The following is a 122,442-nucleotide window of genomic DNA, read 5'->3' as shown; positions in this document are numbered from 1 at the left end:
TATGATTACAATGTTTTGGAGGTCAGAAAGTGTAGCAGTTCCACCACAGAAGCATGTATTGATCAAGGGCTTGCAACTTGCTAATTCAGCTGTTCACAAATATCAACAGCACTGTTTTACATAGGCAAGTGGTCAGAAATATGATCTCCTACTAAACCTAAGTTGTCTAACATTGAGAATGATACAGTCATTGCCTTAAGATCTTACATTTGCCCTTATATTTAGCTGCCTTGAAACATGAGCTGCCCCAAGCACATCTTACCTGGCAATCCTCATCATTCTGTATATGGAGTCCTCAATGTTACCTCTTCTTTAACATTTTATAAATTATCAAAAGGATTTAGTCTTTAAAATAAAAACAAACAAGAAAAGCCCAAAGCAATTATTGTCTAAAAACTTGTTCTTCAAGCACACTAGAAATATAGCTCCTCTCCTGTGATTCCCCATATGTAAGTGTATGTTGAGATCAGTTTTGTGACTGTTTTTGTTCCATTGAATATATGGCTGTTAATAAATTCAGTGGTCACAGACAAATCACTTGACAACTGCCCTGCCTTGTCTTCTGCCCCAGCTCAAAAAGAATTGTATCAGGCTGTATCCCTTCCCCTCTCAGGATGTTCTTGCCATTTTTTGCATTGTGTACAGGTGCTTGCACAAGTAACCTTCTTTGACAGTTTGAAGATTTCGCTGCAGATATCCTTGATTTTCAGATCAGTGATTTAAAAGGCCATCCTTAAGCATGTTAAATACAACACAGTCCTGCTGGTTCGTCTTCTTTATTTTCATGTTGAACTCTTGATAATAATTTTATGTTGTGCCTTTTTCTTTCTGTACACTCTGATTGTACCAAGCACCACACAACCACTCACTCCCCACATCCCACCTCACCATGGGATGGGAAGAGAATCAAGAGAATAAAATAGAACTCATGTTGAGGTAACAATGGTTTTATAATTGAAACAAAACAGTAATATTAATGATACTACTAATACTAAATGTAATAAAAAGGAGAAGGAGAGAAAGAGATAAAACCCAGGTAAGACAAGTGATGACAATACAGTTGCTGCCCAAGGCCAAGCTGGTCCCTGATCCACCCTCAGCCTCCTCTTTGCAGGTAGTTTCCCCAGTCCATATAGTGGCATGATGCTCTATGGCATGGAATTGCCACTTCAGGGCACCTGTCCCAGCCATGCTTCCTCCCATATTTCTGTGCCTCTCCTCACGGGCAGACCATGGGACACTGCAAGGTCCTTAACTTAGAGTAAACACTACTGAACAACAACCTAACCATCAGTGTGTTGGCAATATCAGTTATCAGTTAGCAATTCTCCTACTGAATCCAGAACATCCCTGAACCAGCTGATAAGAAGAACAAGCCCAGCTTATCACAACATCCTATGTAGGAAGAAAGCTGGTATGCACAGACCCAGCTTGGGTATTTACACTCAAGTCCTAAACTCGGATGTGGGCCAGGTCAGAGGGAGCGAGTGTCTTTCTAAAGACAAACTCTACCCCCCATGTTTTAATCAGATAACCCTTTTTTAGGTATTCCCAGGTAGTGGACAAGAGCATTAATACTGGAAAGGGGAAAAAAAAAAGCCAACATGGAAATGGGTCTTTTATTTAGTCAAAATAGCTTTATTTGGCTGTATTTAGCAGAATACAGCCCCCATCATTTGCTCTTTATTCCCAATTTCTCATGCATCCATTCTTTCAGTACAATATATTAACAGCTTGCACCTCATCAGCACTTTCCAGTTAAGGCTCCCAAAGCATTTACAGACAGCAGTTAACTAATCCTCACAACAACCATTAGCAGTAGGGAAGGAAAATGATCTGCAGCTGCAGTGAGAAGTCAACATCAACTTTTCCCAAGTTTTTCTTTGATTTCCAGTGTCTAGCTTGTATTATGCCAGGCTTGACGAACTTGTGTCCCTGCAGTTGTATTTCATGCTTTTGAAAGAAAGACTCATTTTGAGCACTCAAAATCTAGAGCTATTTATCAACATCTTTCTTTAGTAACTTTTGAAGGCCACAAATAAAGTGAGCAGCAGAATCCAAAACTAGGAACAAGGCATAACTTCCAGTTACATTCTATACTATGAGACATAATTCTCTGTAACTTACCTTTGGACTTCAAAGCCACAATCCATTCCCTTCTCCTTACACATTATTCTCTACTGGACACATTTCCAGCAGACTTCAGGCTCAGGTACTCACATTTTCATTTTACTAGCTAGTTTTATATGGAAGTCTCCACAGTCGTCAATTCTATGTTTGGATGACTGTAATGAGCATTAATTAAAAAAAAAAAAAAAAACAAACTCCAGCACCCCAACAACCTACCAAGCAACAGGTGTGGTCTTTGAGTATTTAAAGCAAACTTCAGAGTTTATGGAAAAGTCTAGTATGCGATTGTTTTAAGGAAGATAATCTCGACCCCAGGCTTGATTCATATGAAAGACTAAATATTAACTTGACATTAATACCTTCTTACCAGTAGTGCATCTGCAAAGAGATTCTTCATTAAGCCCTGTAAATTCACAATTATACCTTGCAAACAGAATTACTATGACTGTTCAAGCAAACAATAATTTTAAAATATCCATTCAGTTTGTATAAATGATATCTTCATGTTAGCTCCATCATAAGAAACTGGCACGGAACACAGACAAAACCATTTCTTTCTGCACACTCTGTTAGGTTAACACTGAAAATTCAAACAGTCTGACAAACACGATGCAAGTATTTTAACAAAACAATATAAAATTTCACTGGCTTAAAAAAACCATCTAAATGAGAAATCCTGGTTATTTCACTGAATTGCTAGACCCTACATTTAAAATGGTGCATTTTAAATGCACCTATTCAGATGAATTAGGCTTCTTCACTAAATACTGAAATTCTGATAAATTGTGCAAGTATTAAAAATATTAACATTTTAAATGTCAACATTACAATTTTAAATAGCCTTGCAAGTGCAATGTTATAAATATTTAAAAAAACCTCAGAGCTACAATTTAATATAATTTATATGAGCAAATGAAAGTGCTTTTCAAGTATTTATGTTCATTTACAGTTGGATTGTCTTGTATATAAGTCAATGCTTAGATGGTACGATTTAAATATCAGTTTTTTTAAAAATTCTGGATGCATACATTTATCTGGATGGAATAAATGGTTTCATTTGCAGATATGTGTGCTAAATATTTAAATACAGAATACAATTTGTTATAAACATTTAAGTATGAAATACTGTAAAATGGAAGTATTTTAGATTTTGTTAGGAATCACATCCTGATGGGTGTGTGATAACCTGATAATGCCTTGGGAGCCCTTGAGCCATACAGTAATTGTTAATTCTAGCAAAATCCCAAATTACATGGTAAATAGTTTTTTCTTCCGGAGAGACAAAAGCATGTGATCATAATGGAGGCCCAATCCTGCCAAATTTGAAGAACTCAAAGATCGCATGATCAATGTCAAAAGCCATGGAATCTAAAGAAAACTTCCCAACACTTTCTTCAATCTGCTCTTAGGAACAGCCCCTCTGGAGCACACAGGCAGTGCTGTCCTCACTGTCCTGCCTGCCCAATGCCTGCTGTCGCTCCCTCTCTGGCCAGTCAAGCACCATCATCATCACAGTGATACAAAAACCTTTGTATTCCTGTTTGCCAGCCAGAGGAAGGGTGAGGTACACGGGGAGATACTTGTTTATTAGACAAGAAAACCAAACCAAAACAACTCTTAATGAATCATTATATAGTTGAAAGTGCACTGAAAATATTTCCTATTGAACCCTATCTCTCTTAAGTGCCAGACTGTCATCTTAAATGATATCCACTTGAAACATTGAACATATGTAAGCTGATACAGGAGCATTTAGTTTGTCTTGCTGTTTGAAAAGCACATGACACAAGGCAGCATTGACATCTTTCATTAAAGATCTGGTGATGCTGTAGTTTTATAGTGAAGATGCAGCTCAGAAATGACAAGGTTCAGCAGATGCCCCTGCAGATGCCATTATAAGATTCCTCCAACAAAGTGCTTTGTCATTTGCCATAGACAAAAGTCAAACTGTTGCCCTACCTCACCACAGTTCTGCACTGGCAATTTATAATTTTCTTTCCAGATGCAGCAGGACTTCAATAAATTATAGCTCTTCAGAGTTAGGCACTTCTTTGTAATAAATCAGTTTCATGTTCTGTGAAGAGTGGCCACCATTTAGATTGGTCTCTTCATGCAGACCTGACAACGACTGATGATATTCTCTAGTTGTCCTGCTTTCAAAGTCTGTGGCACAGGTCTCCTAGAAGAAAAAACCCAAACATTCAATTTTTTTCTTTAAAAAACAGGGAGAGACAATGAGACTTTAGATATAGAATTACTGACAACAACCTTGAAATTCTTGGCTCAAACACCTATGTGCTACAAAATGACTCTGCCCCTAACAAACAGGGGTGCCTAACCTGAAGAGAATTACAAAGGAACCCCCCACAGGTTTTGCAGGCATTTGTGTCCTCGGGCACTGGGATGCAGGGAAGTACAGTTTACCTGAACATTCTTCTTGGATTTAATGATGCCAACCAGAAACTGTAGGAATTTGTGTAGTAGTTGCATGTCCCCCTGCCATGGCACTCTATGAATGGGACGGCCCGAAATTCTTCCAGACAAGATCCAGGAGATGCCAATGCTTGGCCAGAAGCTTCTGAGCCGGCACTTGTGTACTGCAACCATCAAAACATTTTGATGAGATCTTGCCCATCAGCTTTTGGTAGACTGCAAGCAAAACAACCTCCCTCTTTCTAAAACATACCATATGTTTTGTGGTATATCTTGGACAAAATAAACTTTATGCCAATTCATTTGATAAAACTTACAATGAAGCACAGAAGCCTTCTGAAAATTCAAGCAGTTATGGCATTTCTTAAGTCCCTGCAAAGGCCTTTTTCAGGTTGATGAAATGCATGAAACTAACCAGTACAAAGCCTAGAAAGCTGGCTTCTGTCCAGTTGAGTACAACAGTAACTACATTACAAATAAACCAAATTGGCGAGGGTGTGTTTTCATATTTTTTGTTGAACTGATCACTTCTCCAAACACAAAAAGCAGAAAAGGCATTTTCCTTCTCTGATGTTGGTAAATTCTTGTAGAAGTAGTTCTATAATAATTTACAACAGTTTAAAATTGGCTAGAAAATACCATGTAACTTTGCTGATGTTGGAAACAAGTAAATTGTTTTAACCAAATGCTAAAAAATTCTCTCATTCTTTTCCAAGTTTATTATTATTACTACTTGCCAAATCGCAGGAGAAACAAAAACTTCACCCTAGAGCTAAAAGGACTTTACATTATCCAAAAGAGAGGGCTTTTAAATTCTTCTACCTTAATTTTTCAATCCCTATGACATTCCACAAACATGGGTAACAAAGATGAAATGTTACATCCCCTATTATAAATACACTGTTAGTCCCATAAGCAGTTCTCAGTTTGCACTTCCATTATGAACTCTCTTCACTCATATCTAATTATGGTATCAAAATTGCTGAGGCAGTCTTCTGTAGACAGTGTTCTGCATTTATTTTCATTTATTTAGCTTTCTGAGCACTTCAACCCCAAATCTGATTTTTAAAAGAACTTCCTGGCATAGAAGTTGGTCACTTATTTCTACGTTTTTCTGTTCAGGACCAGTTTACCCACTCCACTCCCCAAACCTGTTTCCTAGATCTTAGCATAACATGTGAAAGTCAATGCATGCAGTTATTTTTGTCAGACTAAAATCCTTTAGTACTTATCTTTTCTGCTTTTCCTCCTGCCACCTACTTCTGTGAACAGATCAAAATAGATGTTTCTATGCTTTTGGAATTGAATAAAAATTAATAGAATTATTTTCTACTTCTTGTCAGAGGCAAAAAAAAATTAAAAGGATTTAACAGTTATTAAGAAACAAATGAGCTATGAACAGCTGAAAACACCAATGAAAATGAGAGGACATAAAATTAATAATTCAAGTTGTTATATCCTTACCATAACAAAAGAAAAGCCCTTCCAGAGAGACATCCAGCCATCTGGACATGCAGGAACTACAGTTGTTTGGCTGTGAACTGCTATTACCATTGCAGCTCCTTCACAGACAACACACCTGTGAAGGAAAGCACATACATTCAGTGCAGACATGAGGGAAAACATGAAAGCAGAGCAAACCTGTGCCTTCTAGGATGGTAGCTACCTCATGGCATAGCATACCTTGCTATAAATGCTACTACTCACACAGGTTTGTGTGTTTAATGAGGAGTAAGTAAATTGAAGGAAACCCATATACCTTACCTTGCAATTGCTTTGCAATCTCTACTAATAACACCAGACTAAAACTGTTCTAAGATGGGAAGCAATTCCAGAACATTTGAACTTCTTAATTTTGCCTTTAACAAAGTAACTAGCAGTATGTTACCTTTTTCACATGCTCACCATTTTATGTTGTTCTGGTTCAGTTCAAAATTCTGTACTTCTGTACCTTTATTTGCCGATTAGAAAAAGAAATCTTTATTTCCTAAATGGGGAAACTAAAGCTGAGCTATTGGATTGCAACAACAGAGTAGGGCAGGACAAAAGATAAGAGTGCAATGCCTGCCTTCCCACCTTGGATTTTGCTGCTCTAGGTCTTTCATAGTTTTAGAACTTTTCTCTTACATTGTTCTCCATCCTTCTCAGCTATTCCAAGCAACTAGAAAGGGCCATGCTTGCAGAACAGTGTTTCATAGCTGAGAACCTTCAGCTCAGTTTACAATGTTCTTCACCAACTACAGTAAATACATCATCCAGAATTGAAAGCAGAACTTGATTTGTGCTATAATTCTAAATAAAAAAGCTTTATTTAATTTTAGTCTGTCTCTAATATCTGTATTGATAGGGCCCAAAGAAAATAATCCCTGCAATCAGTAGGGCAGTGTGTCATTTTCTTATGCTGGCTCTGCAGCAATAGGCCCTGTGGTGGGACCCTAGCTTTATTCCAACTTTTCTTGAGAGTATCACTGGGTATTTGACATACTTAGGTGAGCAATCAAAAACCAGGCTGATGAAGTCAGGCTTGTACTGGCTGAGATGGGCAGGTCTTGCCTAAGATTTGCCACTTAAAACAATTTGTGATGCCTCTGTGGTTCCAGGGCAGAAGAGCTAAAATTCTGATCCTTTTACCTGCTTATCTGGGGCTCTAGTGCCCTGCCAGAAATGGGTGCCATGTCTGGTGGCATCACCACTGCAGTGGACAGCCAGTAGGAGTAGTCATTGCGAGAAGCAAAGCTACAAACATCATTGGTGCTGCAGAATAAGAATGGCATGGTGCTGAACCTCTGCAAGCAGCTACCAGCTGTTCCTGGAAGACAAAAGAGGAGAGTTTTGTGGCAGTAGGAAATTTAGTGCAGTGACCAGAAGAGACACACGATGGCACCCAATCTACTATAGGAAGAATTAAAACAGTTGTTAACTATAAGAAGAGTCTGTTCAGTAAAATTATCTGAAAGCAAAATGCTTCTGGCTTATACAAAAATATCTATATAATAAACAAGGGCTAAGAACAAAATCTGTTAAAAGAATACAATCTTCTTGAATGGTATCAGCCCTTGACACAGTAGCAGGGATTCAGCTGCTTAAGCAAAAGTTTCTGGTGACATTATTTACCCTAAAGTATCCCACTTAGGCTCTAAAATCCACAAGATTCTCCTTCACATCCTGTGGTGTTATTGTCAGCCCTGTGTGAGCCCACATGTCGTGAAGGTTTATACTAGACATCTGTACTAGACTAACTGAATTCCTCCTCAAAAAACTCTAGGGATATCAACAAGGGAATATAGGAGTGCAAGAAAGAAAGGTGACTTTTAAACCATGATTCCTGAATTGACTCCAGGTCACTCTGGAGACAGATGGTTGAAACCAATGTTTATCTCACACTTACTGTAAATTTGGGGACAACTTAGCATTATTGGACTCTAAGAAAACAATCTGAATTTTTTTACCAATACAGTACCAAGATCTTGTCCGTGGGCTCGTTCATTTCCTTGTACAAAAAGCAGTGAATAGCCAACATAGATCTGGGATGTCCCATGTGGGCACGAAGGAATCTTTGTTGTCTGACTATGCCGGGTAAAGATAAATCCTTTTCTTGTTGGACCAGCAGTGATAGTACCCGGTGATCCAGGTAACCCCTGCAGACCTGGAAAGCCAATCAATCCAGGTTGTCCTGTGGATGAGAAATAAATATGTCTGCAAGTATTATAATTTTGTTTGAATTTTCATTTCTTGTTAATTCGTCAAACTGCTTGAAAACTAACAAAAAAAAATACCAATAAAAAGACACAACTTAAAAACTCGTAGTATATGTTCCAGATGTAGGAATTCCTTCAGACTTAGCTCAGACAGCTTTACACTGCATAGCTTTATGGCATAGTGAGGTATTTTAAAGAACCGTGGCCATTTTAACCAAAAAAAGCTTAAAATAAAAACATTTTGTGGTGCCAAATAAAAATATTTCATTCTATTTTGATGTAATATAAAGGCACCCTGGTACCTACAGATTTCAAGTGACTAAATAGAAATGATTAATAACAGAAGAGCATAGTCAGGGCATATTTCTGTAAATTATTATTTCAGTTGTGAACATGCATCTGTTAAAAGCTAAGAATGTGCTTACCTATGTCCCTAAAGTTACTGTAAATGTTCTGTAAATGACAGAATCTCAGTACATGTAAGAGGAAGGATTTACAGAAATCAGCAGTACAATTTATCTGTAAATTCAGTTAGTACCAGTCAAACAGAGATTCTGTTTTCCTGTACCTCTTTGTCCTGGAAATCCCCTGTCTCCTTTTGGACCAGGCAATCCTGGATGCCCTGGATGACCAAAACGTCCTGGTAGACCTTTTACTCCTTTGGGTCCTAAATTGTAATGAAGAAAAAATACCCCAGAGGCATATGGCAGTAGTTATTCTAGATTTGAATAACTGGTAAAGAATAAAGTTAAAATCCCCACATAGACCTAGCTGTGGTAGAATAAAACATGAACTTACTAAGTTTTCACACTATCTATAGTGCAAGTGTCATCATCTTTCCTATCAGGAAGATTACAAGGAAATATTCAATGTACTGCAGAAAAATGCCTTCAGCAGAGGCCTGCGCCCTTGAAGAGCTCCCTGCCTGGGGTATAAAGCTGTGGCATTGGGAAAGGTGACCAGATACCCATGGCACATCCACATCACCCTACCTTTTCCTTCCTTCCCCCTCTGTGGCAGGCTTCACTTCTGGTGCCAATGAGAAGCCAGCCTGTCCTTTCCTTCCCACCCCCAGACTAGGATAGACACAATCACACTGGAGAACATCTAGAGTACTTTTAGTACAGGTGGTAATTCCCTCCTCCCCACAAATGACAAAAATCCTGAGCATGGTTCTGGTTGTATGAAAATGGGGAATGTTTTCATCTGTTATATTCCTTAGGCTTACATTGAGGGATGGACTCACTGCAAGGGTGGAGGGCAGATGGAATGGGACAGCTTATAAATATTAAAGTCTCAACACAATTAAGGTACAAAGAACTATTTTTAAATATGGTGAAGATTTTAAAGGCATGTCAAATTTCTATGCAGAAGTTTTTCCATCAAACCAAATTGTTCTCCTAAGCAGCACACACAGACAAGCATACAGATAAAAATATAAGTCACCTTGTAGTCCAGGAATTCCTTGAATTCCTTGATCACCTGGTGTTCCTGGGATTCCTGGAAGTCCTGCAGGACCCTTGCTTCCTGGGATGGAGAACATTTTTCCAGGGAATCCAGGTGGGCCTAGCAGCAAAAATATAATGAAAATCTATTGCTTTACAATAAGAGAAAGCAAACAAACTACAAAACAAACCAAATAAATCAACCTAAGTCAGCTGGTATTGGAAGGAGAAGGGTTGGTTACCTTGCTGGCCCTTTGGTCCCCTTGGCCCTTCTGCACCTTGTGGTCCTGGGGGTCCTTGATTACCCTTTTCTCCTAAAAGACAAGATTGAAGATATATCTGTCTGGTTTAAAATGTCAAAAGACCTGTCAAAATTTCAGAGGCTTGTTGAAGAGTCCTGCATAATCCATGCAAAGTTCCCAAAGGGTAACACAGCCTAGAGACTCGTTTGAAATGTGAAAGTGGGTTTCTTCACCTCTGCTGCAACTATATAATTTATAGATCAAGTGCATTTAATTTATAAGATGATACTGTCATGCCTATCTATATGAAGGTTGGTCCATAAACCTACTTTATATTCTCAGCTTTAGATTATATCCTTTCTATCTTTCATGTTTTTGTCACTGGATTTGCAGCCTTCAAGTGGAGGTCAGCTCCCTTTAACCCTACTTTCAGTTATGCTGAAGGCTTTAAGAGAGTTGTAAAGTTTTTGTTGAGAAATTTGATAAGTGATTTTTTTCACTGAGTGCAATATGAGGTTACATTCAGACCATGCTCCACAGTTCTGCTTGAAACAAAATAATTAATTAAAAGTATTTTTAATACCACATCAGGAGATTTGACATATGTGAAATGAGAGTTTTTGGTTAAAGAAAGTAAGATTGCTCTCTGTGTGATGACTCTACCTGTTTAACCTACATGTTAGTGATCCATGCTAACTATTGTGCATTTTAAATTGGTTCTGATTGGCAATGACAATTCTGTGGGACTGTAAATAATGCAGCTGAAAAATGAGAATACTGCAGTAATGCAGGCCTACACCATATTTAAATCACTAGAAAATTGTCTAAATTAAAAGGATTTTTTGCTAGCTACTGATTCAACTTACCCTCAGGAATATGAAATTAATGAAGCCAATACACTTAACAGTTCATCTGCTGATAAACTGTAAATGAGATTTTAATTGGAACTATTCTTACAGCAAAAAATGGACCCAGTGCTGTAGTTATGATTAAATGCTCCTGAGTTCTATAGCTAAGAGATTGTCAAAAAGTCATATTTTTTAGCAGTGGTGGGATATTTTCAATTGGCAGACTCAGTGCCAAAGTCCTTACAGCTCATCACTCACTCAGGACAAACTTGTTTTGACTTTGCCTGAAATGGAGGCTGTTGGTATGTCAGCCTTTCCTCATCTGAGCCTAATTTAGGACCCACCCAGAGCATGTGCCTCAGTGAAAACTCCTAGTGAATGCTTTCACTTAGACCTGACTTATACCCTGACTTTTGTGGCAAAACCTTGTGTCTCTAGAACCCCTCATACACAAGTACAATTATAACTCAACATGTAAATGATTGTATTTGGCACACAGGAGTGTACATAATAAAGATATGAATACCTTTTACACCTGGGAATCCAAGAAATCCAGGGTGCCCTCTTGCACCAGGATAGCCCGATCGACCTTCTATTCCCTTCAAAACAGAGAACATCAGTAATCAACAGGAGCACCATCTTCATACACTGTAATATATTTTATTTTTGTTCAGAATATTCAAGGCATAATGTTCACAGAATATGCTATAACTAGAACTATCTGCTCCACTTTTAAGCATGTTAGAAATTGTCATATTATTGTTCTGTAATACAGACCAGCCAAGGAAATGACATACCAGGAATTAGAAAAACAATTCTTATTGATGCACCTAAGTCCATAAAACTTGCTTCTCATATCCATTTTGTTATTTCCTCTATAACAAGGTGTTTTTGTGAAAATGGGTGGGAGGGGATGCTTGTTTGGGCTTGTTGTTTGTTTAGAGATTTTGGAGGGTTTTTTAATGGGTATTATTATCTTTTCATGGTAGGAGCAGACTATCAATGCAGTAAGAAAGAAGCACTGTTCCTTTCACTGACTTTGGGACCAGGAGGGCCAATGTCACCGGCTGGGCCCCTTGGCCCTGGAATTCCATCCGCCCCTTGGACACCTTTGCTTCCTTTCACGCTGACAGTGGAAAGACCAGGAAGGCCTGGAAAACCAGGAGCACCTATACAGAAACATGAGAGTAAGGGAAAACTGCTGCAGACAGCTTTTCACCTAGATTACACACAACACAGTGCAAATTCAGTGGCTCTGTAATGATACTCATGTTTACCACCTCAGTGATTTCCAAGGAAATATACACACTTTTTAAAAAATCAAATTTTTCCTAACCTGCTAATTTAATGTAAGATCAGAACTTACAGTACTCTTTAACACTACAGGCTTTTGAATATCCTCCAGTTGTAGTTAAGTCTGGAATCACGGAATCATTTCCATTGGAAAAGACCTTTAAGATCATCAAGTCCAACACTGCCATGTTATCACTAAACCATGTCCCTAAGTGCCACTCATGTTATCTCACTTTGCTCAAGTTGAATCTCAGCTGCCCCATGGGCCACATGGGAGGAAAGCAAGATAATGCAATCAGGTGGGCTCAAAAGCTTAGAGTTATTTTAATTTAAATGCCACTGCATAGATCATGTTGTTTGCAATGGTAATATTGCATTAGCTGCTAAAGGGACCTGTTTAGTTATGAAACTCTCTTGGGGGAATGCCCCTTTCAATCTTGAATTCTGGATAGGCTTACTTCAACTTTCAATTGCCAGTATATCCTTTCAGACAAATAAGGACTTCCAAAAACACACCTGGTCTTCCACGTGCACCAGGAATACCTCTGTTCCCTTTCTGGCCAGTGATTGCCATGCCTGTGGCACCTTGAAATCCAGGTAACCCCACTAAGCCAGGAGGTCCAATGGGTCCTTGATCTCCCTGATGACCTTTCACACCTGGAGGCCCAGGAAAGCCAGGCAGTCCCATGTCGCCTTTGATTCCTGCAAAGTGTGGATATCAGATGTGGAGAAGGCTGTCAAGACAGTGAGGTGATGTGACAATTCCAAAAATGCATTTCCTATATGGCAAAGGTGGAATTCAGCCCTTGTCTTTGGTACAGAGAAGTCCCCAAAGCCAGCTTGCTACTCTAAAGCAAAATAGTTCTGAGAAGACGGGACTCACAGCAAGGTACACGCACCTTTTTTTAAATTAAAAAAACTCACAAATAAAAAAAAAAAAAAAAACCACTCAATTTCAGAGATTATCCTCCTCTCAAGTTTATTCCTTGGGATGAGCAAACAGGCCAGAGAAGGGAATATTTATGGATGAATAGGTAGAAGAAATGCTTCCTTGTTCATCAGAACGAACAACTCCTTTTAAATTAGATCCCTGCTGGAAGCATCAATATGAATGCAACAAAGTAAGGGACTATTCCATAAGGATATTGTTCTGAAGTCAATCTTAGAGTGCTTTAACTTTACTTTTTTAAAGTAAAGAAAATCAATGGATTTCTACCAGCACTAGAAATACAAGGTAAAACCTAAAAAAATGGGAAGAGGCCCTCTTCTGTTTATCAATCTCAAAGGGAAGATGAACAAAATTAAATTGCAACCACTGCAGCTTTCTCAAAGTGTGCTTGTTACTGAGAAAGATCTTGTTTTGATATAAACCTACTCTGTTCATCAAATTATATATCACAATAACATTTCAAAAGCTCCAGAATGTGTATATCACCTTCACAAGAGCACAGAAGTCAGCTTCTTTATTTGCCTTTTACAACAATCTAAACTTTACAAGCAACAACCCTTGACATTTAGTATATAGGACCGAACCATTGATCAAAAGCACAGACTCACTCTTGACTTCCTCTGACACTCTTAGTGCCATTTCAAGCACTTGAAAGCAGGAGGGGACTTGATGATGGTTCTGGGATTTAAAAATTAAGCGGTTGCTTTTCAAAAAGGCAACTCACCTCTATGCCCAGGAATACCTGGAAAACCAGGGATCCCTCTCCCTGGTGGTCCTGTAAAATATTAGGTCACATTACACTCGAAGTCTGAAATAATTTTTTGAAAACATCAGAGTTTTCTAATATTTCATGCATTTTTTCAGAGATCATGGAATCAAAAGGTAGAGTGTAGTTGTATGTAAAATAAAATGTATTGTATCCATTTCTTATATACAAAACAGCAAATTAACTTTAAGTTTTTATTTATAGGAAGAACTCTTACTGGTCAATCTTATTTGAGGTACATTCTACAAGAAGAAGCTATTTCTTTTTTTTTCAGAGAAAAAAACAAAAAAATTGCACTTAATTTAGTCATTAGGAAAAATAGAAAAATAAATGTAAACACCTATAAAAGAAAATATGTTAACAGTGATTACTTCAATATGAAAATACTTTCTAAATACTATGGATGCCTTCTAAGTATCTTCTTGATACTAGCATACAAAGAAAAATTTTTCAGTGTAAAATTCTGTCAGAATTCAGTGTAGGACTAAATCTATCTGAACATTGATAACATCAGGAGTGACTTTTAAATGAAAGGTTTCAAACCCAAGGTGTAGGTCATGGAAACTTTCACTATTCATGCAAGAAAACACTGTGATTCCTTTTATTTTATATTCACATAAGATAAAGACTGAAAAGATTTTGGTTCTTTTAAACGGTCTGTGATTAAACCCAGAAGAGCTGTTAACAGCAGCACTTTGGCAGACATGAACATTTTTAGGTGACATTACAACAGGTGTAGGATAGAGCATTTGTAATGCACTTGGGTTGTTGGCAGCAGGTACAAAAATTACATAGAAAACCACTTATAACCTTCTACTTATAAACTTAGCTTTGGCTCCACAGAAGCTCCTTAGTAATCCTTCCCAAATCATCCTCGTCACATTTATAATTACAGAAAAAACCCCAATTGTAAAATAGAGTGAAAATATTTCACTGCTGTTACCTGGTTCTCCCTTTACTCCTGGGGGACCAGGCATACCATCCTGACCTTGAGTACCCCTTTCACCAACAAGTCCAGGTTTTCCAGGGACTCCAACAGCACCTGTGAATTACAATCGACCACAATACCATTTTTTACTTCTGTAATTCTGCAGTGAGAAGATTTGATTCCCCTTTATTAAAATTTAATTAGCTCTGCTACTTCAAAGATAGGGGTAGCTGTGTTGGTCTAGAGCAGCATATAGCTTGTATGGAGCTCACTGGACTTCAGTGGATTTAACAGCCCCAATATTTTCATAGACATAATAAAGCCTTCAATGCATGCCTTTCTGTTGCTACATATACACTGCCCTTGAGGTATATTTTTAATTCTGTTTTAGTTCTGTTGCTTTAGCAGACAACTACAACTCTTTGTTACTCCAGTTAGTTTTCTTCTCTTCATCTACCTATATCTTAGTTTATTACTGTCTTTGAGGAGGTAGAACCTAAAGAACTGAAGCCTTTCTTATAATTGTGTGGATATCACATCCTGAGACCCTTGGATATGTACTTACAATAAAAAAGAGCAAAAAACTTTCCAGTAGTGAAACAAAATTAAAACTTTTTTGCCTCAGCTGAACTGATAACATTGAAAATGGGCTGTTAAAAGCAGGCAAACAAAGCCTCAAACTGAAATGAAATCCCAAATCCAGGGCAGTGATTTAGGAGAGAAGCTATATACCATACCAGGAGGGCCTGGGACTCCCTGCTGTCCGGGGCGGCCCTGGCATCCTTTAACACCAGGATCTCCAGGGGGTCCATACTGCCCTGTAAGAAGAAAGAGTGTGGCAGAGGGGAAGTGGCATCACCTCTAGATCCAGACTCAGTTTAGAGCTTTGCTGTTGTTTCTGCTTTGGCCAGCTGCAAAAGTTCTCCAGGTGGCACAAGCTGCTGGCCTGGCTGCTGTGACCACAAAGCTGTTGAGGTTTGCAGCAGTCAGTGTAAGTCAGCGTTCCACCCCCAGGCACCCCGTGCAGCTGGAGGAATTATCTTCTACAAGCACACTGCCAGCTCACCAGCCCTCCAAAAGTACCCATACCTGGGATTCCTGCACCTCCAGTTTCCCCTCTGATCCCATGTGGTCCTGGTACTCCCCTAAGCCCTGGATGGCCCTCGGAGCCCCTTTCCCCTTTGCTGCCAAGAACTCCTGGGGGACCTGGATCTCCCTGAGAAACAGTTGCATACACACATGTAAAGAATCAAAAGTGTAGAATAGAAAAAATCACATGAAATTTTAAGGGTTAAGTACATGGAATCACATTTGATTAGGATTTTCAGACAAAACCCAAAGCAGACTAAATAAAAGATCTATAATATCACTGATCTTTTAGACATAGTTAAGATCTATTTTTAACCTTTATAAACCAAGTTGTTTTTAGATTTTTCCCTGGAACAGATTTCCCTTCAGTTTTATTCTACCAGCTCTTCTTTTGATCCAAACATTCATTCCTTAGGTAGTATGCAGCTACTCAAAATACTGAATTGCATTTTTTTTCCTTGAATTCCTACTGACTTTTTTATCAGTAATCTCATTGGGGCTACCCAGCTGATACTGAAAATAAACAAATCATTTAGACAGATTACAGGATTTATAGAGGAATTTATAGCCTCAACCACACATTTCAGACAATCTCATAGGTAAAAAGACTTCCAGTTATTCAACAACCAGAACATGTGGAGGTAAACTATCCAACTGATCTCACTTAGAAATATTGGTTTGTTCTTAGCAATGTATATATGACCAAACATAGTATATACTGGATGTAATACACATTACTAAGGAAAAAAAAAATCTTGTGCAAGGATATTACCAGACTATCAAAACCAAACAGTACAAGTTTAGATTATAAGACTTTTGCATTTGCTAAGATGAGTTTTTTAATGTATTTTTTAACATCCTTGTTCTTAATGAATTAGGAACTTTTACAGAGAGCAAATTACTTCAAGATATTTCATCTTTATAAATAAGAAATTTTTGCACAATTGAAGTGAAATATAATGAAATAAACTTCTTCTGAGTAATGACACAATAGAATTTTCATATTTCTTACCACTAATAAATCACCTATTTCTGCAAACTCTGCAGCTCTTGCTTACATGTTGTTCTGTTTCTATAGTCAAAGGCTCTGCCTAACAGGAAAGTTTTTCCACTGCCTTTATACCTTTGGACCAGGTTCTCCTGGAGGCCCAGCAGATGGGTACCCAGGATCTCCTTTGTCACCTGGAAAGCCACCATAGCCTGGTGGACCAGGGTCACCTGATGGTCCTGGGAAGCCTGGAGATCCTTTCTGGCCTTTTGGACCTGGAAAAATACCAATACTGACACCATTCTTAAAAGGATCATAATTGCATTTCACACTCCCTGTTTTGTGAGCTATTGCTTATATATATACAGATATTAATTGTTCATCAAAGTGATTTAAACTGTGATTTTATTTCTAAAAAGACGTTCTTACATGTAATAATATATAAATTAAAGAATTTGGATAGAGAGGGAGAATTGCATTCTGCAAGTCAAGCAAATTCTGGGGGTGAAGATAAGTCTATGGATACTAAAGAATAAATCCCAGTCCAAGAATTGTGTGGTGTGCTGACAGTAACAACTCAGACCTGTGCCAATGCTTGTAGAGAGCTTTATGAATTTGTAATATATCTTGAAAGAAAATGACCTGGAATTCCCATGTCCCCTTTGTCTCCAAGTGCACCTGGGAATCCTTGTCCTCCAGGAATCCCTGGAAGACCCATAAATCCCTTGGCTCCTGCAAGATGAAGAAATAAATGTCTTGTTAGAACTGTTACAGATGCAAAATCCTCTACCACACACCTTCTTATAGTGTATTACTGTTTTACAGATAATCAACATGGAGCCTTTTGCCCCAAACACAGATAAAATTATCATTATAATGCTAATTTTAAAAAGCCAAGGAAATAACAAATACCTTATTTATCAACATTAAAATTAAGGTTTGTGACCACAGCACTTAGGGGCAGCCACTGCAATATATTTTAGCTGAATTTGATCAAGACCATAAATTTGTATTTATGCACTGGGCTCTCCTTTCGTTGGTTGCACTCCAGTTCAGTTTAGTTTTGTACATGGAACAATCACATTATTACTTACTCATGACAGATTTCTCATGACTAGGATATAGTAAAAAGCTGAGTGTGACCTAAGCAATTTTCCACTCACTCACTTATCTTGAGATTCGTTTTGCTAAATTAGCACTCAGTTTAATGACTAAAAGATCCAGATACACCTAGAATGTTCTGTGTACGTTATTTCTAAATGCCAGTGTGTCAAAGCCTGACATTTTTAAAGCTGTTTTTCACTGGAAATCTGCTAACTTTTGAAATACAAGTCAAATATGTAAGTTTTGAAAAGGGAAATATAATTCATCTGAAATTAAAAAAAAATCCTAAAATGTTTTTTGTGCAAAACTCTAGTACTTTAGAATTAATTTTTAAATAATATTGCAAATTCAAACTTTTTTGCCTTTTAGAAATATTAATTTTTATTCATTGGTTTCATCAACTTTCAGATTTATTGTTATTCAGGATTTAATATTGTTTTCTATTTGTCATCCTAAACAATGGTCTATATTTGAAAGAAAACAAAGAATCATTTGGTGATAGCTGCTATGAGTTTCAAGCTGCAGCTTTTGAAATTGCCCAGTTTCAGAATTCTCAGCAAAGCTTGAGAGTTAATAGAGAGAATGTAGTGCTGCTTCTGGAGCCAGGTTGGTGTGCACTGGAGCAGCACCTCCCTGTCCACATGGCACAGGGATTTTCAATATATATATGTATTCCATACCTGGTAGACCAGGCATTCCTTCAGACCCATCAACACCTGGTGGACCTTGCACACCAACATCTCCTTTTTCTCCCCTTACACCCATTTGGCCTTGAACTCCTAAAATGAAGATTCATTTAAAAGATATTACAAAACAACATATTAGAATATAACTTTTGTACGAAGTTTATCATTCTATAACCCTTTAAGCTAATGAAACAGAAGTAGAGCATGGGATTTTCACTCTGAACACACATAAGCAAAACACAAACTCAAATCCAACACCTTTTTCATTGGAGGCAAAAGGAAGTTCCAGAAAGCTTCCATAGGAAAATTCCAATAGAAAAAGCCAGATAGCATTAGTTAAGCATCTACAGCTCATAGAGAGAGTCCATATTAATATTGCAAACAAATGAGTTCTTCTGGCACTCAGGTACATCTGAGCAGATTTAATGTCTTTGCAGCCCAGCATCTGGTTGGCAAGTGCAGCCATTTCTGTACTCACAGGATAGTAAAAATGTAAAACCATGAATGTATAGCATATATGTATAGAAGCCTCCTGGTACTACTGATATATTATTTAGCATTACAATAAGAGTTTTTTGAAGGAATTACGACTTACTAAAATTGAACTGAATATTCAATGTAATATCCAACTATTCCATAAATTAGAAGGCAGTTCTAGTGTTTAGTAACAATTATTTCAAAACAATATGAGTACTCTCAGCAGTAATTTTATTCCATATTTTAGAGTCCACTGGAACTGCAAAACAGATAACAACCCTGGCTAGTTTTAATGACAGAACAATGAATGTGTACCTTTTAAACCTCGTTCTCCTTTGTCCCCAATACCAACCAAGGTCTCAGATGGTCCAGGAAAACCTTTATCACCTGGTTCACCTTTTTCTCCAAGAAATCCTTTTCTTCCCTTTATTCCTGGGAAGCCAGGAGAACCTGTAAGAAAATAGAGTGAAATGTTCAGGAGACCTGACTAGATGATATAATAAAGCAAACCAGATAATGCCAATCTTCAAGAGCAATTGTAATGTACATATGTAAATATACATTACAAAACAACCTAAACTAGCTTCTTAACTGCTCCAACCATCAATAAAACACCTACAAGTGCAGATTACTTGTAGCAATCTTATAGTGAATAAACACACAATCTCGTGTCTGTTAAATAAATATAATAATGGTATCCACACAGGAGGGGGAAAAACCAGCAAAAAGGCTGTCTGCTCTTTATTGAGCAAATCACCAGCCACTTAAAAAAAATGAAAAAGAAAAGCAAGTAAAAATTGCTAAAAAATAAGATATTATTCAGTCTGCAGACTGCACATATACAGAAAACAGATTTACCAAAACTCAAAGAAATTCCAGTACAACATCTGTACTCAGGAATGATAATACACACGAAAATGGATCACAAGACTAACTTGAGCACTGAAATTCCTGTATTCTAAGTGATAAGGAAGGCAGACAAAGTGGGCACTCGCCTTGGATACCGGGGCTGCCTGGTCTTCCAACCATGCCAGGGGGTCCAGGAATTCCTAACAGTCCCATTACACCTGGATCTCCCCTTGCACCTGTGGAGTTGAAGCAATAGGAACATATTTGTTAGTATTAAATCAGTTAAATAGAACATTACTTCAGAAAACTACACATACACCTGTCATTTCAGTGTTTATTTGCTTATTTTATTTTTTGCTCCATTTCTGTAACTGCCCAAGCCAGTTTTCCCATCTTTAACCACAGGATCATGACTTAAAACCCCCAAATTACCTAAATTAGTAGCTGCAACAGCTCCTACCAATGAATTAAATAACAGTAAGGATAATGCATCTGAGATACCCACACAGGGATAAGAGGTCAGCCATGAGATGCGTGGGAATGGCATTCCTTTCAGGCTCAGGAGTCAAAGACCAGCTGGGAAATAACTCCCTCAAATGCCACCAGAAGTCCATGTTTGCATAACTGAGTCAAGTCCTACATGTTTATCCAAAAGCTTTACAGAGTCTCAATATAAAAAGGCATGTACCATCTCCTTCCCACAGTGTAATGATTTGATATTAAAGAAAAATCTTTGTTAGAAATAAGAAACATTATATGACTGATATATTTTATTATTCAAAACAAAATTCAACATATATCTGAAGGAAAAAACCAAACAAATCAACCCTACAGGGATCACTTATCTTACTTAAAGTTAGCTCTGGTTAGTGACAGCTTGATCTGACTCAATCTCTCAGACTCTAGATCTGAGCTTATAAGAGAAAGGTGCTGGCATTAAATCTATTTGAAAAGGGATGCTGAGTAAGAACCTTGCAATTCCATTGTGCTGGGGGAGTTGCTTTGATTATTAACTATCTCATGTCCTACTGCAAGGACATTTCTGTACAAAAACTACATAAAATGCTGTTCTCAGGAGACAATTATAGAAAATTCCACACTGTGTCAAGAGAGCTTCAAGATATGCTCATTCTTTAAGGAAGAATGATTTATTAGTTTTCAAAAAAATCTCAAAGATAAATGAAAGCTGTTGATGGAAAAATATTTCAGCATCTTCAGTCTGGAAAAACATTACCTTTTTGCAAAACATCTTTCTGCAAAGACTCAATTGCTACATCAAAACAAATACCTGGGGAAACCTTACCTGGCAAACCAGAGATTCCTGGCCTTCCAGATTGTCCCTTGGGACCAGGTAATCCTGTGTTTCCCTGAAGACCTATTAATCCAGGTTCCCCAGGCATTCCATAGGTTCCTGGGACACTCAAACCAGGAGCACCTCGGTTTCCTTTTAAACCTTGTAAACCTCTTCCTCCTAAGAAAAGTGCAGGACAGTGTAGTATGGTAGATCTGTCTGAAAAACAAACCTTCATCTCTATCATTCCATCAGAAGCATGAAACTCTTCTTGAACTCTGCCTGTCTGAGGCTAAACATGAGGTCTGGAAGGTAACAAATACATTCAGAAAATCTTTTAAGGGCTGTAGGTTGGGATTTTTGAAAAGAAAAAAAAAGTGAGAGTAGACAGATCTGTTCTTTCTCAGAAAAAGAAGAAAAACCCAAATATGAAACCCCATCAATTTTGCATTCATTCCTTGTAAAATTTTATTTTTTAAAATCCTTTTGAGATCATATATAGGAGAAGGAATGTGTTGTATATCTGAGTGTGTGTTTTTGAAAAGAAAATCATATGCAGTAGGCAGGTACTTTTGGCACCCTAAATTATTTTTCTACCTAGTTGAGCTCTTCCTTTGACTTATTTCTTTATCAATCCCTTTCACCACAGGATCTAAGTTCAGTCCCACAGGGGAGATATGTCTGAAATATCTATCCCTTTTCCTGGGAATTTGGGTCAGTTTGTGATTACTCATTATACTGGCCAATGGAATCTGAATCTTAATTCCTCTTCATCAGTGCATGTGCTTCCTCCCATCTACAGAAAGAGCATCTTTTAAATGGACTCATATTTTCTTGCATACTATTCCATAACCAATATCCAGAAACAATTTCAGCTCCCTTGGGCCATCGGAAGGCAGAAACAAAACCCAGACTCACCCAGTCAAATGGCATTTTTGGGTCAGAAAGTCCTACCTGGTGGGCCTGTAGCTCCCTGGCCACCTGGCAAACCTGGCAGGCCAATAAGACATTCAGCAGGTTTCCCTGGAACACCCGGATCTCCAGGAACTCCAGGTGAGCCACGATCTCCTAAAAGACATGAGGGTGGATTCACAGCCAAATTAAGTTTTAGGCTTTCAGTGGACCTTGTCTGACTTGATTTTCCTTGAAATAATATGCTGTGCTCCCTGAGCTTCTCTGGCAACATTACCTCTCAGGCCATCATCACCATCATGCCCAGGATGCCCCGGTAGGCCTGGGAGTCCTGGAAGTCCACCTTCACCTTTTGAGCCAGGACTGCCAAGACCTCCTGGTGAACCCATTCTTCCTGGCTCTCCAGGAATAACTATGCCTGGCTCACCCTGCAACACAGAGAGAAATATAAACAATCCTCTCTGCTTTGCAAACCTGCCAAAATATTTTCTCCACTGGAGTAATAATGACCTTATTTTATTAGGGTAATTCTCTTAATTCCCTTTGGATCTTTCACACTATAATTTCTAATGGCTTCAATTCAGCAAGCCACTGCACACTCCTTCTTAGCTGCCTGAGTAATCTAGACAGCTTTTAAACTTTGTCTCCTAGCCCTAAGAAGTTGCTACACAGCAGTGCAAGACACTTCCCTCTATTTGGTCTTTACTCCATTGAGATGCCTTCTGCAGCTGTGAATGGCTTTGAACATCTAAATGTGGGGGTGAAGTTTGTGCAAATATAACTTTTCCTTTATTTTTATATATTAAAAAGTATATATTATATATTATATATACATCAAGTTATTTATTTGAATTATCAAGGTCAGCACCCAGATATGCCTCAGGATACTCAGTCAGTTGTTGGGGTTTTTTTAAACCATTCTTCTGAACATTCTTGTCCATAAAGACTGCTTTATCAGAAATGTCCCAAGTGCATTCCCTGACTGGAAACTTTGAATTAGTAGGTTTTTTTAGCTAACTGAACTGCTGGTTGTTTTGAGTACCAGCAAATCAATATGTTCATAAAGCAGATCAGTAGACCTGAGCTTATACCAGTCACTAATGATATACTTGGACCACAGAGGCCACTCCAGATGTTCTGTTGCATCAAGTACAGATTAAAAAAAAAAATTCACAACCTCAACTGCCTGCCTTTGTCATGTCAAAAAACACACAAAAGAATGACATATGGGGACAAACAAAGACATGCCATATGTTCATATAATTTAGGTGTTAATATTTTGTTCAAAAATTGAATCCTAATTATAGACTAGTCAAGAATCAGTAGATTAGCTTTTGTTAATCAGCAAGAGTGGGTGCAGTATTACCTCCAACCTTCTTTCTTCATGCTTCAATTTAACAGAGCACTTGCTTAAATGAAATACATACTTGCTTATCAATTACCTCCATCAAATATATGCTTAATTGGATTTCTGAACAGGCATCATTTCAGCAGCTGTGGCCTTAATTTTTTTGCTTTAAGCAGTGCAATATCCTCCTTGTGGTTTGAAAGCTGAAGTAGGAAAACATCCCAAACACTTGGAATTCTGAAATCTTGGATACAAAATTTTGGCTTGAGCCCCTTTTTATAGAAAGAATTTAATTTCATAGTTTGTGTATGATTAGTCAAGAAATGAAGGAATTCCCATATCCCTTACAATTTCTAATTTATTTGCTCAGTATAAAATTGAATTAATGGGGCCTATGGAAAAACTTGTGCTCTATTTCTAACCACACCTTTTGTCCTGGTTGTCCTAGGTTTCCAGCTCGGCCTGGATCTCCAGTCTTTCCTTCACAACCTGGTGGCCCTCTGCCTCCTGCAAGCCCTTTATCTCCTGCAAAAGGAATTAAATGGCAGTACAGATGCTTTATTTTACAAAAGGGTCCTTGCATGTGTGCAGTTGTGAGCCTCTGACACTAATGCAGCATACGTGAACTGAAGGGAGGATCCTGATTTCAGAGCTAATGTGACAGACAGCATCTTGTTCCTTACATATTCACTCAAAATTGACTGAAACACTGCTTGTTAATTAACTGACTTGAAGCATGTCACCATTTTTTTTTCCAAGTGAAGTCATTCTGATGTTAGCTCCCTGCTGTTCTCTTTAGCAAGCAGCAAACAGTACAAGTTTCAGTATCTGAGTTTTTTTTTTTTTTTAACTCATGTCCTTACAGGAGACAATTTCCCAGTATTTCTAGGGTTCAGTGGGAGTTATAACTTTGCATGAGGAATGGCTAAATTTAAAGTATTGAAAATGCTTTCTATTACCTGCATATTAGGTCAAATATTGCATTGTACATAACCAAAATTGATTAAAAATAAAGTACTTTAACACTTATACAGCTCTGCCTCTGTAACACATATCCAGGTAAAGAGAATCCATCTGAATTAAGTATAGCACTCAGATGTGATAGCTGCACCTGTTTGGGCAGTGTGCCAGCAAGCATCAATGTCTTTAAAAATATTTCCCTACTGTCAGCTTTGATACTTCATACTCTGAAATACCTCTAAATATTTCAAACTTGCCATTTCTAAGACTTAAGGCAGTAAATTACAAGATTGCTAAACACGTATCTGTTTGTTCATTGATTTTCTTAACTTGCTAATTACTTTAAGGTGTACTTAAATTTTTTTTTGGTTTTGCTTTTTTTTAAGATCAAAAAGAGTATTTTACCTTTTGGACCTGGGTTCCCAGGAAACCCAAGCCCTGGAAAGCCGGTGTCACCAGTTGGTCCTGAATGTCCTGGATCACCTGGCTGACCTCTTGCTCCAACCCTACCTGCCCAAAGAAAATTAATAAACTGTGAATTATCTTACCACAGAACATCAGCTTGTAAGATTATGTGTGTTATAATTGATCATTATTAATAAGGATACTGCTGTAGATTATATTAGCATTTATTTCTCCACTGCAGGTTTTCACAGTTAAAAGTGCTAATTGCATTCACAATGTCAAATCATTTGAGTCTGTGAGTTAAGTTTTTATGCAATCTGGCCAAATTCCAGACTCCTAGAGACAGCTACATGCAGACATGAATCTTCCACTTCTTGAAAGGTTCCAAACACACTTTATAGGGGTGAGGCTTGAAACAGAAGCAACTACAAAAACAAACTACCATAAAACTGTAAAAAAACCTTCCTGTGCTGTTCAGGACTATTGTTCTACAAAGCCCAAGCAGAGATGCCTTACAGTTAACCAGTCTCTGATTTGAACTGTTTCACTGATTTAGTGCTGCACTCACCAGGCACTCCTGGGGGTCCGGGTAAACCATGTGGTCCCTGAGGTCCTGGCAATGCAGGTAACGGAGTTGCCCTACTGGTCTCTCCTTTCAGACCTACAGCAAATACATTATAAAATATTACAGAGGCATACAGTTTGGTAATCCCAAGCATTTAAAAATATGAGTGATCCATCTACTTGGCTAAAAATGTAGTCATCTACAGTTGGCATATTTCTGAAACTCCAACAGATTTTTGAAAAGCCTTCACATCTTGACTTCATTAAGTAAAATCATTTTATTGACCTGCAGTCTTCCTCTCAGCCCTCCTGCAGTCTATGGGAGATGCAGAAAAAGAAGCACAAAGCCACCAGGAAAGTGATACAACTGACAAGTGCTTAATTCTTCCACTCCATGTCATAAAGGCTCAATGGGCATTATCTTTAAGCAAACTCAGCCACTCAGCTGAGCTCTTCCACTGGTATGTTTCCAGCACTAAAAAATTATTATGCCCTTTACATTTAACCGGCCGACTTAGATACACTAATGGTGATGACTGGCTGGATACTTGATTAGTTATTGATTTCACAGAGAGGTCAGTCAAGCACTAGAACACATTGCCTAGAGATTATGTGCTGTCTCTGCCCTTTGAGGTTTTCGAGGACCAACTGGATAATGCCTTCAGTAAATTGGTCTGATCTCAGAGCTGTCCCTGTGCTGAGATGAACTTCAGAGTGCACAAAGTCCTTCAAATCTAAATTATCTTATCATCCCAAGAATTTTCTATGATAGTCAGGGGTCCCCAAAGTGGGGACAATATTCTACAAGTCCCATTGCAAGGAGTGGTTTCCCACAATGCACATTCAAAGCAGCCTCAGGCAAGGGCTGGTTCCAAGGAAGAAGCTGTAGAGGAAGCCATGTCTTGGCAGTTTTGTGCTGCCCTTGGGATGCCTTTCTCAGCTGCAGTGTGCCTGGAGCTCTGGGCTCCGTGGTTTTCAGAATGCTAACCCTAGGTGTAACCCTAACCCTAGGCATAAGCCTAACCCTAGGTAAGGGAGGAAGAGCTGTATGGGGGTGAGGCTGGTGGCAAGTTGAAACATGGGGAGGGAGGCAGGTTGTGGCAGGTCTTTGCTCCCCTTGGCATGTCTTTTTAGCTGCCATGTCTGGAGCTCTGCGTTTTTGTAGCTGTGTTCCCAAATTAGTACATTATTTCTTTGATTTCAATGTATCTATCTCTGCTGTTTAAATCAAGTTCTCCTTACCATAGGTAAAATGCAGTAAAATAGGTGTGTTGGCATGCCTTTTGTGTTCCAAAATTAGTAAATGATGTCTTAGAATTCAATCTATCTCTGCAATTTTAATAAAGTTCTCCTTAACACAGGTGTAACACAATAAAACAGCAAAGTTTCTAACCTGCTTCTCCAGGTAATCCAGGTGGTCCAGGTATTCCTTTAGAGCCTTTAAAACCTCTTACTCCTTGTGGTCCATAACCTGCCAGTCCAGGAAGCCCCATTTCTCCAGGAAGCCCAAGTCTACCAGGCAATCCAGGCAGTCCTCTATCTCCTTTTGATCCAGCCAATCCCTTAATGATTAGACATGCAAACCAAGAATTACTTGCTTTCCACACCAGCTTTCTTAACAAAATTCCCATTTCTCTGACTATAATCTTGTACTATTTTACTAACAGTGTAACTCTGATAATTTCAGAAAAAATTTTTGCTCTGATTTACTTGTGATAAAATGAATATAAATTTGAATATCAATGGTTACAAAGAGATGGCTATTAAGAGTGAAATACTACAACTAAATACAATTGCCTGACTTTTTTCCAATCACTATGTTGTTGCACTGTACACTTTTCTTCTGTTTTAAAACCCATTTAGCAAAAAAGCAAACCCACATTAGCTCTGACTCTCCTTGAATTCTGTGGATTCACGTTTAAAGACATTTATATCTGAATCATGTTAACAGTTTTTCAGCCAACCTAACACAACAAGAATTATTAGTTTTGTTTCTGCTGAGCTTTTTCCTAACAATTCTAGTTTTATGGTCAATTCTCACTGAAGATTAACCCATAAAGACTGAACAGGAAGTACTTGAATTATTAAGCATTTTAAGTAGTCAGGAAAATGCTTTCTAAAAAGATTTATCCATCATTGAAATCCAACAGAGTGCTCAAGTATCAATATCCAAACTAAAATCTCACTTGACTGCTGAGGTTTTTCAGCAATTTGTACCTATAACAGACTCATCTCTCTCTGGTATTATATCAGAATATTTCTCTCCTTCTTTCATGCATAGTGGTTGTTAGAGTTGAGGACAGTACCCTCAGCCAGATAGGAGATACTCAGCTGGATATCTGCTTAGATTAAACAGGTTGTTGTACAAGATAAAATACAGACTAAGGTTTCCATGACTTCCATATTAATTGCAAAAAGTGCATACCCACCTCTTCACCTTTAGAGCCTTTGGATCCTTTAGCACCAGGTCTTCCCAGAAATCCACTTGAACCTCTTCTTCCTTTTTCTCCCCTGGCTCCTGGATCTCCTTGCTCACCTTTTGGCCCTTCTGGATGTACATATCTTGGTTCACCTTTTGAGCCTTTACGTCCTTGATCTCCTCTAAAACCTGGAGGTCCCTAGGACAGAGTTATCAAAACAATTTCAGTGGTAGATATATGACATCTGTTTTCAAGTTTTCTTTTTTTTTTCTTTGAATTAAATACCTCAGAGAGGTTCTCCCAATTCTAATTTTTATTCTCTGTAATAGCATACTTCAATGAATAGGGTTTTGGGAATTTTTCTATTTTCTTTTTCTCCTGCTTTTACTTCTTTTGACAAGACTACCATTTCATTTATGCTACTACAAACAGGAATAATGTAGCACAATTTAATGAGTAAAACCATGGCACAAAAAGAAGGACTTTAAGACCTAGTTAGAGATTTCTATTCCACATTGGAATATTTCCCCAGGGACACTCTAAGTGCCATAGTTGGCTCTGCTCATAGTTAACTTCCCTCTTCCTTCTCTCCCCCACAGGTTACAATGCAGGTACACTATCTCAGCTGAAAGCACACTGATCTTGGGCTCATGAACTCTGAGGGGGTTCCTGGCAAAGCCTGTTAGCAGACTCATTCTACATCTGTACAGCAACCACCACAATGAACACTTGTGCATGATTTTTTTATTGGACAGCACTGGCTGTACTTTCCCATAAGTAATTACTACTACAGGCACAAATTAGCACAACTGAATGACATGTGTGGCAGCAAGTGGCAAACTTCCCTCTTCATAACATTTCCCTGAAGGGAGTGTCCTTTGCACCCCTGACGAGGGTATGATGAGAAGCAAGTTTCTCTACACAGCTGGGGCTTTAGCAGCTCCTGAGTATGCAGGAAACAAGAGAAGTAAGAAGTCTGACAAAGATCACAGCACACAAAAATCCATATATGCTTTATAGCCAGTGCCATGATTGAATTATATAAAGGAATAGAAGGTAACTATAGACTACCCATACCAGACAGAACAAGCAGCCTCAGCACTATGAAATGCAGCACAGGTTAATCACACAGGTATTTATTTAGCTGCCTCACTGCCTGGGCTCACTTGCTGCACTGACTAACCAGGCTCATGTAAAGCTGTGTGAGCCATACATCACATTCTCAGCCTTGCCTCCCATGCTGACACATTCATGACTACAGGAAAAAACCCTGTTGAGATCACCCAGTATGACACTGCACATAGCACTAACCATGAGGTTTCTCTGAAATAGTTCCTGTAGAATCTGAATGTTAATCTGAAAAACCAGTCTTACTTGAGCCCCTGGAAGCCCTGGTGTTCCTGGAGAACCTGGAGAACCTTTTGGACCTGTTGCTCCATCTCTACCTGCAAAAGTATCAGTATATTTTGTAAAGAAAAATGAGGCAAGGACATGGATTTTGACAAGCTCCAATAACTGCACCCAATATTCAATGTTCCTGTTGTTACATTGACTACTCATCGTAGACTGAGCTGACTTCAGGCTGCACCTAAAGCCTATCAGCACTCTGAGTTCCAATCTTTTAGGGCTGGTGCTCATGTCAGTAGAGCGAGCTGCCCCAGGCTCTCACACTCACCACCTCAGGGCTAGTTCAAGGACTGCAGGCTGCAGACATGCCCACACCTGATTCTCATGCTAAAAACAAAATCATGTGCACTCCTACTATCTTGTTAGGAACAAGATAATTTACCAGGCATGCCATCCTGACCACCAGGCCCAGGAGAACCAGGAAGACCAGGCATTCCCGGAATGTAGCTACAATCAGTACACACACGAGCATCATCACCTAGAATGAAAATAAATCATTAGATGCTCCACAGCAAGTCACTTTCAAGGTTAACTAATGTGCTACTTACTTTGTTATATCTAACACTTTTTGGCCAGGAGTGGTAGAATCATGGCCTTAATTTTGTTGGAAGACCACTTCTAACACAGTACTAAATTACCTGTGGTCAGAAAGTCAATCAGAACTGACTGCAATTAATTGAAGAGACAGAAACATTTGGTTTAAATTTCTTGATTTTTGCAAGTCAAGTTTTAGCAAACAATTTGGATACAGTCACTTTACTGATAAGCCAGATTCTAAGAGTATGTAAGGGACATATGCTTCCAAGTAACAGAGCTCTGCAACACTCAGGGTCATTCTAATAACAAGCAAAGGGCAAAGAGATTCAGCAGCTCCTCTGGGTGAAAGTTGCAGCATCTTTCAGAGATGAAATGTCAGCAAGAACATAAAAATGGAGTACAAAGCTCTACCAGTCTGTAGTAACTGCTTGTTCCAGTGAAGACAGTTCTGTACAACTGTTCAGCACCAGCACATCACTGCTCTTTCAGTTGATGTAAGGGGAGCAAGGCATCTCACTATCCCTAATGAATGTTCTTAAAAGTCTGAAGTCAGCAAATTATTTAAAAGGTAAATTTTAAAAGAATCTAATGAGGATCCATGAGGATTACTAGATTGTACCTACTTCTTCTTCTGAGTGACAGTTATCTGAAACTGACCTCTCATGCCAGTATCTCCTGGGGGTCCTGGAGGTCCTGTACACCCTGGCTCTCCAGGAAGTCCTGGCAGGCCAGCTCCAAATGTTATTCTACCTGTTAATGAAATGAGCATGGTACCATTACATCACAGATTATTCAGACAATTCTCTGCTTCCTAAGGGAGAAAAAAGTTGCAGGGATGAGCTGGAAACAGTATTCTGATCCCTATGGGTCCCTTGCAACTTGAGATATTAAACAATACATTTAAAAGAGAGAGCTACCTGGAAAAATCCAAAACACCTGCAACTAGAAGTACCTGGTTCTCCTGGGGGACCTGGCAATCCAACAGAACCAGGCCTGCCAGTAATACCAGGCAGTCCTGGAGGGCCTACTATACACAAGCCAGTTTGTCCTTTCTCTCCTTTTGTTCCTTTTGGCCCAGGAAATCCTGGGGGACCTCTCATACCAGGTCTTGACACACCTAACCAAAAGGGAAAAAATAAAAAAACAGTTAAAGAATAAATGGCATTTTAAAGCTGAGTACTCTATCGAATGAGTGACAGACAAACACACCAAGTTAATCTCACAAATATTTTTTATCTTGAAATATATTAATTGAAGTGAGAATCTACAAACATTTAAAAATGATCTTTACCTGAGCAATTGACCCACCAAAGCTCTTGAGTGACAATTTTTTATCACTTAGAGATATTTTTAAAGTCACCTAAAATTAATATTTGACCAAGTTGATTCAGTGCAACAGACAGGAAGAACAATGTATTTTATTATTGCAAATACCTGGTCTACCAGCAGCTCCGGGAGGACCCTGTGGCCCTGCAAAAGCAAGGTATTCAAAACTTGAGTTAAACCACTTTATACTCTACCAAGTCACTGTTCAATAGCATTGAATACAAACTTTAATCTTTTGCATTTTAAGCTTAAAATTTAAAATAAGAATCTGGTTTTGCCTGAGTAGGCATCTACCACTCATGTAACTATTGCATACTGGCAGTTATTTTTATGGGCAAATAATGCTAAAAATCAGTCTCAGGATACATTTCAAGTCAGCAATTACACGTGAGTGTAGGAAATATTCTTGTAAAAGCAGAAGGTTGCTGAAAATGTAGTCTGCAATAAGCTCTTTGAGTGGACTGTTTTTACTACAGGACTGTAATTTTGGTGTCCCACTCACCAGGCATGCCACGTTGCCCTTTTGGTCCTGGAGGTCCGGGGGGTCCTTCATCCCCTTTTTCACCAACCACATAATCGTAATACTCCGTCTCAAGAGAAAGGTGGTAAGAAAAGAAAGAGTTACAAGAGTTAAAAGAGAAGCACAGTACCTCACACTGAACACTTGATTAAAGCAATGTTTTGATCTCATTCATAATTTTGATGTTCTGACACCACAAAATCTTACTAATTACAAGCAACCAGAAACAAAATCAAAATTGTTATTAGCAGCAGTGTTTTTTTAGTACTCTGTCAATATCACAAACACTTCAGCTTTTTTAAAAGCTATTTCTTCTGAACAATTTAGGCAGAAGGATTCTATTAGGTGCATATGGGGCCTTTAGGAAAGCTAGTATGGAGACAGTATGACAAGGAAACAGTACTCATACCAATGTGCTTTTTTTAAGAAGTGTTCTTAGGATTTTAAAATTAAGGCCTCCTGTTCTGGAAGTGATTAGAAATCGATTTAAATATTAACTCCTGTGAGTTTTTGTAGCTGTTCTTTGACAGTCCAATCTCCTGTCAAAATTGCTGGATCCAGTTGAGGTCTAACAAGGCACAGGTACTGTATGCAATTCCATATGAAAGAAGATCTCATCTGTGTGAGAGTCACAGCAATATCAGTACTTTGAGAAAGCCATGCCTGATTAGAGTGTCACAGGACATCCATTATTGCCTCATGCAAACAATTTGGAATTTTTCTTATTATAAGGGTTTAGAAAAATGATATATATATGATACTTACTCGACCACAAGCTCCAGGTGGACCAGGGTTTCCTTTCATCCCCTTCATCAGAGAACAGAGATAGGTTTTTTTATTAAAAGCAATATCTGGAATCACATTTACCCACTGTTACTTGCTCAGTACATTGCTCAAAACTTTAAAGAAAAACAGCTGTTCCTGACCAGTTTGTCACCACCCTGTCTCTGTTCCTTACAAAACTATTCAGCTGCATACACCAAAACCTACAGGACTCATCAGCTGACATAGATGACACCAATTCAAACACATGGTTTGTTACAGCTGATCCATTTCCTATTCCATGAAACCCTTACTTGTCATCTCTTAGGCCAAGTGAGACATATTCTATGCACGGTGATAAAATAATAACCTCCAAACATACTTAACCTCATCCTCAAAAGCAATAACAAAACAATTGGACAATACCTTGGCTCCTTGCCTTCCAGCCAGTCCTGGCTTGCCCTGTTCACCCTTTTGTCCCTGCAGGTGACAGTACACAATTTTATAAGGATATAATCTTATACTTTTATAATCTTTTAGCACTGAGAACAGTAAGATCTAAAATGTAAAGCTTTAATCCTTCATGGTGATGGCAAAGTGAATGCAATTTGCTGAGGAGAAGAAACTGCAGTGAAAGACCCAGTTTGAGGTACAGCTCCACTTCTGTAGGAAAAGCTGCAAGTGTTCCATTCAAACCTGCATTTATTACAGCACACTAACAGTCCCAAGGGAAGCTGCTCTGCATGGCACAAGTGTAGGAGTCTCCAATCTGTTCTCCCTCTGCAAATTATTTCTGAAGGGGAGAAACTGAGCACATTCAACACCCTCCCCCAGAACTTGCTCAGTCTGCGGGATGGTGCTGATCTCAAGAGGTGTCAGCAGCAGCAGGAGGGAAAACAGTGCAGACTAAGGCTTTCTGCAAGTGAACACAGGCAAGCCTCCTTGGAGGCTCATGCAGTTGAATGAACTATTAGTGAGTAAAGCTGAAATAGGAACAGAGCAAGGACACAAAATTTTCTTTTTGTTAGCTGAGGCAGTAGAGCTTTGTGGTCTGTCAATCAGTTTTCTTTGTCAGACTGGAATGTGTTTAGACTGCCTGTGAAGGTCATTTTAGCATGACAAAGATGATGTTATAGTAAGATACATGTGCAATGGACTATTCTGGCAGTAAGAATTTTGGTAAGATATTTATAAGGTCACTGCGACTCTAACGATATTGTGAAAGTAGAGTTAAAGTAAAAAGAACTGATACTTAACCAATTGAATACAGTATTGTATTCAGACACATTTGCATTTAAATTAGTACACAAATTAGACTATTTTGCTTCTAAAATGGCATACTTTAAGAACTATATGTTGACAAAATTACAGTCTAATAGCTATCAGTAATTTTGTTCCCGGCCAAGACAGCCATGACCCTGACAATAACTTTTCTTCATAAAACAATGTCTCTGATCCTAGGTATTAAAAACTATTCATTTCTCTTCTCAATTTATGTTAAAGGAAAGGTATAACTCTTTTGCAAAAATTTCAATGTGACTAACCAGAAAAAACTCAGTAGAATTTTGCTTAACTTGGAGTGTGTCTCAAACTCATTAGACAGTCAGCAGCAAGCAACAGGTCTTTCTATTTGACATAGGAGCAATGACATCTATGAACAGAGCCTCTTTCCCCTGCACATAAATCTGTGAGGACATGGTGTGTTCCAAGGCCAGCTGCATGAAGGAGATGTTTCAATATATGCAAATCAACATTTTGAACCACATTCCACAATGAGAGAAAAGCTGTGACAGGGAGACAGAATTGTAATAAACAGATGACTATCACTTAGAAAACATTTAGAAAACTTCCTTCATTACCGGTAAGCCAGGTGGACCTGGGGCACCTTCTTTTCCAGGCTTCCCCTACAAAGGAAAAATGTAAAATAAACAATTTAAAGGTGAGGATATTGCATTCAAAGAGCATAGGAACTTGATGCCGTGTACATAACTGTAAACTGCAAACTGTAAAAATCCATTAAGGTTATTTTAAAGTATTCTTTAATCATGACTAAAGTTCACAAAACAGGTAGTAAGAGATTCCACTGACATTGCTTCTCCTGTGGAGGATTATTTGTGCCAGACTCCAGCAGTACAAGGTGCCAGGCAAGTGCAGAAAGCTTGGTGCAAAATCAGGTTCTTGCAGAAACAAGACAAACAATAAAACAGTACAGCAGCAAGCAGCCCTTCCCATGGTGAGCTTGGAAGGACACTGAAGGAAAACTCTCTGAACCCCATTTCCTGTATGGGACAACTTGAGGAGAAATTACTTAATGAAAAGGAATAGGGAGTGCACTTCAAAGGTATCTGAAGCAGGGCAGTAGATGGAAAAGTGAAAACAAAAGGAGGCAGCATGCCAGAGGTATCTGCTGCTTTCCACAGCCCATTTGGCAGCATCTGCTGGGGTCCTGTATCTTGTGTGGCGACAAGAAACAACTGTTTGAGCAATTCATAACAAAATAAGGAGACAAAGGGAAGGGAGGCAAAAAATACTGCATGGCAGGACAAGGCTTTTGCAAGCAGAAGAATGTGAAAGAAACACAGAAGATGGAGGATTAATAACACACATTGGATAGCAAGAACTTGTAGAACTTTACACTAGTAACTCAAATTGAAATTTTCATGATGTATAGGAATAATAAAAATAACAATCAAGTTTCTCTCTAACATCATCATTGTTATAGCACCATACAACTGAAGAAAGAACAATCCTCAGGTTGTACCAGGGTCTTGTCTTGCTATCTTTCCTTGTGGAAGAAAATGTATTGCAACCACAAAAAGTAGGAGAAAAATTTCAAAAATATATAAATTTGGACTGAATGAAATATTTAATTTGAAAATTATTTTTCTTAGTATTGCTTTCATAATGTATTCAAAATCTGTATTCAGAAAATGTCACAAAACATTTTTTTTTACTATTTTAGGGTTCTCCCCTGATTATTTATCATTAAGTTTTTATGAATTAGTAGTTTTAGTTACTCAGACCCTGTTTCTGTCATTGATTAGTTTTCATCTGAAAGTTTGAAAGGCATTTGAATTAAAGTAATAGCTTTCCTTTTATTATCTTAAAAAAAATATAATCAGGTAAATTGTATTTAATATGAATGTTTTTTTAATAGATATTTTTCATATACTATGTTGTTAAGGAAGTAACTCTTAGGCAACTTACTTCATATCTCCACATAGCTGCTGGTTGAACATACTAATTTAAGTCTGCTGCCTTAAGTAAACATGGTGTTTTCTCTTCTACTTATACCTTTGCATTACAAAGCCAGTACATGTCTAGCAGAGCACTCTTTTACAAAGTTTTAACAGCAGAACATTCATAGCAAAAAAAAAAAAAAAAAAAAAAAAAAAAAAAAAAAAAAAAAAGAAAAAAGAAGCATACTCACAATTAACTGACCTTCACTCCAAGTACTCATGTAAGTACAGTCACTTGACTTCTAGCTCTTGTCTAGTTTACTGCAGGAAAGAATCTTTTGAATCTAGGTAGATTTGCTCAGAGTAGCAGCGAGACAAAAACTGGACAGCAACAGAAGTTCAAAACTGTTTTTCAGAAAGGACTAACACATGTATTCAATGTTTGCACACACCTGTGCTCCTGGTTCTCCTCGGTCACCCTTTTCGCTTTGGGAATCACCAACTGGCCCCTGGAACAAAACTACACTGAGGATACACATATTCTGAAGTTCACATTTTCTAAGTTAAATATATATTTTATAATTTTTTATCTTTAAAAAATACAGTTGGAATGCTATTAATAGGTATTTTATTCAACTCATTAGTTCTATTCTTGTTACTAAAAGTTAAGGGATTTACTTTTGTTCACTTACTGTAAACCCCATTGGCCCTGGGAGTCCTCTTGATCCTTTTTCTCCTTTTTCTCCTTTCAAGTCCTATTACACAGAAAAGAAGGGCTTAGTGTGTTGTCTTGGATTTTTCCATGCTTTCCATTTCAGTCTGGTTCTACAGATAGGAAATCCTTCTGTCACCAGCAAGATTCTTCGAGCAGAGATGGTTCTACTCTCAGACGATTAAGAAGCAGAAACTTTGTATCAGGGTAAGTCTGATGTTTGAAAAAGAAACCATTTCTGCACATTTCAGAATAGAGCTAGGAAAAACAACCTACCTGTGATTGCATGCAAAAGGACTGCAGTAAACATCCCCACAAATGGCAACAAGAAACAAACCCAAATAAACCTTAGTCGCTTCGCTGGAGCTAGAGTTACTTCCAAACATAATTGTAGCGGCCATCTACAGCATCCTTATCTCTGTGGGTGCAAGATTAGATTATGCTACAGTGTAGCACCACTGGGCCACACCCTAAAGTCACTGTAAAGCCAAATTTCATTGTCTATTTATTACCTCCTTAGACTCATGTGCCAAACTATTTATGGAAGGAGTTTTGAGAAGTTTCTAAACAATAATGCCCGATGTTCCTGAAAATTTGCCATTATTTCATTATATACCACCACAGCTGTGACTGGAAAGTGCTCCAGGCGCTCTGTATTTGATCTAAACAGGTTTCAGTAAAAGTAATGAGAAAACAAACTACAAACGTGTTGTAAGCTTTTGTGAAACTCTGTGAGCTCAGAGTCTGACATTCTCAATGCCAAGGCCCAGAGGCCAACACAGCTGTGGCTTTGATAGCCATTCAGAACATCCATGTGGATTTGGTGCAGCAGAAGTGATTTACTCCTCATGCACCCAGGGATTCCCAGCAGTGGGGTCTGGTGAGCAAGAAGCATTGCCCTGGCATGGGCAGATGTGCACGTGAGCACCCAGGCTCAGCCGAGCTGGCTCCACACAGACACCCTAACAGAGCTTAGAATGGAATCAAACAAGTCTGGAAAACATTAGGATGGGTAAAAGGAAATGTTATCAGAGCAGTGAAGATGAAAATGTCCTCTCAAAGTAGAACCTAGTCAGATGGCTTATCTGGATGGGACGTTTAACAATTTCATTACCGTCATGTTGTCTGGTCCAGTTAACGTCACAATAACAGTTCCTGGGGGCCCAGGGGGTCCAGTTAACCCAGTGTCACCCTTGGAAGAAAAAGAAAAATAGAGCAAATTACAAGCAGGGTGTTTTTGTTATTTCAAATTACTACCACTATACTTTTGATATAATGAAAATTCTTCTGTCATTGCACTCAGCCAATAATTCAGTTAACACCTTTGTTTGCCATTTAAATTCCAGTAAAAAAGACATGTGGAAGATTTAACCTTCACCTAGCTGATTAATACAAAAATGAATATGCTGATATCTGTTAAAGTTTCTGGAAACAACTTAAATTTTTAATCCTATTTATTTGGTACAAAACTATTTTGAATCAAGCAAAAATAACTCCTTGATTACAATATTTATCTCTATTGAATTATGTCAACCAGTAAATTACATGAACTGTCTCTGGTGGCATCCCCCAACTTGCAGTCTGGGTATTCCAGGGAAATCACAGAATCATGGTGCTAACAGACAAAACAAGCTTTCATGTGTCCTTCATTACAACCTAAGTAGTGAAGTCCACCTTTTCATTAAGAATCTTTGAGAACTGGCAAAAAGTCCTCAGTGTGATCTTTCCTGTGGACCTCATCAAAACAATATCCACAATTTTCAGTGATTTTAAGCCAGGAATGCTTTTGTATGAATTTGCAGCAGAACAGCAAAGAATGTGTCAACTCCTTCCATGGTCACCTGAGCTACTGCTAATGAATAACCAGGTTTATAGGTTTTTTTTTCCCCCCAGGAAACTCCTAGCACATTCCTGATGGTTATTACAATGTTAAAACTGAACCTCTGCAGGTCAGTTAGCATAACTGTGAGATTTCCTAATCTCTTGCAAGAATATTCAGATTAACTGCAGTAGTCTTGCAATGGCAGACCGGGTGCTGAGAGACAATGTGAGCATTTGCAGTAATTCCTGGTTTAATGTCAATTACATGGAATACAAAGTAAGTACATGAAAGACAAGTTATCCAATTTTTATTCAAAACCTGGGGGTTTTGCTTGTATCACAAGGGCAGACACTGAAAATAAATTGGACAGAAGTTGTGATACTACAAATGCTACATATTTACCACTGTATCTGCTTAGATAAGCATTTAGGAACACTACACAAAGTACATATATTAATTTAATGGTATGTGCTAATAAATATTAATTACTGGCTTCTCTTCAGTGTCTAATCTTCTGTCTGGATGTTTATCTCATTGGCTCTTATGTGAAAACATTTTGACCTTAGAGAACGTTGCCGTGTTTCCATTTTTCAACAAAAGATTCCCACATATATACTGAAAATTTGCATTTTACAGGACTTACTTCCCCAAACATTCCTCCATAGCAAATCAGAAAATGCAGAAAACAGAAACAAAACTTATAAAATGTTTAAAACTTTTTATGAAATTACCTTCCTTCCTTTGGCTCCTATTACTTTCAGTCCCATAAGACCCTGAAAAAAATCCCCAAATGTTATTTTTTTAAAACTTTACAAACACTTAAACATGGGTTGATTCATGTTACACAACAGAAGTTCTCATTTTTTTTACCCATTTGAGACTACCTTAGGTCCAGGAGGTCCTGGTTTCCCTGGCATGCCCTACAAAACAGGAAAAAAAAAAAAAACCTCAGCTAAAAACTTACAATCTTGTTCTCTGATATAGGTGTTTTAAAGTACCCAACTTCCACAGAACTTATATCCCATTTTTACTCTTTCCTCCACCTTTACAACTGCAAGCCATTTTCGGTGGGTGACAGATTGTTTACACAGTATAGTTGCAAGCATATGCATCTCTCAATGTTATGCATATTAGTATTTAAAGTGAATTAATAGATAGTTATTTGAAAATTAAAATTTATGCCTACATGGACAAGGTATGCTTCTGCAAATATAGAAATTATCATGCATAAAAATAATCAAAAGAAACAAAAAAATCAGATGTGTGCAGAAAAACATAGTTTTTACACACACATGTGTCTAGACCTCAAATAAGTTTGAGAGAGTCAAGTACTTGCATCTGTGTAATTCCATAGGGTTTAGGGGAAATCAAAGGTCAAAGTAACAAGTGAAACAAATTCATACTAAAGGTCCTGGAGGGCCCTGTGGTCCAAGTTCCCCAGGATATCCTTGAGCACCCTGGGCACCCTGCATATTGAAAAAGAAACAGGAATAAATCTCCTGGCAAGATTATGAGCAAAATAATTCTTCCTCACTGCTTCATTATTTGGCATGTGTTTTGAAACACAAGAAAACATCTGTTCTAAAACTAAACTACTCAAGTGAGGATGTAAGTAAGTCTTCTGAGAAATGTGGACTTGTAATCCATATGGTTCTATTAATGTCTCTAATAAGCCTTCAATCCTTCAAGTATTCTATGCAATAAATACTATACTTTAAAGCTTTTTTTCAAAGAAATGGAAAATGAAACATTTTTGTTTTCTTTTTAATTTAATGCTCTCTGTTTATTCCAATAGTCAGAAGAAATGTCAGCCCTGCCTTCCTGTGTAAATGTTCATTCTTAAAATATGGACCATTCTTTCCTTTGTTAGTACTCCAGAAGTTGAGCTGGTCCATCCTGTCCAGTCTTAACTTTGAAGGGAATTTTAGCAGTTGGACTTGATGGCCATTATAGGTCCCTTCCAGCTGAACTATTCTATTCTATATGTCTAGGGGTAAACTCATAGATCTGTGACCAGTTTTTCTCCCTACATGAAGTACTGTTCTTCTGCAATCTGACTGGCCTGCAAACTGACTGATTTTGGTTTAGAAATCAGTGACACAATTGTAAAAAACACTGTATCTATATTAAGTAAATAATACACTTAATTCATGTAAAATACCAAACAATTTTTATACACACTTGTGTTATATAGAATGTGTTTATACATATAACTGTATATTTTTATACATATCTATCTCAGCAGCCCTTATTTTGAGTTACCTGGAGACCAGGCATTCCTGGTAATCCAGGATCACCTTTTGCACCATACTCTTGGCTATATCCCTCTGCAGGGTACCCCTGGAAAATTAGATAAAAAGAAACATAAAAAGTTATGCTGTAGAATTCTGTAGTGCAACAAATCTTCTAACATAGTTTGTAGGGAAATAAGCAACACCAGAACTGCATAATGATGGAAACTGTCTACTATGGATACTTCTACCTTTAAAAAAGATTTTATGAAACCAAATATATCTTTTGCAGGCCTTCCAGTTCTGTTAGGAGCAGTCTTCTTTTCAGATATACCTACACTACTCATGCACAATCCTCGCTTTCAATTTATTTTTGTTACTCTTTATTGCTATAAACACTCTCTGGTGCATCTGCAGATTTCCATATGAATTCATAAACTGTTTGGGGGAGGAGCTTAGTTTTCTATGTGCTTGAAAGTGTTAAATTTAATTACATGCAGTAATGGTAGTTTGAGGGAAAAAAAAATTATAGACCATTTTTCAACCTGAGGTGAATGCTACTAGGACAAAGGAAGGACCAAACTTGGTGGTTGCTTCTTCTGGAAGATAAACCTTCTGTTTCCCATGAATGAAGATGTAAAGAGCAACAAACATACACACAAATTGTTGATAACCAATAAATATTTCATGCAATATCTAGCAAAAAACTGACCTTCTCTCCTTTGATACCAGCAACTCCCTAGGAAGAAGAACAATCATATTGAAACAGAAAAATAAAAGAGTGCTGAAATAACACACTCTAAGTAGTATCTAAGCTTGATGCTCTTCAGGTGATTTATTTTCATGAAGAAGGTGCATAGCCAGGTTCATGTTTACTGGGTCAGACTTCAATTTAAGAAGAAAGGGCATATTGTTTAAAAATAGTTAATCTCAAAGGTGCAACTCTACAATTGAAGGCAGAACAGCTTTGAAACCTGATCTTAATAAATGAATAAACAAAATCAGCAAAGCTGGTAAAATAAAGATCATATTTATAAGCTGGATTTGAAGCCACTGGAACTTAAAAACAGCATTCCTTTTCCATTTGTTTAAAAGTATCTCTTTCAAACACATCTCTACAGTGAAAAAAAACCCAAATCCTGTGATCAAAGCAGTATACCCAGAGTGAGAAGTTGTGGGGTTAATTCCTGGCTCTTAATGACTTAATTAAGCCATTATTTCCTCAAAGATATTTAGGCATGAACTCAAACTGCAATCTATTAAATATATCTTGGACACTTTTAGGGGTAAGTGGTAAATTTTCATGAGTATCCCATGAGAGCTAACTCCAGTCAATGAATTTCATGCAGTCACTAGCTAAGAAGTTGAGGCCCAACATTCAGACAAGAAAGCATTACTTTTAACTTTGGTCTCTTTATCACACAGTTTTCATACTAATAAAATGGGGATACCTATATATTTCAACTGTTGTCAGTATGAGCTAACATGAGGCTTTACTCTCCTTCAGGGACTGGCTTCACATGGTGGGAATGCACACAATCATGAATTTCACACTTACTGGAAGGCCTTGAGGACCTCTTCGACCTGGAGGACCTGGAAATCCTTGGTCACCCTGAAAGTAGTAACCTGATTTTGTCAAATGATCACAGAAGTTTTCTGTGCTATCACACTAAATGTACTGTGAGATCATGACCACTGTATTTTGCTAGAAGAGGATTTTTCTTGTATTTTATGCAGCTTGATTTCTATCCTTGACTGTTCAGATTAGTTCACAGTTTCACTAGAAATTGATTTTCTGTAGTAGGGATTATTCTGACTCCTCCTTTCAGAATGCTCATAGACCAAAGAAAACCTGGTAAATCTGTTACTTAACATTGAGCCTTTTCACTTAATTACTTTCAGGATTTATGAATTGCCAACTGCAAGCTAGATACTGGCAAAATAAAATGGATTAACTATCTCCTTTATAACCCATTGCAACAAAAGTTGGACAAAACTGATTAGGTCTCCTGGATTTAATGAAAAAGGTATTATCTATCAAAATACCAAATGTTATTCTTATCTTTTAGCCAAGACCATTAGAATGTACTATTTAAGTATTTATTTTGCACAAAAAAGTAGCACTTTTCCTTTCTCTGGTCCCATGACACAAGTTTTTCTAGCTGATGAAGTCACAAAGCAAAACAAATCAAAGCTGTAGATTGGGGGAAATTTAGATCCCTTTTTGTCCATTCCCATGCACAGCCAAAAACACTCTCCAGAACACTCAGCTTGGTTTGTACCTTTGTGCCATTGCATCCTGGAACACCTGGGAGCCCAGGAGGACCAACACTCCCTGGTTCACCCTAAAAGAAGCACAAAATTGACACAAGCTTTGTTTTTTTGTACATTCATATTGCCTTACAGAAAGACTGAAAGAGTTTATGTTGGAGCAATGTTTCACAAGACTTGACAGATTACAATGTGTTCTTAAATCATTACAATGAATAAGAATTGCTGATGCCAAGATTTTTATCTCTAGGCCAATTGACAGAGACAATGCTGATGCTGAGACTAGAGTGAGCACATTGAGCTGAGGATAATTGTGCACTAAAGACTGAAGTAAGAGAGAAATGGTTAAATCAGTTTCATTTTTTACTTACAGGAAGGCCTGGAGGACCTGAAAATCCGGGTATTCCTGGGAGTCCCTGATGATATTAAACCAGATAAACAATATTACAAATACTAAAAAAAAAAAGCTCATTAGGCAATTTTTCTTTTATTACAGTCATATTAAGAATGAATGCAAGTATGATTCAATTAAAAGATCATTACTTCCTTAACTCTTCTGACTGTGAACCAAGCATAATGGTTGCATACAGGTAACACACACTGGTTTTGCCCACAGAGAAAAAACCCAAACAACTCTTTGTGGTATTCTAGTCTGACTTTTTCCACTGCAAACCCAAATATTAAATACATACAGCAACAACCTTGGATGTAAGGTGCAGCAAAAAGGGCAAAATTTTTAAAATTAATAATACTAGTGCATACACTGTGTCATAAATTTTAACCATACTTTGAAATCAGACATAATGTTTTGCTTTTATTTTGAACCAAGCTGGCAATTAGCATGACATTTAATACATGTAAGTTTAAAATACAAACACTTACTCGGATACCTTTGGGTCCAACTAAGCCTGTAAGCCCAGGAGAACCCTAGATCAAAAATGGAAAGTGATGTTTTTTGGTACATTTCAATTGAGAAAGAGCACATAAATGTCAACAGGACATGCAATATTTTCAATAGCAATACCAATATGTGCACACAAAACCAGCTATATCAATAAATAAATAAATAATTGGCCTATTAGAATCAATAAAGGAAACAAGAATTTCATACAACTTGCATAAATTGTGTCGTCTTTCCTTCCCTTTCAGTGTTTACAGGGGATGTATCACAGAATGCTTCAAGTAGGAAGGGACCTTAAAGATGATATAGTTCCAACCCCCTGACACGGGCAGGGATCCCTTTGACTGTCAAGCCCAGTAGTTTCTCTGGGTGTTTCTCTCTGTCTCACATACATACCTACCTTTGGTCCCTGTGGCCCTGGAGGCCCTTCTGGACCAGGAAAGCCTCTTTGACCAGGTGGACCGGGAACACCAGGAAAGCCTTTTTCACCCTGCAAACATTAAAATAATTAAGCTCTTCAAATATCCATGAATTCTCCTTTTGATAGCTTATTTCTGAGCCATTCATTACTTTCAGTACCCCTTGGCTTTCTGCTGCTGTGGCAGATCCACTGTCCTTGCCAACACTGACCTGTTTTTGTGCTCCATCTCTGGGCTGCCTCAGCCCCACATGCTTGTAAGGATGGCTGAATGATCAGAGCACAAGACAGTACTTGGGATTTTGTAGAGTATGGAAGTTAGCTGACAGCATGAAAAGTTTAAGAAAGCAGCTGATATGGTACTCCTTATTAATATTTCTGTATTATGTTTAGCAACACAAATTGAGAGACTTAATGGCTGTTTGTCACAGCACATGTAGCACTGACACAGCCACCACACACAGTGTATCATCTCACAACTTCAGAAAGTTCACAACTTCAACCCATACAGAGCAACACCTCACCACTTCAGAGGGCTTCAAGAGTCAGCCCTCCTTGTTCTTTACCCAGCCTTTTATCCCCTCCTGTCCATTCATTTCACCCTCTGTTCCCTTTGGTGTTGCTCAGTGTCCCTGGGCACTCCCTGGCTCGTTGCTGTCAGTGCTGCTCACCTGCTGCTCACAGCTGTGCCCATGGGGATGAGGATCCCAGAGCCCCATCCCAATCACCACAAACTGGGTGCCTACAGCTTCTGCTGTACAGCAAGATCACTTCCAAACCACCAATTTCTCTTCATGAAAACCAAGGAATAAAACAGTGGGAGTCAAATGCAACAAAACCATTCAGACAGACTAAAAACCCCTTGCTTTACATGACAAATATCTTAAATTTTTCTGAATCTCAGATATTAAGACACCAAATTACTTTTTCATGTGTTTTAAGATCAAATTCAAATAAATAAACTAAAAGAAACAAAATTGAAGGTACAGAAACAGAATACAGAAGGCATAGCTAGAGTGAAAGGGGCATTTTCAGTTTTTTAGTTAAATATAGATGATGCAAGCCTTAACTTAGTTTAAATTAAATGTTTCAAGCCTGGAAGCTCACGGAAAAGGTCTTTCAGCCCTTCAGACAGCAACAATTTAGCATGCTAATTTTTACATCAGTGAAGAGCTGCTGGTTCAAGACCTTTACATCACAGCATGACATGGGAGAGAAAGAATAGGATTATCAATTCTCTCAGAGCCAATTTTTCTATTGCTTTATACAAAGTTGTACAAATAAAGTATGTGAAATTTTGCTGTTACAAAGTTTGAGTGTCCTATTTGATGTACAAGACAGGAGCCAAGAGGTGTCTCTGGGAAGGCAAAATATTCTGGCTTTTCCCTGCACCAATTCTTACTTCTCAAAATCCCACAAACTCACTAGATTTTAAATAGCTTCTGAATAAAATAAAAAATTAAAAATAGATTTGTATCTCTCAAGATAGAATGTAATCCCATAATACTTTGACATATATAAAATAAGAATTTTATTATAAAGTGCGTGTGAGATCTGTATAATAAATCGGCATAGCTTTTTATAAAAAATGGTTTATTTCTATTGTATGTTCTGCAGCAGCATCCCAAGGCGGGAGGATGACTGCTATCCCAGGAAGAGCCGCTGGAGGGGGTTCGGTATCAGTGCCAGGAAAACCAAACTCCACCTGCCTGCCCGTGCCAGGAGCCAGGCGGTGCTGCCTGAATCCAGAGCAGCACTGCGCTCGCCTGACAACTTCACTGCCCTCTCTACAGAAAAGGCAATTTCAGCTACACCTTCTTCTTAGCAGATCAACAAGATCAGAGGATTTTCAGGTTGTAAAATTATAAACACTGAATCATGATCAAAACATGTTGATTAATGTCATTATCCTGATTATCTGCATGTAAAACTTCATCAGTCTAAACAATTATTTACTCTTAGCCTCAAATTGCTCTGTTATTTTCCATGGAACTGATAAAGACAAGTTGTGGGTGTCCATTCTTATTAATATTTCTCTTTTAGTGGGCAGCTTACTTTTTTCTAGGTTTTCAACTGGTTTCAATTTCACTGTTTAGGACAAACTCAGGTTAGACCAACTAGTAACATGAAAAATAAACAGGGAGATTTTACAAAAAAATATTAGTATTCTCCTTTCCCACTTATTAATGTATATTTTAATAATGATCATATTTACTTCTAGATAAATTTTCTCCAACTTCATAAAAGCAGATGGGACCAATCAGTGGGACTAATCATATTCCTAGATCTTTATAGATGTCTGAAGAAGTTGAGAAGGTTTAGTATGGCAAGTTCTGTATTCATGGCTCACCTGAACTGCAACCATGACTTCTCCAATAATGCCCCTTTCATTTGTGAATCAGTTGTTCTTCCAACTGTGAGCAGGAGTTCCAAAGAATTTTTGGCATTTGTGTAATTTAGGTTTGTCTAAAAGCCACTCAGAGCCTCTGCCAAGCTGCTATTGGCAACAGGCAGAGCTGTGGATCTGTTACTGCTGATGGATTTGCTGCTTCTTCAGTGCTGGCAAGGTGTTTGTGATTAGGACCCAGAAACTCATGCCCTGCTTGATCTGCAAGAAGTTTATCTGTTTGATGCCAGTGTGTGCAGCTTTCCTTCAGGAACTGGCAAAGGGGGGCAGGCAGGAAAGAGACGGAAAGAGGGAAGCACTGAACACGAGACTCCTGATGGCATTATGAAATTTATAACAGGAGAGCAGCTGCCAAGGTAATGGCATTTGTTAGGGGTTAGTGAAAGAGACCTGGTGGTTTTGGGCAGTTGTTCTGCTGGTGTCCAAACATCATACAGTGCTGTAAACATAATAGTGCAGAAAAAACCAAATCAGTTGAAAAGGCTTTGTTAAACAGTTTCCCCAAAGTTAACAGAACTTTGTAAGGTAATCACTCTGTGTAAACTCTGTTGGTAAAATACCATCATGCACTAAATTCACTCACTGTATCAACTGAAGTAATGTACCAACAATTTCCAAGTATATAAGCTAATATTCAAAAGGGAAAATGTATCTGTTCTCACCTTACTACCTTTTGTGCTATCACAAAAGCAGGGACTTTTACCTTTGCATACACAGCTCTGAAAAACAAAAATACAAATGTTATAATACAATTCTTTTTCTCATTGAATTGTTTGGAGAAAGGCAAGTAAGATCTCAGTGGGTTTAGTAAGTAATTATTTCACAAATAATATACAACTTAAAAAAAATGTTTGTGGAGAGGCAATTCACAACAGTGGCAAAGATGTCATTATTCCTCTGTATTGCCCGTTGAGAGAAATAAGGGCATTAGTGAGATCTTGCAGACAGAATTAACTTCCCCCTACAGTTTCTCACATTCCAGCATTCACAGTGTTTCAAATTTGTAACTTTTATGTTTCTTTTATGAAGGAGGAAAGACGCTGCAAGTAGCTGCTGCTCTCTATGGTCTTGACAATTCCTGACAGTTGCTGCTTGTCTTTTAGGTGGCTGAACTTAGGTGAGATGATGCCATCTATCAATTTAAAAACAGCTGCAGGGACCATTCCTCCAGTGAACAGATATTTAAACATTTATTTACAAAATAAAGCAGAAATTAGAATCAGTTGTCTATGAAAGATAAATCCTCAAGAAATTATTGTGTTTGCCTCTGATTTATAGACAGATTAATAGGTGGCTATCTGATGTCTCAAGCTAGATTTCTAAAGAAATGCAAACATTAAATAGTAAATTCTTTGTCATATTTAAAGAAGACTCGCTCCTACTGTGATCTGACAGCTAGAATTCAAGTGGTACTGCATCAGAAATTTGGAAAACAAAGGTATCATGTGAAACAGAAACCATCTAACTATGCTACCTTTACTATTATATTAATCAATATGATTATATCACCAGGGATACAAGGATAAGAACTAGTGCAGAATTAACAACAAACAGTATCCTGATTTCTCCTTGGTGAGATCAATCAGTCTGGTACTGGGTAATCTAAATTCATCAAGTCAGTTATATGACAGATATTTTAAGCCTTTAAGCATCAATACAAGAGGATAAAGTGATGTATATCTCAAAATAAATTTGGGATAGTTTATAAGACAACTGATTTTCTTGTTCCTTATTCAATTATAGTACCTTGCATCCCAAAGCATTCTCTTCAAAACTGATGATTATATAGAGGTCTGCTAAGCAATATAAAAAGGGCAGTTGCTCAAGATAAGATGTATACACAGATATATACCATTATAATTCTACAGACCTTCATGGAGTTGTACCTTATTCCTGACTGTGAAACCAAACTAGAAGCAGATCTTTCCAGCATCTGTATGCAAAGCACAGTTTTCAGGACATGTCGAGAAATCCAAAAATGAAATTACTCTCCCATAACAGGTATAATCTGCAGAAGATTTGATGTGTACAGATACAGAACAAACCCTTTTATCTTATAATCAAAGATGATCCAATGTGAAGAGGAATGCATGAACATGTAGAAAATTATGACACTATACAATTAATCTAAGTTAATAAACTATTGAAAGAAAGAGAGCCTTTGCTCTTCAAGAAGTCACAATGCTTAGAATGTGTTTAATTTGCCATTAGTAAGCTTTCAGATCTATTTAGGTCTTTTTGTGTACACATATCACTCTAAACTAAACTGAAAAGACCAATGATTTAACATTACACAGTCAGTTAGCTGGATAATACTAAATGTTTTGGCATATGATTTTTTATGTAAGATTAGATTACGCCTTCTGTACAGGAGCTTTGAACCAAAAAATCATTGCTCACTTATACTGCAGGATGCTTTCACATCCTTCCAAGATGCCTGCAGCTCCTTTATCAAAGGATCATAAAAACCCAATATGATGTTTCCAGGTTATAAGATAAGGAAAGTGAATACTAGGTATTAACAGTTTTTTCAAAATTCTCACAATAACATCTATACAAGCAAGGGTATTAATCAAAGCCACAGTTTTACTGCATGTTTTTTGGTTTTGTGATTTTCATAGTAATAATTTACATTTCTTTCAAATATTTAGATGAAGAATATTTTTGATCTGAAATCTAGGTCAAAGGATACAGTCAGATCATTATAGGATTACCAGATTAAATCAATTCACCAATGAACCAAAATTAAAACCCCACAGCACATAGAGTAATTTACAGAGGAGCTCTTCTCCAAATGTTTTTAGTGATAGTTACAGTGTTATATTAAACAGATACATAATTCCAGTAGTCCATGTTGAAGCACATTTACTGCACTGGTTAATTTTTGTTCAGTGGGTGCATCCTTATCTATAACACTGAATTGCCCTTCCTGTGCTATGGGGTTGGATTCTATGGGGCTCTGACCTCTTCCTGCTCCTGATTCAGGGAGCAACTTAACCAACTGCTTACAAAGTATTCCAGTCCTCTCCTTCACATAATTCCTCAAAGAAATGACACAGAAAGAAGAAAGAAATAACATACTGCAGACTATAGTGTCACCCATACAAAGGTTAATGTAGATTGAGCATGGCACTGCTACTCCAGCCACTGCAGTGGGGGCAACTTAATTTGGAGAGAATCTTACACAGTTCTCAGCACTTTGCCAGTAGCACTGGTTACATGCAGAATGTCAGAGAGTGTATTTAGAGATGTTATCGAACGTGAATATGCCAAATGATGTGACACAGTCTTAATGTAAGGAGAAGACCAAGCAATGCCAGCCTTCCTATTCTGTCACTAGCACTGGCTCTGAGTGCTGTCACTCACACTGGTGGGGCAACACAGTCCTACCAGGAATGGTTTAAAGGCAGGAAGGTAGAGTATAGAGGAACAGAGCCAAAGTGAGGATGAGCCTGTATTTCTCCACTGATCTATTTTTCTGTATTATATATACAATGACAGAACTGTCAGAGTATTTCTTTGTTCCTCCAGATCCAGAGAAGATCAGAGTAGCTCACCTAGAATCTCAAAATATATATTTGTGTTAAAAACACTGTCTCCAGGACAGAGAGGCAGCAAAATGTGTTGCTGCAAGAAACAAGCACCATATTCTTTAAGTATATTTCAGACCAAGAGCACACAGGATGAGTAATAAAGTTGAGATGAAATAAATTGTAATGTGTAGGAATATAGTAAAGTGGCTGAAGTGGGGCTTAAGTTTGCACTTTTGGCCTGACTGGTCTTTAATTTCATGGGTGAACTCCACTGATGTCCGAAGTAAATCCTGGTTAACATAAATCAAAGATGACTGTGCAACATGAGGTATTTAAAAATGAATTAAAAGCAGTGCAGGTGATATCCATTAATTGCTGTGGACAGTAAAAATAGCCCAGGTGTCTCTCAAATGGGTGATGAAGCTGTTGCTTTCCTTCCCTGGTTGCTCTAACTGCTGATCAGACTTATTTTTTAAAAGGCATAACTAATTTTTCATGTAAACTTGATACTTATCTCACTTATTCTGCCACTAGGTCTTTATCTCCTAACTTAAAGAATAGCTGAATTAGAACTCTATCACTATGTGGAACAAGACTTACTGGATAATATCTATTTTTCTGTGATGTCACTTTTTTATTCTTTTCCATCTTTCTGCTCATTAATGATATCCTGAGCAGCCTGAAAATATGCACATCATCACAGTGGTCCTAAGTGGAAGCTAATTTCAAGTTTTCTGTAATTTCTATTAAATGCCAATACTTATTAAAAAATATGTATCAGTGAGCCAGCTCCTTTAAGTCTTGATTATGAATTTTCAAGTGCTGCTGACATATGGAGATTTTTGAATTCTTCCTGGGCTGTCTCAGTGCAGAGCAATCACTTTACACATCCCAGCTGTGTCTGTAAATCACAACTGAGCTCATAGAATAACCCTGCTCCAACAGTTGATGTTAATGTAGTGCTTAAAGCCTCAAAGGCCCATTTCACTAATTCTCTACTACCTGTTTTCTATTGCATCCAATAAAGGTGGGAGTAATACATTGTGATTATGAGAAGTGGAAAGTTTTGCTCAATTATTCACACTGCAGATGTGTGTTGGGTAGGTATGTGCACATAGGGTAAATGTTGCACTTTCTGAAGAACATGATGGTGGTAGCTAGAGTTTCTAGCTTGGATACAGTTACAGTTTTGAAAATTTATCCTAACCTGCATAAGAGGATCTGGCAGCAGAGCTTTACAGAAAAAGGTTCCCACTGTGAGAAAAGCTGTATAAAGAAAATCTTTTTCTTCTGATGCACCTGTATTAAGACACTTATCTAGATTAGCACAGTCAGGAATTCTAGCTAGACAAGGTGGATACGTGACCCTGGCAGCATATTCCTCATGTTGCACAACTGCAAATCACCATGGAGCGTGCAAGGTCCTGGAGAATGAGCTCCCCTCACTCCAAAACATTGCTATCAAAACAAAATACCAGTCCCACAATTAGAATCTGTATACTAAAAGTTTTTCATGCATTCTAAGCATCAAACATGAATTCATTAAAATTATCAAAGACCACGAAGAACTTTATGTTTTTTTAGTGATTGCTGGACCAGTACAACAAAACCAAATTATTAAGCCTTCAATAAGTATGGACAACATAGAGCAGAAATAGGAGATGATGAGATGAAGGAAAATATGTCAGTTCCCAAACCCTGAAACATTGTGTAGTCACTTGTGAACTGGAAGGCAGCCAGACATTCCTACCTTAGAAGACTCCTGTTAACAGCCATGTACGCTATCACAATTCACAGCATTTTGCTTACCAGTTGAATACCTAGCACAGGATGAAAATTATTTCATTCAGACTTTCCATTATAAAGAAATACACCTGTAACTTAATTAATAGCACCCAACACAGAGAGCCTGGATCTAAAAGACACAGCAGGAGACAACTGTTATGCTGCAGGCAGTGCAGCTGTTGAACAAGCTCCAATAAACACCTGTAATGGGAACCCTGCTCAGGGAATAGCTATTGAATCAAAATGCCTTGTTGGTGACACAGGCCTTGTATTCCTGGTAATGTGCTGCTTTCAGTGTGAGGTGCAGGAGAGAAGTTCTGAACATTTGTGGTCATAGGAAAACATAAGACTTCACAGAAGCAGGACTTTGTGTTTAGTTTACAGATAAATGAGTCATGGTCACACGATGGTAACACACATTTTTATCTGAACTTGGTAAGAATCTCCTTACTTTAAATCCTTAATTTTAAACTGGTTTGAGCTCTTTAAGGAGGGATTTGCTCATTCATGTAATATAAAGATATATTTATAATGGTATTTCAAACCAACTAAGCTAAATGACATGTAGAGAGATGGAAGAAGCTTCTGTCTGCGAACATTTAAATAACTTTCTATTATGCCAAGGGGAACAGGTGTAGGAGCCCCTTTTTTCACTTCAGAGATTGAAAGCACTTTGAAAAAAATTGAAAAAAATCTTTGAAAAAGATTGACAAAAATCTCTTACTTTTACAGCAAAACCCTGTTGGTTAAGAACTTTGCACAACAAGATTTTTGTAGTGTTAGACAATCTCTCATAAGTATCCACACTTACCACAATAAAAAAGCAGTAACATAAACCTTAAACAGTATAAGTCAGATGGAAACAAAATTTTCAGAGAATTTCTAGTATCTCTTGCTTCTTTTCTTGTTGATATACTTACTGCACAGACTATCTTTTTTTTTTTTTTTTTTTTTTTTTTCTGTGAATAAGCCTGTTTGTACAAAAGTTCCAAGAAACCACTGTAATATAGCTGTTCATACAGGGAAACACACCACTGTGTCATTGGGAGTGTGTTCCACATACAACTCCCATGGTGCCAACCATACTCTTCTTCAAGCAGATACAGCACAATTAATTCTACTGAGCTTCTCCCTTCTCTCCAGTTCATTATCAGATAGGAAGTGTAGGGCTTAGCAATCTTCACTTTGCCCATGTCTTCATCATTGCCTTAGGATAAAACAGATAAAATGTTTTAATGCAGAACAAACCAAACACACTGAGTTTTCACAAACTCAAATGATTTGTGAGCTCTGTACCAATGGCCACTAAGGCCTATTTTGTAGACATTGCATAAAATTACTCAGTATCTATACAAGTAGAGCTGGTATTTTGTGTGCAGTTTTGAAAAGCTGTATGTTGAGGCTCTCAAATCTCCTGTTTTGGAGAGGGTGTGTGTGTGTGTGTGTGTGTGTGTAAATTACTTTTGGTCTATAAAGAGAAGATACAGAATTTCTCTCTCTTTAGACAAAGAAAATGATGCTTTTCCTTCTAAACCATAGAATATATTTACACTTATGTTTATAATGACCAATACCTTACTCTACAAATCATCTCACTGGGATTGAAGTTCCTGTGATAAGGACTATCAGAAATGGAACCAAACCGTTCCTGATATATACAGATGTGTAAAATCTACAAAGATGGAGCCATAAACTCCATCTCTGGGGTTGGTTTCTTCTCCTGACCTTGAAGAGGACATGCGGACAACAGAAATAAATATTTTCTTTTCCCCAAGGAAAAAAAGACTAAGCAATTCAGGCCACACAATTTTGTTTTGTGTAGCAAACTCTTAAGGGTGTTTAATCAGCTTATTCATCCGTGTTCTTCCTTCTTAACAATCACCTTAAAAGAGCAATCTAATAACAAAGAATACACACCATTTAACTAGTGAATTTTTGCTTACCTACCACAATATGGTTAGCATTAGGTCACAGACTTTGTATTTCTTCCCAGCTGTTGAGTGTGGGAATGATAGTCACTAAAATTTTCATCTCTTCAGGCCTGTATATTTGTATATTCATAAAATTCCTGGTGTGCATCCTCTGTTTAGTGGTGCAAGTAGCAATGAAAGCAACAGTAGCTTGTTCAGAGAAGGCTTATTGCACACGCTTTGGTTTTTCCTTATTTGAAAGGCTCTGTGATTTCACACATTAAAAAAAATTAAAGGTCACTTCTTCCTGCAGCTTCCTCCAAAATAGCCTGTGGAAAAATGCAGCACAAAGCCCCAGCTAAAAGGTCTTCACTAAGTCAGGCAAAATGAAAAACCTCTAGACCTGTAAGACTTGTACCCTGTCACAAAATGGGTAAGACAAATAATGGAAATGGACTAAAAATATATTAGGTGTGACAAAATAGAACTTTTTCAGTGTGTCTGTGAGAGACTGGGGCTGCAAACAGTTAAGGAAAAAGTCTTTTTTGCATTTCACCTTCCTCCTAGGCTCCTGTAATCCATGCCAACATACTTCTAGTATTACTTTGTTAGGCAGTAAGGTGAGAATGTGACAGTAAAACAGATGACCGGACATCCCATACTGGTCACACTTAATAGCAAAGTATTTTGTTTCAAAGATCTGTTATATCAAGTCAGCTCTAGGTATTGCAGAAGAGACTGCTAGCACAGATCATGAATAAAATGGTTTTATCTCTATGAAATGCAAAGCAGTGAAGAAAGAACCCGCCTACTCTAAGAATTTTAATGGCATTATTCAGCCAGCAAAACAACTTGAATTACAGATTTTGCTTATATGTGTATTTGTCTTGTAGGTTTTCTAGAAAAGGCATCAAGTGTCAACAGTTCAATTTTTACAGGTGTTTACTTAGGTCATCTAAGCAGGTTCATCTTTCTGTTGTAAGATGCAGCACTCACATAGGCACACTTCACATTTCTTGGCCATCAGAGCAATGTGCTGCAAACCAGCAGAAATCCATCAATTTTGATGCACAAACATCAGGGTAACTCTGCTAATTTATGCTGCCTCTGTTGGCCCTGTAGAAAAAGCCTTGCTCTGCAGTGCTGTGACATTGGACTGTTTCTCTGTGCAGGTGATGGCTGAATTACAAAAAAAGTAGAGGCAATCAGGAGCAGAAAAGTCTAGCAGAAGTTGGACCTAATTCTCAGAGTAGCACCCTCCTTGACTTTGGAGCTGGGATCACATTAACCAAATCAAAGAGGGCACTTCACAAAGGACTTGTTTTTCTAACATGCTCTGTGAACTCTCTTGTATATTCAGGTGCACATTTCCCTTCTCAGCTGCTTGTGCAACAAAGAACCTGGGTGCTTCCAAAGGCTATCAGACAAGGAACATTCTCACCAGGACACTTGGTGCCTCCAACACTTTCATTCCTGGTCAAAAAAAGCCTGTGTGCTCTTCCTACCAGCCTTGGAGATGGCCATGGGCTGAAGTAGAACATCATTTTTCCCTTCCAGAGGCATGTATTAAGATGCAATATAGGTTACATATAATTAAGAAAAAAAAAAGACTGCTATTAGGAAGCAAAGAAGATTCATTTAAAGTACTTGCATGCAAATTCTAAGATTTGTAAGAAATTAAATTAATTGTGAAATATGAACACTTGCATTAGTCACAGACAATATGAGTGAGGAAGAGGATGCAAAACAGATCTTCCCAAGTCTTGCAGTCACCAAGGTTGTCATGTCCCCTCCTTTGCCACCAGCTCATGTTGAAAAAAATTAAATGTCATGATGGAGGCAAAAACATAACAACAACAGAACCTAATTTAATCCTGTGAGCTAACAAACACTGCAACAGTATTTACAACACAAATTAAAAAGCAGTAGTAAGATGAGGTGCAGCTAACTTGCAAGCAAGTGATCTTGATGAAGTAGAAACTCTCTTTATCCGGTTCTGAAAAAATACTAACATGATGGCACATAAAAATGATCAATGCCACAATATCGATTGAGTAATAATGTACTTGACCAAGGTCTTTTTCCCATTAGGAAAAACTGTAACAAGATGTCATTTGAAACAACAAATTTCAGGGAATATTTTTAGATTAGTACTTAATTTGAAGATAGAAGTACATAAATGGTATCAAAAGACAGGACACTCTTAAGGGAATTAATTGAATTGTACATTTACATCAAGACACTATCAGTTCCAGGTGCTGTTAGACAAAATGAAGCAATGAAAAACCAAATCCATTTTTTTCTGAAAGAAAAAAAGATGAAGAATAGGAAGAATCTTGTACCCTGTGAAAACATATTATGATGATAATTCTAAAATATAAAAATGAACAGCAGAAAAATCTGAATAATTATACCACCACTATTTGAAGTCAAGGAAGAAGAAAGAAGCTGATCAAAGAAGCTGAAAGGCCTTTGACACGGGAAGATGCTACTTCTGCTGAGTTTTCAGAAGATGTGATTAGAGCATGCCAGTGGCCAAGAATGCAGACAATAATACTCCCTAGCAGGTGCCAGAAAGTTCAGCCTCCTAAGGGCAGAGAAGTCTGGACTCTGTGAAGAGCTACAAAGACTAAAATTGCTGTATAAACAGCAGCAGTCACAAATGACTGCTGTCTTCAGGAATAAACTACACCTAAAATTTTCTATGTTGAAACATTTTTAAATTGACGCAAACAGCAGAACTATTGCTTGCTGGTCAAACATCAATTTATTTTCATATGAAATTGTTGCATGATTTTAGAACATTAACTATACTAACTTGTTCTTTGCAATCAACAGTTTAGCCAAGATGCAACAATTTATTCATCAATTATCTCGTGACAATTACAGTAGCCACTAATACTTAATTAGGAGTTGAGATAAAACTGCCAGAAGAGAGGCTTAGAAAAAGTGTGTGTGCGTTGTGGGAGAAGGGGGGACATTCCTGGAACACAGCCTGTGCTTGCTAAAAACCGTCCAGAAGCCTACATGATGATATCCATCTCTTCAGAGCAACAAGGGCAATGGATGGCAGGTATCAGTAGAGGAAGAGGAGAAAGGAACAAAACCCAGCAAACTGGGCAGAAGAGAGAGACAGATCTTGACTTGTTAATTTTCTACATCTTTCACATCCAGCTCTGGATGGAGCCTGAAACAACTCTGCAGAAAACACATACTTTGCAAATAGATCTGGTACCTCTGTTCTACATAAGAACTAAGAGGTATTTTAATTCCATTACAAATAAAACAATTAGATCTTTGTTAAATGACTGAACTTGATTTCCAGTGGAGTTAGAGTGCCATGAAAAAACCCAACCTATTGGATGAGGAGCTTAAGCTATTTCCAGACACTTTACCCAGAATGGGCGAGTGAAAGAGCTGCATGAGTTTAGAAGAAACATTATTACTAAGTAGACTGCTTCAGATAATGGTAGCAGAATGTGGCTCTGCTTTAGCAACAACAAAGTATAAGATCACATTTCTTCCTTCTAAAGGTGAACTTTGACATGTTTTGAGAGGCAGTAAAGACTTTCATGTACGGTGTTAGAGCTTTACTCATATCTACTCATACAAGGAAAAATTAAGATTGTCAACTATTATGGGAGAAAGAACTTGAAATTTACTAAAACTGTCAGTTTTGTCTGCTTTATGTTTATCAGAAATTTTAAAACTGTCAGTTTCATGTGTTTGATGTCTACTAGAAATTCACTGAAACCGGCAGTTTTCTGTTTGGAAACTGACAGAAGTATTGAGAGCTACACAGACCATGTACCCTCACAGCTGCCTGCTCTTCTCCCAGCTGGGAATGTACAATCCAAATGTTATAACCAGACACTGGAGAAAGGCACAGAAAAGACTACAATATGATCTAGGAGAATTTACTGACCAAACGGTGATGGACACTTGCTATTAAGCGTGAAAGACAAGTCTGTTAAATGATTTTGTCATGAAGGTGGCACAGGTGGTTCAGACAGTAAGTGCCGATCCGGAGGTGTTTTCCTCAGGGCCATCCACTCCCTCACGGCATCCCCCGTGCCCGCAGGCCGGGCCTCCGCAGCCGCTTCCCGGGCTGGTGACGGGACGGAGCCCCCATGCCACCCCGCGCCGTCCCCGCAGCTGGAAGGGCGGGAAGCTCCTGAGCGCAGCGGGGACGCGGTGCCCCGGGCAGGGCCTTCTCTCCCGGCAGAGGTGTCCAGGGAGCGGTGCCCCGCAGCTGGGCGAGATGCGCCTCACCTCGCCTCACCTCGTCTCGCCCTGCCCGGCCGTGCATACGAGGCGCATCATTTGAAACACGCGCATTCACCTTTCCTTCCCCACCAGCGGCCAGCGCAGCGCGGTGGCAGCGGGGAGCGCGGGGCCGAGCCCGCTCTGCCCCAGGGCCCGCCGCAGCCGCCGCGGGACCCGGCGGCACCGGCCCGTCCCGGCGCTCACTCACCTCCGCCGCGGCGCGGCCCGGCCACAGCAGGGCGAGCAGCAGCACCGGCGCCAGACGGCCGGGGCAGCCCCCGCCGGCCATCCCCCCCTCGGCGCTGCCTGCGCGGCGTCCCGGGGCGCTTCGACTCTGCCCCCCTCCGCCCTGGGTTTTGGCCTGAGGGTTCCTCCGCACCCGCCTCGGCGCTCACGGGTCGCGGCCCCGCCCCGGCCACCCCTCTCGTCCACCCCCTCATCTCCCCCCGCGTGCCTTGGGCAGCGCTGGCAGCTGCCGCCCGCCCGTCCGTCCGTCCGTCCTCAGCGGGCATGGAGTGAGCGAGGTGCCGGGGGCTTTCCCACCTGAGAGCTGAGGTGAGCGCCGCGGACGGGCAGCCCCGGGCGGGGGCACCTGGCTCTCCTCGGGACGGGGCTGGGCAGCGCGCTGAGGGGCAGCCCCGTCCCGGGACAGCGGGAGGTGTCCCGGGCTGCCGGCTGGCTCCGTCCCCCTCCCGCGCCGCCGTGAGGGCGCAGGTGGCGGAGCCCCCGGAACCGCGGGGCTCGCGGCGGGAGCGGGGCCGGGGCCAGCCCCGGGCGCCGCCCGAACGAGGCGCGGGCTGCGCTCCCACGGAGCGGGGTCGGCTCTGGGTCCCGGCGGGGAGGAGGGCGCGGTGAGAACGGCCGAGAGCGAGGCGGTACCGGGAAAGCGGCGGCAGCAGCCGGGGCTCCCCGCGCCGTCCCGCCGCTGCCGGAGCGCTCCCGGGCACGGACCGGAGTTCCTTCAGCAACCCTTTCCGCTCCCTCGAGTGTTCTCTTTATAAGACAGAGGAAACTCCCAGAGGGGACAAAATGCTGCCCCACCGCATACATGGAAAACAGCGAGAAATGTTTCTCCCCTGAGTTTCAATGTAATATGATAAAAAGCTTTTGCGAACGGAATTGTGATTTGTAAAGTGTCGGCAATGTGTAACGTTTGTCACATTTCTGTTATTGACAGAAGTGCTGCATGCTCAAGGTAACCTTTCACCAAATAGAGTGCTGTTTTGAGAAGGTGCAAACTCAAAAAGCATACTGGCGGTGCCAGCTACAGCAGCCTTATCTTGTCTGTAGTGTTCATGGATGCTATACAGGAAATCCCATCTTACAGGTTTTATTTGCACTAAAAGTGATAGCAAAAGCAACTATATAATTGATGTATATAAATTTAGGAGTATTAATGAAATACAAAGCTAAAGGCTTTTGTGAGCAGAAAGCTAGCCACAGAGCTTTGTAAAACAGATTCTCTGACAGGCACAAGAGTAGAGCTGAATCTCTGCTCAGTAGACCATACACAACCTCTTATGAAAACTGCTGTGAAAGCTGGTTAGCAGAAGCTACTTTTCCAAAAAGTTTGGTAGTGCCAGTAAGAACATGCTTCAGGAGGAGGTGAGCATTATCTTCCGTACCAGAGATCTTGTACACAGGAATATAGTAAAACAACTTGACTCTAAAAGATTCAATATCTGTGAGAGCACGCTAGTATAGACAGCAAGGTACGGAGAGAAAAGGAAAGGATTCCCCTGGTTTCAGGCCAGATTGATGGTGACCATTTAGAAGAAATAGTATCCACTGCTGGAATTTAACATGAGAAGTACTGGTGTTAGAGAGAAGGCAGTAGACACTTTTTTATACAAAAGTGAAAATAAAAGGTGCATAAGTGTCTGTGAGACAATGCGGTCAGAGCAAGTGAGACTACAGTGGAAGAGAGTGATCAGTCCTCTGAAATGATGACAATTTCAATGCAAAATGCCCCAGCATGGCTCTCACTGTAAAGAACACTACTCAAAAGAGCTGTTGAATACTATGCCAATGAGTTATTGGAAGAAACAGATGAAGGCGGGCAGACCACTGTTAGGGGCAATGAAGGAACTCATGCAGAATACTGAGTGAATGAGACACTGCTATAATAAAGAGATACTGAGTCAATTTTCAAATTATGAAAACCCTGTGTGGAAGTTAAAAAAAAAAGTCAAGCTCAAAGCAAAAAATCAAGCTCAAAGCAAAAATGTGAAAGTGCTAACAAGGGGATGTATCAATAAGGCAAAATATTTTAAAAGAATCCTCTTCACTTGCAAAACCACCTCTTTCACTGACCTTGAGCAGCTGGCTGCTAAGTGGGTCAGCTGAATGAGAGTTTTGTGTGTTTATAGTTAGGAAACAGCAAGCAATGTTGCTGAGATTGTCACATAGAAACATACATGCCTTTCTGTGAGTCTCTAGGACAGATCCATGACTCCAAAGGAGCACTGAGCTGCTACAAAGGTAAGATCAGCTAGTGATGTTCTCCCACCCGCTCAGCATTGCCATCATTGGCAGTGTGCATCCACAGAATGCCTGTGGAACCTTGATGCACACTGTGCTGCTGATACTGCTGTAATCCATGATATTATCTGACAGCTACAAACTCAGACAATCTTTTATGTCTAAACAGCTGTCCAGCTTAGCATCAGTTGTGCCAAAATGTATACCTGCAGGTGCCTGTAGAGCTACTTTACAAAAATCCAACAAAAGCACCAGTACATGAACACAGGAGATCAACCTTAATCCTAGAAAGAAATTGAAAGATGCATCTAATTAAAGATTGTCTTTTTCTACAGTAACTGATACTTACTTACTTTAACTTTGGTTTTGTTTCCTTGGTTCTCTGTGGTAAAGAAAGGATAATACTATTTTCAGGAATATTTTTGTGGGAAACATTAAAGTGGCATGAATTTAGATTAAAGTGCAAAGTTTTATAGAACACTGTAAATGAAAAAACAGGACTTATTGCAAAGGATGGAGAGAGTACTGAATATGTCCACCACGAATGAGGCAGAAGTCCTATGGAAAGCAGCACATATGTTCACAGACGTCAAATGTCTGTCCTAATTATATGCAAAAAAGAAGCACGTTAAAGCTGAGCACACAACCTCATTTTTTATTTCACAGCCTCTTAATCCTTAACTTTGTAACTTGTGTGGTATTGTTGCACATGATGTTTCTTCCTTTGGATGTAATGAAAATACAGTTAGGACTGTTCTAATTCTTTTTAACTCAATAATTGTAGCTGTGTGTCTGCTCAAACTATGGCCCATGTCCCCTGTTCTTTAGCAGAGTTACTGAGAATGAAATGTCTTGCTTCTTGATTCCTGTCTAGAAAGTAAACATCTAGATGATGTTATACTGTCAGCTTTTCCCCTTCTGTTTTCTAAGATGAGGTTTGGTGATCTCATGTGAAACCTATTCCTTTGGTGGCAGTGAGTGTGCTATCCTGGGGATATTTTATTGAGGTAACTGTTGTGATTGCTTCAAAAATATAAAAAATGAGATCAATTTGACACATCAATTTAAACAAAACTTTGTATTCTTTCTGTTATTGTATTAGCTACTGAACAATTCAACTTGTTCGGAAAATGATGGGGTTTAGATAGCCATGAGAAAATAACAAGCAGAGGGTTGCAAGTCTTCCACTCATGCATTAAGTATTACTTCAAACTGTGTCAATGGGCTGGATCAAAATGGATTTTAATTTGAAAATAAAAGTTTCGCTGCTAATACAAAGCAAATGTACCAAATATAATTTTCTTTTTTATTTTCTTCTTAATTTTCAGAAGCTGTTTGGATAATTAAATAATGAGATGGATAGTGGGCAAAAGGAACACATTTCTGCAAAGTCTCAACACTTTATACTTGGATTTTCCATTTTGAGGCAATCAGTCCCTGCAATATTTTATTGCCTCACAATTTTGCTTATATTGTTTATATTGCTAATGTAAAAAATCAGTGAGGTAGGAATGCGGTTGGAATATTATTTTTTTTATTAGGGATGTTGTTATTTTTTTCTTTTCTTACACATGGGGAACTGGGGCACAGCAAGACTGTAAGAATTTGACAGATGAATGGAGTACTGTACAATACACGTAAAGAGTGATCTTGCAGCTTGGACTGGCTGCCTTTAGGCTATTTATTCATCAGTCAGGGCACAGCAGCTTCCAAAGTCTCCCCTTAGTACTGTGGGATTTGGATATGCAGTGCATACACACAGGAGTCAATATTATTTATAGATTAGTTCTGGTTAGAAAGATGCCACACTATCAAATAATTGAAAATAAAACAGTAATGTTTCAGGAACTGTACCCTCACGTGTTTAACAAACACATGGCTGCTGCCTGAACAGCTATCAGAGAGCAGCCAGTTTGCTGCACTTCACCTCCTTACTCCCTGCTCAGGAACTGTGTGTCTTTGCTCCTCAGGACACTTCTCCAAAGGAAGCAAACCCTTGTCAATTCACTCTAGTCAGTGTTCAGTTTCCTCAAAATTATTTCCCACATTTGGAACACTAGAGTGCTAAAAAGCAGAAGCCTGTGATAATCTGTGCTAACCTGGGAGAAGCCCAGCCCTTAAACCCTCAGTTTGAAATAACCCTCAGTGTGACTCATTTGCCAGACATGCCTTATTACAAAGGATTGCAGCTTCTTTTTAATTTGGAGCATAAGGGAGTTGGCACATGACCTAGCCCTGCCTCTGGATTTGTGAAGCTCAAGTTTCCAAAAAGGTTGGAGCAGCACATAAAACTGTTGGACCTAAGTCGTAGGTCAGGGATGCACTATGTATGCAAACTATGTATTATGTATGCAATTTATGTATGCAAAATTTGACTGTGTGGGACTGTGGAAGCCACTGGTCAGTCCTGCACACAGAGCTTCCAGCTTCCTAAATCCTGGCAAAAGCTGTAGAAAAAAATGTTCTAAAAATAAAGATGAAAAACTCCAGGCGATGTCCAATGATTGTCACCCATCCATGCATATGGGTAGAACCCTTAGCTGAAATGTATATGTTTTATTCTGCATTCAGAGTGGTCTTCCTTTGCTCAGATGCTGGCACAGACTGGTTCAGCCCAGTTTGCAAAAGATGCTGCTGCTCAGTTTGGTCTTAAAACTATAATAAATACTTCCTTGACTTTTTTTTTTTAAAGTTCATTAGGTTTTTTTACTATATATGGTATTGCATCCTTTGCCTTTAACTGAAATGGTGGCTATGAAAACTTTTAAAGAAATAATTATGCAAGATTCTCTAAAGAAATAATTATGCAAGATTCTCTTTGTTCATTATTTTAAATACAGAATGAGGACTATCTTTACTAGTCTGAAATCTTGAACCCCTTTTTATGTGAATCAGCAGCTTCATCATAGTTGCCTTGAAATAATTGGATTGCTGATAAAATAAAATGTGGCTTGAATAGGAAGAATATAATGTAGTGCCAACACAAAGCTGTGCAGTGTAACACATACAAATGGTTAAGACTTATTTTTGTTTTTCCAGTAATTATTCACGTGTACATTGGATGTATATTTTAATGGAAACAGGTTCAGAGGGGAAAACAACACCAGTATGGAAGAGTGTTTATAGACCATCCACAAACAGAAGGAAAGAGAAGACCTGCCATTTAAAGAAAAAAGAAGTGCTGCATATACAAATACTCCATCAGCAGGAATGGCATTAACAAAGGATTCATTTGAACGGATTAAGTGGCTTATCACAGCTGCCTGGTGAGTTTTACAGATCACTACATTTTTTAACCAGATTCACTGAGATATATTCTTAGCTATTAATTTAACAGTAATAAGAAATACCTAGATATTTGCAAAGTTGAAGTAATTTTTAAATAGGCTTCACTGTATCCTGTAGAATAGTACACAGCAGTCTGTATGCTATGGCTGTACCTAATTTATCTTTTCAAATAACTAGTAGACACCTTAGTTCTTAGTAAAAATAATATTAGCATTAATAATAATTTAAAATAATGTTTATTTTCTGTATTGCTGCAGAAATTTTGAAATTAATTTTTATTTTAGGATTTTGGTTTTTTTTGTAAACTTTGCAAGCCATCACTAGCAGTGGTTGGCATGGAGCTGGGCTTCCCTAGCAGCTGCTCTGGAATCATGTGTGTATTCTGAATGTGGCTTTCCTCTCCACTTTCTCTTGCCCTCTTTCTCTGAACAAAACAAAACAGCACCAGCTAACTGATTTCAGGGTAGATGCAGATCATTCCTGTCTCTACTCAGTCTTCACCTCATGGTTCTCATGGGGAAATCTGTCTGGAATGGGTCCCCTCTGGCCCTTTGTAATTGTGGGACTGGAAATAGGTTACAAGGGGGAGTTTTAATGACTTTTACATAGTCTTGTTCATGCCTCACAAATCCACAAAGACAAATATTTACAGCATGAGAGGCCATTTCTTGATGGTGTGCACCCCTTATAAGAACACCATGTAGTCACCCCAAACAGGATTGAATCATGTGTACACTTGATCACTTCTCACTTTCTACAGGCTAAATTTTTGTAAAGGTTTGAAGTTGTGAGGGTAGTTTTAATTCAGTTTTCTTCTTTTAAATCAGGTGGCTTCTGACTGTTTTTTCAACTCAAGGAATTGATGGGGTAAGTGACATTGATATTTACTTTAGGCAGGTGAGGAATAGAATGGCAGAGTTTAAACAAGTAGCACCACATGCACCAAAATGACCAATAGTTCTGGGGGAAAACTGTAATGTTCTTTTCTGTATTTCTGCGGTTCTGACTTTCCTTTCTGCTACTCAGCTTATCTAATTTGCAATTTCATGCTCTGGATTTTCCTAGGTTCTAATTCTGGCTTCTTGAGGTGCATTTGGAAAGCTTGATGTAGAAAACCCTCCCTTGCTCCCTGAGTCTATCTCCTTCCTCATAAAGTCTCTTCAATGGTTCTGCATTATGGCACATGTCAATTCTAGCTTTCCATTCTGCTCTGTATGTTAACCTAGATCTTAACCTGGCTTCTGTGGACAGTCCTATCTCTCTGAAGCCAAATTTTCACATATAATATAATTTCAATATCTACTTTTTATCCTGTCTGTACTGGCCTTCATATTACCCTTATGTTTGCAATGCCCTTGTCTTCTTTCAAGTCCATCCTCTTTGTATTCTTTCAAATATTTACAAGCTCTTTTTTTGTAGAGTTTATTTTTTATCCCCCAAATTCATCCTTTTTTCTTTGAGCTGTTGAAGATAGAATTATTTTTTTAAAATAACTCTTCAATTAGAAGAAAGGATAATAGTTCTGTTATTGGAAGCTTGTATTCCATTGACATTCCAGGAGAGGGAAGATTCTAACAGCTATGTGAGAGACTAGTGCAGAGTAGATTAGTAATTTCATGGGAAATGCAGTGTGTGAAAGACAAGTAGTGTGTGAGAAAGATCATCATACCCTCCTGTTCTGAGGTTTGGGAATTCCAGATATTCTAAAAATGGTATAGATAGAAAGAACAGAATTTTTCCTCCTTATCTAACATTTGTCAGAGTTTTCTCCTTGAAACACTGAAGTATGAACCTATAGTGTTCTTTTGGGTATTAAAACCAGTAACAAAACAATCTTGACCTTGATAATAATGAAAACCCACACTGGGGAAATATTTGTTTTATCACCATTTACTTGTTTATCTACATTATTCTTAAATATTTTACCTTCTTGTTAAAATTCTTTTTAAAATGTCTTTGATAATTTACACAATTTTACTCAAAAAAATGCTATTTAGTAGGCTTTCCAACTTAGTTGGAATATAAGTGCATATAAGTGCATATGATGTACTTTTATAATTTCATTTGGAGAAATAGAAAAGAACAGTGAAATCATGTTCATTTACCACACACAACATCTACTAAATTTACATTTTGTTGTGTTTTCTTGAATAATATTTTTTTCTCATTGCAATTTGATGAAAAAAGCAGTCATTTCTTTGCTATTAAAAGGACAATAACAGAATTTTTAATACAAGAAGTAAGTAAATTAATAGTAGGCAATGCATAATTCTACCATGCATATATTTAGCTTCATTTAATAGACAAGAATTAAATTCAAGGTTTTATCTCTGAGTGAATGTCTTGCTCCTTCACCTTGTTTTGTCTTTAATCATTTCATTGTAGTTGAACACTCTCCAAAAATAATGTGATGGATTACAAATTTTACATTATTGCAAATTAAATTCTGGTTCTGTTAAAATCTATTTCAGGTGCAGCTGGTTTCCTAAGTTATATTTGGCTGTAATATTTAGTGTTATGTACCATAACTTGTAGTTAAGGTCTTCCACCTTTCACAGCAACAAGTAATAAGCTTTTACTTATTGCTTCTACCTTGCCAGTATGTTTATGTTGATGAGAGATCTTTTGCCTTGAAAATCATCTAATTAGCTAATATGTCCAGATGACAAGATTTGATGATGTAATTGTTGTCTGTTGTGCATTGATAAATCCATAACCTTTCCATTTTTAGGGAGGATATGCATATATTGATCCATGTGGGGGACAGGATTGTTCAGTTTGTCGGTGCTTTCCAGAAAAAGGATCAAGGGTAAGTTGTGATTAGAGATAACAATAATTACTGCTGCAAATACTGTTCATTTGGTGCACAATACTGTTCCTGAAAATCAACATGGTTGATAAATCAAGAAATCAATATTCAGACATAAACACATCTGACAAACTGTATAATTCTGTCACTGGTATCAAGTACAGCTGTCACTGAAGAAACCTAAGTTTATAAAGAATTCTGTTTCTAATTGGGTTTGTACTAATCATGGTACCTTTCTTGTATTAAGGATTCTTTTAAATCAGTCTAGGAATTAGACTGATGTAATTCCTAATACAAGTAAAGTATAGAAATCTATACTTGCCTTCTACTAAGTGGCTGGTTGAAAGAGAATGTCCATGCCATTCTCCAGTTTTATGAGAACTTAGTTATTTCTTATTTGGATTGGGTGACTCCAAAAATGTTTGCAGACTTTTTATCTTACTCACTTAAGATACTAACTTTAAAAAAAAGTTGAATTTTCTTTGTCTTATGAATAATTATAAAACAGCTCTCTCTAAGGCATTTTCACATTACATGCTAAAATTAGTAACTGTGCATGTTGCTAATTGCTAATTGAAATATGTCCAGTGATGACTAGTTTATCTTGGCTGCTCTTTCTCAGAACACATCTCTATGTAGAGATAGCCAATAATTTAAACATTGTGAGGAAAAAACTTAGATATATACAAAATTTGTATATATATGTACTGATTGGTGGCCAACTAAAAAATTGTCAGTGATGAAAATTCTTTTCTACCAAAATACTATGTTTAAGTTTAAGTTTAGGAAGATTGAATACGGTGGATCAATTTTGGAAGAGCCACATGCCCCATTTCTTTGAGTACAACCTGAGTTGCCAGAACAGCAAGAAACACCTTTTTCTTCCTGTGCTTCTGCAGTTAGCTGCACGCTTTGCTGTGTCATGATCACTGCCCTGGTGTCCTTGGATCCTATCCTAATCCTCCAGGATTATGTCTATGTGAAAGTCCCCCATGCTGTAGGATTTTCATAATAGAGGTCTAGGATGCGTATATCTCTGTAACACTGTGCTAACAAAAGGGCATCCCAGGAAAAGTATTTTGACTGGTACCTCTGCAGTGTCTCTCAGTGCTACTGAACAGACTGTTTTGGATACCAAAAGCCTGATCTGAGGTGCCATTTAAAAACAACTAACTTTCAAATGAGGGCGAATTTCCCTGACTTGGGTTCTCCCTCAGTTGCCTGGAAGTTCTGAATTACATGCTCATAATCAGTCAATAAATAATAAATACCTCCTGCAGTTGTTCTAGTTCTTTCCTAGGCTGTCCTCATGACATGTAAACTGTACTATGATTCATGCATTTGCAGGTAGTTTTCTAAATAATTCCAAGGAAGTGGACCTAAGTGCCAAATAGAAATGTAATAAACATTTCAAAATTAATTGAATGTTGTTATGCAACTGTAAGTCTGAGAAATGTACCATTTTCTGAAAAAGCTCTGAAATAAGCATGTACATGTACCCTGATGGACTATGGATACAGTATCTCCAATGTAATATTAATCTATATTTCATGCAGTCATTTATATTAATCAATATACTAGAAACAGAAGTACTCTTCAGACCCATGAAACATGGCTTTACTAAACACTGCCTCACATAGATTACTGCACATGTTTTGTATACTAATGTATGGTGATGAAGAATTTTCTATAGGATTATTTAATCTTTTCTTTCAAACTACAATTCTTCTGGTTTTTAAACTTTGCTGTATTCTGCTTTTACACTCTGACACACTAAATTTGCTCTCCAAGCTTTTGTGGAGACTACCCATTACAAAATAAAAGATTGGTTTATCTTATTGTTTGCTTTCTAGAATGCAAAACATCTGCTTTATCTGCTTTTCTGTCTGAATCCTGCTCTGAGGCTGGTTCCTCAGTTTTACATCTTCCTCAATCTTCTCTTGAAATTGTAAAAAATTAAATGGTTATTAAAAGCCTCTGGCATTGCATAGTACACAAGCCTAAATATCCAGAACTTTTGGTAGTAAGACTTTGCCTTCTATTTGCCCATTTGGAAATATTTAAAATTTCAACATCAAAAGCCTTTGTAAGTAGACAAGATAGTGACAATTAAGGTTTAGCTAGAGAAAAGCCGACCATGGGAATAAGAAAATGAAACTGCCATGGCCATACTTGAATGTATTGATAGTGCGCAAATTGAAAGGAAAGTAGAAGCAAATAGCTGAACTTTAATTTATTATTTAAATAAAGCCATTATAGCTATGCATCAGTTGCTCTATTGGATTTTAGAAGAGCTTGTGTACCTGTCATTTTTAATTCTCTCAACCATGTATAACTTTGTGCAAGAAATAGATTTGCACTCCTATTCATTAGCTAGAAATCACTGAAAAAACATTTTAGTCACTACTGCTAGTAGTATATCATTACAATTGTTCACATCACAATGAAATTTTGACTTCTGTTCACTTGGGATTGCAGTCTTGTTGGAGTTAGTCTCTCATGATACTGTTTATCATATGTCACAACTCAAAAGGACTCTCTCTTCCATAGAACACCATTAAAATGTGCTGCTAAGTCTCTTTGTCCATGCTGTGTGCTGTTATACCAGGACATTTCAGAACTGTAGAACAGCTAAATGAGGCAAAACATCATTAGTGAAAGTATATATGGCAGTAAGTGTTCCACCTGACTTCTTAGATTCTTTTTCCCCCTCTTCCTTTTTGGTAAAAGGAATCACATGAAGTCTGTGATTTCAATTTTCATTAAAGACATAGTAAAACCTTTCCACCATTTCATCCTCTTTTTTTACATTGGAAAGCTGTTTCCTGGAAAACTGCAGTGTTGTATCACCAGCTTCCAAAATTGCTGGCTGCTCTAATAGAATTTAGATAGCTAAAAAAATGTTTGCAGTTAGCACTGACCGATTGTAAACCTGTCCTGTGCTGACCCCGGAGTTTGATCCTATTCAATTCCGTTGGCTTTGTTTTTAGTTAAGTAGATTTGGGAAGCAAGCATCTATTCATGAGCCAACCTGATCTGGCTTCTATGGGGTCATGTGAAATGCCTGGATCAAAGTGAATAATAAATATAACTCAGCAGGACCAATGTTCGTTCTTTTGCAGATAAAGCAAGAGGTTTATTTTTATCCTAGTGTAGGGGAGAATGCAGCAAACAGAAATCTAAGAGGAGGGTTTTACACTTTCTGACACTTCAGATGTAAGGCGTAAGCATTCACAAGAGATGCTGAGTCACTTGGGTGTCACAGGTAAGTTAGGAAGTCAGCTGGTATCAGTCACTGCAGGGCAAGAATGCACTGCCTTGGGGTAAGAATGAGCAAAGTTACCTGTGAGTAAGTCAACATTCTGGCACTGCTTCTTTTGTAACATCTCAGTACATCTTGTGAGTTGCCAAATTTCCTTATGAGGTTCCATGGGTTATTTGAGTTCAATTTACAGCACAGTGTAAACATATTTAAAATGCACTAACTCTGGTTAGTTTCGGTTCCCCTGTCCTACTACACTGAAAATGGTATTTTTTCTCAGTTGCTGCAGATGGCCAAGCTTTTCTACATCAAGCAAGATAAAACTCTACAAAACCATTCTTTTTCACAGGTTTGAATCAACCAAAAATTGTCAACAGTGACTTCAATAAAATAGTACAGAGCAAAACTCAATTTTATTAGCTAAGCTGATGTTAATTATTTGTGGTCTATTTCTAAAATATCTATGCTCTATTTGTAGCTCTCTATTTGTACCTTTCAGCCATTAGTAGTTAAGAGTTTCAGTGCTGAAGTATGATTTGTTGAGTTTGTTTAACACAATAGTGACACCCACTGGCTTATTGGATAGTTTTTCTTTTCATAGTCCCACAGGGTTAAAACACAAATCTAGAGTATACATTGTGAATGATGTTTTCAGCACTTCACTGTGATTTCTCATGCTTCTGTGAAGTATCACTGTGAATACTAAACTGCATCATCAGGGGTTTTGTTCTTGTAGCATATTATATCATTGAAAAATATAATAAAGTTGCCAAATATGATAAGTTGCCAAATTTTCCAGTAGTTTAGAGCATGGTTCAGATCTTCTTTACAAGCAAGGGCCCGTAGTAACAGAACAAGGGGTAGTGGCTTCAAGCTGAAAGACAATTTAGATTAGATATGAGGAAGAAATTCTTCACTGTGAGGGTGGTGAGGCCCTGACACAAGCTGCCCAGGGAAATTGTGGATGCCTCATCCTTGGAAGTGTTCAAGGCTAGGTTTTGAATGACCTGGTCTAGTGGAAGGCCATCCCAACCATTAAAGGGGATTTGGAACTACTTGATCTTTAAGATCCCTTCTATCTCAAACTATTCTATGAAATTCTATTATTCTCAAGCTCTAAGTATTATTATTGCATTTACTTGGTTAAAAATCTGTGAAAAAAATTTATTAATCTAATCTATTAAGGACAAGAGACTGGATTTAATGCCAAATTATGTGACTTCTCAGATTTATCTCACCTTAATCAGGTTTATATTTAGAAGAGGGTTTGTTCTGGGTTTTTTTGAGCCTTGACTTACAGTAAAAATTAGTTTGGTTCTAGTCTTACACAGTGAGGAGTAGAACCTTCCCAGAATGGACACCCCTCCAAACCCTGGAAGCTGTGGCTTTGCTGTGTAATTGACCAGCTCTTCCAAAAGGGGAGAGGACATGGGTGGAGCTTAGAGCAGCAGCAGATGCCCCCACCTCACTAAGCAAATTACAAAATAAAACATCTCTCCAAATGCCTTTGTGAGCACTCCTCTCTTGCCCAGAGACTGCTTTCCTTTCCTTCTTGCTCTGTCCTGCTCCTGGTGAAATGAGAAAGACTGGTTACAAGCCAGAGTCCAGTGCACAGTGGAATGGGCTGCTGTATTATTTGCCTACAATCTGTGTGGAATGGCTGGGAATTTTCACTTTTGTTCTTATGAACAGAAGGTAAGTGCATTTCACAAATCACTGGTACATCTCCATAGCCTGTAACACAGAGTACTGTCCTCACTGAAGGTGATAACTGGGCTTCTTTTGACTTTTCTGATAACGAGAAGCAAGACAATTCACTTGAGTAGCGTGACTTTTTTTATTTTCAGTTAAGACTCCTTTAAAACATTGTGCTTGAAACATCTAAGTGCTCAAGACATTCTCAAAATCAGATGCTCTTCAGTCTCATGCATCAAAAAAAAAAAAAAAATCCAGTTAACCTTGGCCATTGCCTTTTCCAAACAGCATTAAATGTTTTGCTGCATGATTCTGAAGTACTTTCAGTCTTAGTCTTAGGAAGCATAGTTAATTAAAAAAAAATATAGCCTTGTTTTTCTTAAAGTCAATTTCTTACTGCAGGTCAAGCCCAGGATATGCTAAAATAACAGACCATAGTCTTGGCATAGTAGCTCCTGACCTAGACAATTAACAAGGCACTGAAAACCTAGAGGAATTTATTGGCATCAGATGGCAGAGTGGGCATAATATTCTGTTCATTTTATCTGAGCTAATTTGTCATTTCCACATGAGCATGACTACCTTCATCCTCTTTATTTTTACAGCTGTCCTGAGACTGTAATGCTGTGGTAGTCACATTGGATGGGCACAAATAATAGATGTGATAATAGATATTATGGCATGGTATCAGTTTGGTCTTAACAAAGCTCCAGTCATTATCAGTCTTTGAGCTGAAAGAAAGAGAGAGAATCCATCAGCTTCACATGGCATGCTAAAGTTGTATCAGCTGCCAAACCCATTGTGAATTCTGAATTCAGTGACTCTGTTCTATGACTTCACTACCTTCTACTGAAGACCATAAAGTCAAATAAATTCACAGTGTAGCAGGAAATGAAGACATTTTACCAACCTAAAGGACTACATGTCCTGGAAGGGTTTATTTTTTAATTATAATAGCTACCATAGAATACCTACAGTGTTTCAGCTTTTTTTTTCTGAGTGCAATAAAAATCATGTTTTTTAACTGTCCAAAGGATATAACATGTTTTGAAAATTTTCTCTTTCAACTCTTGAATTCAGAGCATATACACTATTAATGTAAAATACTGAAGTTGGTGCAGAAACCTGTTGTCAAAAAAATGCACAAAAAGACAAATGCATTAAAAAATTATTGCAGAACATCTTATGCTTTTCTTTTCCTGTTGATGAATGATGCATTTTGCAAGGTAATAGGTAGCTTAGAGAACTAAAAAGCCATGCCACTTCCAGTAAAGTTAATGGTTCAATGAGTTGTATTCTATTATACTATTAGTCTGATTCATTTCTGTTGTACTCAAAATGATGCTTTAATTAAAATGGTTGTTCAATTACCTTTTTCAATCAAGTATTTAAAGGGCATAATAGCTACCTTAGAAGTACTTCAATTAATAAATTCATTCTAACATAGAATGAGCAAGGCTCTGTGAGTAGACAGGCTGCAACTGCTCATGCAAGCAAACACTCAACACCCAGAATCCCAACTGTCCATTCACTGTTAACAAGGATGCAGAATCATCAGCTTTTAATACCAGTAGCACTTAATTTGCACAATATTTTACACTGCTGAAAATCTGGTATCACAAAAAATGTAACTGTTGGAGAAGACAACATGCTGAGTCTGCCCTGGAATTTTTGGCAGGGACTTCTCTGGAAGCAGGATCAAGGCTGAAGTGAAAGGAGCAAGTAAAGATAAATGGAATATGACTCATATGAGGATTCTTTTTTTCAGGTGGTCCTTATTTCTAAGTGTAGGACTTATTTTCCCAGCCTCTGGACTAAGTTCTTGTTCATAGTTCATCCAGCCCTACTTCCACAGTGGAAGGAACCTATAATATGTTCCTGTTCAAACATGTATTAAATTAACTTCTCTGTTGTTTTGTTGATTTGATTGAATGATACATACCATACATTTTTTCACTTCTTTTTACTGTCAAATCACACTGATTTTAAAAAGACAATAAGAAAATAAATAAAAAGTAAAAGAAGCTTAAGTCCCTGGTTGTAATTCACAAGATTTTGTCCAGACAGGCTGCTGAAATGTTTACACTGAGAAGCATTCAGTTCTTTTGCTTCCTGAAGCTACATATCTTTCAATCATCTTTCATTTCCATCTTTTTTTTTCTTCCTTCAATCCATTCATAAAAGTAAAGATATAGTCCTTTATTTCTGTGAATACTGAAATATCTTTTACTGCCCTCAAGTGACCTTAAGCCATATCGTTTTCTCAGGAATGTGTGGGGTTCCCTTTTGCTCTCTTCTAAAATACAGGATTATAATTAATTATAATAATTAATTCTATTCTATAATAAATTATTGATTGAGTATACATACTGTGTAACTAATATAATTAATTATAATTATAATAATTTAGTATAATTAATGGATGAAGTCTTGGAAGCAAAAAAGTCTTCAGTTTGGAAACAGAGCAAGTTATAAGTAAACAAGGATAATGATATAAAATTAAAAAGATACATAAGCAAAATAAAGACCTGCAAATACATAGATTTTTGTAGGGGGGGAAGTGTAGACTCACATGTGAAGCCTGATTAGAAAGCTTGCTTCATTCAGCACTTTAAATCTATGATTGCATAGTTGTTGAGCAGCACAGAACAAAAACTGCAACACATCTGAAACAACTGCACACCAGTGTTATAGACTGAAAAGTCCAGTTGGCATGGGGAGCAATTTTGCTTTAGGAGAACATATATTGCCTTGGAAAAGTTAATAGAAATCTATGGAGATTGTATGGTAATGAAGGTACAAATACTCAGTTTAGAGCCATTTATAGATAAATTATGTTCTTCAACCTCCCAAACTATTTTAACACAATCTATTAAAATTGATACTTTCTGTAAATATGTTAGCTATTATATAGCTATATGTAAACTATTATTTTTTTTTCTCCAGGAACTTCACAAGTTTTATATGAGGCACTAAGATATGAGAGTGATTATGAAAAATGTGAGCTAGAAAAACTTAATTGGCACATTATGACTTGAAAGAGGGAACTTGCTAGGTTGTTCTAATTGTGTACAAAGTCCCTTTGTCTAAAAGGACTCCTCATGTTTCTGTTGGGAAAACACAATGCTCATTGAAGTCCAAGGCTTGCAAAAGGTGATACTTAAAATTGCTGGACCCAGGAAGACTTGGAGGTTATCCCAAGCCTCTCAGAGAGGTGGTCTTGGAGACCTGATAAAGGTGAAAAGAAATTATGACCTTCAGCAAATTGTTCAATTTGAAGGTCCCACAGCACCTAATCCGTGAGACAGTTTTGCAGGCCGTCCAGCAGCTGTTTTGAATTGTGAATATTTATACATTGTAAGCCTTCTTTTATGCACAGGGTCATCTCTGAATTGCTGTGGAGGTTACAGCAGTAGTCATTCACTTCTTTGGACTCTTTTCAGGGTCAGCCTGGTGAGCTGGGAGCTCAAGGTCCAATTGGGTCCTTGGGATTTACAGGACCAGCTGGTCTGCCAGGGGAGAAAGGACAGAGAGGTGAGAATGGGAAGCCTGGGCCAGCTGGAGAAAAAGGTGATAAGGTAGGAAACATCACAGACAGGTCTTTTAGGTATAAGTGTGTAATGTTAAATGTTGAGTGTGTAATGTTAAGTGTGTAATGTTAAATGTTAAATAGTGAAACAGAACATGAATGATCAAAAAGCATTTGCCAAACTATACCCTTGCTCACATAAAATTCTCACAGAAGTTAATTACAGATAATTAATTCTTGAAAAAATATTTCAGATTTTTTGCTGTGGACTGCAGAATTGGAATTGTCAGAAGATGTAAAGTATGGTGAACAGACAGACTCTGATTGTCACATACCACATCATCCTCCTTAATCTCAAAGAATGTGTAGAAATGTGGAGCTGGAGGGAGCAGTATGGTGCTTTTAAAAATGCTGCACTAAACAGAATTTTATTACCACTTAGAGAGTATAAATTTCCGTTCAGATTCATATCTTTCATATCTGTACGATCCCTGGCCCTTGGTACTTCATATTAGCTTTAGTAGTCTAATTTAACTGATCTCACAGTGAAATCACTAATGTCAGTATCTAGCACACCTGAAATGTAAATGCTGTAACAAAAATGAAAATGCTGTAACAAAAATTTTAGAAAAACAGGAGTAGGATTGTGAAATTATGTACAGAAACATTTTATAAATTAGAGATAATCTCCTGTTCTGTCATTTGATAATCTTTGGAGTGTGAATTGAGTATTAGGTGTTAATACCACCTGTTACATGGGTAACTGTTGGCACTAGTCTTCTGCTAGGCCTGTAGAAGTTTTTTCAGATACTTAATTTCTGAAATTATGGCTTTTGATTCATATTTTAAACAAGACTGTTTGTTTCTTGCTATATAGTAGCACATATTCTTGTTTTTCATTCTTTTAAAGTAATGACCTCATCAGCTTTGTTTTTTCATATCACCTGTTTTTAGGGCCCAACCGGAGTCCCAGGATTTCCTGGTTTAGATGGTGTTCCTGTACGTATTAAACAAATATTTCTTTATAAAAAATTACAGGTCCCATAAATTCATAGCAAGTCCTCTAACATTTCTCTCAGAGAGTTACATGTTTTGAAAAATGTAAAATAACTAGGTTAACTTCAACTGTGTTTCCTGTTGATAACAAACACCACCAAATCCTAAAGAGGTAAGTACAGAATTTTCATGCAGGAGTGGGGCAGTGAAGGCAGAGACTACCACTAGGCTTAAAAGCAGAGTATTTCTTCTCTCACGTTCTATAGCACACTGTAGTTTGCTTGGTTCATTCTTAACATCTCTGAAAATATCTCAAACAATGCCCTGTTTTTTGTTCAAACATTCTGATTTTTGCTTGTAGTCCTTTTGCAGGAAGAAACCCAACCATTGAGTCCAGTAATAGTAACCTGAATAGGGACTGAATAAACAAAGTGGGCCCTAAATATGTCTTTATAAGCATGTGACAATGTATTTGTGAAAATTGGTGAAATAGTATCTTAGATAATGCAGTTTTCAAAATGCTCTGCTAGAACTGAATTCTTGTGATGCTACCACTTTCATGTGGATCAAATAAAGTTAAAATGTTGAGTTTTGAAAGTAAAAACAGAACCAAAAGCTGAGTGGGTGTTGTAGCATCTGCTTGTCAGCTGTCCACATTTGACAATGGGACTGTTGCCAAAATGTCTGGATAGTGCAGAGGTCACAAGCCCAAAATTTGGCAGAAAAAAAGGAAGTGTTCCCAAGAAATGTATATTCTTTTTGCAAAGAATGTTAATTTAAAAACAGTCTCCACAAATTAGACTGAAGTATTTACAGACAAGAAAAAGGTAGAACTGACAGAAGTGTTTCAGGTAAATCTCAGGATACTCTCTTGACAATTTTTCAGACTTCCACCCCCCCAAAAAAAAATTTGTGTCAAAATTAATATTTTGTCATTACAAAAATCTTTAGTTTGGTGAAAAATAGGTTTCCTCTTCCAACAGGAAGATCATTCCAAGAAAAATCTCATTGTTTCATTGCCCAATTCCTAACTTTTAGTTGAACTAATCCTCATCTAGACACTGGTTAGTTATTACTAGGTTAGAAAAACTACAATCTCTGTAATTACTGTGTGCCTGGATCAAGCTGTCCTTTTTTTACTTGTTTTTTCCTAATAATTAAAAAGCATGAGGCTGTTTAATTTTTTTTTTTTTTCATTTTGGGGTTTTTTTGGTGGGTTTTTTCAGCTTTATAGCTGTAGTGGGTCTAGTGCTGGCCATATCGCCAGTGCACCCAGTAGAATTATTTACTCGTTGACTGCTCTGAGATATGGATTAGGAGGAGGGCAAAACTTTTAAGGGTATAGAGAAATCTTTATTAACAGAATTAAAGGAAAAATAAACAAAAGACTTACCTCATTTGTTCTACCCCACAAAAAAATCTATTCAGAATAGAAGACATTTCTAATGCAAAAGAATATGAAACCAGCACCACTGTGAGAGGTCATCTCATTCACATCTGAGATATATTTGTTTCTGAACTGTTCTGTTAATTTAAAAAGTAATTTCCCATTAATCATGGTGTATTAAACTGTCTTTCAGGGCCTCCCAGGCAGGGAAGGACCCAGAGGCAAGCACGGTTTGGACGGCTGCAATGGCTCGAGGGGAGACCCAGGATTCCCAGGAGAAAACGGTTATATGGGACTAAGAGGTCCTTATGTATGTGAAAGGCATCCCCACTGTGAAGTGCATTTCCCCTCCAAGCTAACAGCTCTTCAAATGACTCTTAGACTGTGGCATCAGCTTTACAGTGCTGCACAGGGAATTCCCAGGAATTCTTACTCAGGTTATTGGGAGTAAAAGACTGCCTTAACAGATTAACCTTGAAAGTGAAATAAGCTTCTATATCCTTGAAGCACATATGGCTGCCTTGAAAGTCAAATTCTGTATTGTTTCCCCAGAATTGCCACTCCTGCTGAAAAGGAGTAGCTTGAAACCCTCTTACCATTCATTAGTACTTGAAATTTCTTAAAAGCATGACTAAGGGATATACATGAGATGACTTAGAAATAAGAGGAAGGTTCAACAAGGCTAAGTCCTGTTTCACTCTAAGATGTGCTACCACTTTTTTACACATATGCGCTCTGTGAACTCCTAGTCTTGCCTAGACATGTATCTATATTTGCAGAGATCGTTCCACAGTTAAAATGTTTGAAATTAGTACTTTAATTTTTTTACTTTTACTGGTTTACTTTTTCTGGTAGAATGGAAGGCTCTTTAAAATTGTTTAAGTAGCTGTGTTAGCAGTACTCAACTATTGAAGATAAAAGGATTCTTGTTATTAAGGGAAATAAATTACTGTAGCTCCAAAGAAATTTTGCTGAACAGTTCTAGTCACCAGTCTTTGATTTATTGTGGAAACAAGTTTTAGTTCTGAATGAATAAGAGCTGATTAGTTGATCTAACAGCTTCCCTGAATTTTTTTAAGTAACACAATAAAAACAACTGCACTTCACATGAAAAATCAAATGTGTTTAGTGAGAGCTAAATAAAATGCTGAATTCAGCCATTAGAAAAATGTGGAGAGGGTGCAAGAGTGTAATGATGTTATAAAAGATAGTAACAATTAGAATAAAATACAGTTTCATGCTATGAAAGACACAACATTATAAACTTACTCATAACCTCCTTTGTAATACCTCTGCAAGCAACTTGTTATTTCTGCTGAAACACTAATTTCACCTGTATTTTCTTACATACTATGGTCTTTAAAATAGAGTTTTACTTTTTGTAATTAGACAAGTGGCATAAAGGAAAAACAGAACATGGGACAGCATAAATCCAAACAATTTCGGGAATGTGCTCTTTGGAAGGCCTAGAAAAGTATTTGCAACCTACAAGAATAGGGAGACACAATAGGCATGTAGCCTTGGATTGCATGCTAAAATTCCAGTGCAAATTCATTTGGCTACCCAGAAAAACAACATAGAGAAACCATATTTGCTTTTGTGCAAGAATGCTCTTCCAACCTCTCTATGCAGATTGCCTATTTTTAAATTGAATTCTTGCACCAGGTACTAACTTGACTGCATTTTTATCTAATTCTTATTTATAACATTGTACTGTATTGTTTTATTTAACACCATGTACATATACATTGGCTTTACTTCATTGACCTTGTTAGAAAATAAAGTAATTTCTATCTGTAAGGCCTTACCTAAGTCATATAGAAGATAACAAACTGAATCTAACCAAAATGTTTTATTATACAAGAGACCACATGTAAAATAACTAAAGATAAAAACAACTTTTGATTTGTTTAATGTGTTCCCTAGCAGCTGTTGTTTACCTGTAATCAGTGTCGAATCTACTGTAGCTATATCCAGCTGCAGACAGCTGTAATTCTTCCTTTTATTGTACCATTCCAGGGAGAAATACCTTCCCTGTTTCATTTTGACTGCAGGATTTGGACAGACAGTTTATGATGATATGAACACTGTACCAGTACAGTTTTCAAGTGGTTGACAGTGTCCCATTTTATTGAACTCAGTATTCAGGTGGTTAGCTTAGTTAAATTATATCCACTGTATTTGGATTTCAAATAGAAAAACTCAGAAATGACAATTCAACATTCAAAATATTGAATACTATGCATCTAATACAGTCCATACTTGTATTTTTTTATCTGTATGCAGTATCACTTTAAATTCTTCTGAGTCACACAATGAACTTTCATGAAAGGCAGAGTGCTAGTACTTAAAGTCACTGCCTCCCTGAAAGAAAAAGAAGGCATATTGATACTAAGGGCAAGATTTGTGAAGATTGTAGAATATTGAAGGACTCGAGTGCTAAGGAGCCCCTTAACAGAGCAGGAGTCCAGAAGCTGTGGGAACCCAGTTTGCTCAACTGTACAGAAGGTTTTGTTAGATAAAATAATAGTTTGTGACCCTAGTGGATTACCTTGTGATATAGGGGCACCAGAAAGTCACAGCCTGGGAAGTTATTGTACATTCTCCATGGAAATGTAGGATATCAGTAAGTGGATCATGTTTTAAAAAACTCTTTTTCTTTAAAGGGAATTCCAGGGCAAAAAGGAGAAAAAGGAAATTCAGTGTATATTTTACATTTTGGAAAAGGACTTCCAGTAAGTATCTGATTGTGAAAAAATCATCTATTTGTAGGAAAACATGTATGGTAAAAGTAATTGTTCCATTACTCCTCGCTAGCTATAAAATTTAGTGGAAAAAAATTTAAAAACACATATGCAACTCTAACAGCTACTTTATGATCTTAATATCTGCAAAGTTAGAAAATACCCACAAGAAAGCTTAAACTTTTGCCAATGATTGTCATTACAGGGAGACAGAGGTGATCCTGGACCCCCTGGCATGCCTGTAAGTACAGTCAGTGGGTTCTATAACTGCTTTTTGTCTTGAAGATCTTCAATTTTTTTCTCCTTTCTATGGTAAGAAATATTGGGGTTTCTCTCTGCCTGCCTTAAATAGCAAAATTCCAGAATAAAGTCTCAGAAATATCAAGTCTATATAGTCTGTTCCCTAGTTCATGTTGGCTGAAAGTGAGTAGAAACAGACTGTCCTCACCTGCATTAGCTGTGTGTGGAGCAGCTGTTGCCCTGGTATTCAGAGTATTTTCTCTGTGAAATTCAAGATGTGAAATCTTCTTTTACAGTATCTGATGGGTCTCCCAAGAATAAGTAGCACTATATGGTATTCCAGCCATAAGAATATGAAAGAAGAAGAGTTTAATTTTGTTGCTGAATCACATTCTTGATGTCTTGGGATTCCTCTTGTTATACCCTTCAAAAAGGCATTCACTGATGAATTGTATCAAGTCCCTGCAGCATAGCACAATTGCTGACAAAGTGAACTCTCAGTGCGTTAGCAACTTAGAAGTGTGCCTTGTCCAGTATTACCCAGAAGCTTGTGTTGGGCTGCTCTAGTCACAGGGAGATTTCAGGCATAGTGTAAGCTTTGGGCTGTGGGTGGAATACAGTGGCCAGTAGGCTGAGTCCAAGGTGCTTAGAGGGGCTGGGTTTGTGTGGAAAAGGGCAAGTTCTTTCTGTGTTCACAAAAAAATCCTTTTCAATCTTTTCCAGGGACCTAGGGGGTCAAGAGGTACAACGGGCCCATCTGGATACCCAGGCCATCCAGGCTTGCCTGTAAGATCCCCACAGTTATACAGCCCTGCCTTAGGATATGTATTCATTCTTGTCTACCCATTTTAGAACTTGCCTCAATGTGAATCAAAGCCTTAAAGTAATTTTTGAGGCAGGTAATAAGATAGATTTTTACTTTACCTTATGAGTTTGGAAGTTGAGGAATATGTTGTTCCTTCCCATATCTGCATGAACATGTTTCATCCTGGCAGTCTGTGATCATGGAGAAATGCTCCTAGTGCTCTCTCCTTAACCCCTTTTCCCAAGACCACCTGTGGGAGACAGAAAAGGGGGAAACCAGAGGTCAGCTCTCCTGAAAGCAGTGACCAAGTGAAATAAATTGCACTTTGGAATAGGTACACCCCAAGAGAAAATTCTGCCTCTAGGTCCTAAGAGCAAGAGGAAATAATTTTCAAAACCTGTCTCTAAATCAGACATATTAACTTGTCTTCATTCTCTTTTAAAGGGTGTCCCAGGTTACCCTGGTTTGCCAGGTGAACAGGTAGGTAATAACTTCTGAAGCTGTGAAATAATAATTTATACAAGTATTTGAAATGTTCCTTTTGTTTATTTGTTATCAAGTTTTTCAAAAGAGTTACTTGATCAAACTCTAATGTTCATATTTTCTGACCATGCTGAAACTGTGTACATTCTTTATTAATTAGGGAAATCCAGGGATTGGAGTGGATGGACAAAAGGGGGAGCCGGTAAGAAAACAAACAATATTAAATATGTTATTGCTGTAGAGTTAGAAGAATAATAGAGTCTTGTTGAGTTCCCTGGAACCCATTCATTTGTGGCTTTGTGTCCTGCTAATCATGTTAGAACAGAAGAAGTTATTGAATCAATTAATTCTGAGCAGAAGGAATTCCTTCAGTGAGCTGCATTCAGAAATTTGTGCTTAAAGACTTTGGTCTAGAACATGAGAGACTGTATGTACATACAAGAGGTTTGACAGTCCTGTAACTGCTATCTCCACAGCAGATGTGGAGCAGGAGCCAGGCATTCTCACTTATTTCCTTAACTGTAACACCATTTTTAATGAGTCAGGAGAATAGGAGATTAGATTGCCAACCTTACTCATCTGGGCAGATGGTAAAGAGGCTTACAGATCTCAGTGCAAACCTTTATCTGCAGGTAATTAGTACCTTTTCAGTGAGTACAGAAATATGTAGTGCTATGGTACAACAGGAAAACAAGCTGAGTGTCACTGAAATACTGCATGGAACATCTCTGCTGTTGCTTTGGCTTTCACAGGGCGACATTGGACTGCCTGGGCCACCTGGGTCACCACTGTTAGTTGGACCTCCTGGAGCTCAGCTGTTCAAAGGACAAAAGGTGTTAATTTGTCATCATATTTAACAGTGCTCAACCTGGCCAGTACAATCCTGTGATGCAATTTTTGCAAGGATGGCATAAGATGCACCTACATTTCTGTAAGAAACCACCAGCTGCCGCAGAATCCTGTGTTCAGCGCCCTTCCTACAAGCTTTCAGGAGAGGACACCCCATGTGTCCTTTAGCTCATATTATGGAGAGAAGACTGTCTTGATTCAGAAAGGAGATACTGCCCTTGCTTTGGTTTTCTTCAATTTTTGTCATTAGCAAATCATATTTCAGGCATCTTGGCAAATTTGAAAACTGGGATATTGAATCCCTTTGTGGCTCTTCACTAGTACTTTACTTATTTAATACAATATAAGTTTTGCATATCCCTGGCAACTGCACTCCAATCTACAGTTTTGAACTAACCCTAGCCCTTCTAGGGTGCTCTTTTTAATATAAAAATCAAGTGGGATTTTGTTGTCAGTTTTTATTGCAAGTTTTATCACAGAATCATAGAATGATTTGGGTTGGAAGAGTCCTTAAATATCAGCTAGTCCCAAACCCCTGCCATAGGCAGGGACACCTTCCACTAGATCAGATTGCTCAAAGCCTCATCCAAACTGGCCTTCAACATTTCCAAGAATGGGTCATCCACAACTTTCCTGAACAACTTGTACTTCTTCAAGATCACACCTACCATAGCTACAGCTGAGTGGCTTGGAACATTAGAATGTTTGTAACCCATGTTTTTTTTTGAACAAAAACTGTATTGCAGAGCCCTATATTGTTACAGAGTCCTCTGCATCCTCAAGTCTGAAGTCCTCAAATACACAAGTGAAAAGGTGAAGTTGGCATTGCCAGCTCCTTTCAGTCTCAGCTCAGGGAAACAGTAGATTTCACATGTTGGACCTTGGGCTTTGATCGTGCAAACAGCTGCTATACAGGCATAGGAAAAGAGGGAAAGGACCAAAAGAACCTCCATAAACTCCCCGCTTTCTTGGGAAGTGGGACATTTGCTGCTCTACAACATGACACAATCATGGCCATATAAGCAGCCATTCAGATTGGGGCTGTGCTCAAAAGTGCAGATTTATGCTTGTGTATACTTGCCTCAAACCAAGAAGAGCAGCAAATTAAAAAAAACTACTGTCATGCATGTTTGTAGGAACAAAGCCCTGACTTGTAGATCCTTGGAGGTGAAAAGATACATATATCTCCCTCCACAGTCATTATGCTGGTTTGAGAGCATTAACAGAAATAAAGATAAGTACATAAATGTTTTTCTTGCTTTTCTTGTGTCTAGGACACCTAAAGAAGTACACCCAGTGCTTAAAAACATACCGTTTAACACTTCTAATTCAGAGTAAGACTTGAAAAAAGTTAAGCAGCACATAGGCATATCCTGCATATTAATATACACAAAAACTTTCCTTTTATATGTAGGGCCAAAAAGGATTACCTGGGGTAACAGGATACAGAGGGCCACGTGGACCCAAAGTAAGTAATGGGACTTTTTTTCCCCATGGTGCTGGCAAAGTCCTTGTGTGGTTATTATGTTAAACTTCTAAAGCACAGCATTTTTTGCTGTGAAATTTAATCACTGCCTAAATCAGTGTGAAAGCAAAAATATTTAAAATCCTTTGGAAAATCTTTCTGAGTCTGTTTTATACATACCTATTGAGTGTTGCCTGGTAGCAAAAAGTCAGTGTTGTTGCCAGTTGGGCTGTTGACATAATGGATTGGAACTATGAAGAAAATACAAGTACAGATTATTTTTCCTTGGGAAGAGAAACAGAGAGGATCTGAATGTGTTCTTAGTGGGGCATGTTCTATATTTACCAAAGAAGGTTGAGGAAAGACTTCAACTTGACTTTGTGGATATCCCCAAGGGAAGAGAAGGCAGAGTCACCTGTTTGGAGAGAGGGTTCCTTTTTACTGTCTATTCTACATTTGCTTTTCTTTCTGTCAACAAGATCAATTTAAGTATTTTGACTGCTCTAGGGCATACTTGGGAGAGGAGAAAAAGGTGAAAAAGGCCTTCCTGGTTTCCCTGGATTGCGGGTAAGAAAGTTGCACAATAAACTATATCACAAATACACTATAATTATGCAGTTCAAGTTTGCAATTTCAAGAAAGACTTTAAGGATTTTTTAAACTAATCTATCATGCTTCCTGTATAGAATATTTAGAAGACTTGCCCTGGGATTTACCCTGTCTCAGACTTAAACAGAGGCTCATACAGACTTTCCTTGGAAAGAAAGTAAATCTGTAGGGTTATCCTCTAAATATTTGGACCAGCACTAAGTTGCTCTGGAACAGCACAGTACTAACACAGTAATTTTAATGTTCTCCATACGTGTTGATGGCAGTTTTTTACAGCAACTTTACTTGTGCTGGATTTGCCTAACAGTGCTGAAGTGGAGCAGCATTCCACTACTGTGCTTGATGCAATATGGTAAAAAAATTAATTGAAAACTTGACTGGCTTGGTTTGGTCTACAGTTCTAATTCTTGCTCATTTCTCAAAGAAACTATTTGCAAAAGATTTTCAAAGTTTTTGGAAGATATCCCAAGTAATATTTATCTATGTAACATTAACTATCAGTAGTTCTGAATAGGTTTAATTTTAAATAAGTTTTTACTGTTTTAGCTTACAGTCTACTTGCTTTTATTAGGGCCATCCTGGTTCTTATGGACCTGCAGGTTTTCCTGGAATGAAGGTATGAAGGCAAAAAATATAAGCAGCTCCCTGAACAGTGGGATCAATGAGATTTTGTTTTCTGTGGATTTGTGCAGATTTGGAATTTCCACCTACTTCACAGATCAGATTGCATTCCTTCTTTTCTGTTCTGCTACCTTTTGCCACAGAAGCTGCATGAACTCTGTGTCTTTGAATTTCTGCCACTCTGAAATTTGGCTGAAATTTGCTAATGGAATCTGAAGTTGCAAGGAGGAGGAAAAGTCAGTGGGACACACATACAGCATAATAGAAAAGTTTTGCAGTGTGTCAACTTTGTTTTTTATGGTGACATTGTTTGTGTAATTTTGTGGTGCATGCATGTTTTGTTCATGTTTCTGGCTTGAGAAATTCCAGTGATGCTAAGCCTGCTAAATTTTATTATGAACTTACAGCATCTTACTGGAATAAAGAACAAAAATGTATGCATATAGATCTGTATCTTGCCCAACTCTAGTTAAGATAGTGATCATGCTGTTCATAAATCACATTAATGTATAAATATTTTCCTCTAGAGTTATGTTCCAGGTGACAGTTTTATCTGCAAAAATACTTTTCACTTAGTTTTTCACTCTTGCCTACCTAAAGAGTTTGAGTACTGGCTGGATGAGTATATTAGAAAATCATAAAAAGAGAAGAGGGCTCATGTGCGGCTGCTTTCTATGCAGTAGTTTGAGAGTATCATTCAGCAAGCAGCAAACCAATTTCAGCTATATTAAGCAGACAGTCTATCAGAGTCTGCTGGTATGTATTCCAGCTAATTCTGTGACCCAGCTTCACTGAATCTGCTGAGCACTGTCTGAATAACCTGGCAATACATGCTGTGAATTTTCCAACACAGGAGTCTCTGTGAAACACCATCTCCTGTACCCAGTGAACTCTCTGGATACAACTATAACATGACAGTACTGTATAACTGCCTTACTGGGTTTTACTCAATTACTTATGTCTTAACAGATTAATCAAATTGTATTTATGTGATCCTTTCCAGGGTGAAACAGGATTTGCTGGTTTTCCTGGACAACCTGGCTATCCAGGCATTCAGGTAAAAAATGTGACACAAACACACCCCACTCCCCTCTGTGCCAATATTTCCTCCCACATGTACCCACTTATCAGGAAAAAATACTAGTTTTACTTTTTCTTTCCTGCCACACAGAAGGCTCTTCTGTGTCATTAGGGAAGACAAATTTATGTTCCTGTTTAAAAGAACCAAAGATGACACAAGGATATTTTTTCATTCTGCAAGATACAGTCAAAGGAAACAGGCCAGGGATCAAGAGGGCAGCAGTCAGTGACAGAACTGTCTAACTACCGTAGAGACACCATTAAAAAAAAACAAAGTAGGAGGCAGAGATGTGGGGAGATGGAATGTAAGAAAATAGTGCAGCAGGTAATCTCACACCTGAGGAGTTGCTGCAGAGCCAATTACTAAAGATTAGAAACAGGCCCAGCTCTTAACAAGCCATACCTGTATCCAATAAGAGCAAGTGCTACAAAAGAGCAGGTTGGCTAGCTGTGGAGAGAGGTGGTGGTTCTTGGCTGTGCTGAGAAGAGAGATGGCATTTGTTGGCTGCACTGTGACGCGAGATGGATATGTTGGCTGTGAGGAAGAGGAGTCAGATGACTGCTGCAAGGACCAGGGACAGGCAGTACATATAGGAGCTGTGTTGTGAAAGAATTTCAAGGAGGTATGAGGCCCTGGAGGTATAAAATCCCTTGCACTATAATGACCCTAGAAGTTGTGCTAAGATGACACAGAGAGGCCTTGTTTTCACTTGTGTAAGAATGAGTATCCAGTTCTCCTTGTCTGTGTCCTAAAAGGCCTGGGGTCCAGTCTGGGAATGCAGCCTCACTACGCAGTTCCCACATTGACACTTTTGTTTTCTTAGGTCCCATTTGCTGAAAAAGGAGAGTGGATTTCTAATCTACAAAGCAAGAGGTCTAATACAATTTGCCACATAAAAGACTTCCCTAAAATCCACTTTACTTGCAATTCTAAGTAGCAAAATCCAAGTTAATTTAGAAAACCTCCAAGCAGAAGTGATTTTCCTCACCATTAGTAAACACTTTCATGTTTCTCTAATGCAGATGTTTTAAACTTCATGTAAGAGCTTTGAGTATCTCTTACCATTGATAATAGCTGTTAGACAGTGAAACTTTCTTTATGCTCATCTGTCATAGAAGTAATTTCCTAATCCTGATACAGAATTTTTGTAATTTTTAATTACAGATTGGTTGTTAAATCAAAATTTCTCAATTAAATAGATACTCATTTACTGTAGTTGAGTCATATTTACAATAAATGAATGAACTCAAATACAGTAGTTGCATGTTCTGAAGAGTCAAATAGATATGTGGGATGGCTATATTACTGTTTAGCTACTGGTATCCTGAAAGATAATGACTATTTTAAATCTTTTTGCTTGGTTTTATATGCTGCAAAGTGTGAAAATCAAGTTTCCTGGGTGGTGTGTGTCACACCCTTATATATCTCCCCACTGTTGAAATATTCAGTTACATTCTAGTACACCATATATTTATATATAAAAAATTTATTGTTGGACTCTTACAGGGGGATCCGGGAGAAAAAGGCCCCCCAGGTCCTCCTGGAGCTGTTGGAACTCCACTGCTTCCTATAAAAGGTTATATCTATTTTTGACTAGTGTTTGTGCTGTATAAAGTGCAGAACTTGTTTTGCTAAAGGTGTGTGAAAGCAGTCACTAGGGGTGCAGGGGACAGGACCCTAAAACACTCCCAGCGGCCACAGGCTGTGTTTGTGGGTTTGGCCACGTTTTGTGTTTGTTTGTCTTGCTGATCTTCCTGGAACTATGTTAAACATACAAGTGTTGCATTAAATGTTTGTTTGTGTGGAAGATCTTTGTGCATACAGTCACAACTACATCTGAAGGACTCTCTCATTCTGGGACCTAAGCATAGCTACAAAAAAATCAATGAAAAATAAGCCTGTGCTGGTTAATGGACAGCAAATAAGAACAGCTTCCTTCCCGTTATCATTTAGGATTCCTGTTTTCAGTATTGCCACAACACACAGATTTTAGACTACAAGTAAGCTTCCTGTTTGCAGGGGGAAAATCCTGGGACTAGTACTCCCAACAGAATACCTGTCTATTTATTACCTTCCTCCCTAAACCTCAGGCTGTGTTTTAATGTCCCAGCTCCCTTTATTCCCTTCTTACTCATGTAATGGGTGAAAAGATGTGTCGAAATTCTTATTTCATAGCAGGAAGCAGTGGGGAACAGCCAGGTCTGCTTCCTACAAGGTTGTGCTTTTGCATCTAATACTTGGATGGTTTGTCTTGTAAGACTATTTCAACAGAGAGCTCATAATAAATTGTATTTCTAGTACAACACTAGAAATTTCTTGTGATCACAGAAGTAAGTTACAACAAAACCCCAGTTCAGCACAACCTTCCCATTATATAGGGGCCTTATCCTAAAATAAATTAAATTTTTTCCACAGACTACCATGGTTTCCAGCCCATACAACAAACAGCCCCATGCTTAATATCTCAAGTAACACTCAGTCATGTACATGGTGTGTGAGTGGATACAATCTTCAGAGAAAGAGGCCTTTGGAACAACAGAGAACAGAACTGCTGCCAATACTTTATTTTTCCAATTTAATGAAGCTATTTGCATCTGATTGAGATTTTCTTTGTCAGAATGTAATTGCAATTTTAAATTTTATTTTTTGTAGCAATTTTGAAAACATACTTCTAAACATCTGAATAATTTCAACTAAGGTGATGCTGAAATTGCCTCCCTGTGTGTACTGCCAAAGCATATAACATGAAATCCTTATTTAAGTGCTACGCGTGTTTATTTTAGCCAAACATTTCTCTCAGCATTTTGTAATACATAGCACAAAGATACTTCTACAAAGTGATGAAGAGTTAAAAATGTGCTTGTGAAATGGGCTGGAATCCATAGAAAAGTAACCAAATCCTCCCACCTTAAAATTAAATTGTTACACATTTTAAAATGCTTCTTAAGTTATTTTACTCTTGTGCAGTTTCCAAATTATGATTTTGGTTGCAGCTTAATTTAGATTTAAGCTGTCAATTCCATAAGGTGTTCGACTCACATGTTCTGTACTTCTCTGTAGGTCAACGCGGAGATCCTGGATTCCCAGGTCCTGTTGGTGAAATGGGGTCAGTTGGACCAATTGGTCCTTCAGGCCTTCCAGGAAGACCAGGATATGATGGAACAAGTAAGAGAAGTAGAGGATAAGTGTGAACTATACACCAGAAGGAAAGAAAGCAGCTGAAAGAAAACTGTTCTTTGGTCTTGCTTGATGCAAGTCACCAACTGTAAAGACTGTTCAGTAAAAATATTAACTCAGCACTTAATAGCCAGAAAAAGAAACAAAATTATCCAAGCAGAACATTAGGAATGACTATAAAAGGAACAGAAGACAAAGGAGAACACTACCATGGTAAATCCGTGGTATAACTGTGTCTGGAGTGCTGTGCTTAAAATGTCTGCTCTCCATCTCAAAAAGATACAAAGGGATGTGCTGAGGATGGCTTTGCTCTGTATGAGGAACTGGAGTAACTGGGATGTCTGCAAAAGAGATAATGGAGGGAACGAGAAAAAGAAGCATTTAAGGTCTACAGCAGGAGCATCTTTTCTTGTGGATCCTGAAAAACCTAAGGATTTGCATTCAAGCATTAGTTATATAGAAGCTATTTTTCAGGGCAGTCCTGGATTGTCTGCAGTTTCCTCCTTGATATCTCACATTAATGCTGTGTGGGCTGTTAACCTTTCTTTTTTTTCAGGTCTTCCTGGCCTGCCAGGAGTAAGTGGGGCTCCAGGACCTCAAGGCTTTCAAGGTGACCCTGGTTTGCCTGGAACAGGTGAATTAATCCCAGGAAGACCGGGATTTCCTGGACCACCAGGCCTACCAGGGCAGCCAGGAAGACAAGGCTTACCTGGACTACCTAGTAGGTTCAATAGCAATTCATATAACAAGAAGAGAATTCTGCAGATTAACAGATCCATTGCTTTTGTTGGTGCTACAAATACAGAGAAGTGAAAAGTGCATTTTGACAGCTATTGCAAAGTTTTCATGGGATGTTGAAACCATATTTTTCCTATTAGCTTTTGATCAGCGAATTTCAAGCTTTTCATAGTTTTCTGGGTGATTTAAACCCACAAAAGTAACACACATATTAAAATTTAAAAGTGCTTTGGTCTAATAGACTATTTTTTAACTGTTTAAGTTAAAAATACTGAGGAGGAAATCCAAATCTGCATCCTTTAGTAAAGAAAAGTTCTAAGTAGAAAAAAATAGCAGTGGCAATGAAAAGCAATGTGTCAACATCAACTCTAGCCATACTGTCTGTTGCAGTATAATCTATAAGCAACAACTTGTAAAGCATTAATTAATATCACTAACTTTTTATGTGACAATAACAAGAGAAGGGAGAGGAGGACACATGACCTAAGCTGGGGAAACCCCAGCTTGTGTCAGTAAACCTGACTTACACTGGCGGGAATATTTGTTTTTTCAAAGGTGTAATCTGTACTGACAGAGGGATCCCTGGAGAACCTGGACCAAAAGGTCAGATTGGCCTTCCAGGAAGAAAAGGGGCAAAAGGAGAAAAGGGTAAGTTGGCCTGGATAACAATAATTTGAGTATAAAACCTGTGCCAGGAGTGTCAAATCTAAATGTGCAAGAAGCTCATGGTAACTTGGAGGTTTAGGCCCATCAAATACAGAGTTACTGAAGGCATTGGGGCTTCTGAGTCAGCAGAGTCCTGTTCGTGCAGAGTTACTCAGCACTGTAAAGGGAGACTGATAATCCTCTCCAGGTGAGATAACATGAGATAAATTGGTCTAAATGTGGTGCACTACTCACACAGAAAAGAAAAAGGACAGCATTATTTTTTGTGTAATAATTTTTGAGCTGTTTCAATGTAATATTGACACTTTCATGTAGGAAGTCAAGGCCTCTGCTCATGTGGTGCTGGTCCTCCTGGTCCCCGTGGTGTGCAAGGACCTCCAGGTACTCCAGGAAGGAAAGGACAAATGGGATACCCTGGAAGACACGGAGAAAAGGGCGACCCAGGCTTATCTGGGGCAGTGGGATCACCAGGGCTCCCTGTGAGTGCTTTTCATGAGCTTCAGTAAATAACATCAAGCTACCTCTCAACTCAGGAGGAATTTAAGAAGAATGGTAGAGAAAGTGCCCTGGAAAATTATTTGGAACTTCTATCTACTTTAGCTTAAAACAGTCTAGTGAAAGAAGCTTTTGCTTTTGGGAGTAGACTTATTTTCTTTAATGTGCTTCATATAGTTTATCTTAGTCCCCAGAGTGAGCAGTAATTCAAAACACCGCTTAATTTAACTGCTTTAGGAATACAGTATATGATAATTTATTGGTCTTGCTGTGATTTTGTTCTGCTTCTTCTGGTCTGATATATGGAATGTACATCCAGGATGCTGCATGCCAAAATAATGCCAAATAGAAGGTATTTCTTATACATTTTCTTGTGTGTGAGAGGTTTTTCTTTGAATATATAGGTAGATATGCCCTGCTTTATAACCATTGCATTATGGTTAGGTTTTTGGGTTGTTTTGAGGGGCATGTTGGAGGGGGTTTTGTGCCTTTTTTTTTTTTTTTTTTTTTTGTTCTTGGTTGGTTTTTGTTTTATTTTTTTGAGATTTGGGTTTGTTTTAATAGCAGAACTGTTTGCTCACATAAGGAATTACTTAAAAGTTTCCAGAACATGTTCTTTCAAAAGGAAAAAAAGCAAACAAATCCATTGTGAGTCTGAGAGAAGGAGGTGGAAAGGCTCTCATTCAAGTTCCAATAGTTTTATTAGAAGACTTACATTTACTCTTTTTTTTTTCCTTAAAACCCTATAACCTGAGTGGTGTATGTGAGATTCTGATGTTTTTGTTACTTTTGAGAGTATGTTTTAGCCCTTGTGGCTCTGAAGTAAGGCTTGAAGCCTTGAAGCCTTGTCCTGAATTTTGCTGTTCTTAGGTTACTTAATTGAGAAACAAGGACAAAGTAATCACTTCAGAAGGAAATAATTCACTTCAGTACAGAAGTGCTTTGGTCTAATGGACCATTTTCCACCATTTTTCTACTCTCTTTTCTTCCAAATATTTCATTTTCTTTTCAGACACTAACAACTCATCACTGCCTACTTGAAGATCTAGACATTGTAACAAATAGTCACTTCTAGTTTCAGATACACATTTTTCAGAAGTCTGCGGTCTGATTTAAAATTGTCAATCACATTATAGACTGGTTTTGCTCCAATCATTTTTAAGGGAAAGATTTTGGGTAACAGAGGAAGTTGCCTAAATCATACCCCAGTTTTTGTACCTTAGTGGCCTTTTACTTCTGTGTAAATTTCACATTGTTGTCTTGATCCACATATACTGTTGCAAGATCAGACCTTGACCAAAGATGATATGAATAGTACACCCTGCTTGGACAGCTGAAAACAAAAAATCAGCATAAAAAAATAGAATAGTATTTATTTTGCCCTCTAAACCTCTCAAGCCATATATTCATCTAAGAATATAATGTATCTAACTAGATTATATTTTTTATTAGTGGCTTTGTGAGTTTTCATTCAGAAAAAAAGCATCACTTACTTCCTGCTCTGTTCACTTCTGGGAGGACAGCCTCATCCAGCAGTCACCACTCTCCAGAGCATCCCTTCCTCAGTGGGTTGGGGGTTGAAGTCTGCAGAGGAAAGAGTTAATGAATCATTTGTCTCTTGATATTCTTACATTTGCAGTCCCACATCTGTGCAGCTGTGGGCCCAGTGCTCTGGCATTACAATTTCTTTCAGTTGTTGTAGTGGTTTTGGTTTGCCAATTTGAGATTTCCCGGGGTTTGTTCATTTTTAACATGTGTGTTCACAGAGGCATGTTCAGCTTTCTAGTGGTTTAGTAAAGTGTCAATACTCAAAATGAGTCCGTGATTGTTGTTATTAGACATGGAGGAAGGTCTCAGCAGCTCCTCTCAGAAAAATAATTTCTGTGGGTGGCTTCTTCCCTCCTCAATTAATGCAAAACCAGCACAGTTGTGTATTTGTGCACGAGGCAGAGTCAGCCTGAAAAGACCACATGCCATTCACACTCCTCTTTTTGACCATCAAAAGAGACCAGTGCATCCTTTTGGTTACTTTAATTGGCCTTTTTTGAAGAAACCATGCAAGAGATAGATATCTAATTTTCCCTTCAATTCCCACTTTGATTCCATGCTGGAGATAACTGACAACTCTTTTCTTTGTCAATAAGGGGACTCCTGGTTCTGCTGGACAGCATGGGGAAAAAGGAGAGAAGGGTGATCCAGGAAGAGTTAGAATAAAAGGTAAACACACATTTTACTGTTAACCTTTTTGTCTTCCTATACAATGTCTAGGCAATAGTGTAAGAAAAACATTAATTTACTATGTACTAAATCCATTAGCTCAATAAGTTACTGAAACTTAGAGGCCATATATATCCAAACTGCTCTCTTGGTATCATCTCTTCTTGCTAAACACAAGATCAACACAGTGTTTTATGGTTTTTTCTCTACAGTTGAGCCATAAAACAGTTTTAACAGCATTTGATAATTGGGGTTTTTCAGAGGTCTGGACAGCAAAGACTAAGCAGAATACAAATACTGTGAAATAATGAAGAAATATTATTGAACAGAAGCCACCTCCTGAATTGTCATATACCAATATCATAGCTGTTTTCTCATATTAGGCCACCAACATCCTTCTTGGGAAAACTTCAGTGTCAATGACTATTCAGATTCCTCTCCTATTTCTAAAAATTACTCTTGACCAGGCATTGAAGAGAAACAATAGGCCACCAGTTGCACAACTGGAATTCTTGTAATTAAATAGATCGAAACCTCTCCACAGTTATGGTTATGATTTGCAAAAGCAAAAGAAAAAGAGAACAATAAACTACAGCAATCTGATGGCAAAGCCTAGTCAGAAAGGCTAAAATAGTTATTCACAGAAGATTGTCCTTCTTATTGTTTATAAAAAGTTAGCTTAGCTTTGGATGCCTGTGGGTTTTTTACAGATGTTGGAACAGGGGAAAACATTTGCTTTTATTTGCAAAGGATTTCTTGACACAGCAGAATGAATCTTTGTGTTAGAATAGTTTTACTGTCCTTGATGCAAAAGTTACCTTCTCATAAATACTGGTGCAAGAAAATGCATGGGGGCAAAAAACCAAAAACCTTTGAGGAATATTGATGCAAACATTCTGTATCATTTAGCACTGCTATAGCCTGACTTCACTGAAATCAAGAATAAATCTGTGATGTGTTTCAATAGTGAAATATTTTAACTCTATGTATAGCATAGACAAAAGCCACATTCCTGTGGTGCCTGTGAACATCTCTCTTACAGAGAGACCAAGATGTTTCATCAGGCATCCAACTACAAACTGCCTACCTTAGCCTAAAATGCCTTGTTAAGGAACAGGAATTCAAGGACTGGGAATTATCATGGATAAAGGATCAACAGTTACCCAGAATTTCTTTAAGCCCTAAAATTACAGCAAGTATTAATTTTTTCCCAAAAAAATATTTTAAGGATTAAAAGGTGAAAGAGGACCTACTGGACTTCCAGGACTTCCAGGCCAAAGAGGTCTTGATGGCAGAGATGGGGAACAAGGATTGCCAGGGGAAAAAGGAGCTGAGGTATGTTTGACTTCTGCAGACTTTTTCCATTTCAATTAACATATTATCTTATGAAAGATTATGAAAGTTTTTATGCATTAAAAAATTAGTGTCTTGTAAGTATTACCATTTATTTTGGTACTCCTGAGGATAATCTCTGCATATACTGTGTGCCAATATTACAGGGTCAGGAAACAAAAAATACACAAACCCCTTGTTCCTATTGCCTTTGAATATTTAAAAATACTAATGTCATCCATGTAGTCTTTCCATTGTGAAAGTGTTTCTCCAGATAATTCTCTAATCTGCTTTTTCATAATCAAAGAAAGGAGAGAAATTAGCTCTTGTTACTTACTGAGAATTTGTATTTCAGGGCGATTCTGGAGTAGCAATTCCAGGTGATAAAGGATTCCCTGGGCTCCCGGGACCTCCTGGGGTAAAAGGCCAGATGGGATTGCCTGGTTTGGGGCTTCCTGGGTCTCCAGGAGCCAGAGGTAGCCCTGGAGACTTTGGTGATATGGGAAATGTTGGGCCACCTGGTCCAAAAGGCCAGAAAGGTAATTTTGAATGTTTATGTTAAGAATGAAATAGCAAAATACATGTTTGGATGTTTGGTAGCATCCATCATGGTTTAATATGTATTATGTTTTATATTAATGTGTCATTCTAAATGCATGTCTATATGTATACATATAGTGCTATTCACTTAGAGTTAAAATAATTTATAGGAAAACACAATTTATACTTAAAGCTTGGCCTGGTTTTTTGTTATAAAAAATGCTTAGCAAAATAAGTCAGTGATAGCTGTAGATAGAATTGAAATGAAAGTATTATTTCTTTCTTGCAATAGAGAGTATTGTAAAACAAATTGCCATGACAATTAAAAAACCCTTTGCATTTAAAAAATAAAACCATATTACAACAATTTGAAATATTACCAATGTACCATAGAAAGTATAAAGAGAAATATATTTTAAGATTTCCCATCAAAACTTCAGTAATATGGAAATAACAATGTGCAAAAGCAGTCACTGCACATTTGCACATGTGGTTGGGTAGTTCCCCAGAAATATTACAGAAGTGCTCAGACTCCAGTTAATCTAAAGTCAATAGGCCAGTTTCTTCTCCCTCTTGCTTCAGGTGAAACTGTCTGCATTACATCACCATATCCTGGAAATCCAGGTCCCCCGGGTTTTAAAGGTGTTCAAGGTATGTTTATGTATTGAATAATTTTTGATTTATACTGAAATGGAGTTTTAAGTTGCTAATTAAAGAAAAGAGGCTATCCTAAAAAGCTACACTATTCTAGTTTTTCAACAAAGTACGTGTTTCAAAATGTAAAACTGCAAATACACAGGAATGTAGTCTCCAATAGAATCAAGGGCCAAACAGGTGTGCAGGCAGCCTCCATGGAAATAATTAAATCAAGGTAGCTTCAAACTCCCTGCCTCAATGAAAATGCATGAGAGAGTCTGTAAAATATGGCTGGACTTGGCTAAGGCCTAGAGTATGTACATCTCCATACCAGGAGAAAGAGATGTGCAAGGCAAAGGTAGGCTGCAAGTCTGTAATTTCTAAAACTGTATTGCTCATGGCAATTTGCAATTGAGCCCTAAAATCTCAATACTTATCATCATTACTTCAACTTATTTAAATTCAAAGAACTCACCCAGGAACTGGCAAAGTGTTGCTTGTGATCCCCTCTGAGACATTTGAAATATTCAAGCAAATTAGAAGAAATGGAAAGAGTGGATTTTCAAGCTGTGTAACATGGTATTCCACAGCTCCCTGACATCAGTGTTGTGGGTGGGAACAAAAATTTATACAGACATGAGTGTACTGAGCTCATCTGCACCATTCCAGAAGCAGGACATAGCACAGAAGAGTAAAAGAACTTGACACCTGTCATTCACTAGGTTAATACTGTTCATGGCCTGTAACATGAAAATGTTGTAGGAAATACTTTTTTCCTAATTGACATGGGTGATTTGCAGTCTGCTGTTAATGGAATAGGGAACATGTTCATTTAGAAAAACAGCAACCATGCATTTTTTTATGACTTGGGTAGTGGCCCTTGCCCAAAGTGTTAGAAGCAGATTAAATCAGCTTCTTTTCAAGGTATATGAATTTGCATGGAATAAAGATAAAATCCTCAGATCACATATTTTAGTGCTCTGACAGCCTTTTTATGTATTTCATTTTGATTTCCAGGACAAAAGGGTTTAAAAGGACTCCCTGGGCATCCTGGACCAAATGGCTTTGATGGGCAGAAAGGCCATCGAGGAAGGCCAGGGGCAGGAATCCCTGGGCCAGAAGGTGAATTCTGCTGTCCCTAATTTGGGAGAGCTGCTGGGCAAGTTGCAATACAGGGAAAGGTAGGGTAGGGTAAAGCAGAATTGAATTGAAATGAATAGTTCAGTGTCCAGAGAGCACTGAACCAGACAAGCATGACAGTACTCAAGACAGATGCTGCCCCAAAGAAAACCCCTGTCACTTCCCATAGGAATTACCTCCTTCAATCCTCATGTATCATTAGCTATAAATAAGAAATGTGAAATTTAATTTATGATGTTATTTTTCTTTGCAAGGTGATAACTTAAATCTGACTAAATTTGGACTACAATATTCCACATTTGGGAGAGGTGGGGAAACAAAACAAAAAACCCTGAACAACTCTTGAATTAAGCTCTATTTGAATTTAAAAATCATATCAACAGGATTTCGAGGCACAGCTGGTGATCCTGGTGATGAAGGTGAAAGAGGATCTACAATTGATGGCAAAAATGGCCTTCCAGGTCCACCTGGCACAGATGGTCAGAAAGGTCTTCCAGGTGACACCACATATGGCCCTCCAGGAATCCCAGGCAACAGGGGGCTGCCAGGACCCCCTGGTGCACAGGGAGCAAGGGGTAATCCAGGCATTCCTGGACTTCAAGGTATGAGCCAGCTTCTGTGAAACACTTCTACATGTTCAAAGGACAAAATCTGAGCAAAGGTGCTCCTGGTTCGGAGAAAACCTCCTCTCACTCAGATCCATAGTGGTGACTGTTAACAGTACTCCCTGTTTTTACATTTTGCTGTTTGCTGCAGTGATTGTCTCCACAGCACCATGTCCTCCCCCCCCCCATAGAGGATATTGCTGTTTCCTTTTACAGGTGTTCCTTCTGCCTGGCCCTAAGCAGTTACACCCATCCTTCAGTGCAGGGAATACCTGTAGAACTGAGCCAGTGCTGTGCACCTGGTGCAGGCCAGTGAGCTACTCCCATTCTGCTCCTACACATCAGAAATTCTCTTCTGTACATATAGATGAGGGTTTAATTTGTATTTGTTCCTTAAAGGAAGAAATTCTCCACAACAGCCAATTCTAAATTGCGGAAAAGCATCACTTTTCACAAACTATGCAAAAACTAGAGGATAAATAAGATACTATATTAACCTCCCATGTGCATTTCAAAATTAAAATTAGGAATTTTGAGGGACAGTGAGCAATGGAATTAACAATTTTTTTTTTTCCAGGACAACCTGGTACCCCAGGATTTCCAGGTGCCAAAGGTTTTAGAGGCCCAGAAGGTGATGTAGGAGCACCAGGCTGTCCGGGCTTCCCTGGCTCACCATGTGTCCCAGGCTTACCAGGACCACCTGGACTCAGAGGTGTCATGGGCCTGCCAGGACCTCAAGGTACACAAGAGCCATCAGGTTGCCTCACAGCCCTAAGCTTTGCACATATTTTCTGCCAGATTTCATCATATGATTTTTGTGGCTGGCATGACAAAGGTTGCCATGGAGGCTGCTCATTACTGGAGGTGTACATTATGTTTTGCACAGTTCTTTAAACTCAGGGAATGTAGACTGTGCATCTCAGGTGTATCCCAGCTTCCCTTTCCATGCTGTTCCTTAACTGGCCAAATCACAGTGAGTTCACTATAAGTAATAAACAAAGAGTTGTCTCATCTCTGTTATCCTGAGTAACTTAACTGAGCTCCTGTCACTACTGTGATGCTTTTATCTTCCTTATTCTTCAATGGAAGTGTTATTTAGGAAGAGCTAGGAGAATATCTATCAAAAGTATTTACAAATTAGTAGGGGTTTTTCCACAGTGCTCTTCTATTGTCTGTCACTAAAGAAATACAAGAAAACAAACATTCCATTGAAAAATCTAGGCAGGGCGAGAACTCCAACATAGTAAAAAAAAGGTTTCAACTTTTGCCATGTTTGATGATCTTCAAATTTATACCAAATCCATCACTTTCTACTTTTTATATGCAATTGTGTAACTTTTGCCTGCTTTTACATACATAGATTAAAGTTGTTTTTCTCAGGCTTACCAGGCTTTAAAGGTCAGAGGGGAGACAGGGGCCTGGCTGGGCCCCCTGGAATCAAAGGTCTCAAAGGCTCTCTGGGCTCACGAGGTCTCCCAGGTCCTCCAGGCTCACGAGGTCCCCCAGGACTTCCAGGAAATAAAGGACCTGTTGGCTTCCCAGGAGAAACAGGTATGTTGAATATCCTGCAGACCACCTCTCCTGTAAGTTCTCTTGTAGAGGGAGCCCTTTCTACTGATGTTAAGGTTAGCAAGTAGTTTGCACCCACCTCCCTTTCCAGCTTCAAGGATAAGACTGAGCAGGGTAAAGTCAATAACCATAGAAGCATCCCTTGTTCTCCCTCATATGATAAAAACAAAGGGATGAATACAGATGCATCTTGGTGCATCCTGGTGCTTTAGTTGTTTTACAACGCTGACGTATTTCTATACATTATTCCCTGACTATTTGTAATGGGTTGTAATATGCAATAATAAGAGGAGTATGTTTAGGGTTAACAGAAAAAGGCTGAGGTACTTAATGCCTTCTTTGCCATGGTCTTTAATTGCAAGCTCAACTGTTCTCTGGGTACCAGCCTCCTGAGCTGGAGGGCAAGCACAGGGAGCAGAACAAAGCCCCCATAATCCAGTAGCCACATGCAAGATCTGGTGGTGTGTTGGGGAGAACTGCTTTAGGAGTAAGGGTAGCCTAAATCAGCAGGGGCTGACTGCAGGTAGGGCGAGGCAATTTGCTTCAGTAGAATCAGGGTTTCAAGAGAAGTCAGACCTTGGCATGAAGCCATGCTCCAACTAATGGTTCTCAAGTTCTGCTGATTTCCTAATGAATCCTTCTAAGCATCCTGGTTTTGCTTTTTACTATTCCTCAGAATATGACACTAGCAGTATAAGCAGACTTAACATGTAAATAAAGCATTTTGTATTACCAGGAAGCAAAGGCATTCAAGGACCCCAGGGATTCCCGGGACTCCCAGGAATACAAGGCCCAATGGGAATCTTTGGTGTAAAAGGTGAAGAAGGAAAAATGGGTCTACCTGGGCCTAGTGGAGAATGTGGAGATATGGGAATAAAAGGTTTGTAAAAATCCACTTCACTCTGTAGTTATATTGCTACTATGTTTAGTTTTGTTACTACTGTGTTTAAAATCTGTTTAATTTTTTGTAGGAAAGAGAGTAATCATCTGCAAGATGCAATCACAGGCAGCCCAAAATTGCTGTCTTTCATAATTACACAATCTTTCCTAATTCTTCTGATTTAATAACACCTGGGTTATGACTGAATAAACAAAAAATCAAGGGAAGGATTGCAAATTCTGTCAGCAGTGAGCCTGCTGAGAAAACTGAGAATCACATTAGTATTTGAAGACTTTCTCTATTAGGAAAGTCACCACTCAAACTGATTTTCAGGACATGTCACTTGTGGGGATATATTTACATTACATATGTTACTTCCAAGGTGAGAGGGGGCCTCCAGGAGACAGTGGCTGCGTTAACCTCCGTCTTGAGAAGGGCCAAAGGGGGGACCCAGGGTTTCCTGGGGAGCACGGACTGAGAGGTGAAAGAGGTAAGTTCATGAAAGCCCTGCATACACACACATTCCTCTTAAATCACTGGTGGTTTTCACAGTATGGCCTTAGGGCTGCAGTAACATCCAGCCACCATGCTGTGTTTACAGGTCCCTAAACTGGCTGTATAGTTTCTTTGGGTTTTCACTAAGGCAATACACCATAAGTGAAAGCATTGCCATATTGAAAATCAGCACAGACACTGGGGCTTGACTTGATTGGTCATTATCTTGTTCTGCAATCAACTGCAGGTGAAAAAGGCAATACTGGCTTCAGAGGCACACGAGGATTTCCAGGAAAGAATGGTGTTCCAGGACTACCAGGTGACCAAGGTGACACCGGAGTGATGGGGTTTCCAGGATCACAGGGTTTGCCTGGACCAAAGGGACTTCGAGGAATGACAGGTTTTCAAGGAGAACCAGGTGACCAGGTAAACAGAGTGGTAGTGAAGTATCCTGGACTTTGCAGTTATCTCCTGCCTCTAAGAAATATGAAGAAGGGTGCTTGTACTGTACTCACCCATTAGGTGTTCCCTCTGAGAAGAGACAGCCAGTGTAGTAGGAGCTGTAAATTCCTTAATGAAACACCTCTCTGCCTTGGTTACATTTTAACAGGAACTGTGGTGGGAGTTAGGAAAGGACCTCTCCTAGCTGCCTGTCCTGATGTAGTGCTTTGCCACGTGGTTGAATTCCTGGCTCCACTACACTTAATAGGGGGGCAAAAACAGATGCACAATCAAGTTTTTAACATTATTCTTAAGAACAGACTGACAAACCGCTTACCACAGAGATCATAACATAGCAGCAGCACAATTGTACAGTTAAGATGGAGCTGCTTCTTCATATCCTGCTGTGTGAAGTGACCAAGGCAACAGTCAAGACAAAGCAAGTCATCTTTGCCCCAAGCAGAACCCAGGCAAGCAGTGTTGCTCAAGAACAAATACACAAAACCACACAAACATTTCATGCAAGGTATAATTCTTCACTTCTTGTATGCTGGCTAGGTAGACAGTGAGATTACATAAAGGAAAAGGCACAGTTATTTTCTTGGTAAAGGGAAATACTTTTGCTTAGCTTGTTTAATTAAATTTCTTTGTTGATTAAAGTTCATTATTCAAAAAGAAAAATAGGGAAATCTACATTTTTATTGTGACATCACAATATTTCTGGTTAATGTTTATAGTAAATTCTGGGTAACGTACAACAATATTTGATATATATTTTATGGTACCTTTTAAATCAAATTATTTAAGCCATCTATGGGGAAATTAAGCTGTTTGAGCCACGAATGAGAATAACTTATATAAGTACAAATTCAAAATTATTAGCAAGTCTAACCTACAATTTCTTGTTGTTGGCCAGTGTTGGACATGCAACAAAGACAAGATTTTTTTTGTTGAGCTTAAGATATAGTTTTGCTAAGAGAACCAAATGCTCCTGCAGATTATTCCTGCTACACATATCCTATGTCAAAATTTTTTATTTTATTTTTTAATTAGGGTGATGTTGGCTTACCAGGAAACCCTGGTTATCCAGGACTGACTGGCTCCAAAGGATGTAAAGGTAATGAGTTTATATAGACATGCTGTGACTAGAGCAATATTGTTAGGATATATGTGGAATAGATTGTGAAGACTCACTAGTAAATTATTTTCACTTCTGTCCTATTTTCCTATAAAACATGGGTGTAATTAGAAACAAGTCTTACTTACCTGAAGGCAAAAGTTGCATTTCAGTATATTCTTTAACAGCTTATTCCTTTAAAATAGGTATTGCTAATTTAGAAGATAAATTCCTGTCAAATTTCATAGAACTTAAAAATTCCATCAAAACCATGTACAAATGCATTCTTATGGATATGGAAAATTTTTCAAATCAAATAAGACAAAATGCAAACATAGTGAACTGTCATAATTTGCATGTGCCAAAGCAATTCTCATTTTGGGTTCTCTTAGCCCCTTCTGTAGCTGTTTATATCTGTTAATGACTTTCCTGATCTTACAAAAGTGTCCAGCTTTGGTTTTGTGGAAGGAAAGGATGCTTGTATAAAATGGAATTAATTGTACCTCAACAGGCAAGAGAGGTGACCCAACTCCTCTGCTTGGTACACAAGGTCAGAAAGGGCCTCTGGGAGATCCAGGATTGCCAGGTACCTCTGTTTGACTGAAGACAAAACTGGACTTTAAAATTAATTTTCTCTAAGTTTTGTTAGAGGGAGCTCTGCTCCCTGTCCATTTTGAGCCATTCTGTAGCAATTGCTGCTGCTTTTTTTTTTTTTTTTTTCTTTAAGGACTTCGTGGATTTCCAGGAGAGAAGGGTTTACCAGGTATCCAAGGACAGCCTGGAAGACCAGGCTCCAAGGGTGACCCAGGAGATCCAGGGCCACCTGGATTACCAGGTAATGCCAGAGTTTAAAAAATAGTGCCATGGAATAGCTTGAAAGATATATGGAACAGGAGAAGGCACGTGAGGAGGCTGGAGAAATCACAGGTCATACAAAGGGGGGCATTGAAAGTTATTTCTGTACTATAGCAGCAATTGTCTGCTCCATCTCAGAGAGCAAGACCCATCAATTTTTCCTGCATCCCCAAACACGTGCAGGTACTGCTGTTAACACAGCTGTGCTGCATAGCATGGGGGGGAAAAGAAAAATCAACAGTTTAATAGAATTACATATTCACAGGGGTTTCTTTCACTCTCAGGAGCTACAGGTCCTCAAGGATTGCCAGGAGAACCTGGAGAAAAGGGGAAACCTGGAATTTTGGGACATCCAGGATTGCAAGGGTTACCTGGAACCCAAGGCAGAAAAGGTAAAAATATAAGAATAAGAACATAAGAATAAAAGAAAAGGTAAACAGAATATACAGTGCCATTCTAGTGGTAATGTGACAGTACCAGACATAAATACTCTCTTAGTAGTGAAAATGGAAAAGGCCTAACTGTGACTGTGATTTGGATTCTGTGGTCTCAAACTGCTTAGACTTAGGCCAGTTCCCGTTACCTTTGATAAGTAACAGATATGCTACTTTGGAACATTGGGCTACAATCTAAAATGAGTAAGGAGGAAGGTAGAAATAGAGTCTGGCTTAGCTGATGTAACCAAGAGCAGAACTTTAGGTAAGAAAAAGGAGTTTGCAGTAATTCAGTTGTTTCACTTCAGTTATACTGTGTTCTACATTTTCACCATGGAGTGCCACTGTTACTCTGTAAACCCAGCAGGCTGCTATGACAGCTTTGTTTTTCAAATTTGTTTTAACAAATTGTGATAACTTGAGTTGCATTCATTTTATTGTTGGTTTTCTTGTTGCTTGTCTGATTTTGGAGTATTTAGCACAGAAGTGTTTCTTTCAAATCCTAATTTACATTTCTTGCCATGATTGTTGTGTTTATATTGAATATCAGTTCATCCATACAATTGTTTTTGTTGGGGAACATTATTAACTTTTACTATGCTTAGAATTCAAATGGTAAGTTGAAATTGTAAGTTATTAATACTCCATAGAGAAAGTTAGCAGCTCTATATCCTGTGTGTGTTATAGTGAGCCTCATAACCAGCTCCCAAACAGGAAGAAGATCAGTGACCCGTATGCAGAAACCACAGTAAAGAAACACTTGGGGCTATAGAAAATGGTTAGAAAGGACAATAGATCTACTTTTTCAAATTCGGCTTAAGGACAAATTGAGAAGGTTTCTTACAAGTTACTGAAAATCCAAATGAAAAATGGAAACAATTTATGATTGCTTGCAGTAAATAAGCAGTGCTGATTTAAACTGTCATGACAGATTCCCTGCTGGTACATAATGTGCAAGAGAACATTTCAGTGTTGCAAGCAATATTTGCTGTAACAAAAGCAGAGATCTGCAGTGGCAGGGATGTCTGAAAGGGGTCAAAAAAAGAAAAAAAAGCATTCTTCTGCTGCAAACTTCTTCATAATTGATGGGCTCTTTCCTTGTTGCCATAAGACACTTCTTTACTATATTGTGCAGAAGTTATCCCAAGTCCTGCACAGGAGCATGACATTAACACATGTCCTGCAGAGGAAAACGTTTAGTCCCAAGTGACAATTCATTAGAGAGCAAGTTGCCTGCTAAGCTGAGGATTCTGTGTATTGCCAGCATAGCTGAAAAGAAGGTTAACACCTTTGAAACTATACTCAGTAATAAAAACTAACTGGTATTTGTATTCTAATTCAACTGGATATAATAGATCTTGGTGCTGGTTTTCAACAAGTGCTGGTGCAAGCATTAGAAATGAAATTAATAATTCAGAGCTAAGTACATGGCCTCGTTAGTCTCATTGGTTCTCAGTTACATTGAAGGTCTTGTGCCTGAACTTCTAGATTTTAAAGAACTTCTAGATTAAAAAAAAAATAATAAATTAAACATCATCTATTAAAGCATAACCCCGTTTTCTTTATTACAGTTGTTTTACTAGTTAAGGGCTTAGCCTGGCAAGCCTTACTTGTGTGAGTAATCCTTGATGGAGCAAGTAATACTCAGACCATCACCAGGAGGACTTGTGTGAATAGGAGCTGAATTGGGCTGTACAACACAGAAACTGTGGTTCATTCTCAGGTCAGCCAATTCAGCTGTACCTAGAAATATGGGACCATAGCAATCCAAAAATCTAGAAGTTAGAAGTGCTGATATTATAATGGATTGTTGGCAAATGTGTCAGAAATTCCCTGGAAAGCAAGTAAAACCAAGCCATCAATCTTGCCAGAATGAGCCAAAGATCAAAAAAAGTTTTAAATGGTGACCTTGGGGCCAAAATTAGTTAGGAGTTCTTAATAATTTTAAAATACCACTGTTAAATTCCCCAAAAGCAACTCTTACATAAATTTTAAAATGGGAACATGTCCAAAGCACAGGAAGGCTACAGAAAGCAGGAATGAAAATTAGAATGTCATGAAAAGTTAAAGAACAGTTAATTAAGGTCATAGAAGATATTACAGGTTGGATTACTAGTATCCCATGTTATAAAGTGGATTACACAGAGAGTATATTATCAATGTTTTGCATTTCTGGATTTAAGTTTTTTTCACACTGGTGTTTGCTACACACTGGAATTATTGTTTGCAATTCATCCTTTGTTAAATTTTAACTAAAATAATTCTACAGTTTCTCAGAACAAAGCTATATGATTATAATTTTTGGTATGCCTGTTGGCGAACTCTAGGGCTTTTTTATTTTTCATTCTCAGATGACCCATCTGAACTAGGGACACTAAATTTTGCAGGTGAAGCAGTTGATGAAGGGTATTTTTGTTGCTGCTCCTACAACAATTTGTCTTTGCCAAATTTGACCAGTTTATAAACTTTAAAAAATATATCCATTCTTATGTGCTTAAGTAGAGCAATAAATTGTCCCAAGATGCCTGCTCTGGATTCATGGCAGATTGGTGAGCTGCAGGACATGCTGGGATGAGCACAGGCACCCAACAGAGAACCTACATCTTCTGTGCCAGGAAGGAGCCAGAGGAAAGGAGACACAGATAATTCAGACTTGTGGGAGAAACCCACTGCAAGTGGACTGGGAATCCTGCAGAGCAGGGACAGGAATTGATGGGGAAGGAAAGAAGGCAGAGATGAGCAGCAGAAGTTGGACAGGAGCAGGCACTGACAGTATCATTCAGCTCCCTGATGATCAGTGTCCCTCTCGGGAGCAGGAGGCATCCCAAGTCTGTTCCTATCTCTGAAACCTCTTTGAAACCTGCCACAAATAACCCATCAGTTTTGCCAGACGTGTTGCTATCACCAGGAGACAGACTGCTGTCTGCACTGAGGAAGTGTTCTCACATTTGATAGTTTATCTATACAACCAAGGAACTAAAAAGCACTGATGACATGGAGATATTTTTTACCCTCAACTGCAAACAACAAACACAACCTTAGATTAGTTCAACTTTCTTAAAAATGGATTAAAAAGTGCCATCTATTGTTTTATTTATCGTGTTTTAGCAATTTTCAAAAAAGCACAAGTAATAAAGCAAAAGCTATGCCTGACTACCACAAACACTCAGCCAGTGCTAGTAGTGAACATCACTAGTGACAGAGCTGCTCTATATACTACCATGTGTCACCAGAGGTTTCAATTATAGATTTGTTGTCTTCAAAGATTTTGTGCTGTTCAGATCAAAGAGCTTTTGTAATAGAGTGATGCAAAAAAGCATAGTTTTCTGTGTGAAATCTGCAGGACCAGAGAAAAGAAGCCAAGTGGAAAGCCTCTTTTTGCTGCAGCTGGGTAAATTGCACTTCTATTTGAACAGAAGCTGTAAAGAAGTTCCAGCTTTACAGCTATCTTAGGTAGTGTCTGTATTCCCATCAGTGGCCATGAAGTGGTAGCACAGTGAACTTGGGAGTATCAACCACATGTAGCAGTAGCAGTCCAGCCACTGACACAAGGTTCTCTGTAGATTAGCCCATAAACTGCTAGCTGCAGGATGGAAGTATCTAAAGGATTAAAAATTGTCTTTTCTGATTGCTTTGATGTGAAACTCTATTATGACTGCAATTTTTAAACTTTTCACTTTTGCCTTTCCAAAAAGACTGCACTGCAATGTGATCTCATCTGCAGTTGCCAGCAATCGAATTCAGCCAATACCCCATCTTGATGTTGTCAGATTAAAAAAAGGCTTGGTTTTTAATTGTGACTGTAAAGGACTGCTGGTCAGTCATACCTGTGTAACACCTCTCAGGTCTTCCTGGACTGCCTGGACTGGATGGCTTGGATGGACTAAAAGGTCAAAAGGGTTCTGCAGGAGCTCCAGGTAAAGATGAGAAATAACTGGAACAGAAAATCTTCTATATGACTGTGCAAGGAAAGGTGCATATTATTTTGGTGTTTGCCTTGCCCAGAAGATATCATTAAGGCTCAGACCAAACTTTCAAACAGAATCTAAAGTATGCTTAATGGCACACCTGCAGTTATTTGTGGGGAAAATGTTCAAACTTCCATTATTCACATAATTTTGTTGGAATGTTTCAGAGCTGTTTATAAAATTAAAAAGTTCAGTGCAGATGATTCAAAGGAGAGCCAAGTCTCGTTTTTTTAAAAAAATGCAAAAGATAAAACTAACAAATTAAAAGGAGACTTATGAAATCTCAGCTCCATTTAAAGTCCATGGTAGTTATGCCTCAAACTTAAGAGGAACATGGATTTCACTCATGCTGATGTATTCACAACTTTAAAAAGGTGCTTTTGAAGCACTGTTAAAAAACAATGCTTATAATCTATCTAAAGATTGCACATATGTGCTGATAGAAAATTAAATTTCAAACCATGCAATCAATTTACATTTCAAGTTACAATAATTACACCATATATAATAACCTCTGAAGAAGAGCATTCAAGCAAAAAGATTACTTTTTTTGAAAATGATGAATTAGGGCCAGATTCAACAAAACTCTATCCAGCTTCCAAGAGAGAACCAGAAAAACAGCACTAGGCAACCCTTGCAAGGAGGAACATCTGCAACTGGTATTTCTGTTCTGCACATCTGTATTTGCACTCTCTGTGAGCTTTATGTACATAATTGTTTTCTTATAAAGGTCAGAGTGAGACAGGGCCCCCAGGATACCCAGGAGAAATTGGACCAAAAGGAGACAGAGGTGAACCTGGATGGCCTGGTATTGCTATTCCAGGCCCCCCTGGAGAAAGGGGATTCCCAGGATTTCCAGGTAAGAAAAGGTTTTCTCCAAAGCGCTGCTCTGCAGTGTCAAAATTAAGCTCATACTTAATTTCTTTTTCTAAAGGCTCCAACTCTGGTTAATATGAACATTACTCAGAAGATTCTTTCCCTAAAACCACTTCTGCTGTAACATGCTGATGTTTCCTGGGTAGAGATACAGGGACTCCATAATTTCTGGTTTATGTTATAGGAAAGAATGAAAATAGAAAATTATGGACTTGAATATACTCAGGAACTGCTAGGTAGGGTTGCCACTTGGGAAGAAATTCCTGAAGAAAAAGACTGCAGAAGGTCTGGCAGTCCCAGAACTATAGTGAATCTATCAACTGTTCTGATGTAATTGCAAGATAGAATTGCTTCACAAGATTGCAGTGGTTATTTTAGAGTTTGGTGATATAGGAACTGCACAGAAATGGGAATACACAAGTGTTTGAGAAAGGGTCACTGAGCAAGTGAAGAGACTGCAGAGAGAGGGGGAATTGCTTTGGCTCCAGAACAGAAGGCCCAGGGGGAGTTTATTAATGTGTGTAAATACCTGATGGGATGGACCTGGAGACAGTTCCTTCATAGTGATATCCAGTGAGAGGACAAGAGGGAATGGGCACAAATTGACATACAGGACATTCTACTTAAATATAAGGAAAAGTTTTATTTTCCCTGTGAAGGGAATTGAATATAGGAACAAGTTGCCTGGAAAAGTTATGAAGTGTCTGTCATTGGAGATACTCAAACCCCAGCTGGACAGAGCCTGAGGCAACCTGCTCTAGCTGATCCTGCTTTGAAGGCAGGGCTGGTCTAGGAAGTCTCCAGAGGCCCACTCAAGCCTCAGCAATTCTGTGATTAGAAGTGACATCGGCTTTATGCTGCCAGACCTTGCCACAGTCAGATAACACACGGAAGAAAAATAGCAGGAGGTGAAATCTGGTGAGATGAATTATTGTAAGATGAAGACACAATCATTTTTCTTAGTTTGGTTACTAGTTTGTGAACTGGAGGAGTCAACAAAACTGTGCTGTTGAGGAAAAAAGAGCAGGTTTAATTCTGAGATGAATTAACACTGCCTGACATAGGATAGATGAGGTCTCCAATAGTTGTGACCAGCTTTGACAAATAAGAGAAAACTCACCAGAAAGTAAATGGAAGGATGGGGTCAAAAGAAGACTGAAAAAACTAGATTTGTTTTTTTTGTAGAAAAGAGAAGGCAACAGAATGCAACCCACATGTTAACAAGCTGCAACTGTTCAAAAGTGTTGTGCAGAGAACTCTGCCTGTCACAAGTAAGGGGCATAAATGCTTTATTGTGGAAAAATCTAGATTAAAGTTTAGGAAAAAAATGCATTTAAGGCTAGTAAATTCATCGTGTTCACTGAGGTTTCTAGGATTAAGTGCAACTCCCTTTTGCTAGGAACAATCTGTGAATACTTATCCTGCCCCAGGCAGAATTTCTCAGTCCCCACTCACCTTACATTGTTACCATTTCTCCCCTTGCTGGAATTCAGGAAAACATGGCTCTCCATGGTAATGTGCCAACATGGGATGATGTATTATTCAGGTTACATAGATTTTATGGGAAGAATTAAAAATTTAAAAAGATAATTAATATTTTCACTTTGACAGGATGGCCTCATTAGCCTGGGGACTGGTATGTTTGGTATACAAGTGTGACCATACATTACCTCCATAACTTCTCATGTCAGCATTCTTTTACTTACTAACTTCTGTCTGTAATGTAAAAAGAAGAACCTCAGATTTTATTTTTTTTTTATGTGATCCCTTAGGTAGAAGAGGACCTGTTGGACCCATGGGACCTATCGGAAGATCTCCTGATAGTGCCTCCCCTGGTCCTCTGGGTGATCAAGGATTACCTGGTTTAGATGGCATTAGAGGTATTAAAACTAAAAATACCAACTTTTATCATGTAAAAAACCCCTGTGACTACTATGAATAACAGGGTTACTGTGTGTGAAACAATGTATAGAAGTGCATAGGAATAAAGAAACCCATCACTACCTCAGTGAACACACAGAGAAGTGAACACTAGGTAGATAACCAACCAAGGACAAAATGCAGATCTCCAGATTAGGCAACACAGTAATAAAGCTATAAGATACAAATGTAGAGAAACAGTATTACAATGAATGTACCAGTAACTTGCTGCCTCTTGTGCTTGCACAGAAGTTATTTAACTTTGGGAACTATTCCTGTCATTGTCTTCCTTGGACAAAGGCTAACACTAGTATTTCCAGAAATATGCAAGGGGTGTCCTATATCCTACACAAAAAAAAACCCAACAAACAAACAAAAACAAAACACGCTAGAGGAAAATAAAAAAAACCCACCAGCAGAACATGGCTATTTTTAGATGTTTCTACTTTGTGCATACATTAAGAATAAAGTTCTTTTCCCATAGGTGATCCTGGGAATCCTGGTCCTCCTGGAGAGACTATCTTTGTGCGAGGAGATCCAGGTGATAGCGGCGTTCGAGGGGCACCAGGTAATCCTGGGCCACGAGGACAACAGGGAGCCAGAGGCCCTCCAGGGAGCCAAGGAAGAGAAGGCCCAAAGGGTATGGTCATAGATGTTTTTAAGTTCTGTGCGCACTTATTCCCAGCCCCTGTGACTGAGCCTTGTGCCCAGGGGTGGCCACTGGAGATGGAGCTGGGCAGAAGGGGTGGAGGCTGGACATTCCACAACTCTTCCTGGTTACCTACAGATACAATGGGGTTGGGGTAGAAGGTGAGAGTAGAGACAGAGAGAGAGTATAGACATGCACTGCTTCACAACAGCTTGTTGGAAGACACTTCTGCCACTCTGAGAATAAGACAGTAAAACATTTGAGTTTGCCAAATAAGCAAACCATGGCTCCCTTTTCAACGGTCTTGAGAAACTATGGAAAATGCAGATGAGTTTGAACTAACAGAGTCTGACATGTGCCCCATATCAATAACTTGGGGCTTTCAACAGATTCTTTAGTTTGAAAACAGAAATCTACACTATGACTTCTTAGTTAGATACTCTGCTTTTTTCACATACTGTAGAGAAATCCTGTCTACGCCAATCACTTCCAATCTCTACCAAAAGAAATCATAAGTCAGATCCAGACCAGAGAAAGAAGAAGAAATGTGTATTTTTTTCTGTGGCACAACAGAGTTGAGGATTCCCAAGCATCCAGACTGCATTTTATTTTTGTTTGGTTTTATTTCCAGGTCCTATGGGGGTCCATGGCCCACAGGGTCCACCTGGTGCTTTAGGACAACCAGGAGACCAAGGTTTTCCAGGAAGACCTGGTCCCAGAGGTCCCACAGGTACTTATGAACCTGTTGCTTAGTGTCATTCAACTGTAACTGTGATCCTTCAATTCATATATAATCATACTAATGTTAACATGCATGCAAATAATTTAAACAATCTCAGAAAGAAAGACCCCTGCAGTTGCCAACTTAAATGATTTCTCATTTGATTAAAAATTTCTGAACTATTTGTTTCTAATGTCACCTCATGTAAGTGATTTCAGTTCTCATTCCATTCTTTACTCTAATTTACATGCCTGAAACTTGCTTCCACCTGCATCTCAATGGCCACAATCTGCTTTCCATTTTTCAAATCCTTCAGGTTTCATAGGTAAGTTCATGACTTTTGATTATTGTTCTTTTCATGGGAGCTCCCTTATATATAGAAACATTCAGCTCTTATTAGAAGGTATCCTTGGTATGGTTTCTAGGAATAGTAGGTACTTCTAGCAGGACATAACTCTAATACATATTTCACATAAACAGCACCAATGTAATGAGAATGCTCTGCTGAGAACTCTCATGATAGGATGTCAATTAGACTTGTGAAACATTTGTTTCTAGTTCTTATTTGGTTTTTTTTTTTGGTTTCACACAAGATGCTTTCTAACCAAAATCATAGCAAAAGCTTGACTCCTAACACTGGATTGCTACAAACACTGAACTTTCCATCAGACTAAATGTTGATCCAAAATGCAAACAGGCAAAAGCTGCCAGTAACTTTCAATATATAAAATGTGACCATTCATTATTATGATTATTATTACTTCAAATGGCTGTAATGGGCTAGCCTTTTTGGCCTGCCTATTGATGGCTTTGCAGAAACAAAATAGGCAAAATACTGCAAAATGTTCGGTGTGCTAAGGTGTTTGCACTGAAGCTTGGGTAGGTAGACTTTAGGCTTTAACTCAAATCAGTTTGGGGTGCATTAAGACTGAAGCTGTATACCAAATATGTGAAATGTAGAATCATTGAATTAAGCTGGAAAAAAGCTTCAACATATCAAATCCCACCATTAACCCAGCACTGCCAAGGCCACCCCTACAGTATGTCCCCAAGTGCCACATCTATATGTCTTTTCAATGCCTCCAGGGTTGGTGACACCACCACTTCCCTGGGTAGCCTGTTCCAGGGCTTGACAGCCCTTCCCATGAAGACATATTTCTTAATATCCAATATAAGTCTCCCTTGATGAAACTTAAAGCCATTTCCTCCTATTTCTTGGGAGTAGAGACTCTCTACAAGCTCCTTTCAAGTAACTGTGATAGAGCAGTAAGGTCTCTCCTTACCCTCCCCCAGACTAAATACCCTCAGTTCCCTCAGCTGCTCCTCACCAGATTTGTGCTTCAGACTCTTCCCAGCTCCATTGCTTCTCTCTAAACACACTCCAACACCTCAATGTTTTTCTTGTAGTGAGAAGTCCAAAAACTGAATACTGGATTCAAGGTGCAGCCTCACCAGTGCTGAGCACAGGGGAACAGTCACTGCCTGGTCCTGCTGGCCACAGGCCAGGATGCCACTGACCTTCTTGCCCACCTGGGCAAAGATCACAGACCAGCTAACATACACTTGCTAACACTGGCTTGCTACACTGTTAGTACTGTGTTAAAAGACTAAGAGTAAAATTAAAACAGTAGGACTCAGTTATTCAAGATTTTTAAAATACTTAAAGAACACTCTTGAAAAGCCAAATCAGCTACCATTTATGTTGACTTATTGCATGGGAACCATTAGCCAGTCTTGCAATTCACTTTCCCATTACACATTCCAGGTGACCCTGGTGAACCAGGGAAAGTGGATGATTCATGCCCTACAATCCCAGGGCCTCCTGGGGAAGCAGGGCAAAGAGGAGAGGATGGCTCTGCAGGATTACCAGGGCCAATAGGCCACCCTGGACCCCAAGGTAAGCTCGTCTTTTGAAAGCTTGGATGTTCTTCTCAGCCATTTAGACAACAAGTTGAAAAGGGTCAGAATGTCAGTTACTTCTCTGCATTTTACCCTCTCTCTTCTCCTTAAACACTTAGTAACAGTCTCCAGATGCACATAGTGGGCTGGTTAATGTTGAGGATGATGGATAAATGTAGCTGAACCAGGCTGTTTGAACCTGCCTGAACTACATTGCCATTTCCTAGGCCAGGCAGGGCAAAAGAATAAGACACTCTTGAGAAAAAATTCTTTAAGTATTATTTTTCCTTTTTCCCCAACCAAGTTATAAAGCAATGCCTCAAACCAGCCCTGTGGTCTAGACCTATTTGGAGGATGTTTAAAATGTACATGCTTTAAAATCTAGCAATAATTAATCCAAAGCTCTGCTAACCAAAGTCCTAAGAGGACACTGAAGTCAGAGAAGTGGTTACAATAGAGGTGTTTATCTGTTAGAACATGAAAAAGTTACCACCAAAGGAAACTGACCAAAGAGATCTTAAAAGGAAATGATGAAATACTGAAATGTTCTTCTGACAGATGAAAAGAAAACAAGGGTGATGCTGGTACTGGTGATCCCAAAAAAAGAGGCCAGCATAGGCTGTATTGCAGAGTCTTCAGTTTAGATGGTGGAATCCCTTGTGATTGTCCCCAGGAGAGTCCCTGCAGCAGTCATTCCCATCATGAAAGGAAACAATGCAGTTTTCAGTGAACTCTCTAGTTCTAGCTATCTTAGTTGATTTGCCAGCTAAAAGGTGTTTCTGGGGTTACACAGCTGTGTTTCCATTATATACATCATTAAGCGTTTTTGTAAAACCAGGTGACGCAGTGATACACATATTTGCACTGGTTTTATGAAAGAAATAAAGAAATAGTAATGCTTTTTCCTTCATTAGATGGGAGAATCCATTTTTTTCCTGGCTTGGAAGGCAAATTGTAAGTTTTATTGGCAAAAGCAATGGATTTTATGAAAATCCCTCAATGTGCTTAAGCTTTGGAAGAATAACTCTGCAACCAACATAGAAAAGCTGTTAATTTTTTTTTACTTATTCAGACTTTCTTAGTAAAAAGTAATAAAGGGAAGTTTGAATGCTGTAAGACAACCTTGAATTACTCAGTCTGCAGGTTAAATAGCAAAGTCTGCAAGCAATGGAACACCATTACTGAGAAACAACTGTGGTGGGTGCTAGAGAAACACCCTCATCTGAAAACTGGTTTTTATCAAAAGGGGAAAACCACTTCTAAGTGCAACAATACCTGATAAGTGTTACTTTGTTCAATTCAGATTGTTTTAGGTAGCCAGTGAACAGGCCCATCATTATCTGCACACTACATGAGATGTATCTTTTACTGTCACGGCCACACCTTCCTCCCTAATGTATAAAGTTCATGGGCATGTGAGAAATAAAAAATGAGGCCATCAGGAGCCTAAAAATGTCCAGTTCTGCAGTCCCTCTCTGTTCTCTAAGTACTCCAATACCTCCCTTACTTCAAAGGGAGTTCACTATGTGTTCTAAGACTTTGCTAAATGGGGTTCTCCAACTGACAGCTTGGCTTGCCTCAGGAGGAGTTACAGCTCATTCCATGGTGCAGATCCTGATGGCAGTTCTGCACAAGGCTTGCATGCTAATGTTTGTTAGGAAGTGCTTTGATTTCAACTGTAAATCACACAAGATCTCTGGAGAGGATGGAAAACTTTATCAGGAGCTGCTGTTCCTAAGTCATACCTCTGAGTACTGCTGTGGTCACAGGCTGAATAAGTGGTGAAGAGAATTCCCAACAGAAGCAGTTCTGCACCTCCCTGTCCTGGTGTCTATTTTGCTGACTGGCCCTTTGTGTTTGGACAATGCAGAACCTTAAATGCAGCCCTAATGAATGAAAAGCATATACTTTGTATTTATCTAGGCATGAAAGGTGAAGAAGGATCATATGGCCTGCCAGGTCAAGATGGGTTACCTGGGGCACCTGGACCACCAGGTGACCAAGGGAGCCGAGGAGAGCAAGGATATGCTGGGCCACAAGGTAAGAATGGAGCGTGACTTTGGTGGGGGGACATGTGTGAGATGATGCACAGACTCGGTTTTCTCTCTGCTCCCCCAGTTCCCACATGGATACATCCACCTCTAGCCTGAGATTCCATGACACCTCTTGCTCCTTCTCAGTTCAAGGACTGATCGTGACATTCGTGAATGATTTCATAGCAAGACCCATTGGAAGAAAATTTATCTTGGCATCCATTATTAAGCAGAAAGGCAATTAAGCACCCGTGCTCAGACAGAATATATCAATAGACATGCACCTGTGAGCCAGGGCTAATGGGGCAACTGTCTGGGAGTAATTAAAGTTGTATTTTACCTGTGACTACTCTCTAATAAATTAAGGGTTTAATACATATGCAAGCAAGGGGCATTGACTGTTACTGCAAGGATTCAAATTCATTCCAAACATTCTGTTCATCCTAGTGAGTAAGTCTGGGAAATCATTGCCCACTTCAATTCATTTCCTAATCTATACAGCACAAGACAGAGGCACAATAGAAAAGCCAAGTGCCAAGCATTCAGTGGCAATCTAGTTCATTTCTCTCCCAGAAGAAGGATTACAGAAGTCTGCTTGTATCTATATTGCCAATGACAGCCTTGAAGTTGTATTATATTCAGTTGGGAACTTCTTATTGAACATTTACACACAGAAGGCGTGAACTATGTATTTTATACAAGTAAATTTCTTTTAATTTTCTCCAAGGTCCACCTGGCCAGACTGGTGTCCCAGGACAACCAGGCCCCCAAATTAGATCTGCAAGTGGATTCTTGCTTGTCCTTCACAGTCAGTCAGACAGAGAACCACTCTGCCCACAGGGGATGCCAAAGTTATGGACTGGCTATAGTCTGCTGTACCTGGAGGGACAAGAAAAAGCCCATAATCAAGATCTTGGTATGTATTGTACATAATTGCTCTCCAGCTAAGGGATAATAGGGTGTTATCTACACAAGGAAAGACAAGTCACATGGAACAAGCTATAAAACTGTCAGCTACTTATTTTCTACACTAATTCACACTGATGATAATGAATTTGGTTATCCTGCCCTATTGTCACCCATTTAAAATGGCTTTCTGCTGCTCTGCAATTGAATGCAAAAGTATTTCTAAATAATTTTGACTTCAAGTTGGAGAGATGAGGGGTTTATTTCACTTATCCCAGCTCACTTTAGGCTGTCTTTGAAGTCACTGGAGAGATTTTCCTAGGTCAGAAATCTTATTTGGCCACTCTGAAACAACTCCCTGGAGGATCTCCTCCCTTTTTACTGTAGACACAACTTGGGAAAGAGCTGGTTAAGTTGGGTAAGTACAGTTGGGCAGTATAAGTAAGCTTTACAAGTAAATTATGCATCATGTGTACAGCAGAATCCTGTGCTTTTCAGAGTCAGAAGTTAATATTTTTTGGAAAAGCCAAAGCCATACTCCTTCCAGAGATAGCTCCTTTTGGTGCCTTGGGTCACTTCTTCCCTGTCTTATACCATTCTGACTAAAATTAAATGTCTAAATAAGCTGCCTGACTTGCAGCCTGAGGAACTGATTGGTGGCAATTTGCACAGAAAAAGTTTCCTAAATTCTTGTTGACTTGTTATACAAGAGTCAGAGAAGTCTCTGAGGAGGAAAGATCAAGGACCTAATCAGCTGAATAAAAAAAGAAGTGTTTAAATGAGCAATAAAAAGAGCTATTTTTAGAATAGCAGTGATGTTTTAGAATTTTTTCACTATTGTGTGTTTGGCATTTCCCAGGAGAGCCAGTTGCTAACAGAATGCCTCATAGCAGCAGTGAAATAAGATTCAAAGAAAATCCTGTGTGATTTTGCAGCCGTTTTCCCTACTCAGGCTGCTCTAGATCCTTCATTAGTACTGGAATGAAATATTATCAGTGATGAACAAAACTGGCTTCTGTACAGAAATATCACATGTCTTAATGAAGGTGTTTGGGTTCGGAGACATTACAGAAATAACACTTCAAATACCAAGTTCAAGGCAGAACTTTGTGCAGTGATTATTGCTAACTCAATAGGCCATCATGAAACTGTTCTAAATTCAGTTCGGGAAGAAGTTCATCACAGAAGTATGCACTGGTCACTTCTTGGTTCCCACTGATATCTGCCTGTTGAGAATTTTGCAGGATTGGCTCTGCAAAATCCATCAATCCTTTTATTTCACTCTGGGAGTCTGTGAAACCTTTCTGGAAGGCAGTAGGACAGCTACTGGGTTTTCAGCTTCATGGACTGCTAGCAACGGCTTGTCATACTTCACAAAAATGTTTCTATTTCTCAGCATTGTCACTTGGTTTCTCACTGCTCCTAATGAGTTTGTAAATAGCTGATCTCCTTTTAAACCAGCCACCACCTCTTGCCTAATTTATTTTTCAGTGTTGGCACAGCTAAGAAATTTGTTATCATAACTGTTTCTCATGGTGATAAACGACATCATGTTTGAATATCAGATTGACACAATTAAATATTATTGGTCAAAGGAAGATACTGGTAATAGGTTTCTGTTTTTCACGTAGACATTTTGGTAAAGGGCTTGGGAGGTTTAACATCTGTGCATTACCTAAATCCCGCTGAAATACCTAGTTTTGCAGCAACATTGGCCAGAATACAATTTTCAGCTGACCTAGGAAGTGAAATAATTGGCATCCCTTGCTGTTATTTTCAGGTCTGGCAGGGTCCTGCCTGCCTGTGTTTAGTACCATGCCATTTGCCTACTGCAACATCAACCAGGTGTGTTACTACGCCAGCCGCAATGACAAGTCCTACTGGCTGTCCAGCGCCGCCCCGCTGCCCATGGCGCCACTGTCCGAGGAGGAGATCCAGCCCTACATCAGCAGATGCGCCGTGTGCGAGGCCCCTGCACAGGCCGTGGCATTGCACAGCCAGGACCAGTCCATTCCCCCCTGCCCACCCAACTGGAGGAGCCTTTGGATAGGATACTCTTTTTTGATGGTAGGAAAGTGGGTGCATGATTATATAGATATGTTTCTTTCATCCAGCTGTTGTATTCTAAAGGTTCAAAGATTTTTAGCTCTGAAAAGTAAATTATTCAATGTCCAGCAAACATTAAAGAGGAAAATTCACAAGAAACAAGACATAGATCAGTTCCAAATTGCAGAACCTAGCTGTAGCTACATATACTGTACTCAGAGACTTAAGATACATTTCTTAAAATAACAAAGGTTTTGCCTCCTTGTCTATAATAAACAGTGGGATTTTCATGTACAAAGACACAATTTTCAGAATTAGAGCTCCAGTCTTTTTAATGCCATCCTCAAGTTACATTTGCAGCAGTTTGGATAGTGGCATCATTCTGAATCAACCCAGACTACTCCTTCCTTCAGTTTGATAAATCCCTGAAAGTTAAGTGAGCTGGCTCTAGACTTTGGGATTAATTTATTACAGAGCAAATTAAAATTTTCTCCAGCAAGAGAATCTTACTCCAATATAAGATTACAAAAAACATCACATTTAAAAAAGCAAGTAGGGAAAAAGACAGATGAACATAATTTACCTATTTTTCATGCACTCCTACCAAGTTGTCTCTTTGTTCTTTCCAGCACACTGGATCTGGTGACCAGGGTGGTGGACAGTCCCTTATGTCACCCGGAAGCTGCCTGGAAGACTTCAGATCAGCACCATTCATCGAGTGCCAGGGCCAGCGGGGAACGTGCCAGTTCTTCGCTAATGAATACAGTTTCTGGCTGACCACCGTGATGCCTGAGCTGCAGTTCGCATCAGCCCCCCTGTCAGGGACTCTTAAAGAAGGACAAGAGCAGAGGAAAAAAATCAGTAGATGCCAGGTATGCCTGAAGCATGGCTAAGAAGCAAAGCAAAAGCAGGCAGCTACAGAGGGAGGCTTAGGGGAGGATGAGCTATGTGCTAAAGGTTTAAACAGGAGCTGTGTTTCAATCTGTGTCAAAGTGTGTAGCACTGTTCTTTGTTGGAATGGAAAAATGAGACACAGATGAGGGATGTGCTGAGCCTCATCCACCCATGTACACAGGTCCACAGGCAGTAAAATCTCGTGTAAAATAATTAAGAAAAGACAAAACTCTGTGCCATTAGAGTCCACTGCTGTAAAGTACAGGGAACAAGGTGAGCTTGGAGGATTTAGTCAAGTTGGGAAGACCAAGGACACCATACCTGTTGTGTAAGAGAATGGATTTCCTGTCAGAAATGGCATTTACAGCAGGAAGAGTATGTGCATTTACATGGCATATTATAAATATTTATCCATACAGATAGAAATGAGCGAAGATATAAACGTCAAAGCCCTGTAGCTGAATTTCCCAAGCTAAGGAAACTTTGCACTTGCTGTTTCTGAGGGAAGGGAAAAATGTAATTGTTAAAAAATAATCTAATAATAAACAACAATGAAGATCAAAGTCTTTTACCACTGCAGTACTGAACAGGACTGAAAGAACTGTTAATTGGGCTTTCATAAACAACAAAAAGCTGCAAATCCATTTAACAGGAGATTATGTAAGAAAATAAAATTAGCTGCGATAAATCCTTAAAAACCTGTATTTATATTTACAATTAATTTCTAAGAGCAGTTACATTAAATTATTAAACTCTAATCCAAGTTTCCAAAGAAAGAAATCAATTTCTAATATTAATTGAAAAGAAACAGTGACATGGTGATAAAATGGGTGAACTTATTGGAGTGATGAATACAAGAAGTGTTAGGACAATAAACTGCATTCATTCTTTGCTTCTTTGTTTGTAAATACACCATGAAAAAAAAGAATCATCACCATTAAGATCCTTATGGAATGACAGCTCTGAAGATCCTTTTTATTTTTTAAAGCACTGATTGTAAAAAAGTTCATATCCTAAAGCACTAATCACCTTTTGAAAAAATGAAAACACATTTGGACCTCCTTCATTCATCTGTAAAATCAGAACTATGCAATGGTTCTATACCATGGGGAAACATCTGAAAACACCGATTGCAAGTAGAGAATCCATCATGCGCAGAAGGGCCACAAATGACCCTTTTACCACTTAAATAAGCTACATTTTACTAGAATGGAATCAAATGCTTTTTCCAGCACTTTTCATTTCCATTTGTGTTCACTGAGGCGCCCCCAGCAAAAAGATTTTCAAGGAAACTGAATCCTCATCCAAGGGTCCTAATTCAAAGTAAACTCCCTCTGAAGCCATCACGAGTACAACAGGCTGATCAGCCAATTTAAAAGCTGGATACACAAACTCAAAGAGCAGGAAAGACAGACATTCCAGGCTCAGTCAGAGGATAAGTTCAGTCGAGTGTAAATACATCTGACTGTGCAACTTCCTCCTGACACAACCAACCAAATGTGCTCTCCAATGTGCTGTGCTTACATGGTGGCCAACTGACTCTGCCCTTTCACCTGGGCAAGGGCCAGAAGCCCTCCTGGGGCATGTGCCATTCCCACCTGTGCCAGGGAACATTTCCCTCTGCTCCTGTGCCTGCTGGGACAGGGCACACCTTGGGTCACTCCTGGGTGATTCTGACTGCACCTGGCATATCTGACACTGGAGCAGGGGCCAATCCCTGCCACTGACCTGTATGCAGGAATTCCATCCCCTCCTGATTCAGACAACATCCTACAAGCAGGGCAGAGCAGCTCTCCAGTCTGACATAAACCCCAAAGGCTTGGCCCTGTGAGGTGCTGAGCAGCTCAGGAGCTTCCTGCAGGAAGAAAGCAGTGGGTGCAGAGGAGCACCAGTGCTTAGGCCACCCGTTCTCCAAGGTGTGCAAGCTGTGCTTCCAGAAAGGCCTCAGCTAAAGCCCCTCAGGGCAGGGAGCTGCAGCTGCTGCTCACAGTGACAGGAACAAATAGCCAGTGGCTCAGGTGATGGCCCCATTTCCTGAGTGGATTCAGCTGATTCCACACCGAGGTCTCATTTATGAGCCTCGCCTGACAGTGTTCACCAGCTCCTGTCACTCATCTGCAGCCTCGTTTCTGGTGAGAAACTCTGGAGAGGGGCTGGGGCTTTCCTGGAAAGCAAAGTGGGGCTTTTGGTATAAACTGCACTGAAAGAAGCAACAATCAAAACCTTATGCACTCTGTTACTGCAAACTGGGTCATAGGGGCAAGGTGAAAATAAAGGAATAAAAAGGGTTTTTCGAATTGCATCTGTGTTCACCTAACTTGAACAAATGCACCAAAAAATCTTTAAAACATCAGCAAAAAGCCTCACCAGTAATTTAAATAGGCTATTTCACAGCACTTTACCATGTTGCTCTTTTGTTTGCTTTAAAAGCATCACACAACCCCCCCACCATATTTTTGTATAATTTTTATGCAGAGTTTTTGCAACTGTGCCAGTTCCATTTTACTATGGTCTGTAAGAACATATACAGGAAATGTATTTTAAGCTACTACTGATAGGTCACATATTTCATAAGTGTGCAAATTCCTGTTCCATGCTCAGCTAACTCCATAAGGCATTTGTCAGAAATATTGTACTAATCCAAAATTAAATTGCAGATAAATTGCTTAATATTACACAGCAAGTACAACAGATCAAAGTATAAAGCAGCAGATGCTTTAACTCTGCAATCATTTGTCCCATGACTAAAAGCAGAAAAATAATTGGTAAATTATTCATAGGGATCCTATTTATGAAATTAAGTATGAAAAGGCAGAGCTGAAACTGTTAAGAGTACAAACACTCCAAAAAGCAATGGCCTTGTGCTGGCCCTTGCAAATTCCCATTACTGTAGCATTTCAGAGTTTGGATCTTGTGCAGGCCCAGTCAAGAAGTGAATTTTATCCTCAACAGCAGGCAGGATATTAAGAGCAACACAAAAAATGATCCTGGCTGCACTTGGAGGTCACTGAAATTACCATTTGGGGTAAACTGCCCT

The 122,442-nt window shown here is 38.6% G+C and overlaps 2 protein-coding genes across 2 annotated transcripts; one reads left to right on the top strand and one right to left on the bottom strand.

The window, feature by feature from the left end:
- Nucleotides 1-4,094: 4,094 nt before the first annotated feature.
- COL4A3 (collagen type IV alpha 3 chain) lies at nucleotides 4,095-58,101 on the bottom strand (the record flags this gene model as incomplete). The annotated part of the gene is made up of 52 exons (XM_084212387.1): nucleotides 4,095-4,309; nucleotides 4,555-4,727; nucleotides 6,028-6,142; nucleotides 7,195-7,372; nucleotides 8,024-8,236; nucleotides 8,830-8,928; nucleotides 9,708-9,827; nucleotides 9,949-10,020; nucleotides 11,323-11,395; nucleotides 11,835-11,965; nucleotides 12,606-12,791; nucleotides 13,763-13,813; nucleotides 14,748-14,846; nucleotides 15,470-15,550; nucleotides 15,822-15,948; nucleotides 16,945-17,084; nucleotides 17,452-17,541; nucleotides 18,594-18,692; nucleotides 19,392-19,526; nucleotides 20,072-20,161; nucleotides 21,229-21,396; nucleotides 22,171-22,284; nucleotides 22,406-22,556; nucleotides 23,904-24,001; nucleotides 24,842-24,942; nucleotides 25,406-25,502; nucleotides 26,799-26,967; nucleotides 27,835-28,023; nucleotides 29,200-29,270; nucleotides 29,615-29,710; nucleotides 30,427-30,519; nucleotides 30,722-30,886; nucleotides 31,204-31,239; nucleotides 31,598-31,685; nucleotides 32,381-32,422; nucleotides 32,804-32,857; nucleotides 34,237-34,281; nucleotides 36,009-36,065; nucleotides 36,249-36,311; nucleotides 37,383-37,460; nucleotides 38,822-38,863; nucleotides 38,975-39,010; nucleotides 39,494-39,556; nucleotides 40,353-40,430; nucleotides 41,034-41,060; nucleotides 41,880-41,933; nucleotides 42,604-42,666; nucleotides 42,964-43,008; nucleotides 43,475-43,519; nucleotides 43,894-43,983; nucleotides 46,981-47,037; nucleotides 58,021-58,101. 52 exons carry the CDS (start codon nucleotides 58,099-58,101, stop codon nucleotides 4,225-4,227), a joined length of 5,013 nt encoding a protein of 1,670 aa, XP_084068513.1. The 3' UTR covers nucleotides 4,095-4,224.
- A 5,288-nt stretch (nucleotides 58,102-63,389) lies between these two features.
- On the top strand, nucleotides 63,390-119,404 carry COL4A4 (collagen type IV alpha 4 chain; the record flags this gene model as incomplete). Its single annotated transcript, XM_084212190.1, has 46 exons — nucleotides 63,390-63,559; nucleotides 64,409-64,448; nucleotides 66,313-66,390; nucleotides 74,791-74,925; nucleotides 75,831-75,875; nucleotides 77,453-77,569; nucleotides 79,926-79,994; nucleotides 80,209-80,244; nucleotides 80,967-81,029; nucleotides 81,493-81,528; nucleotides 81,692-81,733; nucleotides 82,284-82,364; nucleotides 83,795-83,848; nucleotides 84,353-84,412; nucleotides 85,026-85,070; nucleotides 86,079-86,132; nucleotides 87,663-87,732; nucleotides 89,217-89,321; nucleotides 89,890-90,054; nucleotides 90,627-90,719; nucleotides 91,053-91,216; nucleotides 93,377-93,449; nucleotides 94,678-94,784; nucleotides 95,137-95,320; nucleotides 95,904-95,972; nucleotides 96,975-97,079; nucleotides 97,481-97,699; nucleotides 98,280-98,441; nucleotides 99,083-99,253; nucleotides 100,008-100,151; nucleotides 100,534-100,641; nucleotides 100,894-101,072; nucleotides 102,141-102,204; nucleotides 102,716-102,790; nucleotides 102,932-103,039; nucleotides 103,344-103,451; nucleotides 107,339-107,410; nucleotides 108,192-108,320; nucleotides 110,110-110,217; nucleotides 110,742-110,897; nucleotides 111,538-111,636; nucleotides 113,393-113,524; nucleotides 115,450-115,566; nucleotides 116,287-116,475; nucleotides 118,246-118,532; nucleotides 119,141-119,404. The coding sequence occupies exons 1-46, from the start codon at nucleotides 63,504-63,506 to the stop codon at nucleotides 119,402-119,404; spliced, it is 5,037 nt and encodes a 1,678-aa protein (XP_084068316.1). The 5' UTR covers nucleotides 63,390-63,503.
- Between the last annotated feature and the right edge of the window lie 3,038 nt (nucleotides 119,405-122,442).

The sequence above is a fragment of the Fringilla coelebs genome (assembly GCF_963513975.1).
Source record: "Fringilla coelebs genome assembly, chromosome: 10".
NCBI lineage: Eukaryota > Metazoa > Chordata > Aves > Passeriformes > Fringillidae > Fringilla > Fringilla coelebs.
This window is presented reverse-complemented; position numbering and strand designations above follow the sequence as displayed.